Source organism: Nicotiana sylvestris, chromosome 12 (assembly GCF_000393655.2).
Source record: "Nicotiana sylvestris chromosome 12, ASM39365v2, whole genome shotgun sequence".
Lineage (NCBI taxonomy): Eukaryota > Viridiplantae > Streptophyta > Magnoliopsida > Solanales > Solanaceae > Nicotiana > Nicotiana sylvestris.
The window spans coordinates 46,821,045-46,965,223 of NC_091068.1; the positions used below are offsets into that span (position 1 = coordinate 46,821,045).

Here is a 144,179-nt window from a genome sequence, read left to right on the forward strand (position 1 = left end):
ACGGAGAATTCTAATAATTTTACCTATCCCTCGTGAAACCATGTGCCCTCAAAACAAGAACAAGAGAGTAAGTTGAATCCACACATTTAAATCTCATGATCAAATATAGTTTAAGGACTCACATATATCAAAGAAAATCGCTCACTCTCACAAAGAATTTACATGCATGTAAAAGGTACTATAGGCTTGCCCATAATGTAAATCTCCACTAATATAGACTCACAGACTTTTTTTTATGGCTGTAATGTAGACTAAGGGACGGGTATAATATATTTAGGATTAGTACTTCACCCTCCTAAGCACTTTAACACTTCACATAATAAACTCCAGTGCAAATTCTTCAATCCACTTCAAATCATAAACCATATCACTCCCCAAAATTATTCCCTCTTTTTTTAAGCACTACTTTAATTTACACGCTACTAGCAAGAACAAGACAACAATTTATTCCTCTCAATCTTTTTTTTTCGAATTTTTCTTTCTTTTTCTTCTATTTTTTTTCTTTCAACTAGTCTTTTTCATTTTTCAATTTTCGCTAGTGGTGTATTTTTATACAAAATAAGTGCACCTTTCTTCTTCCATTAGTTCCCCTAAAATGCCACCCCACACTTAGTCATTACTTCTTCTAGCGTTCATTTCACAATTAAAGTACCATAAGAGGTAATAGGATCAAAATAATAGCAATTAAGAATAAAAGGGGTATAGGCTCGTAATGTGAGTGCCGAATAAAAGTCCATAGACTCAAAAGAGTTTACTAGGGATAGATTTTATTTGTGATAAGAAATTAAGCATAAAAAATCAAAGAAGGCCTAAAATCATTTTTCAAACCGAGCATCGCTTAAAATTTTGCTTCAACTCACATACTGGGCAAGTTCTAGACTCAATCATAATAACATGGACTATACAAAATCTTACTTCACACATGGCACATGACTCACTAAGGACAGTCTAATTCCGACTCTCAAATAATGCAAGTATTCACGGAGCCAAAAGACATTAAGCATTAAGCACAAAGTGAATATATGTCAAGCAAAAGAGACATAGGCATCACAAACATGCTATCCAATTTCATCAAGGCAACATGAACAATTTCAAAATATTGGGAAGATACTCCACATGCCAAAGCTCAAATATGCTACTACCAAACAAGTCAAAGGAGCCTAAGTTCATCAATATTCCTCCTTTTATTTCCTAAAGTCCTAATCTACTATGAAAAATAAAAAACGACTACCCAGTTCAAACTACATCCCATGGAAAAGAACCGATGCACAAAGAAAAACTGATGGGATTATAGCTACCTAAAGAAAAATAAAAGACATATTTTTGAATTTTTTTTATTTTTTTTACCCTTTTTCATTTTTTTATTGGACCTTAATCCCTCAAGACGGCTGTCCACCAAATCCGTTGTCGGGAAAAGTTTAGTTTTTTTTCAATTTTCATTTTTTTAAAATTTCCTTTTTTTCTCTAAAAAAATCTCTACACTAAGAACGAGTACTACAACTAAGCTAAGATAGCATAGAAAATCACCTAGACAATCTCCTCACTCCACACTTAAAATTGTGCAATGTCCTCAATGTACACTATAAATAACAAGAGGGTAAAAGAAACTTCATGGTAGGCCAAAGGACGAAGAATTAGTGGCTCACGGGATACTCAGACTTCTCCTAGGTATGATCCCTTGTGCGGGTACCTCACACTTAGTTTCAACCACATGATCGCTTTGGCACATGCCTATTGGCTTTGAGTCTGTCACGACCCCAAATGCCGGTCGTGATGGAGCCTATCATATTATTAAGCAAGCCAACAAATCAACTAACCACGATCCATTTTCCTTTAACATTAAGCCATTTTCTAACACAAGTTTAAAATGCTGAAGTCATTATAAGCGTTAAAACAACAAAAATATGTGAAAAGTCAAAATAACAATAATTACACAGCCCCAACAATCTGGTGTCACGAGTCTAGAGCCTCTAATAAAGGTCTGAATACCTAATACATCAATAGTCTAAAAAATGCGGAAATATAATAAGATAGGAGAGAGAGAACATGGTTGTGGACGCCATGCAGCTACCTCGAAGTCTCTATCAAATGTTGAAACAGCTGAAAGCCCTCACTCCCGGATCTGCACACAAAGTGCGGGGAGTAACGTGAATACGCCAACTCAGTAAGTAACTAGAGTAAATAAGGACTGAAAGCAGTGACGAGTAGTTCAAAAATACATAACTGGATAATCAACAGAATATCATGTCATCTTTACAGTTTGAAATTATTTTTCATTATAAAATCACAATCTTCAGTTTAAACATTTGAAATCAAATACTTAGCAGTATATCAAACAGAGGCTTATTTAAAAGTAGAGTGAAATCAGTGAAAACATCATAACAAAACCTCTTGGGCAAGGAATCACTCAGAATATGGCCCTCGAGCAGCCTCTCAATCACTCGTGACTCGACTCTCCTCACACAGTACTCACTCTCAGCACTCTGCTCATTAGTATCTCATAATAATAGAAATCATAGTAACAGCTGCGTCGTGCAGCCCGATCCGTAATTTATAGTTGACTACGCTCACTGGGAGTTTACAGACTCCGGAGGGGCTCCTACAGCCCAAGCGTCATATCACTGCGGCATGCAACCCGATCTATAACTCACATATGTATAAATATCCTCACCATTAGGCTCTCGACCTCTCTCAGTCATTAACCTCACAACCTCTCGGGCACAACAATAGAAATTAGGGAATTCCGCCCAAACAGTCATCACAATTAGGAGTAAAGTGATAAAATCCATTTTAATCCTTTAAACAAGTAAAACCATACTGAGGATATACTTCTAGCAAGTAAAGTGAGGAAAAACAGTCAAAATGCCCCCTAAGGGTTTCTACAGGTCGACATAAGGCCCCAAACATGGCATACAACCCATAATACAGTATAAATGACTTAAATACAGAATAATATAAGATTTCCAAATCAATTAAGAGGCTTAATAGTCACTACGGGACGGACCAAGTCACAATCCCTGCCGGTGCATGCCCACACGCTCGTCACCTAGCATGTACGTCACCGCATTTATCAAAAGCAAGTCAAATACCGGGTTTTATACCCTCAGTTCCAGATTTACAATGATTACTTACCTTAAAGCGGTGAAAATGCTAGCCCGTGATGCCTTTGCCCCTCAAATCGGCCCCCTCGCACGTCAAATCTATCCAAAATCAGAACGAGTATGTCAAAATATGCCAAAGGAACGAAGCCGAAGCAAAAACAATCAATAAATGGCACAAATCCCGAAATTACCGAAACCCGACCCCCGATCCCACGTATCAAAAATCAGAAATTTTTACATCAATGGATTCCTGATCTCCCCACGAGTTCATACATATCAAGAACACTAAAATCGGAGTCCAAATGTCCCCTCAAATCCTCAATTTAAGGCCTCTTAAACCCAAGCCCTAATCCTCCATTTTTAGCCCTTTAATTCCTTTAATTTCAGCCTTAATCCATGAAATACTACCATAGAAATGTGTTTTAGGTCCAAAATCCTTACCTTAACGAAGTTTCCTTGATTTCTCTCTTCAAAATCGCCCAAAGATCCCAATTTCGAGTTTAAAAATGGTTAAACCCTTCAAAAATAGCGAAGGAAGAAATATATACATTTTGCCCAGTCTTTTTAACATCTGCGGTCCCACAATCGCTTCTGCGTTACTGCATTTGCGGTCATTCATCCACTTCTGCGGAAATCTCTTAAAAGTCCCAATTCCGCATCTGCAGTAAATCTTCCGCGCTTGCGGCTTCGCAGATGCGGCCCATCAACTGCATCTGTGGTTCCTGACGAATCCCTTCAAAAACCGCGTATGCGGCTCCTCTTCCGCACGTGTGGCACCGCACCTACGGTCCCCAAATCGCAGGTGCGAAAACACCAGAAGTAGCAAAGTTTCTGAAATTTCACAAGTCTCAAACCTTCCCGTTAACCACCCGAAATCATCCCGAGGCCCCCGGGACCTCAGCCAAAAGCACCAACATGACCCAATACCTTATTAAAACTTGTTCCGATCATCGAAACACTTCAAACAACACCAAATCAACCAAAACACCTCGGATTCAAGTCTAAGTTCTAAAATCTTCCGAAATCTGCTTTTGATCAAAAACCCAACCAAACCACGTCCGAATAACCTGAAATTTTGCACACACATCCCAAATGACACGACGAAGCTACTGAAACTCTGGAATTCTATTCCGATACCTATATCAAAATCTCGCCTATCAATCGGAAATTGCCAAAATCTCTACTTCGCCAATTCAAGCCTAAATCTACTCCGAACCTCCAAAACCGATTCCGATCACGCTCCTAAGCCATAACTCACCTCCCGAAGCTAACCGAACCATCAGAACTCACATCCGAGCCCTCTAACATATAAGTCAACATCTGGTTGACTTTTTCAACTCAAACTTCCTTAAAAGAGACTAAGTGTCTCAAACCTTACCAAAATCATTCTGGACTCGATCTAACCAACCCGGTACCATAAAACACGGATAACGAAGTACAAAAAAGCAAAAATGGGGAAAACGGAGCGGTAACTCATGAGACGACTGGACGGTTCATCATATCCTCCCCAACTTAAAAAACGTTCATCCTCGAATGAGTCAAGAAACATATCTGAAGCCTCAAATAGATGAGGACATCTGCTCCGCATCTCCCGCTCGGTCTCCCAGGTAACCTCCTCCACGGGCCAATCTCTCCACTGCACTTTCACTGAAACTATATCCTTTGACCTCAACTTTCGAACCTGCTGACCCAAAATAGCTATTGGCTCCACATCATAGGTCAAATCATCATCCAACTGAACCGTGATGAAATCCAAAATATGAGACGGATCCCCAATATACTTCTGGAGCATAGAAACATGAAATATCGGATGCACATTCACAAGCTTGATGGAAAAGCAAGCTCATAAGCCACCTCCCCAATCCTTCGAAGCACCTCAAAAGGCTCAATGAACTGAGGACTCAATTTCCCTTTCTTCCCGAATCTCAAAACACCCTTCATGGGCGAAACCTTCAATAAAACCTTCTCACCAACCATGTAGGACACATCTCGAACCTTCCTATCTGCATAAATCTTTTGCCTCGACTGCGTTATATGAAACCTATCCTGAATCACCTTCACTTTCTCCAAAGCATCCTGCACCAAATCAGTCCCCAATAACCTAGCCTCACCGGGCTCGAACAAACCAACTGGAGATCTACATTGCCTCCCATACAAAGCCTCATATGGAGCCATCTAGATACTCGACTGGTAGTTGTTGTTATAAGAAAACTCTGCAAGCGGTAGGAACGCATCCCACGATACTCCGAAATCAATGACACAAGCACGCAACTTGTCCTCCAATATTTGAATAGTGCGCTCGGACTGTCCGTTCGTCTGAGGGTGAAAAGTTGAGCTCAACTCAACCTGAGTACCCAACTCTCGCTGCACAAACCTCCAAAACTGTAAAGTAAACTGAGTGCCCCTATCTGAAATGATGGAAACTGGGACACCATGCAAACAAACGATCTCCCGGATATAGATCCCTACCAACCGCTCTGAAAAATAGGTAGTACACACAGGAATGATGTGCGCGGACTTGGTCAGTCGATCCACAATCACCCAAATAGCATCGAACTTCTTCAAAGTCCATGGAAGTCCAATAACAAAGTCCATAGTGATCCTCTCCCACTTCCACTCGGGAATAACCATCTACTAAAGCAAGCCACCCGGTCTTTGATGCTCATATTTCACGTGCTGACAATTGAGACACCGAGCTACAAATCCCACAATGTCTTTCTTCATTCTTCTCCACCAATAGTATTGTCTCAAACCCTGATACATCTTTGCGTCACCCGGATGAATGGAATACCATGAGCTTTGGGCCTCCTCCAGAATTAACTACCAAAGCCCATCTACATTGGGTACACTGATTCGGCCCTGCATCCTCAACACCCCTCAACATCAATAGTCACATCTCTGGTATCGTCATGTTGAACTCTGTCCTTAAGGACCAGCAAATGTGGATCATCATACTGGAGCTCTCTGATGCGGTCATATAAGGAAGATCGAAAAACCATGCAAGCCAATACCCGACTAGGCTCCGAAATATCTAACCTCACGAACCGATTAGCCAAGGCCTGAACATCAACTATAAGAGGTCTCTCCCCAACTGGAATATATGCCAAACTCCCCATACCTACTGCCTTTCGGCTCAAAGCATCGGCCACCATATTGGCCTTTTCCAGATGATGCAATATAGTGATATCATAATCCTTAAGCAACTTCAACCATCTCCATTGCCTCAAATTAAGATCCTTTTGCTTGAACAAATGCTGAAGACTGCGATGATCAGTGAACACCTCACAAGATACGCCATACAAGTAATGCCTCCAAATCTTCAATGCGTGAACTATGGCAGCCAACTCCAAATCATAAACGGGGTAGTTCTTCTCATGGGGCTTCAACTGACGAGAAACATAAGCAATAACTCTACCCTCCTACATCAACACACAACCAATCCCAACTCTCGAAGCATCACAATATACAGTATATGAACCTGAAGCAGATGGCAACACCAACACTGGAGCTGTGGTCAAAGCTGTCTTGAGCTTCTGAAAGCTCTCCTCACACGCATCCGACCATACAAATGAAGCACCCTTCTAAGTCAACTTGGTCAAGGGCGATGCGATAGATGAGAATCCTTGAACAAATCGGCGATAATAGCCTGCCAAACCAAGAAATCTGCGAATCTCTGTAGCTGAGGACGGTCTAGGCCAACTCCAAACTGCCTTTATGTTCTTCGGATCAACCTGAATACCCTCGCTGGACACCACGTGCCCCAAGAAAGCCACTAAACTGAGCCAGAACTCACATTTGGAGAATTTTGCATAAATCTTCTCCTCATTTTATCTCTGTAACACAACTCTCAAATGCTCCGCGTGCTATTCCTGACTACGCGAATACACCAGAATATCATCAATGAAGACTGTGACAAAACGAGTCAAGATAAGGCCGGAACACGCTGTTCATCAAATGCATGAACACTGCTGGGGCGTTGGTCAGCCCAAAAGACATCACCAAGAACTCATAATGACCGTATCGGGTCTTGAAAGCCGTCTTAAGAATATCTGAATCCCTGATCTTCAACTAGTGATATCCTGAACGGAGATCGATCTTGGAGAACACTCTCTCTCCCTGAAGCTGGTCCAATAAATCATCAATGCGAGGCAAAGGATACTTGTTCTTAATTGTTACCTTGTTCAATTGTCTATAATCAATGCACATTCTCATTGTGCCATCCTTCTTCTTCATAAATAGAACTGGCGCACCCCAAGGTGACACACTAGGCCGAATCAACCCCTTATCAAGGAGTTCCTGAAGCTGTTCATTTAACTCTTTCAACTTCGCTGGTGTAATACGATACAGCGGAATAGAAATGGGATGATTGCCCGGCACCAGATTAATACCAAAATCAATATTCTTGTCCGGTGGCATGCCCGGCAGGTCTGCAGGAAACACAACTGGAAAATCCCTCACAACTGGGACAGAATCAATACTGGGAGCCTCAGTTCCAACATCCCTCATGAAGTCTAGATACGAAAGGCATCCCTTCCCAACCATATGTTGGGCCTTCAAGAATGAGATCACTCTGCTGGGAACATAATCTGTCAAGCGTCACCACTCAATCCGTGGCATACTCAGTATAGCCAATGTGACTGTCTTAGCATGACAGTCCAGAATAGCATGACACGGAGATATCCAATTCATGCCCAAAATGATATCAAAATCTACCATACATAATAGTAAAAGATCCACTCGGATCTCCAGACCCCCAATAATCACCACACATGACTGATACACATGGTTTACAACAATAGTATCGCCCACCGGAGTAGATACATGAACAGGTGAAACAAGAGACTCACGGGGCATATCCAAGTAACGGACAAAGTATAATGACACAAGAAAAGGTGGAACTGGGACCAAATAATACTGATGCATCTCTGTGGTAGATTGAAACAATACCTAAAATCACGGCATCTGATTCGGCAGCATCTGGTCTACCTGGGAGAGCATAGAAACGAGCCTGACCACCGCCTGATCGACCTCCCCCTCTAGGGCAACCCCTGACTACCTGACCCCCACCCCTAGCTAGTTGGACGGGTGGTGAAGTAACTAAAGAAGAAGTCGAGGGTTGCTGAGACTAACCATCATAAAGACGAGGATACTGCCTCCTCATATGTCCAAACTCTCCACACTCATAACAACTCCCCGGTGCTAGAGATGGGGACTGAAGGGAACCCCTGGCACCGGAATGTCTAGTAGAAGGACCTAGCATGGAAGAACCTTGTATTGATGGAGAACGAGACGAGCTCTGAGCTGGAAGGGCACTAAATGATTAGTGGACCTGATGAGAACTATGAAAGCCATGAACTGATAATTCTCCACGGTAACCTGGGCGAGCTGAATGATCCTGCCTGAATGAACGGCCTCTGCCCTGTTGGAACTGACCCCTCGAAGGAGCACTGCTAAAGCTACCAGATCCCCGAGGCCTCTTAGCCTCTCTCTCCTCTCGCTCCTGCCGGCGAACCGTCTCAATCTCACGAGCGATATCAACAACCTCCTCGAAGGTAGCACCTATCACCCTTTCCCTATTCATGAGAATCTGAAGCTGGCACATGAGGCCATCAACAAACCTCTTAATCCTCTCTCGATCTGTGGGAACCATCCAAACCGCATGATGAGCTGACTCAGAAAACCGCATCTCATACTACATCATCGTCATCTCCCCTTGACGTCGCTACTCAAACTGCCTGCAAAGCTCATCTCGGCGCGACTGTGGTACATACTTCTCTAGGAAGAGAACATAGAACTGCTGCCAAGTAAGGGGCATTACACCAATAGGCCTATGCCTCTCATACGCCTCCCACCAAGTGAAAGCAGCCCCAGAAAACTGAAAGGTAGTTAATGCCACACCACTGGTCTCAAGAATCCCTACTGTACAAAGTATCCGCTAGCACTTATCCAAGAAACCCTGGGCATCCTCGCCCTCTGCACCATTGAATGTCGGAAGCTGGAGTCTACCAAACCTCTCAAATCGATGTTGCTCATCATCCGGCATAACTGGCACCACAAACTCTTGAGCAGGTGCAACCGGCTGGGCTAGAGGTGCCCCCGATGTCTAGAGTCCCTGTACAACCTACTCAGGTGTATGAGCAACGGGAGTCTGGGTTCCTCCTCTGGCCTGAGAAGTAGCTGCGGCCGTAGTAACTAAACCGCCTGAGCCAAACCAGTACACACTGATAAGATCTAAGCTAAAGCCTTCTAAAGGCCTGGAATCACAATAGGCACAACTAGTGCCTGGGTTGGTGCTGCTGTAGCGTCCATAACTAGGACCTGATCGGGCATTGGGGTAGCTGGTGGATCTGATGATGCTTCTCTAGCTGCTCTGCCCCTTCCATGGCCTCGACCGCGACCTCGTCCTCTGGTGGCCCTAGCTGGTAGAACTGGTGGCCGTCCACCCCTCCCAGTAGCACGTGTCCTCACCATCTGTGAGAGAATAGAATAACAGAAGTTTAGTACTTGGATAAACAGATCCGTACGACAAGGATTTCAAGAATATGAAGTTTTTCCTAAAGGTTCTGCAGCCTCTCGAGGATAAATACAGACGTCTCCGTACCGATCCGCGAGACTCTACTAAATCGGCTCATGACTCGCGAGACCTATGAAACCTAAGCTCTGATACCAACTTGTCACGACCCCAAATACCGGTCGTGATGACACCTATCACATTACTAGGCAAGACAATCAATCAACTAACCACGACCCATTTTCCTTTAACATTAAGCCATTTTCTAACACAAGTTTAAAATGCTGAAGTCATTATAAGCATTAAAACAACAGAAATATGCGGAAAGTCAAAATAACAATAACTACACAGCCCCAACAATCTGGTGTCAAGAGTCTAGAGCCTCTAATAAAGGTTTGAATACCTAATACATCAATAGTCTAGAAAATGCAGAAAGATAACAAGATAGGAGGGAGAGAACAGGGTTGCGGACGCCATGCAGCTACCTCGAAGTCTCCGTCAAATGCTGAAACAGCTGAAAGCCTTCACTCGGTCGCTCGGCACCTGGATCTGCACACAAGGTGCAAGGAATAACATGAGTATGCCAACTCAGTAAGTAACTAGAGTAAATATGGACTGAAAGCAGTGATGAGCAGTTCAAAAATACATAACTGGATAATCAACAGAATATCAGGTCATCTTTACAATTTAAAATCAGTTTTCATTATAAAATCACAATTTTCAGTTTAAGCATTTGGAATCAAATACTTAGTGGTATATCAAATAGAGGCTTATTTAAAATAAGAGTGAAATTAGTGAAAACATCATAACAAAACCTCTCGGGCAAGGAATCAATTAGAATATAGCCCTCGGGCAGCCTCTCAATCACTCGTAACTCGACTCTCGTCACACAGTACTCACTCTCAGCACTCTGCTCATTAGTATCTCATAATAATAGAAATCATAGTAACCATTGTGGCATGCAGCCCGATCCGTAATTTATAGTCGACTACGCTCACTGGGGGTGTACAGACTCCGGAGGGGCTCTTACAGCCCAAGCGTCATATCGCTGCGGCGTGTAGCCCGATCCAATATATATATCGCTGCGGCATGCAGCCAAATCCATATAATTATCACTACGGCGTGTAGCCCGATCCATAACTCACATATGTATAAATATCCTCACCATTAGGCTCTCGACCTCTCTCAGTCATTAACTTCACAGCCTCTCGGGCACAACAATAGAAATTAGGGAATTCCGCCCAAACAGTCCTCACAATTAGGAGAAGAGTGATAAAATCCGTTTTAATCCCTTAAATAGGTAAAACCAGACTGAGGATATACTTTTAGCAAGTAAAGTGAGGAAAAACAGTCAAAATGCCTCTAAGGGTTTCTGCAGGTCGGCACAAGGCCCCAAACATGGCATGCAACCCATAATACAGTATAAATGACTGAAATATAGAATAATAGAAGAATTCCAAATCAATTACGCAGTTTAATAGTCGTTATGGGACGGACCAAATCACAATCCCTGCCGGTGCACGCTCATCACCTACATGTGTGTCACAGCATTTATCATAAGCAAGTCAAATACCGGGGTTTGTACCCTCAAATCTAGATTTACAATGGTTACTTACCTCAAACCGATGAAAATACTACCCCATGACGCCTTTGACCCTCGAATCGTCCTCCACACGTCAAAATATGCCATGGGAATGAAGCCCAAGCAAAAACAATCAATAAATGGCACAAATCCCGAAATTACCAAAACCCGATCTTCAGGCCCACGTCTCGAAAATCAGAAATTTTACATCAATGGATTCCTCATCTCCCTTCAAGTTCATACATATTAACAACACTAAAATCGGAGTCCAAATGACCCCTCAAATCCTCAATTTAAGGCCTCTTAAACTCAAGCCCTAATCCTCCATTTTTAGCCATTTAATTCCTTTAATTTCAGCCTTAATCCATGAAATACTACCATAGAAATGCGTTTTAGGTCCAAAATCCTTACCTTAACGAAGTTTCCTTGATTTCTCTAATCGCCCAAAGCTCCCAATTCCGAGTTTAATAATGGTTAAACCCTTCAAATATCGCGAAGGAAGAAATATATACATTCTGCCCAGTCCTTTTCGCATCTACGATCCCACAACCACTTTTGCGGTACCGTATTTGCGGTCATTCATCTGCTTCTGCGAAAATCTCTTAAAAGGCCCAAATCCTCATATACAGTAAATGTTACGCACCTGCAGCTTCGAGATGTGGCCCATCAACCGCATCTGCGGCTCTTGACGAATCCCTTCAAAAACCGCTTCTACGGCTCTTCTTCCGAATGCGCGGCACCGCACGTGCGGTTCCCAAACCGCAGGTGCAAAAACACAAGAAGCAACAAAGTTTCTGAAATTTTACAAGTCTCAAACCTTCCCGTTAACCACCCGAAATCATACCGAGGCCCCCGGGACCTCAACCAAAAGCACCAACATGACCCAATACCTTATTCAAACTTGTTCCAATCATTGAAACACTTCAAACAACACCAAATCAACCAAAACACCTCAGATTCAAGCCTAAGTTCTAAAATCTTCCGAAATCCACTTTTGATCAAAAACCCAACCAAACCACGTCCGAATAACCTGAAATTTGCACACACATCCCAAATGACATGACGAAGATACTTCAACTCTCGGGATTCCATTCCGACCCCTATATCAAAATCTCGCCTATCAACCGGAAATCGTCAAAATCTCAACTTCGCCAATTCAAGCCTAAATCTACTCCGAATTTCCAAAACCCATTCCAATCATGCTCCTAAGCCATATATCACCTCCCGAAGCTAACCGAATGATCGGAACTCACATCCGGGGCCTCTAACATATAAGTCAACATCTGGTTGACTTTTCCAACTCAAAATTTCTTAAAAGTGACTAAGTGTCTCAAACCTTATCAAAATCATTCCGGACTCGACCCGACCAACCTGGTACCATAAAACACGAATAACGAAGCACAAAGAAGCAAAAATGGGGGAAACAGAGCGGTAACTCATGAACGACTGGTCGGGTCGTCACAGACTCCATGCTCCTACTCCTACAAAACACAAATATAACACTACAAAAAAATAACACAATAAAATAAAATAAAACAACAAAATAAAAAAGGAAAAAATAAATTGGGTTCCCTTCCAACAAGCGGTTGATTCAACGTCGCGGCACGATGCCATCACTTTCACCATTTTTCCTTTCACTTTGAGGATATGAATTGTGCCCCCAATTTCGCATCAATTTTCTATCACGTGCATGGGGTGGTGGTGTAAAAATAAAGGAACCAAGCAATAGATATCACATTTTTCACTTCTTGGCCTTAGGGAGGGATGTCATTTTGTCTTTTTAGTCTGGCAAATTTTAGAATGTAAGGGTCTTGTTCTTCATCTATACATCTCTCCAAAGGCTTGACCTCTATGTCTCCATCTAAACATAATTTAGAAAAATAATTAGAAGGAGTACCAACACGCCCCAACTCCAAAAATGCATGATTTTTGACATCCTCAATAATGTATGCCTCTTCAACCTCGAAATCATCAACAAAAGCATGATCTAATGATTGGTATTTGTGATGACTCGGCCAGTCGTCTCATGAGTTACCACTCCGTTTTCCCTATTTCTGCTTCTTTATGTTGTGTTTATCTGTGTTATGTGATATCAGGTTGGTCAGATCGAATCCAAAAGGAATTTAGTAAGGTTTGAGACACTTAGTCTCTTTTGAGGGACCTTAAGTTGGAAAAGTCAACTGAATCTTAACTTATATGTTAGAGGGCTCGGATGTGAGTTCTGATGGTTCGGTTAGCTTCGGGAGGTGATTTGGGACTTAGGAGTGCGATCAGAATGGGTTTGGAGGTCCGGAGTAGATTTAGGCTTGAATTGGCGAAGTAGAGATTTTGGCGATTTTCGGTTGGTAGGCGAGATTTTGATATAGGGGTCGAATGGAATTTTGAGAGTTGCAGTAGTTCTGTGGTGTCATTTGGGATGTGCGTGCAAAATTTCAGGTCATTGAGACGTGGTTTGGTTAGGTTTTTTATAAAAAGTAGAATTCGGAAGATTTTGGAAAGTTTGGCTTGAATCCGATGTGTTTTGGGTGATTTGATGTTGTTTGAGGTGTTTTGATGATTGGAACAAGTTTGAATAAGGTATTAGGATATGTTTGTACTTTTGGTTGAGGTCTCGGGGGCCTTGGGACGATTTCGGATGGTTGACGGGAAGTTTGGATTGCTGTTGTAGCTGCTAAATTGCTGCTTATGGTATTTTTGCACCTGCAGATTGGGGACCGCAGGTGCGGTGCCACACGTGCAGGAGATCCATCGCATAAGCAAAAAAGGGTCAGGTGAGTAGAGACCTCATAAGCGGTAAGGTGACCGCATCTGCGATGTCGCAGATGCGGAAGTGTGGTCGCAGCTGCGATTTAGGCTGGATAAGTGATTTCCGCAAAAGCACAGGATTTAACCGCAAATGCGGTACCGCAGAAGTGAGTATTTTGCCGCAGATGCAAAAAAGGTCTGGGCAGAACATATAAGTTATTTCATTTCGCGAATTTGAGCTATTTTACCATTTTTGAATTCAACTTGAGAGCTTTTTGGGCGATTTGAAAGAGGGATTTCAAGGGAACTTCATTGAGGTAAGGAATTTGGACCTAAAACTCGTTCCTATGCTATTATTACATGGATTAGAGCTAGAAATCATGGAAATTAAGGGTGAAAATTGGGGAAACTAGGGCTTGGAAACTTAGACCTTTAATCGGGGATTTGAAGGACCATTTGGGGTAGGATTTGAGAACTTTTGATATGTATGAACTCGTGGGGAGATAAGGAAACTATTGATGTAAAAATTATAGAATTCTGAGACATGGGCCCAGGGATCGGATTTTGGTAATTTCGGGATTTGTGTCGTTTATTGATTATTTTTGCTTGGGCTTTGTTCCCTTAGCATATTTTGATGTCTTCATTTTGATTTTGGATAGATTCAACGCAAGTGGAGGCCGATTCAAGGGGCAAAGGCATCGCGAGCTAGAGTTTTGACTAGTTCGAGGTGAGTAATGATTGTAAATGATGTTCTGAGGGTTTGAAACACCGGATTGCACATCGTAGTTCGATATTGAGGTGAGGCACATGCTTGATGACGAGCGTGGGGTCGTGCACTATTGGGGATTTGACTTGGTCCATCCCGACTGATGATTTTACCGTGTATTTGACTGAAATCTACCTGTTTTCATCATTATTTGGGTGAATGCCATATTTGGACCTTGTTCCAACTATTTGAACCCTTCGGGGATTTTTACTGGTATTTCCTCACTGTTTTGACTTTATACTTGAACTCAGTCATGTTATATTTCACTGTTTTCGTACTTAGCCATGTTTACTCTATTTTAAACACTTACATGATCTTCTAAACGATATTTTTAGGCTGAGAAACATGTTTAACTACTGCCCGAGTGGCTTGTGAGGATTTTTGACTGAGTAAGGCCGAGAGCCTATGTTATGAGGAAACATTTGATACTGATTATGAGGCTGAGGGCCTGAGATATGTACGCCATGATGTTGCTTGATTGATATGAGGCCGAGGGCCTATTGATGATGCCACGATGTGGCTTGATATTGCGCTTGGGCCGTAAGGGGCCCCTCCAGGAGTCTGTATACCCCCAATGAGCGCGAGTACCCATTGTGATGTGAAATTGAGCCTGAGGGGTTGGTATTGTTCTATGTGATTGCCCGAGGGGTTGGTACTGTTCTAAGATGTTGCCCAAGGGGCGGATTGGTTGATACTGTGGCCGAGGGACGAGTATTTATGTGTTTATTTTTTATATTTGACTGCCAATTACCTGCTTAATTATTGAAAAAGGCTTTTCATGAAACTACATTTGAGTTAAAGGATTTTACTTACCTTTCACTGATTTTCTGATTGTGTCATACGTGATTTCTTGCTTTCAGTCTTTAGTTACATTTGTTACTCACTGAGTTGGAGTACTCACTTTACTCCATGCACCCTGTGTGCAGATGCATAGCTGGTTCCACTCCCGAATGCTGATCCTTCCAGCTTCAGGCGGACATTCGGAGTTCACGAGGTAGCTATTGGCGTCCGCAACCCCGTGTCTCTACTCCTTTATCACTTTAATCTCTTTTCAGACAGTTTTACTAGTTTATTGACTTAGCGGATTTGTATCATGACTTATAGATGCTCATGACTAGTGACACCCCAGTTAGGGCTATGTATGGGTATTCTTCCGCGTATTTATGTTATCATGGTTATTTAGGATTTATTTTATCACGTTTAAACCATTTATTAATTTCTTAACTGTTAATAATTAGAAAATGGGAAGTGTCGGGTGGCCTTGTCTTTACGAGAGGCGCCATCACAACCGAGTCCAGGCTAGGGTCGTGACAAGTTTGTATCAGAGCCTAGGTTACATAGGTCTCATGAGTCATGAGCAGGTCTAGTAAAGTCCCGCGGATCGGTACGGAGACGTCTGTATTTATCCTCGAGAGGTTGTAGAACCATTAGGAAAAAAAACTTCATATTCTTGAAATCCTTGTCATGCGAATTTGTTGATCCAAGTACTAAACTTCTGTTGTTCTATTCTCTCACAAATAAGGACACGCGCTACCGGTCAGGATGGATGACCACCAGTACCACCAGTTGTGGCCACCAGAGGCCGAAAACGCTGTCATGGTTGTGGTAGGGGCAGAGCAGCTAGGGCAGCACCTGCAGATCCACCAACTGCCCCAGTTCAGGATCAGGTCCGAGTTATGGATGCTCTTGTAGCACCAGCTCAGGCACCAACTATGCCCATTGTGATTCCAGGTCTTAAAGAGGCCTTGGCTCATATCTTATCAGTTTGCACTGGCTTGGCATAGGCGGTTTTAGCCACTACAGCTGTAGCTACTTCTCAGGTCGCGGGAGGCAATCAGACTCCCACCGCTCGTAAACCTGAGCAGGTCGTGCAGGGACTTCAAACGCCGGGGGCACATCCAGCCTAGCCGGTTGCAGTTGCTCAGGACTATGTAGTTCCTGCTATGCCGGAGGATGAGCAGCATAGGTTGGAGAGGTTTGGTAGACTGCAGCCTCTGACCTTCAGTGGTGCAGATGGCGAGGATGCCCAGGGTTTCTTAGATAAGTGCCAAAGGATGCTTCGTACAACGGGTATTTTAGAGACCAGCGGGGTCGCTTTCACTACTTATCAGTTTTTTGGAGCTGCCTTTACTTGGTGGGAGGCTTTTGAGAGGCATAGGCCTGTTGGTGCAGCACCCCTTACCTGGCAGTAGTTCTCTGTTCTCTTTCTAGAGAAGTATGTGCCACAGTCCCGCAGAGAGGAGCTGCGTAGGGAGTTTGAGTGGTTGCAGTAGGGAGAGTTGATTGTGACGCAGTACGAGATGAGGTTCTTCGAGTTAGCTCGTCATGCTATTTGGATGGTTCCAACAGATAGAGAGAGGATTAGGAGGTTTGTTGATGGCCTCACTTATCAGCTTCGTATTCTCAAGACCAGGGAGAGGGTGATTGGTGATACTTTTGAGGAGGTTGTGGATATTGCCCATAAGATTGAGTTTGTTCATCGCCAATAGCGAGAGGAGAGGGAGGCCAAGAGGCCTCGAGGATCTGGTAGTTACAATGGTACTCCTTCGAGGGGTCAGTTTCAGCACGACAGAGGTCGTCCATTCAGGCATGCTCAGCCAGCTCGCCCAGGTTATTGTGGGGCGTCATCGGGTCATGGTTCCCACAGTTCTCATTAGGGCCAGTCATCACTTAGTGTCCTTCCAGCTCAGATTTCATCCCGTGCTCCATCAATTCAGGGCTCTTCTATGCCAAGTGCATCTGCTAGTCACTCTGGTGCGAGGGGTTCCCTTTAGTCCCCTTCTCCAGCACCTAGGAGTTGTTATGAGTGTGGTGATATGGGTCATATGTGGAGGCAGTGCCCTCGTCGTCTTGCGAGTTCATCTTAGTAGAGGGGTCAGTCATCGGTTTCAGCGCCAATTACTTCACCACCACCCGCCCAGCCAGCTAGGGGTGGAGGTCAATCAACTAGGGTCTCCCTAGAGGGGGAGGTCGATCTGGTGGCGGTCAGGCCCGTTTCTATGCACTTCCATGCAGACCCAATACTATTGCTTCAGATGTTGTTATTACATGTATTGTTTCAGTCTGCCACGGAGATGCTTCTGTATTATTTGATCCCGGTTCCACCTTTCTTATGTGTCATCATATTTTGGGTACGCCCCGTGAGTTTCTTGCTTTACCTGTTCATGTATCTACCCCAGTGGGCGATACAGTTGTTGTAGACCGTGTGTACCGATCGTGTGTGGTGAGTATTAGGGGTCTGGAGACCCGTGTGGATCTTTTATTATTATGTATGGTGGATTTCAATGTCATTTTGGGCATGGATTGGCTATCTCTATATCGTGCTATTCTGGACTGTCATGCTAAGACAATCACATTGGCTATACCGGGTGTGTCACGGATTGAGTGGCGAGGTGTGACTGATTATGTTCCTAGTAGAGTGATCTCATTCTTGAAAGCCCAGCGTATAGTTGGGAAGGGTTGTCTTTCATTTCTAGCCTTTGTGCGGGGTGTCGGAGCAGAGACTCCCAGTATTGATTTGGTTCTAGTTGTGAGGGATTTTCCCTATGTGTTTCCTTCTGGGCATGCCACCGGACAGGGATATTGATTTTGGTATTGACCTGGTGCCGGGCACTCAACCAATTTCTATTCTGTCGTATCGTATGGCACCAGCAGAGTTGAAGGAATTAAAGGAGCAGCTTCAGGAACTCCTTGATAAAGAGTTCATTCGACCTAGTGTGTCACCTTGGGGTGTGCCGGTTCTATTTGTGAAGAAGAAGGATGGCACAATGAGGATGTGCATTGATTATAGGAAATTGAACAATGTAACAATTAAGAACAAGTATCCTTTGCCTCGTATTGATGATTTATTTGACCAGCTTCAGGGAGCGAGAGTGTTCTCCAAGATTGATCTCCACTCAGGTTATCACTAGTTGAAGATCAAGGACTCGGATATTCTTAAGATGGCTTTCAGGACCTGATATGGTCATTATGAGTTCTTGGTGATGTCTTTTGGGCTGACCAATGCCCCAGAAACGTTCATGCATTTGATGAACAACGTGTTTCGGCCTTATCTTGACTCATTTGTCATAGTCTTCATTGATGATATTCTGGTATATTCGCGTAGTCAGGAGGAGCACGTGGAGCATTTGAGAGTTGTGTTGTAGAGATTGAGAGAAGAGAAGTTTTATGCAAAATTCTCCAAGTGTGAGTTATGGCTCAGTTCAGTGACTTTCTTGGGGCACGTAGTGTCCAGCGATGGTATTCAGGTTGATCCGAAGAAAATAGAGGTGATTCAGAGTTGTGCCAGACCATCCTCAACCATAGAGATTTGCAGCTTTCTTGGTTTGGCGGCTTATTATCGCCGTTTTGTTCAGAGATTCTCATCTATCGCATCGCCTTTGACTAAGTTGACTCAAAAGGGTTCTTCATTTGTATGGTCGGATGAGTGTGAGGAGAGCTTTCAGAAGCTCAAGACAGCTTTGACAACAGCTCCAGTGTTAGTTTTACCATCAGCTTCAGGTTCATATATCGTGTATTATGATGCTTTGAGAGTTGGTATTGGTTGTGTATTTGTAGACATGTGATTTTTGATCCTCTCCAAGATTTTTATATTTTAGCACGTAAATATTTATTTTAGGCCTAATATAGCTATTTTAACTCATTTTTACTTTTTTACTTTTATTTTATTACAAGAAAACAAAAATTACAAAAAAAATAGGTTCATTAATGATTTATAATCATTTTTTAACCTTGAAAAAAATACCAAAAAATAATTTTATTTTAACTGTCAGTCTTATTTTAATAATTGTTTAAGTAGGGATAATTAATATTTTTGATAATATTTTTTAGTTAATTAAGCTAATTTTAAGCATAGCTAGTCATAAAGGCCCAAGTTTCTAGCTCATTCCTTAATCCCAATACTCAATACACATTAAGCTAATCCTAGGGACCCTTCTAGACTCTTCTTTGGAACAAAAAATAATAAAAAGACCCTAAGGAACTAGGAGCAATTAACAAAAAAATACATATTTAGACCTAGATTTATATAATAGGGGTAACACCTAAATGAGCTAAAAAAGAGAACAAAAAATCAGACCTAGAACGCCTAAGGACCAGCGCCGCTACACCCCTTCTTCTTCTTCTCATTTCACCCAACGAGGGAGATCCCTCATTCTTCAACATTAGTCGCCTCACCCTTCCTCCTTAACCCAGAAATCATAAGCCAATGCCTTTCTCTTTCACTCGCATCTCTTCCCTCCTCTAATCATAACCTCACACACTCACAACCCATTCAAAATTACTCTCACTGATTCACCAATTCACTCACCCTCTCTCTCATGTTTTAGGAGTAGTTTGAGGTTAAAAATTCATAAAAATCCAAAGAGAGTAGAAGTCTGAAAATCAAAAACAAAGGGACTAGGAGGCAAGAGAAAACTAAAAAAGGGGAGTTTCTACATTCGTCTGGTTTTCCATTGCTTGGCTTCACATTTTTCTGGATTTTAAAGTTCGTGGTGAGCTTGGAGTGCTGCTGGTACTGCTGCTAAAGGAGACGTTTGGTTGCTGTGCTGGGCTCCAATTTGAAGCATCTCGCATTTGTTTGGTTTTCCGTCCAGTTTGTTTTTTTGTTCTTGCTTCAAAAACAGGTACCCATATATTCCTAAGTTTGTAGTATTTGGGTAAATGAAATGAAATTCAAATCAAAATTCCTATTAGTTTGAATCCGTGTGTTAGTTTGCCTGGTTGTGATAATGACAAGCCTATGAATGCTAGATTAATTGAATTTAATCACCTTAAAGTTGATTCTGATCTAAAAGGAATAATCTGGACAGTGCATAAAAATTTGTGTGAAACTTGTTTTATGAATCATGTTTAGTTGTGCTTTGAAGAAAGGTTAGCACAATTCTATGCATAGTTTTAATTGTGTATGGTTCCTATTGTGTTTCACTTTTAGAACCATTGTATGAATGTTGAGTTCAACCAGTAGTGTGAAGTTAACTCGGTGTGTTTCCGCAATTATAAAAGATTATGGATCTACCAGTTGTTCTTACACCAAATTAGGTAAAGACTGAGGCTTAAAATTGCTCCATATATTGAACTATTACTAACTGCCCCAATTTCAATGTTCTATTTGGTTTGTGCATCATATTATGGTGAGTGTTAAAGTTTTGTTACATCTATATGAGAGTGTACAAAGTTCTGCAATGAACATTTTAAAAATAAAAAAAAAGGAAATGGAAAAAGTGGTGGTCAAAGTGAAAGTTGATAATTAAATATTGAAAATGCTTTTGAAAGTGTCTTAAATTTGTTAAATTGGAATCACAATTTTGTTTTGAGCGGAACATTTCTTATAAATAGGTACCGATTCTTTTGGAGTTTTTTTATTATTATTATTTTCCTTTCCTTTAATTTCTCGTTCTTCTTTCTTTTCATTTTTTTATGTTAGTAACTTGCATATTTTGTTTTAAGATTTTTTTCTGTTTGTTAACATTTGTAAGGGGATTATGACGGATCTGTAATGAACATTTTGGTTTGTTTCTTTAAGATAAAGTTTGGCGTTTGGCATTATAAAAATGCATTTGGGCCATGCCATGCCAAATAAAGCTCATGGCCCTCACAAAATTAGTTAGCTTTCTATAGAAATTTGAGGTGCGTCATATTAGCCAAATATATAATTTATGGCCCTCACGAGCTAAGTTAGAAATACTTTGATAGAACAATTCGATGCGTGCCTTGCCAAACAAAAATCTTAAATGCACGGCCCTCATTTAATTAATATTTTTATCCTTAGAAATTGAGGCGCGTCCTTTAGCGAATTTTTCATGGCCCTCGCAAAGTTGAAAATGCATAGTTGCTTTAGGCGCGTAATTTAAAATTACCTTCCTAAACTTGGGTGTGCATTTCATGTGACCCAAATCCAAATCTTAACAACATTAAATAAAATGTGTCTCAGACTGCGGGTGCATTTCATGTGGCATGGTCCAAAGACGTATTTTAGATGACGTTAAAATATTCCTTAAAATAATTAAAAGCGGTTTAATTAAAAGCGATTTGAAGTAAAATGAACATAAGATTTAAAAGTGTTTTAAAATCAGATATATAGGCCAATGATAATAGTTAAGCAACCGTGCTAGAACCATGGAATCCGGGGATGCCTAACACCTTCCCTCGGGTTAAAGAATTCCTTACCTAGATTTCTGTGTTCGCGGACTAAAAAACAGAGTCAATCTTTCCTCGATTCGGGATTCTAAATCGGTGACTTGGGACACCATGAATCATCCCAAGTGGCGACTATGAAATCTAAATAAAATAAATCTCGTTTTGATTGTCACTTTAAGTTGGAAAAAACTCCCTTGCTCCCTTACGAGGTAGTGAAAAAGGAGGTGTGATAGCTCTGGCAACTCTGTTGGGTATAAGAACCCAGAATATCTTGTTCAGGGTTCAAGAATTCGAGCTTAGAATAATTGTTATATTTGGCTATATTTATTATCTAATTTTATTACATGTTTGAGCCTAATATGCTAAATGTTGCTTTTACCGCTTTGATATTATCTGAACTGTATATAAACTGCTACGAAACCCCTCTCTTCTCTCTCCTGAGGAGTGCACGCTGGCGTGACTTCTTTCTGTTAGTGTCATATCCCAAATAGAATAAGGTTCGGATAAGTTGCAAAGCCGGATGATATTTTGGTTACCGGTATGCAGCCCCCCCACCCGGCTCGAGTTGTCCGCTCGGGTAAGCCAGGTCTAGAATAATAAACCCGAATTTTAAACCTAGTATAACAAAGCCTCATGCCGGATCTCTAGTAGGAACACTTGTCTACATCATGTGCATTTGACTTTGGAGACTAAATACAGGGGTTGGGTCTGTCTAGGACAAGTGTACCCAAAAACAAAAGACCATATTGATGCATCTTACGTGCTACTTGCTTATCTGTCTGTTTCGGCTTGCATGTTGACTGGATTCTAGAATAGGGAAAGAAAATAAAAAAAAAATAAAGGAAATCAAAAAAGATGAGAAAGAAGAAAAAAGAAACAAAAAGTGAGAAGTAAGTATTTAGAAAATTCTGAAAATCTGCCAAAATTCTGGAAAAAAAAAGTCATTTCAAAATGAGCCAAAATTTTCAAGTGTCATGCTTTTCTGTTCCGACAAAACTGGGCGAACTACGCGGGTCTGATTCTCACCGGATGTGAGATACGTAGGCAAACCTCATCGATTCCGGCCCATAATTTTCAAAAAATCCAAAAATATTTTTCTTTACTTCCTCTCTAGAAAAGTCTTTTTTTTAGACCCCAATTTTCAAAAAATCCAAAAATATTTTCCATTACTTGCTTCTTTAGAAAGCCTTTCTTTTAGACCCTAATTATTATTATTTTAAAATCTATACAAAAATATTTTCTTTTAATTTCTTCCAAAAATCCAAAAATATTTTCATTCTTCCTTCAAATTGAAAAGAAAATTCAAAATTCAAAAATATTTTCTTTTTAATAGAAGCATTTCTTTCATAAATTCAAAATAAAATTCCAAAAATATTTTCTTTCTTCTTTAGAAGTTTTTCTTTCGAAATTCCAGAAAAAAATTCAAAAAAAAAATCTTTCTTCTTTATAAGTCTTTCTTTGCAAAAATGCTGAAGAAAAATCAAAATCCAAAAATATTTCATTTCTTCTTTATAAGTCTTTCTTTCGAAAAAATAAAATAAAAAATTCAAAAAAAAAAGAGTTAGTTTATTTCCTTTATTCCTGATTTTTCCGAACTACACAAGATCTGATTCATGTTCCCACATGATACGTAGGCAACCCACATCAGGTTCGATCGAATGGTTTAAAAAAGGGAAAATGAAAAAGAAAAAAAGAAAAAACAATAGAGAAAGGAAAGAAACAAGAAAAAAAAGAAAATAAAAAGAAAGAGTGCTTATTCTAACATGGTTATTGTTTTGAAATAAAAGTTAGTCAAAGGTGGTCGGTTTGTTGGTTTGCAATGGTGAGTCACAAGAACAATCCAAGATCTCTCGGAAATAAAAGTATCTTCTCAACCAAGGGAATAAGCACCATTGTTGTTGATCCAGGGTCACAAATTAAAAATGGAGGCAAATGTGGGGTTGACTTTACCAGAGTTGAGTAATAGGACATGGGCTGCTAGGGATGATCGTCAAAATTTGAGTGTTGAATCCAAAGCATTCAAAATGGTTAAATGTCGTAGTAATGCTGATGTGCGAATGTGTGGCTAAGATGTTGCTTAGTAACTGGAAAGTCACTCCTCTTTTAGCATGGTAGCTTATTTTGTCATATTTTCTTCTTCGTTTGTGTTATCGGACCCTGCTATTCTTTATTCAATAAAAAGCAGTCAATCATTTTGTGTCCATTTTGTGCATAGTTCTGTTTATGCTAATTTTTGGTGACATGACATGTATGAGGAATTTTTGGCCAGATCTTAGAAAACTTATTTAGTCTTGAATTTGATAAGTGAGAAAGAGACACTTTTGAAGATGAATAGAGACATGAAACAATTGGAAAAAAAAGCATGAGTCCAGTTTACATGGAACCAAAGCAGTCATGCTCATAGAAGTTAAGGATCTCTACTTTTTGAATCATTTGAGAAGATCGGGCTTAAGGATGATCGGACGGGTTGAAATTTGTTTAGCACTAAGAGATAGAAAGTGTTTTTCAAAAGATAGTCTATTCCAGACAACTTAAAATGGATTAGTTAGTGGCAAAATGCATCTTCTTCATCAAGACAAAATCCAAGAAAAGTCACCTGTATTGACAAGGGGCATTCATTGCAAGGAAAGTATTGCTCATACAGCTTTACACTGAAAAAGACTCAAAAAGCAACATGTCCATCAATGTCGTGATTGTGAAAGATACTATGTTTGGTGTTCTCAAGGTTGGGAGGCCTTTTTTCTGCTACCCAAACCCTTTATATCCTTTGTCACATTTTTGAGCCTGTGTTATTTTCTTTGATCACCCTCTTTTGGAATCAAGTTTAGAGTCAAGAAAAAAAAATGAAAAAAAGAAAAAAAATGAAAAAAGAAAAGAAAAGTCCATGCCCCATGAGTACAAACTGGGGCAGCTTTTAGAAAGTTCAAGTAAACAAAAAGAAGAAAAAAATTATCAAAGGTCCATGCCCTCAAAAAATAGAAGCTGGGCAATTTGTTTTAAAAACAAAAGAAACAAAAAAGATAGAAAAAAAAGAGAGAAAAAAACAGAAAGAAAAATGAAAAAAATAGTTAGGTCAGATGTTTGAACTACGTTCGACCTGATTCCTTAAAAAATAAGGATACGTAGGCAGCCTCACAGTTCAGTCCAACCAAATAAGAATTCAAAAAAAAAAAGAAAAAAAAAACCAAAACTTCCCCAGCATCTGAAACTGGAGCAAAGATTTTATTTCATTTTTGAAAGAGTCGATTCCAAGAGTTGTAAGTCTACAACCCCTCATTTTGAGTTTATTTTGAGCCTTCATGCCGACCTTTCTTTCCAACCCTATCCAAAAACCTTCCAAATAAAGACCTTCCAATATGCCTTCAAGAATGCCAAGAGACGCATGCAATGAGCAACAGTTATCACACGACATAGAACATCGTCGAGTTGCTCACAAAAAGAGGGAAAGAAAAAGAAAAAAAAATGAGAGAGTCTTATTAGTGAAAACCCTCACAGGCACAGTAAGATGACGGTAAGTAGAGATGAATAAATGAGAGAGGCTTGTTGGTGAAAATTCCTCGGGGCACCATTAGTCGAAAGTGAGTTGTGAAGCTGATGTAAAGGATTGGCACGGATAGGCCCGACTTCAAAGATCATAAGAATGGTAAAAAGGAAGATTTGGTCAGTTTGATAGATCAGTTGTTAAGTCCAAAATGCATGTCACGATCATTAAGTCTAGTTATTGAAAAAAAAAGAAAAAAATTCTTCCTTCTGTCCCTCCGACAGGGGCATTTCTTGTTAATACTTGTTTCTTTGCACCATTGTGTCCTCCACTCTAAGTCAGTCCTTGTCAAAACAAGCAAGAAAAGATTTCAAAACAGTTACCAGCTTTTCAGTTACACAAAGTGAATTTGGCCAGCACATTCAGTTTTTACTGTCAACATGCCTTGAGGATTCATGCAAAGGCTCCCCCTAAAGACTCTTGTCAGCCTGCCTGGCGCAAGCAAAGATAACTGGTGATTCTCTCCAACAGACAAATTGCTTAAAAGCAGGAAGTCATTCAAGATATCGGAAAAGGTCACCTAAGCAAAGATCTCCAATTGGGATAAGGCTGTTTGAGCTGCAAATACAAATGGTACTGGTGTGAAACAATCAGAGTTGGTGTAGAACAAAAGTCTTTTGATACCAACTCAAGCTGATTAGGCAGAAGCCAAGCTGCCCAAGACTCAAGGCCACAAACCGACCACCATTTTCAAAACTGACAAATTTTTCTTTTGTATGAAACAGGAACAAAGCGGTGCAAGGAAAGTGATTCAAAAAGAAAAAAATGAAAAAAAAAGCAACAAACAAAAAGAGAAGAAAAAGAAAAGACGAAAAGAGCCGACAAAGGGAAGTTTCTCAAATCTTTGCCTTTATTTGTCTTGCAATTGTGCATAAAATCTTGCCATTGATCTTCACATTTTTCCTCCTAGGATAAAAAGTCCTAGTCTGATGGATTTTCCTCCCAATATAAATCTTAGTCTGATGAATCTTTCTCCTAAGATAGAAAACCTAGTCTGAAGAATTTTCTCCTAGGATATAAATCTTAGTCTGACGAATCTTTCTCCTAAGATAACAAATTAGAAGACCTAGTCTGATGAATTTTCTCCTAGGATAGAAATCTTAGTCTGATGAACCTTTCTCCTAAGATACCAAAAAAGAAGTAGAAAAGAGACCTAGTCTGATGAACTAGGATCAAAATCTTAGTCCGATGAATCTTTCTCCTAAGATAGAAAATCTAGTCCGATGAATTTTCTCCTAGGATAATAATTTTTTCTTTTTAAAAAAAAGGGAAAGTCTGAAGTTGAAAAAAAGGGGGAGTCATTTTTTTTAGTTTTCTTAAGATTATCAATGTTTAGTTTTCTTGAAATCAAGGGGGCCCGCCTGGAGAATAGGGTCAGTTTTTACTTTAATCAAGCTTAGTTTATAGTTTTCCTGGTCTATTCTTTAGTTTACTCTCATCATTACATCAATAGTACAAGTGGTTTACAATTTTGTTAACAACTCACAAATCTTCCTAATACAAACTAGGGCAGAATTTTTTTTTTGTTTTGTCTGTTTTGTTGTAATCAGGCGCCCACCTGGAGAACAAGGGAAGACAACTCAAATTTCAAGGGAAAGCAGTTTCGAAGGAAGACAATTCAAGTTTCAAGGAAAAATGGTTCAAGGTGCAAGGGAAAACAGTGTCAAGTAACAAGAGAAGACGGTTCAAGTTCAGCAATCAGGCGCCCGCCTGGAAAATAAGAGAATTCAATTCAGAATGCAATTCAGGTCAGCAACAAAAGACGCTTGCATCAAGAATGCAAGTCAGTAGTCCGAGATGATCAACAGAAGTTAGTCACAATCCAAAATAAAAAGTAAAAAAACAAAATAAAAAGAAAGACAAGAAGTGAATCCAAATGCACAAGTTAATGAAAGATGTGAGCTGCTCAAGACATGGATGAGGTCACAAGCTCTGCATGTCCCGTCTTGGTTTGAAAAAGCTGAAGAAGATTGAACCAACACCTGCAGCTAACAAGCATCAAGATTCAGATCAGAGTCTGTATGAATAACCAACCAAGATTCAAGATCAATCTTCAGAAGACTCATAGATAGGAATTTTGTAACTCGTAACTGATAGGCTTAGTTAGTCTTTTTAATTTTGATTTTGCTGTAATAACGGGACCGTGGACCGGAACCTCGACGGCACCTCAATCGGCTCTCCACCTCGGTATACTCCATCACTCTTCCTAATTTTGAACTACACGTGGCTTGATTCCTTTATAGCCAAGGATATGTAGGCAGCTCAGATACCCGGGCTTGGTCACATTCTCCTTTCTTTTAGTTTTTAGTCTCCCCAAATAAGGGTTGGGTCAAAAAACCTGTCTAGTCGTTCTTTGTCTGAAAATACTTCATCTTTCCGGTCAAAGAGGGGCAGCTGTAGAGATGTGATTTTTGACCCTCCCCAAGATTTTTATATTTTAGCACGTAAATATTTATTTTAGGCTTAATATATCTATTTCAACTGATTTTTACTCTTTTACTTTTATTTTATTACAAGAAAATAAAAATTACAAAAAAAAATAGGTTCATTAATATTTTATAGTCATTTTTTAACCTTGAAAAAAATACCAAAAAATAGTTTTATTTTAATGGTCAGTCTTAATTTAATAATTGTTTAAGTAGGGCTAATTAATACTTTTGATAATATTTTTAAGTTAATTAAGCTAATTTTAAGCATAGCTAGTCATAAAGGCCCAAGTTTCTAGCTCATTCCTTAAGTCCAATACCCAATACCCATTAAGATAATCCTAGGGACCCTTCTAGACTCTTCTTTGGAACAAAAAATAAATAAAAAGAACCTAAGGACCTAGGATCAATTAACACAAAAATGCACATTTAGACCTAGATCTATATAATAGCGGTAACACCTAAATGAGATAAAAAAGAGAACAAAAAATCAGACCTAGAACGCCTAAAGACCAGCGCCGCTACACCCCTTTTTCTTCTTCTCATTTCACCAAACGAGGGAGATCCCCCATTCTTCAACATAAGTTGTCGCACCCTTCCTCCTTAACCCAGAAACCATCAGTCAACGCCTTTCTCTTTCACTCTCATCTCTTCCCTCCTCTAATCATAACCTCACACACTCACAACCCATTCAAAATTCGGACTCTCACTGATTCACTAATTGACTCACCCTCTCTCTCATGTTTTAGGAGTAGTTTGAGGTTAAAAATTCATAAAAATCCAAAGAGAGTAGAAGTCTGAAAATCAAAAACAAAGGGACTAGGAGGCAAGAGAAAAACTAAAAAAAAAAAAAAGGAGTTTCTGCATTCATCTGGTTTTCCATTGCTTGGCTTCGCATTTTCTGGATTTTTAAAGTTCGTGGTGAGCTTGGAGTGCTGTTAGTACTGCTGCTAAGGGAGACGTTTGGTTGCTGGGCTGGGCTCCAATTTGAAGCATCTCGCATTTGTTTGGTTTTCGGTCCAGTTTATTTTTTTGTTCTTGCTTCAAAAACAGGTACCCATATATTCCTAAGTTTGTAGTATTTGGGTAAATGGAATGAAATTCAAATCCAAATTCCTATTAGTTTGAATCTGTGTGTTAGTTTGTCTGGTTGTGATAATAACAGGCCTATGAATGCTAGATTAATTGAATTTAATCACCTTAAAGTTGATTCTGATCTTAAAGGAATAATCTGGACAGTGCATAAATATTTGGGTGAAACTTGTTTTATGAATCATGTTTAGTTGTGCTTTGAAGAAAGGTTAGCACAATTCTATGCATAGTTTTAATTGTGTATGGTTCCTACTGTGTTTCACTTTTAGAACCATTGTATGAATGTTGAGTTCAACCAGTAGTGTGAAGTTAACTCGGTGTGTTTCCGCAATTATAAAAGATTATGGAGCTACTAGTTGTTCTTACAACAAATTAGGTAAAGACTAAGGCTTAAAATTGCTCCATTCACTAAACTATTACTCACTGCCCCAATTTCAATGTTCTATTTGGTTTGTGCATCATATTATGGTGAGAGTTAAAGTTTTGTTACATCTATATGAGAGTGTACAAAGTTCTGCAATGAACATTTTAAAAATAAAAAATAAAAGAAATGGAAAAAGTGGTGCTCAAAGTGAAAGTTGATAATTAAATGTGTAAAATGCTTTTGAAAGTATCTTATGTTTGTTAAATTGGAATCACAATTTTTTTTTGAGCGGAACTTTTCTTATAAATAGGTACCAATTATTTTGGAGTTTTTTTATTATTATTATTTTCCTTTCCTCTAATTTCTCGTTCTTCTTTCTTTTTTTTTATGTTAGTAACTTGCATATTTTGTTTTAAGATTATTTTCTGTTTGTTAACATTTGTAAGGGGATTATGACGGATATGTGATGAACATTTTGGTTTGTTTCTTTAAGATAAAGTTTGGCGTTTGGAATTATAAAAATGCTTTTGGGCCATGCCATGCCAAATAAAGCCCCTAAGCCCATGGCCCTCACAAAATTAGTTAGCTTTCTATAGAAATTTGAGGTGCGCCATATTAGCCAAATATATAATTTATGGCCCTCACGAGCTAAGTTAGAAATACTTTGATTGAACAATTCGAGGCGTGTCGTGCCAAACAAAAATCATAAATGCATGGCCCTCATTTAATTAATATTTTTTATCCTTAGAAATTGAGGTGCGCCATTTAGCGAATTTTCCATGGCCCTCGTAAAGTTGAAAATGCGTAGTTGCTTTAGGCGCGTAATTTAAAATTACCTTCCTAAATTTGGGTGTGCATTTCATGTGACCCAAATCCAAATCTTAACAACATTAAATAAAATATGTCTCGAACTACGGGTGCATTTCAAGTGGCGTGGTCCACAGACGTATTTTAGATGACATTGAAATCTTCCTTAAAATAATTAAAGGAGGTTTAATTAAAAGCGGTTTGAAGTAAAATTCACATAGGTTTAAAAGTGTTTTAAAATCAGATAATCAGGCCAATGATAATAGTTAAGCGACTGTGCTAGAACCACAGAATCCGGGGATGCCTAACACCTTTCCCCGAGTTAGCAGAATTCCTTACCCGGATTTCTGTGTTCGCGAACTAAAAAACAGAGTGAATCTTTCCTCGATTCAGGATTCTAAATCGGTGACTTGGGACACTATGAATCATCCAAGTGGAGACTCTGAAATCTAAATAAAATAAATCTCGTTTTGATTGTCACTTTAAGTTGGAAAAAACTCCCTTGCTCCCTTACGAGGTAGTGAAAAAGGAGGTGTGACAGTATTGATGCAGGAGGGTAGAGTTATTTCTTATGCTTCTCATCTGTTGAATCCCCATGAGAAGAACTACCCCGTTCATAATTTGGAGTTGGCTGCCATAGTTCACGCGTTAAAAATTTGGAGGCATTACTTGTATGGTGTGTCTTGTGAGGTATTTACTGATCATCGTAGCCTCTAGCACCTGTTCAAACAGAAGGATCTCAATTTGAGGCAGCAGAAGTGGTTGGAGTTGCTTAAGGATTATGATATCACTATATTGTACCATCCGGGAAAGGCCAATATAGTGGCCGATGCTTTGAGCCGAAAGGCGGTGAGTATGGCGAGTTTGGCATATATTTCAGTTAGGGAGAGACCTCCTGTAGTTGATGTTCAGGCCTTGGCCAATCGGTTCGTGACGTTAGACATTTCGGAGCCTAGTCGGGTATTGGCTTGTGTGGTTTCTTGGTCTTCCTTATATGATCGCATCAGAGAGCGCCAGTATGATGATCCGCATTTGCTTGCCCTTAAGGACAGAGTTCAGCATGATGATGGCAGAGATGTGACCATTGGTGATGATGGGGTGTTGAGGATGCAGGGCTAGATTTGTGTGCCCAATGTGGATGGGCTTTGGGAGTTGATTCTGGAGGAGGCCCATAGCTCGCGGTATTCCATTCATCTGGGTGTCGCGAAGATGTATCAGGATCTGAGACAGCATTATTGGTGGAGAAGAATGAAGAAAGACATTGTGGGATTTGTAGCTCGGTATCTCAATTGTCAGCAGGTGAAATATGAGCATCAATGATCGGGTGGCTTGCTTCAGTAGATGGATATTCCAGAGTGGAAGTGGGAGAGGATCACTATGGACTTTGTTGTTGGACTTCCACGAACTTTGAGAAAGTTCGATTCTATTTGGGTGATTGTGAATCGGCTGACCAAGTCCGTCCACTTCATTCCTGTGTGTACTACCTATTCTTCCTAGCGGTTGGTAGAGATCTATATCCGAGAGATTGTTCGATTGCATGGTGTCCCAGTTTCCATCATTTCAGATAGGGGCACTCAGTTTACCTCGCAGTTTTGGAGGTCTGTGCAGCGAGAGTTGGGTACCCAGGTTGAGTTGAGCATAACTTTTCATCCTCAGACGGACGGGCAGTCCGAGTGTACTATTCATATATTGGAGGACATGTTGTGTGATTGTGTCATTGATTTCGGAGGGTCATGGGATAGTTCTACCGCTTGCAGAGTTTGCTTATAACAACAGCTACCAGTTGAGTATCTAGATGGATCCATATGAGGCTTTGTATGGGAGGCGGTGTAGATCTCCAGTTGGTTAGTTTGAGCCCAGTGAGGCTAGGCTATTGGGGGCTGATTTGGTGCAGAATGCCTTAGAAAATGTGGAGGTGATCAGGAGAGGCTTCGTACAGCGCAGTCGAGGCAAAAGAGTTATGCTAATAGGAAGGTTCGAGATGTGTCCTACATGGTTGGTGAGAAGGTTCTGTTGAAGGTTTCGCCCATAAAGAGTATTATGAGATTTGGGAAGAAAGGGAAATTGAGTCTGTGATTCATTGGACCTTTTGAGGTGCTTCGGAGGATTGGGGAGGTGGCTTATACGCTTGCTTTGCCACCCATCTTGTCGAGTGTGCACCCGGTATTTCATGTTTCTATGCTCCGTAAGTATATTGGGGATCCATCTCATGTTCTGGTTTCAGCACGGTTCAGTTAGATGATGACTTGACTTATGGTGTGGAGCCAATAGCTATTTTGGGTCGTCAGGTTCTAAAGTTGAGGTCAAAAGATATAGCTTCAGTGAAAGTGCAGTGGAGAGGTCGGCCCGTGGAGGAGGCTACTTGGGAGACCGAGCGGGAGATGCGGAGCAGATATCCTCACCTGTTTGAGGCTTCAGGTATGTTTCTTGACTCGTTCGAGGACGAACGTTTGTTTAAGTTGGGGAGGATGTGATGACCCGGCCAGTCATCTCATGAGTTACCGCTCTGTTTTCCCCATTTCTGCTTCTTTATGCTTTGTTTATCCGTGTTATGTGATATCGGGTTGGTCGAATCGAATCCGGAAGGAATTTAGTAAGGTTTGAGACACTTAATCTATTTTGAGGGAGCTTAAGTTGGAAAAGTCAACTGAATATTGACTTATGTGTTAGAGAGATCGGATGTGAGTTCCGATGATTCAGTTAGCTTCGAGAGGTGATTTGGGTTTTGGAGATCTGGAGTAGATTTAGGCTTGAATTGACAAAGTTGAGATTTTGGCAATTTCCGGTTGGTAGGCGAGATTTTGATATAAGAGTCAGAATGGAATTTCGAGAGTTGCAGTAGTTTCGTGGTGTCATTTGGGATGTGTGTGCAAAATTTCAGTTCATTCAGACGTGGTTTGGTTGGGTTTTTTATCAAAAGCAGAATTCGGAAGATTTTGGAAAGTTTGGCTTGAATTCGATGTGTTTTGGGTGATTTGATGTTGTTTGAGGTGTTTTGATGATTGGAACAAGTTTGAATAAGGTATGAGGATATGTTTGTGCTTTTGGTTGAGGTCCTGGGGGCCTCGAGAAGATTTCGGATGGTTGACGGGAAGTTTGTATTGTTATTGCATCTACTAAATTGCTGCTTCTGGTATTTTCGCACCTGCGGATTGGGAACCGCAGGTGCGGCACTGCACGTGCGGGAGATCCATCACAGAAGCGAAAAAGGGTCAGGTGAGCAGAGACGGCAGAAGCGGTAAGGTGACCGCATCTGCGATGTCACAGATGCGGAAGTGTGGTCGCAGATGCGATTTAGGCTGGATAAGTGATTTCCGCAGAAGCGCAGGATTTAACCGCAAATGCAGTATCGCGAAAGCGGGTATTGTGTTGCAGATGCGAAAAAGGTCTTGGCAGAACATATAAGTTATTTCATTTCGCGAATTTGAGCTATTGCACCATTTTTTACTTCGGCTTGAGAGCTTTTTGGGCGATTTGAAAGAGGGATTTCAAGGGAACTTCATTGAGGTAAGGAATTTGGACCTAAAACTCGTTCCTATTCTATTATTACATGGATTAGAGCTAGAAATAATTAAAATTAAGGGTGAAAATTGGGGAAACTAGGGCTTGGAAACTTAGACCTTTAATCAGGGATGTGAAGGACCATTTGGGGTCGGATTTGAGAACTTTTGATATGTATGAACTCGTGGGGAGATAAGGACTCTATCGATGTAAAAATTATTGAATTCCGAGACGTGGGCCCGAGGGTCGGGTTTTGGTAATTTCGGGATTTGTGCAGTTTATTGATTGTTTCCGCTTGGACTTCGTTCCCTTAGCATATTTTGACGTCCTCGTTCTGATTTTGGATAGATTCGACGCGACTGGAGGCCAATTCGAGGGGCAAAGGCATCGCGAGCTAGAGCTTTGACTGGTTCGAGGTGAGTAATGATTGTAAATGATGTTCTAAGGGTTTGAAACCCCGGATTTCACATCGTAGTGCTATATTAAGGTAAGGCACACACTTGATGACGAGCGTGGGGTCGTGAACTATTAGGGATTTGACTTGGTCCATCCCAACTGATTATTTTACCGCGTATTTGACTGAAATCTACTTGTTTTCATCATTATTTGGGCTGAATGTCATATTTGGGCCTGGTGCCAATTATTTGAACCCTTTGGGATTTTTTACTGGTATTTCCTCACTGTTTTGACTTTATACTTGAATTCAGTCATGTTATATTTCATTGTTTTCTTATTCAGCCATGTTTACTCTATTTTAAACACTTACATGCTCTTTTAAACGATATTTTTGGGCTAAGAAACATGTTTTACTACTGCCCCAGTGGCTTGTGAGGATTTTTGACTGAGTAAGGCTGAGGGCTTATGTTGTGAGGAAACATTTGATACTGATTATGAGGCCAAGGGCCTGAGATATGTACGCCACACGGTGGCTTAATTGATATGAGGTCGAGGGCCTAGTGATGATGCCACGAGGTGGCTTGATATTGTGCTTGGGCCGTAAGGGGCCCCTCCAGGAGTCTGTACACCCCCAGTGAGCCCGGGTACCCATTATGATGTGATATTGAGTCCGAGGGGCTGGTACTGTTCTATGTGATTGCCCGAGGGGTTGGTACTGTTCTAAGATGTTGCCCGAGGAGCGGATTTGTTGATATTGTGCCCGAGGTACGAGCCTTTATGTGTTTATTTTTGATATTTGATTGTCAATTACCTGCTTAATTATTGAAAAAGGCTTTTCATGAAACTATATTTGAGTTAAAGGATTTTACTTGCCTTTCACTAATTTACTGATTCTAAATGGTTTTACTGCTTCTTTATAGAATGCTTTGTGTCTTACATGATTTCTTACTTTCAGTCTTTATTTACATTTGTTACTCAACTGAGTTGGAGTACTCACTTTACTCCCTGCACCCTGTGTGCAGATTCAGGCGTAGCTGGTTCTGCTCCCGAGTGCTGATCCCTCCAGCTTCAGGCAGATATTCGGAGTTCACGAGGTAGCTGTTGGCGTCCGCAGTCCTGTGTCTCTACTCTTTTATCACTTCTATCTCTTTTCAGACAGCTGTACTAGTTTATTGACTTAGCGGATTTGTATAATGACTTATAGATGCTCATGACCAGTGGCACCCCGGTTAGGATTGTGTATGGGTGTTTTTCCGCGTATTTATGTTATCATGGTTATTTCGGATTTATTTTATCACATTTAGACCGTTTCTTAATTGCTTAACTGTTAATAATTGAAAAATGGGAAGTGTCGGCTGGCCTTGTCTTCACGAGAGGTGTCATCACGACCGAGTCCGGGTTAGGGTTGTGACAGTATTCTCGTTTTAGCTCCTCAATTTGGCCTAGAAAATCTTTTTCAGCTTCACATAGCTCATCACTAAATTGTTGGGTGTTACATGCATCAACCTTTGCACTCAATTAAGCCTTCAAGTCGCGAATAGAATTGCCAAATTGGTCGATCTCTTGTCCCAGTTAAGCTCTTCCTTCTATAAAGTGTTGCATCCCATTTGTAATTTTCTCACAGAAACCTCCATATTCCTCTAATAATTTCCCGTGCATATCATGAGTGTGAACATCGTGTTCCTCATTATCCAATTCCTTACTCCTGTCAAACTCACAGGAGTTATTAGAATCAACATAAGAAGGGATTGGAGTAGGATAACAATACTTGGGACAATTATTCCAATTACCACCATATATAGTACAGGATTGAGATGGTGCACACAACTCGGTTCTGGAAATATTTTTACAATATTGCCACAAGTGGTGTCCTTTACAATATGGACAAGGATCACAAAAATAAGAATACTTACTATTCCACCACTTTTCGTATAAAGATGTCATGTAAAAAAATATATAATACTAACTACACTAAACTAAATCTAAAAACTTAAATAGATGAAAAGTAAAAATCTAATCTAGTAAAATAGTTAATTTCTAAGTCATCGGCAACGGTGCCAAAAACTTGTTGCTCCCAAACGTACACACAAGTATTTATGGTCGACAAGTAATATAATATTGTAAGTCCAGATATCGTACCCACAGGGACTTGTGATTAACTATCAACTAAATTAAACTCAAACAATTAATCTATTCAAGCGAATCCTAAAGTATGAATAATTCACTTGAACTAATCTACCGTAATAACCTATGAGATTAAAGAAAACAACGACAAACTTAAAGACCAATTCAATGGGAGAGAATATTCTAGAGCTATGGGTTAGCTAACAATCCCGTTGAGTTTTCTACCTAAATTGTCTAATTAATTTATCTAGTTAATTGGTTGACATGGTTAATATTGCTCGTAGCCTTCTCCCGAAGTACAACTCGCCTATTCAAGCTAACCTAACGCCTATATTCCTATGGAATTAGGGTTAACAAGAACACATTAATAATTCCCTATAATAACCAAGCAAGACGATTAGGTATATCCCTATCCTAACCGCAAATCAGTTCCCAATGCTCGAGTTCAAGATCTTGCTCTATTCAATCTTATTTGCAATCTAAATTCCTTCTCCCGAGTTCAATCCTAGATTCGTAGATAGTATTCAATTGGTGATCAACCAATCAAATAATTATGCGGAAGATTGAATAAATAAACCAATATGATAAAATAATAAGAACAATTCAACCTTTCAAACTACAACGTTCATGTAGCACCCACAACTCTAGAACTAATAAACTTTAGGATTACAAGAAAAACTAGTTAGAGGCATCCTCCAAGCGTGATGTGTGTTCCTCCACGTGAATTCTCCTTCAAGGTATGTTAGATATCTTCCAAATTAGGTTTAGGGCCCCTTTTATACGAGTTGTGGGGGGTCTTGGGCCAAAATAACCTTGTCCCGAGCGAAGTTGGAGAAGCTTCCCGTCACTAGCATCCAGCCTAGTGCCCCACACTGGCCCTGGCACTAGGTTATTGAGCATTCTACTTGGAGCGCCACAAGTGGTATGGGGCGCTGCCTATGGCGCTGAAAATTCAACTTTTTCTATTTTTATTCGTTTTGGCTCTAATCTCGCACCTTTCTCCCCTAGTTGCTTCCGAATAATTTCTACATATAAAAATTCCACAAATAAGCATAAATCAATACATTTCACATCCGAAATCTATGAAACACGAGTAAAATGTGAGGCAATATACATATAAATATATATACTTTATGCTAAATATCACTTTCCTAACAAGCAATTAGTTTTATTTCTTTCGCATACATTGTTATTTATTGGCTTGCCTAGCAAGCAGTGTTAGGCAACATCACGACCTCGCGTTTGGTATTTTGGATCGTTAAAAGTTGGTATTAGAGTCGTAAGTTACATAGGTCACACGAGTCATCAGCAAGCTCAGTAGAGTCTTGAGGATCGTTACGGAGACGTTTGTACTTATCCTCTAGGGTGAGAAGGCTTTAGGAAACTTCGGTTTTTTCTTTCTCTATGGTGCAACTTTGTTCTATCATGAAGATTGAATCTTTCTTCTTTTATTTTTTCACAAATAGCAAGAACACGTACCTTGTTTGTAGCTGACCAGGAGCTGGAACCCCAGATTACAGCCACTACCAGGGGTAGGGTCTAGGGCCATGGCAGAGGTAGAGGTAAGGCAAAGCTCAGTCTAGAGCATGCACAGGGGCACCCGTAGTCGAGCCTCTTATAGCGCAAGATGATGAGATCCCAGTTTATACTGAGCCAATAGGACCAGCTTAGGTCTTAGAGGAGTACATTATTATGCCAGTGTTTCAGGATGCCATAGTCCGCATGCTTGGCTTCATGGAGAGTGTGGTTCAGTCTGATGTCTTTCTTGTGGCACCGGCCATTTCTTAGGCAAAGGGAGGAGTTCAGACTCTCGCTATTCACACCCAAGATTAGATGGCCCATAGGTATCAGAACCGTAGAGTTCTACCAGTTGGGTTGGTTTGACTTATTGTTGTTACACAATCAGGGCACAAGCCCGCTATGTCATCGTATGAGCTCAAGAGGTTGGACAAGTTCACCAAGTTCTTTCCCCATCACTTTAATGGTGCACCTTCAGAGGATCCTCGGGACTTCTTGGACCATTGCAATGAGATTTTGTGCAACTTATGACTAGTGGAGTCTAATAGAGTTGATTTCACAGTCTTTTATATGCATGGTTCCACCAAGAGGTGGTGGCAGGTTTATGAGCTGGGCAGACGAGCGGGATCACCTCCTCTCACATGGGCTCATTTTTCTCAGCTATTTCTTGGAGAAGTATATTCCCTTCATTGTGATGACCCAAAAGGTCATCTCATATTTTAGAACCCAATCCAGGGTTCCGAGGCCTTCAAGACCTCATTTTCTTTCTCCTCGATTTACGTGCGCAGTCCGGGAGCGCTTTCAGAAAGACCTTATGTGAAAATTTGAGAAAAAATCCAATTTTACCTTTAAATTTGAATTTAAGTTGACTTCGGTCAATATTTTGGGTAAATGGATCCGGACCCGTAATTTGACCGTCCTGGAGGGTCCGTAGAAAAATATGGGACTTGGGTGTATGCCTGAAATTGAATTTCGAGGTCCCTAACCCGAGAAATGAATTTTTGAAGAAAATTGTTTAATTCAAAAATATAAGAAGTTTGGAAATTGAATAATGTTTGAATATGATGGTATCGGGCCCGTATTTTGGTTTCAGAGCCTGGTACATGTTTAATGTGGTATTTAGGATGTGTCTGTAAAATTTGATATGAAACAAAATTCATATGACGTGATTCGGACCCTCGGTCGTGAAAATGGAAACTTTAAGAGTTCATGAGATTTTCCTTGATTTTGATGCTAAACTCGTAGTTCTACGTACTATTTTGGCGATTTGATCGCACGAGTAAGTCTGTATGATATTTTTAGACTTGTGTGCATGTTTGGTTTGGAGTCCCCGAGGGCTCAGGTGAGTTTCGGATAGGTTTCGGGATGTTTTTGACTTAGAGATTTCTTTTGTTTTGCTGTTGCAGGAGCACAAATGTTTCCTTCTTCGCGTTCGCGAAGGAAATCTTGCGAACGCAAAGAGTAAAATTTGTCTGAAGGAAATTCCTTCTATGCAAACACGAGGCATAGGTCGCGAACGCGGAGCGTTGGGGGTGTTACCCTTCGCGAACGAGACCTAGCTATCGCCAACGTGAAAGCCATTTTGGCAGAGACCTGGGGGAGGGATGGAATTCTCATCGCGAACGCGACACTTGGATCGCGAACGCGGAGATTGAGGGGGGAATGTTCGCGATTGGTATGTCGCAAACACGAAGGCCTTAGGTCGTTGTGCATCGCGATCGCGACAAGCCTCTTGCGAATGCGGTAAAGACCTGTCTAGTGATTTTAAAACAGAACCTAGGTCCGGATTTCTTCAAAATTTCATATCTCCTTCCATAGAATCCGACCTTGGGCGATTTCTGAAGAGAAATTTCAACATCAAATCCTAGGTTTGTGTTCTTAAACTCATTTCTTCCATTTTTCCATCAACATCCATTAGATTTCTAGGCCTAAATCTTGTTCTTTCATGGTAAAATTAGGGATTTTGGGAAAATTAGGGATTTTGCAAATTTGGGAATTTAGACCTCGATTTCAAGTAGGATTCCGGAACTAATTATATATTCAGGCTCGTGGGTGAATGGGTAATCGGATTTTGGTCCGAACCTCTGTTTTAACCATGCGGGCCCGAGTCGATTTTTGACTTTTTGGGGAAATGATAGAAAATCTATAATTAAGCATTGGAGTTGAATTCTTTAGAATTTATTGATGTTGTTAAGTTAATTATGGCTATATACAAGTGAATTGGAAGTGGAATCTAAAGGAAAAGCGGTATTTGAGGCTTGAGTTGGTCGTGGAACCCAAGGTAAGTGTTTGGTCTAACCTTAGCTTGAGAGAATAGGTGTTATATCTTATATGCTACGTGTTAGTGTTGTGTACAACATATAGGTGTGGTGACGAGTAGCTATACATTGGTGTCAAGCATGCCTGTGATTCTTACACTGTGACTGTCGCGATTCTCGTTATGTACTATTTATGCTTAAATTGATAATTATTCATGTTGGACAAGACTTATGGTATTTTCTTGGTGTTTGACCATTGTTGGGTATTGACCCAAGTTGGGATTTATTTTTGTGAAGTTAACTGTTAAAACGAGATTGGTTATAGCTGATTTCCTTGTCGGGATGTAATTGTTTCTATTGTTGATTCCCTTGCCGGGATGTATTTGTTTCTATTGTTGACTCCCTTACCGGGATGTTATTGTTTGTACTGTTTGGGTGAGTAAAGAGTGATAAAGCATGAAGGGTGATTCCATTCACATTCATACTTATGCATATGGTGAGGAAAGAGTGATAAAGTACGGAGGGTGATGCCGTGCACATTTTCATTATATTGATGCATATAGTGAGGAAGAGAGATAAAGCATGAAGGTTTATGTCGTGCATATTCCTGTTATTCTCATGGTGAGGAAGAGTGATAAAGCACGAAGGGTGATGCCGTGCACATTTTTATTATTGATTGCATGGTGAGGATTGAGAGCAAAAGCACGAAGGGTGATACCGTGCATTTGTTTTCTGTTATTGTGATTATTTGTTGTTATCGGTTCAGGTGCCTTAATTGTTTAGTTTTCGTTATTTCTGTGTTTCCTTATTCTGGTATCCCCTATAGCATGTTTCCCCTTCCCCTAAATTTCTGTTAGCTTATATTATTGTTATTCTGTTAGATATTATTTAACTACACAGGTTTATGACGTTGGTCGTGCCCTAGCCTCATCACTACTTCGCCTAGGTTAGGCTCGGCACATACCAGTACATGGGATTGGTTGTACTGATGCTACACTCTGCACTTTTGTGCAGATCCTGATACTGGACCATACAGACCGTAGTTCAAGGTTGTTGCCTTCAGTCCAGAGAAGACCCAAGGTAGTCCGCAGCCTTGGCATCTCCTTCTATCCTACTTCTTTTTTATTTTATCTATTTCTAAGACAGATTTGTATTTTCTTGTTTAGACCACTATTTTTAGTATTCTAGACAGTCCGTGAAATTGTGACACCAGTCATGGGTGAAGTTTTATTATGGATTTCATATTTGTATTAAGTTAAACTGTTGAATTCTGTTCTTCTGTAATTTGATTTCAGCTGATTTTCTTATATCATCTGGAAAATTGTTAAAGATAAAGGAAAAAGGTAAAATAATCAGTAATGTTGGCTTTCCTAGCGGGTTCAATGTTAGGCTCCATCACGGTCCCGACAGTGGAAAATTCGGGTCATGATATTCACTCAAGTATAGGAGTTGCGCAGCCAGTTCCATCGCCTTCAATAGGGTAGCATGATTGCTACTCAGTATGAGACTAGATTTGTTGATTTGTTACGAAATGCAGCTATCTTGATCCCTACTGAGAGGGAGAAGGTGCGAAGGTTCATAGAGGGCCTTACATGTGGCATCAAACTTTAGATGTACAGAGAGGCCATGACTGAGATTTCTTTTACCCGGATAGTAGAGATTGCAAAGAGGATTGAGCGCATCAGAGGCCAGGCGAGAGAGACAGCCTCTGACAAGAGGCCCCATCATTTTGGATGATTCAGTGGTGGCTCATCTAGAGATAAGGGTTCCTTTGGTAGAGGCCATCCTATCAGGCCGGTACAGTTAGCTCCATGGGTCATACATGGTACTTCCGGTAGCTACAATGTTTATGGACCTCTTTCTAAGCAGGTATCATACAGTGCACCTCCATCTCCCATTAGTGCACCTCCGATACAAAGTTACCATTATAGTTATTCAGGTTGATAGGGACAAATCCAGGTCAACAACCATGTCGGTAGAGAGTTTGCTATGTCTGCGGGGATCTAAGGCACGTCGCGAGATTTTTCAATAGGTTGAAGATAAGTATGCCACAACAGGGTAATCGTGCCATGACTCCGGCATCGGTTGCTCTGCCACCTGCTCAGCCAACTAGAGGCGGGAGTCAGGTAGTTATATATGGAGGCCAGCCAGCTAGAGGTGGAGGTTAGTGAGTGAGAGGTCGTCCTAAAGGTGGAGTACAAGTTGGTGGGACTCAACTCCGTTGTTATGCATTTCCGGTAGGATGGAAGCGGAATTGTCTGATGCAGTTATTACAGGTATTATCTCAGTATGTCATAGAGATGCTTCTGTATTGTTTGATCTGGGTTCTACATATTTTTTTGTGTCTTCATATTTTGCTTGGCATTTGAGTATGCATCATAATTCTCTTGATATTTTTGTTTCGATGTCTACACTGGTTGGAGATTCTATAGTAGTTGTTCGGGTCTACTGGTCTTGTATTTTTACTATTAATGACTTTGATACTATAATGGATCTTTTGTTGTTGAATATGGTAAATTTTTATGTCATTCTTGGTATGAATTGGTTGCCTCTATATCACGCTATCTTGGATTGTCATGCTAAGACTGTGACGTTGGCTATAGCAGGGTTGCCTGGGTTAGAGTGGAAAGGGATCCTCAGTCACATCACTAGCAGGGTGGTTTCCTATTTGAAGACACGCATATGGTCGAGAAGGAGCATCTAGCGTATTTGATTTATATTCGGAATTCTAGTGCGAAAGTTCCTCCTATAGATTCGGTAGCAATGGTGAGGGAGTTTCTAAAGGTGTTTTCTACAGATTTGTCGGCTATGCCATCTGATAGAAATATATATTGACTTTTACATTGATTTTGTTCCGGACACTTAACCTATTTTATTCCGCCGTACCAACCCAGCAGAGTCGAAGGAGTTCCACACAAATTATCATGAATGAATGATGCCCTCTGCATAGATATTTATTATGTACCACCAATCAGTGGCAGAGTCACATTGTCTTGTAACAATCAGCTCTAATCAATGTTAGTTCGTTAAGCATGGCATTATTTTTTTCAAAAGCTCACGCCATTTAAGAGTATCTTTCACACTTTATATGTTATTTTATTTTTTTCTTTCAACTGAGACTTTGTTCTTAACCAACAAAAAATAATTGAAACAATAAATTTGTTTGGATGATTCTCAAGTAATAATGGTGATGCCACGTGTTGCTAGAGCTGAGTATATTGAAAAAAGTCTATTTAAAGTGGGGTCGTAAGATATGTTGAAAACGTAGGGTTAAGCAATGGCCTTTCAAGGGTCTTTGTTGCTAGGCCTCTTTCTATTATTAACCAACGTCTTGGTTTTAATAGAAGTCTCATTAGCTGCAAATGTGCCAAGCCATGAAATTACACTTCCATTCAACCGCACCATTTTCCCATCTGAATTCATATTTGGGGCTTCCTCTTCCACCTATCAGATAGGATTTTGGACTTGGATTTTTGGTTTATTCTTAGTAATATTTGAGTACATTATGTAGAAACCAACTGTTGGAAAATGTTGCTAATGACAGTATGAAGGAGCTTGGAATGAAGATGGTAAAGGCCCCAGTATATGTGATACCTTTACCCACACGCAATATCCTGGTCTCTTTCTTTCCTTCAGTCTCTCCTTTCCTTTTATTTTTCCGGTGCCATTTACAATATAATCATCTCTTGTTCCTCGTCTTTTATCCCACGAGCAGCTAGTACATGTAGTTAGAAAGAATCCAACTAACTAAACTGGGCTAAAGTGAATTAATATGCTTGGAAACTTTTGTTGTGCTAAGAAAATTTTTTCCTGCAAAAGGAGACTCCATGCAACGATCAAGTTCAGTTTTTGTCGAACACAATTTCTTCCGTGACTGAACAAACAAATCAAACTGGATAAGGAACCACTTTAGTCATAATTTTGCATAGTGCAAATTGGTTTGGTTTTTTCAAAAACCAAACCAAACCAACATCTGTTATTTCGAGTTTTTTTGTTATATAAATATTAATTTTACTTTGTTAAAGTTATAAATAAAGTGTTGATAAGTGACTATATATTTTGTAAAAATAAAAAAAACTAACAAACATATGAATTTAAATATTCTTATGGGATCTTTTCAGTAACACATAATAATTATTTTCTTGGTCTTCGAAAAATAATTTTTCGCTGATATACGTTTTCGAGGTCAATAAAATTTAATAATTCAACATAAAAATTAATATAAACCCTAAAAGATGATATGTTCAATAAATTTTAAAATTATCGAAAAACCACTTCAAATTGAAAAAAGATAAAAGAGTTTAATAGATTTTGATATATGAATATGGAACAACAAAAAGATCGAATCATTTAATAACATTGATAAGAAAATGATGATACAAACCCACTATTTGAAGGTAAAAAAATAAATAGATACACTTTATAGTTCTATTATATATATATATTTTACGAGAGAATCACAAATATTTTTAGATTTCTTTTGAAGAAAATTCTATATAAATTCTTCAATGTATATATAAAATTGTACATTCGAATTTTTTTACTTAATATCAAACCAATCAAACCAAACTTAATTAAATTTTAAATTGGTTTGATTTGACTTTTTTAACTTGCGCAATTTTTCGATTCGATTTAAACACACCTAAACTTCCTCTTGCCCATCGATTACCCATATATGTAAATGGACGTCCTTTTTTGCAATCAATTAATCAACAGTCACCGAAGTCCCATCTCGGCCTTACAGAAATGAAAATAAATTTATGTCAGATTTTTTCCATTTCTACAGTAAATAAGCCAGCTAGATTTTTTCCATTTATACAGTAAATAAGGCAGCTATTGGGGCATACTTGTCTTGCACAAAGACACAGCATGGGAGGCCCCATACATAGACTGATCACTGGCAACACTAGCAAAGTAGAGTGTCATGCTCAATTGTGTCCTAAGTAGTATGTTTCAGTCTAGCCCACTCGGACGTACTACAAGGGGCCGTTTCGTTGGAATACAATTTATATCGGTATAAGTTATATTGATATAAATTATGTCGGTATAAGTAATATTGGGATAAGTTATGCTGGTATTAGTTATGTTGGGATTATTGTTTATTCATTGTTTGATATGTTGTATTAAGAATGACAATTGCATAATTTCTAAGAAGAAGGTATAAGTTATACCGGTGCTAATTACCCCACATTCTATAAGGTATAAGTTATCCCAGTATTAAAATTAACACCGGGATAACTTATACATGGTTTGCTAACCAAACAGAATATTAAAATGGTATTAAATTTTTGTACCACTCTTATACCTTATACCAAACGACCCCTAAATATTTTTAATTGGAAGGACACAATTGAGATCTGTATTTCAATTACTCAATCTTCTTCATATCTTGCTAGCGTCTCTACCATCTTTTATACATTGTAAATGTGTGACTGTTCAGTGTGCACGGTAAGCATAAACACTAATTTATACCAGGATCTTGAACATGATGATCTTACACAAAAATCGTTACAAAAAATATACCTGAAGCGAAATTCATTATCGTGAAGCGTTAATCAGTAAATTGGTTTCTCGCCCCTTACCCTAACTTAACGTTACCGTCGTCTTTAGTGAGGGAAGAAAGAAATAAAATACGGTAACCCTAGTGGATTGGGAGAGGACCAATTTATAGAGGTTTTCACTTAATCTGGTACGTCCATCAAGTAACCAATCGGACGGATGAGAATTGATAATTAATTAAATATTAATTATGGGAATTAAACCTATTGAGCCACATACACGTAAGAAAATAACTTACATTCTCCCACTTGGCCTAATAATCACATAATATTAATATTTAATATAGGAACATTAGTTGTGCATAAACAAATCTCTTCTATAATGTCCATCATAAATACCATAATACGATAAACTACTAAATGTGAGTTGTGGCGGTTATATATAATTTGTCTACATACTCCCTTCCATATACTACAACATTAGCAACTAATCGTACCAGGTCCATAAGCTATAAAATATTATGGTTCACAATAATGTCTCATTGAGACTTATCCTGTAATATCTCAAAACAATAATGTGCACACCATTATGAGAAACAGGAAACCATTAATGTATATCAGAAATACATAAATGAACTCAGAGTGTCAAAACACCATAAATACACCTATCATAAATACTGCCAAGACCCATTCTATGTACATGTTCTTTAAATATCCTTGATTGTAAACCTTTCGTTAAGATATCTGCAATCATGAGATCAGTTCTAATATGCTCAAGTGACACTCTTTGTTTCTGAACTTCCTCATTGACAGTAAAGTACTTTAATTCGATATATTTGGCACCTTTGGAAAACTTATCATTCTTGGAGAAGAATACTGCTGCAGAATTATCATAGTAAATTTTCAGCGGCTTAGTAATGGTGTCAACAACCCCAAGTCCTGAAATAAAGTTTTGCAGTCATAATGCATGAATTGTGGCTTCAAAACATGCCACAAATTCTTCTTCCATCGTGGATGTAGCAATGACAGACTGTTTGGCACTTTTTCACGATATTGCTCCTTCAGCTAATTGGAACAAATAACCAAATGTGGATTTTCTAGTATTAATACATCCAGCAAAATCTGAATCTGAGTATCCAACAACTTCCAAATGCTTGGATCTCCTATACGTGAGCATGTAATCCTCCGTTCCTTTCAGGTACCTTAAAACTTTCTTTGCAGCTTTCCAGTAATCAATTCTCGGGTTACTCTGATATTTTCCTAGCATTCCGACAACAAAACTAATATCCGGTCTTGTGCAGGTCTAAGCATACATCAGACTACCAACAATTGAAGAGTAAGGAATTGATTTAATTTTCTTTCGTTCTACATCATTCTTAGGGCATTGCATGAGACTAAATTTGTCCCCTTTTTGAATTAGAACAATTCGTGGTGAACTATTATTCATATTAAATATCTCTAGAATTATTTCGATATAGCCTTTCTGAGATAATCCCAATAATTCTTGTGATATATCACAGAATATTTCTATTCTTATTATATAGGATGCCTCATCCATATCTTTCATTTCAAAATTCTTAGAGAGAAAATCTTTAATCTCACGCAATATGCCTAAATCATTAGCGGCAAGTAGATTATCATCAACATATATGACTAAAAATATAAACTTGCTCCCACTGATCTTTTGGTATATACACCGATCAACGGTATTTTTCACAAAATCTAAAAGATGTTATGGTATCATTAAACTTTATATACCATTGTCGTACGGCTTGTTTAAGTCCATATATTGACTTCTTCAATTTACACACCATTTGACCTTTTTTTTTAGTTTTGAAACCCTCTGGTTAGTCCATATAAACTTCTTTCTCGAGATCTCCATTAAGAAATTCAGTTTTCACATCTATTTGGTGTAACTCTAAATCATAATGAGCCACCAAAGCCATAATAATTCTTAACGAGTCCTTCTTTGAATCCAGTGAAAAGGTCTCTTTATAATCAATGTCTCCTTTCTGAGTATAACCCTTAGCAATAAGTCTGGCATTATATTTGTCTCGACCCAATTAAGGATCGAGACCGGCGCTTAGAAGCAAGTACTCCCAAGTAAGCCTCATCGGTATTTTACAAAAAATCGGACAGAGTATTCCCTATTTTTGGACTATCCCAAAAAAAAATTCTGCCTCAAATCAGCAACCAAACACCCTAATAGCAATTCAAATAATCGACAACTTATTAATTAACCAAAATAGTCTTCACCATTACTAATCAACCCACTAACAACCCGAAATACTAATTTATCTCCGACTTTGATAATAAAGAACGATACTCGACATAAGACTAATAGCAAAAAGAAAGAGGGTAATTACGTAATTCACAAAAAAAAAAATTACAAATAAGATTAAATAGGGCAAGCCCTACGCTAGCTAACAGAAACGAAAAAGGAAGAAAGGGCCGAAGCCCCTTTCTCTTGCAACAAAAATCAATTCTGTTGCGTAAAACCAAACAGAAGCAAAAAAAAAAAGGAACTGGTCAGAATTAAAGCGAAAAATCAAAAACAAATACAGAAGGTGAGTTGGGGAAAAAGCTTGGTACCGCAAAAGAAGCCACTTCCATCCAGTTTTTGTTCAAATCTTCAGGTACTTATTCCACAAATTTGAGAATATATATTAATGGTTAGAGTTAAATAAGGAGATTGGCAAAAGTCAGTGAAACAAGGAAAGATATGTATAAATTTTTGTTAATCTTTGGCAATTTGTTGAAGAATCTTAAGCACGAATTGTGTCTTACGGGTATAGCTTGAGCTTCTCTTGATGGTAGATTTTAATTTCGATTCTCATGATTGGGAGATTGTACAGAGAAATAGAAATTACACTAGTTCATTCACACTTGAGAATTTTCTTCCTAAAGAATCAATAGAACTTTATGAAATTGGATTAATAAAATATATGAATATGTTGGAGTTGATAGATTAGTAATTACTTGTAGGTGGGTAAATATAATTCGGCGAATTAAGAGTCATATATGAAACCTCGAGGGTTGGGTATTCTAAATTAGCTATGAACTAGCCTAAATAAGGAAATTAACATGAGATTGATATTATGTAATTATAGATTGATTGGAGGAATTTATACGAATTGCTCGAGGTGAAACATTTGGTATTTCGGCACGAGTACTGTGAGTAGTAATCTTACCACAATTTGTGTTTTCATAACTTACATGATTTACACATGATTTTTAACATGAATATGTTACCGATTATTTTAAGTTGCATGTGAGACAAGTCTTTTACTCGATATGATACCGAAATAGTTATTTGAGAAGATTACCGTTGTTTTAAATATTTTCGTTGTCACTAGATCTGTTTTACCGTTACCTGAATTTACTGTTATCGAAAAGAAATTATATGATTTGATAAGAACTAAAATGCCCTATATTGTTTTAAAATATTTTCTATGAGTATATACGGATTACAGAGATAAGTATAAATGGGAGTAGACATTGAAGGATCCCGTAGCTAACGGCTAGTTCGTTAGACTTGGTGCACCTTGTAATTACAGATTACCGTTATAGCCCTCGCTAGTGGGAAGGTAGAACTAGCATACCGTTACCGATTTCCCTCGAGTAGGGACTACCATTATATTTGACTTCTTATGAAGAAGTCCACAGTTATACCGATTACATGATCCGCTCATTGAAACCTCCCAAATGTGAATATTGATATTAGACAATGGTTACCGAGCTTATTACCGAACTGTTAATTGTATTATACTACAAGAAAAATATGATGAGACTGAAAATTATTTATTGTTTATGAAAGGGCATTTTTATGTTATTTTCTGTTTGATATACTAGCATGTTTTCTGACTTGTTCCCAATAAAAATGGTTGTAGTTAAGTGTTATTACTCACTAAGCTACCGACTCATTCCCCGCTAATTTTCTTTTACAGAGACAAAAGTTGACGCAGGCGAGGATTTCATTAATTAGAGCGCACAGGTTGAGAATTCTTGGTGAGCCTCACACTTGTTCGCGTGGGCAAAGATTTTTATCAATTGCTATGGGCTTTTCTTTGAATTCTTAGAGTCTCTCCATAGTCATTCTTTTAGTGTCATGCTTCGTATGGTGCCATTTGAATACTGGACTGGAAGCTATTGTTGTAAGCAAATTTAGCTAACGATATATATGTGTCCCAACTACCTCAAAACTCAAGAATGCAAGCTCTCAACATATCCTCCAAGATCTGAATAGTACGTTCAGACTGCCCGTCTGTCTGTGGATGAAATGCAGTACTAAGATCTACTCGTGCACCCAATGCTTCTTGAAACGATTTCCAAAAGCGTGAAGTGAACTATGATCCTCTATCAGAGACGATGGATACTGGAACTCCGTGAAGTCGGACAATTTCATTCATAAATATCTGTGCATACCTGACTCCACCATATGTAGTCTTCACCGGCAAAAAGTGTGCTGATTTCGTCAGTCGATCTACAATCACCCATACCGAGTCATAACCTCTAAGGGTTCGTGATAGCCCGATGACAAAATCCATAGTAATTATTTCCTATTACTACTCTGGAATCTCAATTTGTTGTAGTAGTCCTGCAGGTCGCTGATGCTCAGCCTTGACCTGCTGACAAGTTAAACAACTAGAAACAAAGTTAGCAACATCTTTCTTCATACCTTCCCACCAATAAAATTGTTTCAGGTCATGGTACATTTTTGTGGATCCAAGATGTATAATGTATTTAGTGTGGTGATCTTCTTTAAGAATAGCATGTCTCAACCCATATACGTCTACTACACATAGCCTGTCACCCATTCGAAGAACACCATCACTTTGAACAATCATATCCTTACTTTTACCAGCTAAGGCCTCATCTCTGTATTTGCATAATCGTTCATCCTTATATTGGGTGGCCTTAATGCGCTCAACTAATGAAGACTTAGCCTGAGCACAAGCCAACAATGCCTCTGAATTTCCGACACTAAATTTGATACCTGTATCTTCTAGTCTCTGAATATCTCTGGCTAAAAGTCTCTTTGCAAGGGCTATATGTGCCAAACTCCCCATAGATTTTCTACTCAATGCATCAGCCACCACATTGACTTTTTCAAGATGATACAAAATAGAACAATCATAGTCTTTGAGTAGTTCCATCCAACGACGCTGCCAAAGATTTAGATCTCTCTGCTGAAAGATATACTTCAGACTTTTATGGTCAGTACAAATCTCACAAGTTTCGCCGTATAGATAATGTCTCCAAATTTTTAGAGCAAATACCACTACAACCATCTCCAAATCATGTGTAGGATAGTTTTGCTCGTGCTTTTTCAATTGTCTCGAAGCATAAGCAATAATACGACCATTTTGCATGAGAACACATCCTAATCCCACCCTCGAGGCGTCACAGAATACTGTAAATTCTCCAGAACCTAATGGTAAGGCTAATATTGGTGTAGTTGTCAAACATGTTTTGAGTTTTGAAAGCTCTGCTCACATTCCTCCGCCTACTAAAACTTTGCATTTTTCTACGTTAGCTTGGTCAGCGGCACTGCTATTCTAGAGAAATCCTGCACAAAACGCCTGTAATAGCCTGCTAAGCCTAAAAAGCTGCGAATCTTTGTAGGAGAAGTATGTCTGGGCCATTTCTGCACAACTTCAGTCTTCTTAGGATCTACCATAATTCCATCTTTGGATACAACATGCCACAAAAATGCTACCGAGTCTAGCCAGAATTCACACTTCGAGAACTTAGCATAAAGCCGATGTTCTCGCAATGTCTGCAATATAGTCCTGAGATGATTCTCGTGTTCTCCTTGGCTACGAGAATATATCAGGATATCATGAATAAATATTATTACAAATCTATCCAGAAATGGCTTGAACACCCTATTCATTAAATCCATGAATGTCGCTGGAGCATTAGTCAGTCCGAAAGGCATCACAAGAAACTCATAGTGCCCGTATCGAGTCCTGAAAGCAGTCTTAGAAATATCTTCATCTTTTATTCTAAGTTGATAATAACCAGAACGTATGTCAATCTTTGAAAAGTGGGCAGCTCCTTGTAACTGATCAAACATGTCATCTATACGAGGAAAAGGATATTTATTACGTATTGTTATCTTGTTCAACTTCATGTAGTCAATGCACATTCTCAGGGATCCGTCTTTCTTCTTTACGAATAATACTGGTGCACCCCATAGTGATATACTAGGTCTAATAAAACCCTTATCTAACAAATCTTGTAACTGTTGATTTAGCTCCCTCAACTCTACTGGTGTCATTCGATATGGGGGTATCAATATGGGATGTGTGTCAGGTAGCAAATCAATACTAAAGTCTATTTCTCGTATTGGAGGCAATCCTGGTAAATCCTCAGGAAATACATCAGAAAATTCTCTCACTACTGGTACATTTTTTATACTAACTGTTTCCTTTCTTGTATCATTTACAATAGCTAAGAGACCCAAGCAACCTTTCTTCAGAAGTCGTTGAGCCTTCATAAAAGATACAATTTTGCAAGTCTCTGAAACCTGACTCCCTCTTAGAATAAAATTGGGTTCATTTGGTATCTCAAACTTAACTATATCTGCATGACAATCGACTATAGCATAGCAAGAAGATAACCAATCTATTCCCATTAGCATGTCAAAGTCAATCATATCAAGTACAATAAGGTCAGCTAGAGTATCTCTACCCTCAACTCGAATCTAACAAGAACAATACACGTATTCAGCTAATAGAGACTCTTCAACAGGAGTAGCAACTAGAAAAAGATCATTCAATAGCTCGAGCTATCTACTAAATCTCAAAGCAAAGTAAGAGGACACATAGGAGTGGGTAGATCCCGGATCAATCAATGCAAGTGCATCAAATGAACATATAGAAAGAATACCTGTAACCACTGCATTCGAGGCCTAAGCATCATGTCTAGTGAATGCAAAAACTCTCGCCTGACCTCTACCAGCATTGCCTTGTCCTTGATTCACAGTAGCACGGTCTCCAACACTTTGACCTCTATTTCTTGTACCTGTAGCACCTGAAGTATTACGAGTAGTCTGAGTCGGTGCAGTTGACTGACTAGAAGCTTGGTTGAAATTTCTCGGAGGCTGAGGGAAATCCCTCAAGTGATGTCCCAACTGGCCACACCGAAAGCACTCTCCAATTAGAACACGACATTGTCCCAAATGTGATCTACCACAAGTCTGGCAGACTGGAGTAGTGGCATATATCTGCCCAAAATTACGATGTCTAGAAGATGATGGTCCCCTATTACCTTGTCTGTAATGTGGTATGTATGTGGACTGTGAAGACATGTGTGTCCTTGTCTGAGAACCCTGTTGTTGTTGTTGTCCCTGATTTCCTGCTCTTCTATTTTCACTAAAACCACCACTGAAAGCCCCTCCTGTCTTGGCCTTCTTACGTAAATCATTAGTTGCACGCTCCTCACGTCCCTTGTTTTCAATCTTTCTAGCAAGATCGACTACATCAGAGTAGGATAAAGTCTTCATCTGTGAGGCTACTGCAGTGTATAGACGACCAACCAATCCATCAACAAACCTCTAAACTCGAGCTTCTTCGGTAGGCACTAAGTGAGGAGCATATATAGCCAGCTTACAGAACTTAGTGTTATATGTTGATACATCCATATCTTGAGTCTGAACCAATCTCTCAAAGTCTCTAGCATATTGTTGCATCAGACTGTCTGGAAGAAAATGATTCTTGAACAACTTAGTGAACTCGTCCTATGTCAGTGGTGTTGCTCCTGCTAGCCTTCCTAGCAATATAGTTTCATACCATGTGTTGGCCATATCCTCTAGTTTGTAGATGCGAGCTCTACGGCTCTCTCACTAGAACATCCAAGAGCATGTAATGCCTTAAGTGTCCCATCCAAGAAACTTTGAGGATCTGCTGAATTATCGGAACCTGTGAATTTTGGTGATTTCAATTCCAGGAACTCGTATAGGGACACTTCCTTATTCCCAAATGGCTGAGTCTGTGTAGGTGCTTGTGTCTGTAAAGTAGCCTGAGGAGATGAACTTCCGCCCTGAATAGGCACCAATGCCTCTAACACATTCAATAACCTTGCCACTGTATCTGCAGGTAAGGCAACAATAGGTACAACAGTTGGCACTGGTGGTGGAGCGTTCTGAACTCCCTGCTCTTGCACTTGATCTGGCATAACAGCTTGGGTTTGACCCATGTTCCCAACTTGAGTTTGAGGGGCAGTCTGTCTTCTAGTTTGATGAACCCCAACTTGACCGCCCCCCCCCCCCGGGTAGCACCACGTCCAGCAGATGAGGGTGTGCGTGTCCTAGCCATTTGTGAAAGAAATTTTCCAAAGTCAATCTCAAGTTATCTCAACGCACGATCAAAGAATGAAAGAAGGGAAAACATTCCTAAATGTTCAGTAGCCTCAAGATCATAAGTATGGGCGCCTACATACCCATGAACAAGACTCTACTAAACATTGCTCCATGTCTCGGGACTTAAATCCTAAGCTCTGATACCAACTTTGTCACGACCCAATTAAGGATCGAGACCGGCGCATAGGAGCAAGTGCTCCCAAGTAATCCTCATCGGTATTTTACAGAAAATCGGACAGAGTTTTCCCTGTTTTTGGACTATCCCAAAAAAAATTCCTGTCTCAAATCAGCAACCAAACACCCTAATAGCAATTCAAACAATCGACAACTTATTAATTAACCAAAATAGTCTTCACTATTACTAATCAACCCACTAATAACCAGAAATACTAATTTAACTCCGACTTTGATAATAAAGAACGATACTCGACATAAGACTAATAGCAAAATAATACTCATGACACTAAAAGAATGACTATGGAGCAACTCTAAGAATTCAAAGAAAATATCATAACAATTGATAAAAATCTCTACCCACACGAACAGTGCGAGGCTCACCAAGAATTCTCAACCTGTACGCTCTAATTAACGAAATCCTCGCATGTGTCAACTGTTGTTTCTGTAAAAAAAATTAGCGGGGAATGAGTCGGTAGCTCAGTGAGTCATAATATTTAACCACAACCGTTTTTATTGGGGACAAGTCAGAAAACATGGTATATCAAACAGAAAATAACATAAAAATGCCCTTTCAGAAACAATAAATAATTTTTAGTCTCGTCATGATTTTCCTGTAGTATAATAGAATTAACAGTTCATTAATAAGCTCGGTAACCACTGTCTAGTATCAATATTCACATTTGGGAGGTTTCAATGAACGGATCATGTAATCAGTATAACTGTGGACTTCTTCGCAAGAAGTTAAATATAATGATAGTCCCTACTCGAGGGAAATCGGTAATGGTATGCTAGTTCTACCTTCCCACCAGCAAGGGCTATAACGGTAATCTGTAATTACAAGGTGCACCAGGTCTAACGAACCCGTCGTTAGCTACGGGATCCTTCAATGTCTACTCCCATTTATACTTGTCTCTACAACAACAACAACAACAACAACAACAACAACAACCCAGTATAATCCCACTTAGTGGGGTCTGGGGAGGGTAGTGTGTACGCAGACCTTATCCCTACCCTAAGGTAGAGAGACTGTTTCCAAATAGACCCCCGGCATCCTTCCCTCCAAGAACTTCCCACCTTGCTCTTGGGGAGACTCGAACTCACAACCTCTCGGTTGGAAGTGGGGGTTGCTTACCATCAGAGCAAACCCTCTTGTCTCCCATTTATACTTGTCTCTGTAATCCGTATATACTCATAGAAAATATTTTAAAACAATATAGGGCATTTTAGTTCTTATCAAATCATATAATTTCTTTTCGATAACAGTAAATTCAGGTAACGGTAAAACAGATCTAGTGACAACGAAAATATTTAAAACAGCGGTAATCTTCTTAAATAACTATTTTGGTATCATATCGAGTAAAAAACTTGTCCCACATGCAACTTAAAATAATCGGTAACATATTCATGTTAAAAATCATGTGTAAATCATGCAAGTTATGAAAACACAAATTACAATAAGATTACTACTCACAGTACTCGTGCCGAAATACCAAATGCTTCACCTCGAGCAATTCGTACAAATTCCTCCAATCAATCTATAATTACATAATATCAATCTCATGTTAATTTCCTTGTTTAGGCTAGTTCATAGCTAATTTAGAATACCCAACCCTCGAGGTTTCATATTTGACTCTTAATTCGCCAAATTATATTTACCCACCTATGAGTAATTACTAATCTATCAACTCCAACATATTCATATATTTTATTAATCCAATTTCATAAAGTTCTATTGATTCTTTAGGAAGAAAATTCCCAAGTGTGAATGAACTAGTGTAATTTTTATTTCTCTATAGAATCTCTCAATCATGAGAATCGAAATTAAAATCTACCAGAAAGAGAAGCTCAAGCTATACTTGTAACACACAATTCGTGCTTAAGATTCCTCAACAGATTGCCAAAGATTAACAAAAATTTATACATATCTTTCCTTGTTTCACTAACTTTTACCAATCTCCTTATTTAACTCTAACCATTAAAATATATTCTCAAATTTGTGGAATAAGTACCTGAAGATTTGAACAAATAATGGATGGAAGTGCCTTCTTTTGCGGTACCAAGCTTTTTCCCCAACTCACTTTCTGTATTTATTTTTAATTTTTCGCTTTAATTCTGACCCGTTTCTTTTTTTTTTTGCTTTTGTTTGGTTTTACGCAGCAGAATTGATTTTTGTTGCAAGAGAAAGGGGCTTCGGCCCTTTCTTCCTTTTTCGTTTCTGTTAGCTAGCGTAGGGCTTGCCCTATTTAATCTTATTTGTAATTTTTTGGTAAATTACTTAATTACCCTCTTTCTTTTAATGAGTATTACAGTATCATTCAATATTGCCATTTCAATCGCGTTTGGTCTTAACGACCCACCTACACCCGATTCTTTTAGAACTTTCTGGCAATTCAGCAAGATCCCAGACTTTATTATATTCCATGAATTTTAACTCTTCCTTGATGGCATCAATCCATTTGTCAGATTCATTACATTCTATGGCTTGTGAAAATGAAAACGAATCCTTGTTAAAACCAATGTCAAAATCTGACTCTTGCAAATAAATCATGTAATCATCCGAAATAGCCAATTTCCTAACTCTTTGAGATTTTCTTAATGGCATTTCTTGTGCTTCGTTTGTGTTAGATATTTGTGAGTTAGTTTCTTCATGAAGTGTTTCATCCAAATTTTGCTTGGTGTTGTCAAAGTGTTCTTTAACAACTGGAATAATATTTGGTATTTTTGTGGAAGTAGGTGCATTCCCGGGTAATAGAATATTGCCCCTCACCTCTTTAATTTCCACACTTTGCTTTTCAACACTCCCACTAACTTTACCATTCTCATTGAATCTTGTGTTACTGGTTTCAACAATTCTCGAACTATGGTTTGGACAGTTAAACACATACCCTTTAGATTTCTCTAGGTAACTAATAAAGTAATCACTTACTGTTCGAGAATCTAATTTCTTTTCTTGTGGATTATAAACTTTAGCTTCCATTAGGCAGCCCCAAACATACAGGTGTCTTAAACTAGGTTTCCTTCATGTCCACAGTTCAAAACGGGTCTTTGGAGCTGCCTTACTAGGAACATTATTTTATAAATATACAACGGTTTTAAGAGCATACATCCGTAATAATTTGGGTAATGAGGAATTTCTCATCATGCTCCTAACCATATCCATAAGTGTTCGATTACGCCGTTCTGCAACACCATTTTGTTTAGGTGTTCCTGGCATAGTATAATGTATACAAATGCCATGCTCCTTGAGGAACTTTGCAAATGGACCTGGACATTGTCCTGATTCATTATATTTTCTATAATATTCACTACATCTATCGGACCTAATGATTTTTACCTTTTTATCTAATTGCATTTTAACCTCATTAACAAACACTTTAAGAGCATCTGTTGCTTGAGATTTTTCTTTCAGTAAATAGATGTATCTATAAAGTAAAAAATCATCGATAAAAGTGATAAAATATTTTTCTCCACCAAAAGATGGAACATCAAAGGGTCCACAAATATCGGTGTGTATAATTTCAAGAAGTTGGGCGCTTCTTGTGGCACCTTTCTTACTATACTTAGTTTGATTTCCCTTAATGCAATCCAAACATATAGTAAGATCAGTAAAATTTAGATTCGGAAGAATCTCATTCCTTACTAATCTTTCTATCCTTTCTTTGGATATATGACCCAAACGTCTATGCCACAAGTAAGCAGAACTTTCATCTAGTGAACTACGTTTAATTCCAACATTATGTTGAACAGTAAAAGGGGATTCAGAAAAACCAATATCGAGTTTCAACTTATATAAACCATCACTAAGAAAACCAGAACCATAAAAAATAACATTCTTATATAAATTGAAACATTCATTTCCAAACTTTAAATCAAATCCAGAGACATCAAGTCTTGAAAAAGAAATCGAATTTCTAGAAACTGAAGGCACATAAAGAGTCTGTAGTAGATCAAGGTGATGCGCAATCTCCATTATCAAACGATAAGTCCATATGCCTTCAATTGGAGCCTTCATACGATTTCCCGTGAATAAGAAATCCTTATTTGGATTTGTAGTTTGGATTGTAAGGAATCCCTTTCTTTTCGAACCAAGCTTTACATTTCAAGCAATCTTTCTGATAGTGTCCTTCCTTGTTACGGAAATGACACGTATCTGTCTTATGTTCTTTCTTAGCATCCCGTGGAGCTTTAGCAAGTGCTTTCTTCTTCTTGAACTTGTTGGCCTTCACTTTAAGTCCTTTACCAGCTCCTTGACCCATGAGGTTAATTGAATGATTCCCTTATTTCTTAAGTCTTGACTCCTCCTAAGTAAGCATACTAGACAATTCACTAACATTCCACTAACCCTTAATAATGTTATAGTTAATTTGAAAAGGTCCATACTCAGGAGTTAATGAGTTCAGAATAAACTGAACCAAGAAGGAGTCATCCACTTTCGTCCCCAAGGTCTGAGTCTTGTTGTAATGTTAGTTATCTCGATGATATGGTTTTGCATACTACGCGACCCATCAAACTTCACGGTCGTGAGTTAAGCCATTAGTAGACCAGCGAGAGACTTATCTGCAGAACGAAAATGTTCGTCCACAAACTTCACGTATTCCCTGGCACTTTCTGTTTGTAGAATAGTACTCTTAATGTTGTTGGCAATATTCATTCGCATAAACATAAGACTTAGCCTGTTAGAGCGTTCCCATGCTTTATGGAAAGACTTCTCATCCGCACTGCTCGAATCAGTAATGGCAGCGGGCTTATCATTAGCAAAGCCAAGTCAAGATCCATCACACCTAAGTGGAACTGGACTTGTTCATGCCATTTAGAGAAGTTCAACCCGTTGAACACAGTAACAAACGAAGCATGCGAATGAAAAAGGAATAGCTGCAAATAGATAATAGATGCTCACAAATCAATATGGATTCAACAAAACATTTAAAGCATATCACAATTTTCCTTTGAGTAAATACTACGACACACTATCATAATTTAAACGTCATTTAGTCTTTAATAGGTAATTAAATATTTTAACCAAATATATTTGTCATTTTTGGACACAATATATATTTGACTAAGAATATTAATTTACTTCATCATATTCATTATTCATAGAATAATTGATTCACCTTTTGGTAAATCCTTAAATATAGCAATAGTAAAAATTAATTTATCCACTAATTTTTAATTATAGACATTTCATTAATTTCATGAATAAACTTTAATTTTATGCATGTATATTTTTATAAACAAACTAGTTTGGCCACTTTAATGACTAACAATCAGCTCTAATCAATGTACCACCAATAAGTGGCAGAGTCACATTGTCTTGTAACAATCAGCTCTAATCAATGTTAGTTCGTTAAGCATGGCATTATTTTTTTCAAAAGCTCACACCATTTAAGAGTATCTTTTCACACTTTATATGTTATTTTATTTTTTTCTTTCAACTGAGACTTTGTTCTTAACCAACAAAAAATAATTGAAACAATAAATTTGTTTGGATGATTCTCAAGTAATAATGGTGATGCCACGTGTTGCTAGAGCTGAGTATATTGAAAAAAGTCTATTTAAAGGGGGGTCTTAAGATATGTTGAAAACGTAGGGTTAAGCAATGGCCTTTCAAGGGTCTTTGTTGCTAGGCCTCTTTCTATTATTAACCAACGTCTTGGTTTTAATAGAAGTCTCATTAGCTGCAAATGTGCCAAGCCATGAAATTACACTTCCATTCAACCGCACCATTTTCCCATCTGAATTCATATTTGGGGCTTCCTCTTCCACCTATCAGGTAGGATTTTGGACTTGGATTTTTGGTTTATTCTAGTAATATTTGAGTACATTATGTAGAAACCAACTGTTGGAAAATGTTGCTCATGACAGTATGAAGGAGCTTGGAATGAAGATGGTAAAGGCCCCAGTATATGTGATACCTTTACCCACACTCATCCTGGTCTCTTTCTTTCCTTTAGTCTCTCCTTTCCTTTTTGTTTTTTTTTCCCGATGCCATTTACAATATAATTATGTCTTGTTCTTCTTCTTTTATCCCACGAGCAGCTAGTTCATGTAGTTAGCAAGAATCCAACTAACTAAACTGGGCTAAAGTGAATTAATATGCTTGGAAACTTTTGTTGTGCTTAGAAAAAAAATTCCTGGAAAAGGAGACTCCATGCAATTATCAAGTTCAGCTTTTGTCGAAAACAATTTCTTCCGTGACTGAACAAACAAATCAAATTGGATAAGGAACCAATTTACTCACAATTTTGCATAGTGCAAATCAAAACCAAACCAAACCAGCTATATCGACTTGTTTTCGAGTTCTTTTTTTGTTATATGAATATTATTTTAAATTTTACTTTGTTAATCTATAAATAAAGTGTTGATAGGTGACTATATATTTCATAAAATTTTTAAAAAACTGAAAAACATATGATCTATTAAATATTCTTATAGAATTTTTTTTAGTAATACGTGATATAGTTATTTTCTTGGTCTTCGAACAATAATTTTTTGTTGATATACACTTTCAAGTTAATCGAATTTAATAATTAAATATAAAAATTAATATAAAACTTAAAAGATGATATGTTATAAATTTTAAAATTATCAAAAAACCATTTCAAATTCGAAAAATAGATAAGAGTTTAATAGATCTTGACATATGAATATGGAACAACCAAAAGATTGACGCGTTTCAATAACATTTGATAAGAAAGTTATGATACAACCTATTATTTAAAGTATAAAAAAATAGATACATTCCATGAGAAGATTACAAATATTTCTAGGTATCTTTTGAAGAAAATTCTATATAAATTCTTCAATGTATCTATAAAATTATATATTTATTTGTTGGTTTGATTCGAATTTTTATTATTGAATACCAAACCAATCAAACCAAACCTAATTAAATTTTAAATTGGTTTGATTTGACTTTTCGATTTGGTGTAGTTTTCTTATCCGGTTTGAACAGCCATAGTACTTCCTCCACCATGCCCATGGATTACTCATATTTGTTGAATGATCTCCATGTGTTTTCGGAAAGACCAAAAAGGAAGAAAAAAGAATATCTTAACCGTAGCTGATTGTCTAGGCATATATGTAAATGGACGTCCTTTTTTGCAATCAACCGAAGTCCTATATCGGTCCCACCCATGACCCAACAAATATCTGTAAGAACAGACCATGAAAATAAATTTATGTCAGATTTGTTCCATTTATACAGTAAATAAGGCAGCTATTGGGGCATACTTGTCTTGCACAAAGACACAGCATGGGAGGCCCCATACATAGACTGATCACTGGCAAAACTAGCAAAGCAGAGTGTCATGCTCAACTGTCCACAGTAGTATGTCTCAGTCTAGCCCACTCGGACCTAAATGTTTTTAATTGAAATTAAAAGGACACAATTGAGATCTGTATTTCAATTACTCAATCTTCTTCGTATCTTGCTAGCGTCTCCACCATCTTTAATACATTGAAAATGTGTGACTGTGCAGTGTGCACTCCAATGCTTAATTTATAAAGAAAAAGAAATCACTCAAATGCCAACAATTATTGGGAAGAAGTCCTTTTTTTGTCCATTCAAAAATATTCAACAATGGTTTATTTTTCTAACTCATTCGCTCTAAGAGTATGTTTGGACATAAGAAATTTTTTTCTTTTTTAAAAAAAATTCACTTATTTTCGAAATCAGTGTTTGTTCATAAAATTTTCAATTCTCACCTGAATATGCATTTTGGAAATTTTTGAAAATTTGAAAAACTCCAAAAAACTGTTTTTCAAAATTTTCACTCAAATCACTCACAAAACTTCAATGCATATTTACGGTACCAAGCTTTTTCCAAACGCCCACTAATCTATGAAATATTTACTCTTTATGGACCATGCATAAATATTTAAATTTAAACTTGAGATATTATGATATCTATGCAGAAAAAATATTGGATCACAGCAATGGAGATGTAGCTCTTGACTTTTATCATCGGTACAAGGTATGAAATTTCCAATGCTTACTATCGAGCGGATGAGGAGAAATGAAGAGATATATTCGTCCATTTTCTCAAAACTATAAAATAGGAAAAAGAATAACTCTAAAACTGTTATCAAAATTAATGCTTCTCCCTTGCAGGATGACCTTAAACTAGCAAAATTTGAAGGACTGGATGCCTTTAGGTTTTCTATCTCTTGGACAAGAATTCTACCACGTAAGGAGATTTGATAATATAACCTATTGTCCCGACTTTTTATTTGATTTACTTATGTCACTAATTAACGCATTTTATTCACCTTTGATGTGACAAGAGGTGTTGGTCAGATGGTTAACACCCTCTACCTACAACCTCAAGGTCGTGGATTCGAGTCACAAAAAAAAAATGCACTTTTGTTGTGTCTAAAATCTTTCATTAGCAAAAAAGAACTTGCTAAAATTTAAGTTAACTTCTCATAAGCTCCATCCATTATAATGTTAAAGTAACTAAATTATGCTTTATCCTATTAAAACAATTGAACTTTACTTAACATAATAGTAAAATCACTAAATTTTAGTAACCTTCCTATGATAAAATAATTTAGTAACGGTACTGTTATATATAGTGGATAAAGTTAAGTTACTCTAATAGGGATCCGGATATCAAATCGATGCAAGTAAAACTAGTGGCGGATTTACCTTATAGGTTAGGGGTACACGCCACCCGCACACTTGGCAAAAATACTTAGCAAGTATGTTGATATCAATGAAATAGAGATAATATATATAAATTGGTACTCATATTACACAATTGGCGCGTGGGTCCCATGTTTCAGCGTTGCCTCTTAAGGCTCATGTTTCCTGCAGCAGTGTTTCAGTCATTCTTTTTTTTCCCTACTTGCATTTGTATTTGTACCCGTTTTTTGGGTCACGTTTTAGTTTGTGCCCGCTTTGCAAAAAAATTACAAGCGTACCCATTTTTTCGCGTAACTTCAGCATACGGGGTTGAAGTAGCAAAGACAATCACGCAAAACTTCAGTATTCTGGTAGACAGGCAAGTGTGCTGAACCAAGTGTACTGAAGTTTTTGTTTATAATTGTTGAGCTTAAGCATAGTAGCTGAAGTTTTGTTCTCTATTTGCTGAAGTTTTGGTTTGTAATTGCTGAAGTTTTTGTTTTAGTTACTGGAAAAACTTCAGCTCTAGCTAAAGTTTTTGTTTTGTAACTGGCGAACTTCAGCAGTTTTTGTTTTTGTAACTGGCGAACTTCAGCTCTAGAGCTGAAGCTTTTGTTTTGTAACTGGCGAACTTCAACTTTAGAGCTGAAGTTTTTGCTATTTATTACTATGAATCCACAATAATCTTCAAAGCGGGAATCACATCGTATGGCAATCCACGACGATTTTCAAAATGCGAATTCACATCGTATAGCAATCTAAGTCCTTGTGAAATCAAATAGCTAGTATTCTTGCCAAATTACTTGTCGCATTTGAATTTTTAGTACTTACAATTAAAAGAAATTCTGAGTAATAGTAAGAAATATTTATTTAAAAGAGATAGTTGAAGAATAAACTTCGTCAAGAATATCTCCACAACCTATGTCAATTAATGGAACATTTTCACAATCAGCGACTCCAGAAAGGAGTGACCCATCGGATTGAGGGCGAATATAACTTTGAGGAGGAGAATGAGGAGGAGAAAGTGGGCTGAAGTTGGTTAAAAAATGTGTACAAGTTAAAACCTTTTTTAAAAATGGGTATAGGTTAAATGGGGGCGACCAAATAGGGCTTCCCGTGCAATTTTTACTACTTATTAGTAGTAGTCCTTAATTCCTTATCTTCTTTATTCTCCGGTGGGCCTTGGGCCCTCATTTCTTCTTAACGGGAGAAATTCAAAAATAGCCAAATTTATAAGTGGTCATTCAAAAATAATCACAGTTTCAAAAATAATTAAAATTTAGCCACTTTTCGTGTAAAGATAAATCTAAACGAAAATATTGTTCAAAATCCGAAAAAATATTCCATCATAATACACTGGAGTTTCAGTATAATATATCGGTCCACCATAATATACTGGAATTTGGAGCACCGGTGCTACAGTCTCTAGTATATAATACTGGAGCCAGCAAAGTATACTGGTCCATCATAATATGCTAGAAGTTAATACACAGGTGTACCGAACTCCAGTATATTATGTTGTACCGGTCTCTGTTGCCGCAAAATAGTGGTTATTTTTCAATAACTTGGCAAACGTTGACTATTTTTGAATAACCAGTCCAAAAGCTGGCTAGACCGTACTATTTTAACCTTCTTAACTTCCCCTGCTTCTTTGTTTTTCCTCCTCTTTCTTTTCTCTTCCTGTTATTTGCAACGGAAAATCTCTCTATCTTTTTTTAATATTTCTTTACGTTAGCCTTCATTTTGCTTTCTACTGTTATACATTATATCATGAACAATCTATCTCGATGCATAATTTTAAAATGATTTTAGGTAATATGTAGTTTCTTTATTTTTAACGATGGAACATTAGTTTATATATGGAGTATAATTTGAGCAATATCATTTATTGGCTTTTGAAAGAAAAACAAATATCTTGATTAATAGGGGGTTTGAGTTGATTTTCATAGATTGACAATTTGAAATTTTTAGTTTAGAAATAATTGTCATATAACTCGATAATTAAATTGAAAATATTAACCCAAGAACAATGATCAATTAATCAAATCGAACAAAAAATATATAGTAATTAAGCGATTTTTAAAGAAAAGTTTCTAATTGGAGGCGTATTTTGATGAATTATTATTATTCTTAATTTTATTCTAGAATATAATTAAATCAAGCATAAAAATAGAACTAAAATCGAACTTATTTCCCTATTTGTGGATAAAAGACATAATTGAATTAACCAAACACTAACAGAATCGATCCTTTTTCTTATTCGGTCTTTGTGGCTAGTAAATATGCTACATATAGTGACATCCGCAACCTTCAAATTCTAAATCCGTCTTTGTAAAAGTGTCTATGAGATTATTCTACCCATAATTACTGTCAAGTTAAAACAAATCATTAAAAAAATTCTCAGCCACATTGAAAGAGAATGACCTAAAGCGTCGGTGAGCGATGCTTTTAGTGGAGATTAACTTAAGGTTTAGACTTCTGACCTCTTTTTCCTCTATTATCATTATTCCAGGCTTGATTATCTAATTGCAAAATCTTTTCTATTATCTTATGTCATTTTCAGTTAAATATTAAAATGGAAGAGAGATTATAGTGTTGATATATATATATATATATATATAATTATCGGCGGTCATCTTATATGATTTACACCTATGATCATTATTCATTAATTTTGACTTCTCACTTTCTGTATCTTCACTTTCAGATGGGAAGCTAAGTAAAGGAATAAATCAAGCTGGTATCGACCACTACAACAGTCTCATCAATGAGATTGTAGCCCTTGGTTCTCTGTTCTCTTTTCCCTCTCTCATACATACATACAAACAAAAAAATGCTAAGATTGAGCTAATAATTTGATTTAATTACTATTTAGGTATCAAACCTTTGGCAACACTTTTCCATTGGGATGTGCCTCAAGCACTAGAAGATGACTACCTTGGTTTTCTCAGCCCTAAGATTGTGTAAGTCGCTGTAAATTAATTATTTTTTTCTTAATCGTCTTATACTAATAAAATGATTTGATTTACGGTTTACAAAACATTGTTTTATATAGATAAAGCATTGCCTTGTATAAATAATTATTTTTCTTCCAAGGAAAATAGAGCATAAATTATTAAGATCGTAAATATTACAAAGCCATAATATTATTACTGCGTAGGCGACATTCTAGTTTAAGTTACTCTTCAAAGTCTTGGTCAAACACTTGAATTACATAAAGGGAGAGGGTTTCCTAAAATTTAAAAATAAAGAATGTTATGAAAAACTCCAAGTTGTAGAACAAAATAAATTATCTAGTGTGTGTGCGCGCGCTACTTTATTGACCTCTATGTACTGTATGTTTAACTGATGAATCCCCCAACTTATGGATTAATGACCTCCATAAATGATATAGCTCGTGTCCAAATTTAGTATGTATATATCGTAAGTTCTAAGTCCAAACTAACACCAAATTAAATTTAAGAAATAATTAGTGATGAATATAATGACTTGTATTGACAGGGAAGATTTCCTAGATTTCGTGGAGATTTGCTTTAAATTTTTTGGAGATAGGGTGAAGCTGTGGTCAACCATGAACGAGCCATGGATTTTTTCAGTGACCGGTTACGACAGTGGCACGTTGGCACCCGGCCGGTGTTCTGTTTGGAGGAACAATAACTGTTCTGCTGGAAATTCTGCCACCGAGCCTTATACAGTTAGCCACAATATCCTTCTTGCTCATGCAGCTGCTGCTAAACTCTATAGGCAAAAATACAAGGTAATGATGTTACATTATATTTCACAAACTAAATTTTTGGAAAACCAGCTGATTAGGCAATAATTAGGTGGTAATATTCCCGAACAACATCACCCTTATAGTGAGAATAGTTTTTGTTTCATGCGTTGACGAAATAAAGAATTACACAATTAATTTACTTATAAGATAATTAGTATAAGTAAACTTTTATGATAAATATTAATTGATAATTTGATAAAAAATAATAACTGGCCAGCTATAATAGATTAACTTGTGTGTATATATATATATATATATAACACTTAAATCTAAATGAGAATTACTGTCTATTTTTTACTTTCGGAATCCTATTTGAGTGAAATCGGACCTACATAAATTAGTCTCTTTTCTTTCTTTCTAAATATTACTATTTACAAACTTAGAGACTGCATTTAATATTACGACCAGTAAAACTTTTAGTCTCGTAGTATGTTACATGGTACGTGTTTAATCTGTAATGAAAAGTATACTAGAGAAAACTAACAGTTGTGTTGGAGTATAATAAGGTGGTTATGGTAACCTGGTGTCACACCTCCTTTTTACACACCCGAAGGTAGTATAAGGGAGTTTTTTCAATTTAAGTGATATTATTCGAATTGGGATTAATTATTCATTTTTGTTCAGAATCGCCACTTGGGATGGTTTGTTTTCTGGTGTCCCAAGTCATCGGTTTATTTTTAAATCCCAAATCGAGGAAGATTTCGACTTTCCTTTTGAAGTCTGCGAACCAGAAATTCTGAGTAAGGAATTCTGTTAACTCGAAGGAAGGTGTTAGGCACCCCCGGATTCCGTGGTTCTAGCACGGTCGCTTAAACTATCATAATTGACCTATTATCTGATTTTAAAACATGTTTTAGCCTATGGTATGATTTTTGCGGTCCACGACACATTTTATTTAACGTTGTTGAGATTTGGATTTGGGTCACATGAAATGCACACCCGAGTTTAAGGAAATTAATTTAAATAGCGCGCCTAAAGCAACTAAGCACTTTCAAGTTTGCGAGGGCCATGGAAAATTCAACTAATGGCACACCTCGAATTTTAAGGATTTTAAAAAAATAATTAAATGCGGGCCACACATTTGGAGATTTTATTTGGCGCGGCGCACCTTCATTTTAATTTTTTTTAAGGGTATTCAAACTAAAATTTGAAGGGCCATAACTATTGATGTTACTAATATAACTCACCTTAATTATTTTAAGGGCTTAATTATTTAACACTCAATGAAGTTAAAAGTTCCATATTGTCGTTTAGTTAACAGTCAAAGGCCACAAATGGGCTTCCCATGTGAAGTCTAAAACCAGGAAAGCTAGCAAAAGAACTGGGCATGACTGGGCCGCAATTACGACCCAAATCATATTCGAAGGAAGCTGTCAAGCTTGGGCCCAGAAATGAGCCCAATTTCGAAACCTCAACAGGTCTAAGTGAAAAAACTCAGTGTCGAGTCCCTACAGCCAAGAACCAGCGATATTCAACAACAAAATAAAATCAATGGGACCAATATGTGTGCAAACAACCTCTAGGCTCGTTTTACTTAGCAGCAAGTAATGACAATGGAATTCTCATCATGGACAACATGTTTAATCTAATTTTAAACCTGTATCACTATGAGTCATGCATTTTTGACTTTATCCCATTACAGAAAACTTTTGAATATCTAAACAAGTCCAAAATTCATTCTCAAACCAATGCATATATCCAATTACCTCGAGTACCCAGAGATTGATGCCAATTAGACCAGTATTCATAAAATTTTACTCCCCAAAAGCAAACAGTCACCCTTTTTAATCGAATGCATTCTGATTCTCAAATAAAACTAAATGATAAGCTAGAGATCAAAAGAGTCTAACTACATGATTGAATATATGCATAACAAACAGTGAATGACTTAAATCACAGTCCCTATACACAAGATCTCAAATGTCCTGAATTACTTACACACCAATCAAACCATCAGACCATGTGTTTTCATCACAAACAAAATGCAGCATGAGTTTTCTAGGGAATAACACACTACTGCTATATTAAAATGAACAGGTCAGGCTAAATACTATTACAATATACCACTAAACTTCAGAAATTCTAAGTAAAGAACTAATATTGATGATTAAGGAAAAAACAGTATTCATTCATGAGATCTTCATGTAATTATAGCTCTCATACTTGCATCTCATCTCCTATAGAATCAGGGAATACCTGGAATTAAACGAAATAAGAAAAAGGGAGAATCAGCAATAATGACAGCAGGGAATCAGCAGCAGGTTCCAGTAACAAAAGCAAACCAACAAAACATTTTTCAAAACCCAGAAATGAAGTACCGCAGCCCAGAAATCAGTCTCAAACACACAATTAAACCAGCTGACCTCAAGACCAACCTCAATGACTAAGTCTCAAACCATTTTTAAGTTCAAATAATCAGGAAATCGATTCAGGAAGAAGAGAATTTCAGATTACAAAACTAAAGCTCAATGAAACAGTGTTTTCTCTAAAAAAATCTCCATTGAGCCTCAAGTAATTATGCCTTTATAGGCAAGTTACTAGGGCGGCCTTAGGTTTTTTTTTTTTCATTTTTTTTTATCCTTTCTCATTTTCCTTTTGCTAGTTAGCTCCCTTATTTTCTGACTTGGTATCCAAGCAAGGCTATTTTCAGCTTTCTAGGAAGCTTCTTGGGTGGTTACTTGAGAGATTCTCTCAGTGTATTGCCCCCAATTACCCCAAAGTGCCATGAAATTTACTTTGGACCAAATAGGGTCAAATGAACAAAAACCCAGACCCAAACTTGTCCAACGGGCAGACTTCCAAATTTGGGCCTTCATTCAATGAGCTGAAACTAATCAAACCCCAAACCCAGTCCGAAACAAACTTAAAGAGAAGGCAGCCCAAATCGAAACTGAGACGGCCCAAATATTCAATTCATCTTTTTTTTTTTTTTTAATAAAGCACTTTTAACAGAAAAATGTAAATTAACACTGAATTAATGAGCATCAATTCTGACTTAGGCTAAATGAGAAGGAGGAAAAGTTTAATGGCTAACAATTGAGCTTTAAGGTGAGAAAGAAAAGGAAAGAAAGTAACGATGAAGCCCCGATAAGCTTCGAAATCCTCAAGAACAAAGATGACTTTGATTCGAACTTGAACTCCGGCAAATCCAAGGCTTGACCAAACGGTGAGAATTGTAACACGAATATTAGCCGAACTTTCGTTCATGGCTAATAATTCATGCACCAATCCCCACCATGTACCAAGAAAGGAATGGGGCATAAGCTTGAAGAAGTTGAATCGTTTCAAGGATACGCGTCCGAAATCTGGCCAAAGTCAAAGGATAGAGCCTTCTTGACATCAACCAGACTTCCTTTGATGAAGAACCGAGGACTTCGTGCAAGTATCAACACGAACTAGGGATTTAAACCGGAAAATTGGAGCAAAAGGAAGAAAGTTTGGATTTTTATTTTTTTGATCTACAATTCGCCAGAATTGAGTAATCTTTTGGGAAAATCAAGGGCATGATGTGGAAGAGGGGATGATGAGGATTGGCTGGCTAAGATTTGGGGGTGTTTGGAGGAGCTCCGCCGCCGTGGGGCAATTTCCGGGCGGCGGAGAGACGGTGGAGATAGGCGGCGATTTGAGAGGAAAAGGGGATTAGATTTTGGAGCTCAATTAAATAATAGACTGGACCAACTTGGTCGTTTAATGCTGAAGGAATACCTAAACGACGTAGTTAGGCATTGATACTACGTCGTTTTGGCTACAATGAAACGGACCGGGTATGGGGACGGGCCATGACCAATTCTGGACGGGTTTCAAGAAGACCTTCGTTTGGGCCTAAGGGAATTAAAACAGCTCAAAATGGCATCAGCCCTTTTCTTTATTATTCCTTTTCTTTCCCTTTGTTTTTTTTTTCTTTTTCTTCTTCTTTAATTAAAAATCCTAAAATTGAGATCCTAGATTATCTAAATATGAAATTAAACTAATTATAAAAATTATAAACAATACTTAAATCTGAATTAAAAGAGAAAAATCAATAAGCTAAAAATCAAAAGACGAAAATGTAAAAATGAGCTATTTTTTATGATTTTCGAATTTCTATAAAACAACTAATTTACTAATTAATCTAAAAGATATAAAATCTTAAATGCAAATGCCATGTATATTTTCTTTTTTGAAATTTTTTCATGATAAAAATAAAAATTAAACGTGCACAAAAATGCAAACAATTAATAAAAAACCTATAAAATCCTATAAAATGGTAAATAATTAGAAAAAATCTATTTTCTTTGATTTGATAGGAGCAATTCATATAGGGCAAAAATCACGTGCTCACACCTGGTCTTTCTTTTTGCCCCTCAATAAACATAAAATATCTACCGCAGTCAGACCTCTCTATAATAGCATCGCTATATAATAGCAATTCATTATATATTATGTTATAATATATGTTCTCTATAACAACACTTTGCTATAACAATTAAAAAAAAATCAAAACAAACAAGACTGTTATAAAAAGGTTTAACTGTATATATTTCTAATGATGATGATAATTGCACAGCCAACTCAAAAAGGGGAAATCGGAATTATTCTAGTGTCTCACTGGTTCGAGCCTTTCTCCAACAAACCGGAGGACATTAGAGCATCTAGACGAGCACTTGATTTTATGCTTGGATGGTAAGTCCAAATATAAAGATTGTTCAGATGGTATAGAGTACTCCCTCTGTTTCCTTTTATTAGAATTTAGATCTATTGACTAGACATGTCCCTTAAGAAATTATTTATTAAAAATTTATTTTACTAAATTATCTTTGGTAATAATTATTAAAGTTGTAACTCCAATAAATTTGAGATGTGTGGGGGTTTTAATGCTAAAGATAATTAATATCAAAAAGAGAAAATAATAATTTTTTATTTGTATTTGATAAAATGAACAAGTAATTTGATTTAATTTTATTTTTTAGTATATGAAACTAGTAAAAGGGAACTAAGAGAGTATTAAATGTCAATATTACTTAATTTTTTTTCAGATGCTTAAACCTTTATTTGCAGGTTATTACACCCTTTGACTTATGGAGATTATCCCATAATCATGAAGGGACTTGTCGGAAAGCGCTTACCAAAATTTACCCCTAAAGAATCTGAATTGGTAAAAGGGTCCTTTGATTTCCTTGGAATGAACTATTACACCTCAAATTTTGCAGCCCATCTATCTAGTCCACTTAATACTGCTAATGTCAGCTTCACAACTGATAATCAAGTTAATCAGACGAGTAAGTTTTTAAGCTAACACATTAAATTGTAAAATTCCATGTTGATTACTTCATTTTATGTTATTTGTTGTATTCTTTTTGACAATTGTATGGCGATAATCCTGTAATTTTATCAATTTATCCATTTTAACCCTGTTCTTTATTTTTTATTTTTCTTTGTTTTTAGCTTCACGAAATGGACAGCTTGTTGGTGATCCGGTATGTTTCTTAATCCAACCTCCCCCCCCCCCTTCCCCACGCAATTTTTTTTTACGATGTTTATAATGAAGATGCCATCTCAATTCTATATATGATAATTTGTGACTGTAATAAGTTATACATGCAATAAATAATCCTATTGAAAAATCATGTGACGAGTAATTTATTGTATGTTATATGGGCACTGAGGAGATTTACTTTTGAGCAAATCCTCATTCGAGAATAATTGTGCTAGTAAATGAGAATTCTTGAACTGTGACGAAGTTGAGTAAAAGTGAAGACTAAGAAGACAAACAATATTGCTAAAATGAATTTTTACTAATCAAATTCAATGTTCAGATAAGTGGATTAGTCTCACATGTTAGGACCAAAATAATCAGGTGTCATACGGAAGCTAGCAAAACAAATCTTGAGCGACGATAAATTATACAACAAAGGAGAAATGTACCAAAAGAGACACAAATATTTAACGTGGTTCGGTCAACTGACCTACGTCCACCGCGGAGATGAGCAATCCACTATATAAAAAGAGAGTACAAAATATCGAGAGAACAACCTCACAAAGAGGCAAATACAAGTGACACACTAACACGTGTCCCGTAAAGTTCTTCCCCTAAACACTACTCTAAACCCCTATAGCTACATTGTGGATACTACTGAATGAGAATGACGGATCTTCAATTTATAGAACTCCAAACATTTTCCTACAAGAAAAAAGACTAGCCAAGTATAGGAGAATTATAATTTCCTTCTACAAAAAGGAAAACTCAATTAAGGTAATTATATTGCCCTTTCATTCAACAAATAGGAAAACCAAATATGGTAAGAAAATTATGGCAAACACCTAACAATTTTCCCCCTTGGCCGAAATTTTCTGACAAAATAAACTTGATCCACTTTCTTCACATAGCTTTCAACAAGTCGCATCTCCAAATCTCCACCACAAAGTTTGTCTCAACGTGCATAGCACACCGGTCAAATTTCTCAGAACAAAATCATGATTATAGTCAAATATGTTGTGACTAGAACTAAACCCGCCAAGATGAATCTGTCTTGAACCTCGCTCTGGTACCACTTGTTAGGACCGAAATAATTAGGTGTCATACAGAAGCTAGCAAAGCAAACCTTGAGCGACGATAAATCATACAACAAAGGAGAAATATACCAAAAGAGACACAAACATTGAGAAGGTACTCAAGAGGTTCAATATGACAGATGCAAAAGTTGTTAGTACTCCTCTTGCTAAACACTTCAAATTGAGTATTAGTCAGAGTCCATCTACTGATGAAGAGAAAAAGGAGATGTCTCGTATTCCTTACTCTTCTGCCGTTGGTAGCTTGATGTATGCTATGGTTTATACTAGACCAGATATTGCACATGTCATTGGTACTGTTAGTAGATTCCTTTCTAATCCTGGAAAAGAACATTGGGATGCAGTAAAATGGATATTAAGGTATTTGAAAGGTACTGCAGATTTGAAGCTGTGTTTTGGCAATGGCAATCCTGAACTTATTTGTTACAGAGACTCTGATTTAGGAGGCAATCTTGATAATTCAAGATCCACTTCCGGTTATTTGATCACTTTTGCAGAGGGAGCTGTTTCTTGGCAATCTAGACTACAGAAGTGCATAGCTTTATCCACCACAAAAGCAGAATATATTGTTGTCACAGAAGGTGCCAAAGAACTATTATGGATGAAGGAGTTTATTAATGATCTTGACTTTGAGCAGCCAAAGTACATCTTATTTTGTGATAATTAGAGTGCTATCTGTCTCACCAAGCACTCCACTTTTCATTCTAAGACCAAACATATAAATAAAAAGTATCATTAGATAAGAATGGCCGTGGAAGAGAAATTATTTGAGGTTGCGAAGATACACACTGATGAAAATCCTTTGGATATGCTGACAAAGGCGGTAGTTGCAGATAAACATGAATTTGTAGAAAATTGGCAGGCATGAAGCTTGTCAATATTTTCTCTACTTAAAGACACATTTGGCCCCTTGGCTGGAGGGGGAGTTTGTTGGGCTCATGCCCATGTTGTCCAGCCAAAGGCCCAATGGCCTAATCCTATTCTCTTTTGGTTTCCATTCCTATTTGGAATTGGATTCGGTTTATTCCTATTTTGAGTGAGTTTTGGCTTTAAGAGAAAGCACCACTCATGATCTATAAATAGGACAACCTTGGAGAATTATTCTAGGCTCATTGATACAAGTCTTTGAAAGACTTAAGCACATAAGAGTAGTTTTTGAGAGAATTTTCGTCAAGAGAGATGAGAGGAAAAATATTTGTTTTGCTGCAGATTTTATTCCGACCAGCCAACATTCAAATCACGTTTTCGATTCGTTAACCGTTGGATCGGGATGAAATTACTGAGTGTTCGTAACATCTTGGTCTTGGATTTGAACAATGGAGATCGGATTTGGAGCTCATAGAATCTGATTTCGATCCTCGAACAACAACTTCGTTTTTGTGGATTTTCCTCTTTATTCAATTGATTAGTTGTTGCTCTTGTTACAGTTGTTGCTCCGTATTTGGCACTTGTTGTGTATCCAATTTAGACAACTTTTGTAACCCTCTTTATTGTTATAGTGGAGCTTTTTGGATCTTTGTGATCCCGTGATTTTTACCTTCGATTTGAAGGGTTTTCCACGTTAAAATTTGGTGTTCATTATCTTCTTTATTTTCGTGTTTGCCTCTTCCTCATCATAACATCATATTGTCGCCGAACTCCATCCATTATAATAGTAATTTTATAACCAATTTTGTTACGGCAAAGTAATTGAATTTTACACGCTATAATAGTAAAATTACTAAACTTACTCGTTGCACTATTAAAGTCACAAAACTAATTTTATCATTATAAAGTAATTAAACTTTACACACTAATAGTAAAGTCATTAGTTTATCCAAGATAATGATAAAACATAGTATTAATTATCAAATTGAGTAGATTGAATTATAATGTGTAACATTTAGTAACTTTATTGTTTTAATGGGTAAGATTTAGTGGTTTTGCTGTCTTAATGTTTAAAGTTTAATTACTTTAATGTTATAAAACATTTTATGATTTCACTGAAATAATAGGTAGTTAAAGTTCAAATTAGTTAAGCATGACAAAAATTAATTTTGTGAGTTTATTGTTATACTAAGTATAATTTGGCGATAGGGGTTTGTTTTATTCCATCACCTCTAATGTGCTTTAGTAGGTAAATTAGTATATGAACTCTTATGGTTTTTTGTTTCCTATTATTGTGTTATCCTCACAAGTTTGAAAATTTAACATTCTGCAGACGGGTGTGAGTATTTTCTTTGTTGCACCAAGGGGACTCTATAAGCTTCTTCTTTACATAAAGAAACATTACAAGAATCCCAAAATTTACATCACAGAGTGCGGTAAGCCAGTGATCAATTGAACATGTTATACGTTAATCATTTCTTTAGTTACATATATTGACTAAGTTAAGAATCTCTGCGTATATCGGTTTTAATATTGTTTTTCTTTTTTTGGATCGTCAATAGGAATGGGTGAGTCTAATATTACCAAAGTTGAAGAGGGTGTGAATGATATCCAGAGAGTTGACTTTTATAAACGCCACATCAAGGCTCTTTACGAAGCTTTTAAGTAAGTATAATTTATTTATTTTAATATTTTGATTATTAACCGTTATGTATCTTTTAACTTTAAATAAAAAACAATGCTCTTTTTTATTTAGTTTTCCCTTTTTTTGCAGAGAGGGGGTGAACGTTCATGGTTTCTTTGCATGGTCATTTTTCGACAACTTTGAATGGGGTTCAGGATACACCCAGAAGTTTGGCATCAACTTTATAGACTACAAGAATAATCTCAAAAGATACCCCAAAAAATCTGCTCTTTGGATGAAGAGATTCCTTCTCAAGTAGAATCGTGATTCTGTGCTGAATGTATCAAATAAAAGTTCCGTAATGGAAGTGTTTCAAGCGTATTATCTATGATTGCCCGTTTTAATACCTTCTTTATGATTCTGCAACAAGTTTTATTATATCCAGGAAAAATACATAAGTTGCCTTAAATTAGTACTACAAATTTATGTTGCTAATCTTATTTAGCGACAAATTAACGATGAATTTGTGTCTGTCCATTCGTAGCTAACCCTTTTGCGAAGGGAAAATCAAATCCATGCAAAGTTTGCAATTATTAGCGACGATTGTATTCACTGCCATATTTAGCGGCAGAACAATCCATCGCTAATTAATTAATTAATTCAGTCCAAATTCAAAATTAATTTTGTGTTATAATTAATTCAGGACGAAAATTCAGTTGCTAATCTGTCACAATTTTTTATTTCATATGCTACTTTTAGCAACGAAAAATATCCGTCGCAAAATTGTGGAAGATTTCATTTCCTTGTGGAATCTTTTATTTAATGTTTTAAATGCATTCTGTTCAAACATATTACATGAAATTTAGTAACACCAGAAAATTCTCTCTCTAAAAATAATACTCTCTCCAACGGCTAACTCAACGACTATATTATCCAGCTCGTATCTCCACGCTCCACCAGATGGAGCCGCCGGGAGGCCTACTTCCGGCGAGTAAGGAGAAGCAAAATATCCCCTTGAGGGAGCGAAACTACCCACTGAAGGAATTCAAAAGAAAATCTCTTATGCAACATAGGTCACAACTCCGTCTTCTTCCAATTCGAACCCAATTCGCCATGAAAGGGAGCAAGTTATTGCAAGGCATACAACTCACAATGGAATGCAAACAGTGATATTCAAGGCTAAAGACTTCTATGGCATAATGGCAGAAGAACGTAAGTACACAATTATTGGTCGATTTCTTAAACCTCGCCCCCAAATTGATAGAATTAGGTCAAGGTTTAAGGAGCTGATAACTCTGAAAGAATCCGCCAGAATTAGTGTTTATGACAATTACAATGTCTTCATCGATCTGTTCAACGAGGAAGATTGGCAAACGATAATGTTTAAAAGAGTGATTGAAATTGATGGTCGGCAAATGTGGCTACAAAAATGGTCCCCTGATTTTAAACCTGAGGAAGATCTCTATGTTGCCCCAGCGTGGGTATTACTGCCGGGACTGCCTTTCCATATGCACACATGGCACTATGTTAAACAAATTCTCAGTTCTGTTGGAACCCTTTTGGTTCTAGATGCGGCTACCTGTGGAAGAACTAGACCAAGATTAGGGTGGAGGTTAATCTTCTTAAGCCTCTGCCGGAAAGTGTATTCATAGGCCAGGAATATGAGGATTCACCACTAGATGGTTACACTCAGAAATTAGAATATGAGGCCATACCTAAGTATTGTAAACATTGTAGAAAACTGGAACACAATGTGATTGAATGCATGGCTTTAGATAAGAAGATTGCAACTAATGTCGAGGAGGTGCAAGACAAAAGCAAGGAGCAGCAAACCAAGAACAAAGTAGCTGGTAAAGAAGAAGACCGCAACAACAAGCTAGAGAAAAATGAGACTGATACTACAAAGAATCAAAAACCAGTAGAGGGTGAACAGACTCTGAAGAGAAAAACTCAAAATATTGAGGAGGAAGAGGTAAAACAGAAAACAGACAGCCCTATACTACAACAAAAGATTGATGCTGAAACAAAAAGGAAGAAGAAAAAGAATAAGAAAGCAATGAAAATGCCAAAAAAGAAGAGCAGTGTCAAATTCAAACCTGCTATCAGAGATAAGATCACTAAGAAGCACTATCATGTCAAAAGCCTATCAATTCCACTACAAATAACAGCCTCGATGACTTAAGGTAATCACCAAGAGAATGTTCTAAGTAAAGATCGAGTAGCAGAGGGGGAACCCACTATGACTACTAATCAACTTCATGATACTGGAGAAATAAGAGCAAAGAGTACATGGAAGGAGGTAAAGAGCAGTGAGGAAAACAACAATGGCCAAAACAAACACAAGGGAGACAATCAAGAGAACAATACAATCACAGAGGCTACAACTGAGGATGTCCAGTCGACTAGCTTACCCTCTGATATCAAAAACCAAAAATCCATAAATATTTGTGTATATCTTAATTGGGATCACACGAAAAATCAAAGCCAACTGCCTGAATGTTGCAACCAAGGACAAATCAACCATATGGAAGAAGAAGAAACTATGGAATCCAAAACTATGACTGATAGAGAGGAGGTTACTTCTCAAAATCAGAATGAAGATGGATTTTCCTATTCTAGAGAAAGCAGCAGAAACAGAAAGAATGATAGGAAGAAAAGTAAACAAAAAGACCTCACAGAGATTGCTGAAAACTCCATAGACAAAAATGAATCACCTCTGTCCAGAGAAAGAAACAGAAACAAAAAAGCAGGAAAACAAACCAAAAACAACACATCCTCTTCTGGTAAAGAAAGAGGAAGCAAACAACAAACCTCCCCCTCAAACCAATGATTAGTACAATCTTATGGAATATAAGAGGGGTAAGATCCAAGAAGGCGATTCACAGACATAAACTTCTTATCAACATCAACAAGGTAGTTTTTGTGGCAATATTTGAACCCTTTGTTGATATGAATAAGATAAATGGATACAAAAGGTTCTTACGATTTAAACATTGTCACGCTAATTTCAATGGTAAGATCTGGTGCTTCTGGAACTACCTGGATCACACTGAGGTGTTGTTAAATAGTGAACAATAAATTACTCTCAATATGAAAGAAAATGTTGCAGATTCAGGAACCTTCATTACAACAGTATATGCCAAATGTACTACTAGTGAAAGAAGAGATCTGTGGGATAATATTCATAACATGAACAACACTATTGATGGCCCTTGGTGTATTGGTGGTGACTTCAATATTATCATGGATACGATTGAAAAACTAGGTGGTAATCCTCATCGAGCATATAGAAGTCTGGTTTTTATTAGCACTATGGAATCTTATGGCTTAATGGACATTGGTTTCACTGGACCAAGATACACTTGGTGCAACAATAGAAGACCTAGCAAAAGAATTTGGAAGAGATTAGACAGGATTAAGATCAATGATCAATGGGCTCAGCACTTCCAAAATAACACTGTGAAACATTTTGTAAGGAATGGTTCTGATCATAGAGTCATTCTAGTAAAATGTCATAATGACCAACAACATTACATCAAATACTTCAGATTCCTCAACTTTTGGACCACTCAACCTGGATTTCTATATATGGTTTAGGAGATATGGAACACCAATATTGAAGGTAATGCTATATGGAGGCTCCAAAGTAAGCTGAAACATCTTATTAAGCATCTCAGTCAATAGTCAAGGGAAAATATTGGGGACATTCATGAACAAGTAAGTTCCTGGGAAGCTAAGGTGCAAATCCTAGAAGAAATTGATATGCAAAATAACAATTAGCAAGGAAGAGAAGAGCTAAACAGATGTTATGCTAAATATACTAAATGGCTGGGAATGCAAGAATCCTTGATGAAATAGAAAGCTAGGATTAATTGGTTCAAGGATGGTGACTGCAACACTAGCTATTTTCATAGTATTCTGAGAGACAGTAGAAGAAGACTTCAACTTCACAGAATGAAAAATCATAGAGATAGGTGGATACAAGGTGAGGATAGAATTGTTAAGGCTGCTGTCAAGCACTTTAAGAGTTTCTTCAATCTCAACCAGCAGCCTAGTGTGAGCAATGATATCCTGAATTGCATTCCTAACCTTATTACAGAGCAAAACAATAAGAGGTTGATTATCATGCCTTCAGAAGAGGAAATCAAAGACACTGTTTTCAGTATGAGCATTGAAAGCTCTGCTGGACCTGATGGCTTTAATGAAAAAAAATTTCAAGCTACATGGGATATCATCAAGCGAGACATCATTGAAATTGTCATGGATTTCTTTAAAGGGAAGAACCTCACTAAATTTTACTCTCACACCTGCATTGCTCTTATCCCCAAGGTGGATTCTCCGTCCAGATTTGAAGAACTCAAACCTATTAGTCTATGCAATTACACTAGTAAGATCATCTCTAAACTTTTATCCAGAAGGTTGAATCCTCTTCTATCCAAGCTAATCTCTAAAAACTAAAGTGGTTTTGTCTCTGGGAGACTAATCACATAAAATGTAATGCTAGCTCAGGAGATCATTCATGATATCTCAAAACAAAATAAGGGTGGAAATATTATTATGAAACTTGACATGGCTAAAGCCTATGATAGGCTCTCTTGGGGCTTTCTTATTGTCGTCCTTAATAAATTTGGGTTCTGTAAAGAATAGTCTGATATGATTTGGAGAATGGTCTCAAATGTTTGGTACTCGATTATTATTAATGATACTAGGCAAGGCTTCTTTACCTCTTCTCATGGACTCAAGCAAGGGGATCCTTTATCCCATCTCTCTTTATTCTTGTTGCAGAAGTATTAACTAGATCTTTGAACAACCTCATTCATAAGGAGAACTTCACTAGCTTCTCTATGAATAAGAGAGGGCCTCAAATAAATTATCTAGCTTATGCTAACGATATTGTTATCTTCTGTGGTGGTAATTCAAAAACTGTCAAGACGGTGATAAAAGAGATCAGAAAATATGAAAAGGCATCGGGTCAGCTTGTCAACAAGGATAAAAGCTTTTTCCTCACTGGCCCTAAAACTAGTGCTTATAGAATCAATAGATTGAGAGATTGCACAGGCTTTATGGACAAGAGCTTCCCTTTCACTTATCTTGGTTGTCCAACATATGTTGGAAGGAAAAAGATATGCTTCTTTGATAACATGGTTACCAAAATTATAAAGAGTCTTAATGGATGGCAAGGTAAAATGTTAACCTATGGGCGCAGAGTGGTTCTCATCAAGAGTGTTTTACAGCCTCTGCCCACTTACACGCTTACTGCTCTAAACCCTCCCAAAGGCACTTTGAACCTCATTGAAAAACATATGGATAGGTTCCTTTGGGGAACTACTGGGAAAAAAAATAATTATCATTGTAGCTCTTGGAAAATCTTATGCTTTCCTAAAGAGGAAGGTGACATTGAAATTAAAAGTCTTGAAGATATCTCTGCCACCTTAACTATCAAGAGATGGTGGAGATTTAGAACTAAACCTTTATTATGGGCTGATTTTCTCAGAGCTAAATATTGCCCAAGGAGTCATCCTGTTAAAAAGAAATGGATCTAGGACAACTCAAAGGCTTGGAAACATTTGCTATGGGCTAGAGACAAAGTAGAAGGCAATAACATATGGCTTATTAACTCTAGTGACTGCAGCTTCTGGTGGGACAATTGGACAATGATAGGTCATTTGGCTTATGGCAATAATAATATCACTACCTCCATTGGTAATAAAACCAACGTTAATGAATTTATTAGCAATGGTGGCTGTGACATGAACAAGCTGCACAACACCCTCACAAATCAAATAGTGGAAGCCATTAGCAATATCAACATTGGCCAAACAACTGATACAAATGATGCTGTATGGAATAGTATTGAAGATGGCCAATACTCAAATAAATTTGAGTGGCATATTATCCGCAAACAAAGACCTACAAATATGTTCTTCAGTAAGCTTTGGCATAACTCTATTCCTTTTAAATTCTCATTTCTTACTTGGAAATTGTGTTTAGGTAAACTCCCCTTTGATGAAGTACTTGCTAGATTTGGCAACCAAATAACATCCAGATGTTGTTGTTGCAATATGCCTAATAATGACTCTATCCATCACACCTTTCTGGAGGGAGAAGCAGCTAGGTACATTTGGAAATACGTTGGTGCTCCTTTAGGAATCACTCACCACCAGTGGCCGATCAATAGAGTTATTAAGGAATGGTGGGACATTAATCCAAAAAATGCTATACACAAGCTTCTATTACAGATAGCTCCAGTGGTAATCTATTGGGCACTTTGGAAAAGCTGGACGACATGTAAGTATGGCGAGCAAAAAAAATTCTACAAAAGCAAGATGGAATTTCAAACCATCTGGCACATTCAAGCAACCCCTCAAATCACCTATCCTAGTTATAGCTTAACAGGTACATGGCCCAACATTTGCAATATGATTGAAAGACTTCAATACACAGTGAATATCAAGCAAGTCACTTGGAATAAACCTATGGCGGGGATGATCAAACTCAATATAGATGGAAGCTTCATCAGAGAAAATGAAAATGCTGGCATCGGAAGTATTATCAGGGACAATGAAGGAGATTTCCTGATGACTTTTTCTCTCCCCGTGCGCAGTAGCAGTAAAAATCAGGCTGAAGCAATAGCGGCCAACTTTGGCACTAAATTATGCATTCAACATGGGCTAGGCATGATTCATATTGAACTGGACTCTGTGGTGATTGCCAATATACTTCTCAACAGGGGAACCAACAACCTTAAATTAAAGAACATTATCATGGCTACTATTCATGCTCTCAGAGACGCTACTGTACATATTTTTCATTGCTTCAGAGAAGTAAATCAAGTGACGGATTTCCTCGCTAACTTAGCATCTTCTATCACTCTCTCAGCAGTTGCCAAGAGAGGCCAAGGGACTATTTCAACTAGATAGATGGCAACTTCCTTCAATGAGAAGAAGATATGATAAATGTAATTTTTTTGTAAGCAGATTGTATAGCTTGTATTAATAAAAGGTATTTAGGATTTTCTTTCTTTCATTAGTTATAGAGGTAATGTCCATGTCCCCCTTTATTTTCTACCTTTTTATTTATATATAGACATGGTAGGGGTCTTGCCTAACCTGCCACACCAAAGGCTATAGCCTGAAGGTGATGGCTTCAATTAAAAAAAACAAAAAGTCCAAACAGAAAAAGTTAAGTAATGAAAATCTTCAATAAAATCAACAAGACAAGCTAAAATTCAAATAAAAAAGCTACATTCAAAAACAAATTGTAATAAAGGTCTATTGAGAAATACAAACAAGAGATTCTCTTCAAGTGAAATATTTTAGGATAAATTATACCTACTCAACCCAAATAATTTACCCGGTGCTACCCGTTATTCTAAATAATATACTTGGCTCTACCCATTCCATAGCAAGCCCTAAGTTCACAAATACCTACCCAACCCAAATTATTTACCCGCCTCTATCCAATTCAAATTATTTACCCAGTCTACCCATTCTATAGATCAAAGCATGCCTATTAATGATCAACAATATTTATGGATTCTTACTTTTTATTTGCATTATTTATTTTTTATTTTTTCACCCCTTAAACTTGTTACATGCAAGGTGCAATGGTGGACTGCACCAATGAAACTTGTCTTGCCCATGTAATGATTTGTCATGTCATTTTGAGCTTTAGATTTTTGTTTGTTGGTTTAAGTTCTTGATTAGCTTCAAATTTTATATTATGACTTGTGTGTATGTTCAGTTTCGGTTTTCGAGCGCTTCACGCTTTATTTGGAAGAATGATTTTCATTTTAAAAGCTTTAAGTTGGAGGAATTAACCTAGTTTGACTTTTGCATATTTGATCTCGAATTAGAGTTTTGATAGTACTGTTAGGTCCAGATGGTTATTTTAGACTTAGATGTATGCCCGTAATTGGATTCAGAGGTTCCTAGGTTGATTTGGTACCTTTTGGCGAAAGTTGGCAATTTAAACGTTTAGAATTTTCATAAGTTTGACCATGATTTGGCTTTATTGCTATCGGATTCAGATTTTGGATTCGGAACTTGGAATAGGTCCATTTTGTCATTAGTGAGTTGTCTACAAAGTTTGGTTTCATTCCGAGATGGTTTGATAGGAATCGGACTCATGGTTGTGTTTCTAGCAATTCTTGAAGTTTATTGTCATTTTCATGTGTTTTGGTGTTATCTTGGTGTTTTAATCACTAAGCGAGTTTTTATGATATTTTTAGACTTGTGTGGATATTTGGTAAGGAACCCCTAGGGCTCGGATGAGTTTCAGACGCGTTCCAGAGTGTTTGAGAGAGGTACAAATTTTGTTGGTGCTTCAGGTCTCGCAAATGCGAGATCCTGTTCGTATTTGCGGACCTTGCATTTTGCGATTTCTAGCAGAGTAGGATGGCTTCACATTTGTGAAGCCAGAGTCGCTTTTGTGATGGGGCACTAGCTGGGGCTTTCCGCTTTTGCGATCCGGAGGTCACTTTTGCGAAGGGGCCTTGGTTCGCATTTGCGAACTTTTTGTTACTTTTGCGACATTGGAAAAGTTATGCGGGGGATGCTTTTGAGATCATTCTTCCGCATTTGCGAACCCCAAGTCTCAAATGTGACACCTACATCTGATTATATATTGTGTATTTCGGGACTTAGTCTTATTTTGTCAGTTTTTGAGTCCAAGACTCGGCGGGAGAAATTTTGAGAAGAGATTTTCATACCAAACTATTGGGTAAGTTATTTTGATCCACTTTTGATTACATAGCATGATTGTGTATGAGATTTAAGTTCTAAATTATGAGATTTGAAGAAGATTCTTGAGGTGGTTTTGACTATGCTTTTAAAAATAAAAATTTGAGATTTGAGAGTCAAATTGAACTCGAATTTGAAAATAAAATATATATTTGGACTCATGGGGCTATGAGTAGTCAAGATCTATCCTTCGACTCGAGTTTTGACAAAGAGGGGGGCCCGTGATTGACTTTTATTGACTTTTTGGATATTGTGTAAAGATTTTAACTTTATTAATTGAAAGTGATTTATCTTGCATTGTTTGATGTTATTGGGTCAATTTTGGTCAAATTTAAGTTGAGCAAGGTTAATTTTAGTGTGACGACCCGGCTAGTCGTCTCATGAGTTACCACTCCGTTTTCCCTATTTTCTGCTTCCTTATGCCTTGTTTATCCGTGTTATGTGGTATCGGGTTGGTCGGATTGAGTTCGTAAAGGATTTGGTAAGGTTTGAAACATTTAGTCTCTCTAGAGTGAGTTTAAGTTTGAAAAGTCAACCGGATATTGACTTATGTGTTAAAGGGCTCGAATGTGAGTTCCGATGGTTTGGTTAGCTTCGAGAGGTGATTTCTGACTTAGGAGCGTGATCGAAATGAATTTTGGAGGTTCTTAGTAGATTTAGGCTTGAATTGGCGAAGTTGATATTTTGGCGATTTTCGGTTGGTAGGCGAGATTTTGATATAGGGACCAAAATGGAATTCCAAAAGTTGCAGTAGTTCCTTTGTATTATTTGGGATGAGTATGCAAAATTTTAGGTCATTCGGACGTGGTTTGGTTGGGTTTTTGATTGAAAGCGTAATTTGGAAGATTTTAGGAAATTTAGCTTGAATCTAATGTGTTTTGGTTGATTTGATGTTGTTTGAAGTATTTTGATGATTGGAACAAGTTTTAATAAGGTATTGAGATATGTTGGTGCTTTTGGCTGAGGTCCCGGGTGCCTCGGGGTGATTTCGGATGGTTGACGGAAAGGTTTGAGACTTGTGAAGTTGCAGAATCTCAGCTGCTTCTGGTATTTCTGCACCTGCGGATTTGGGGACCGCAGGTACGACGCCGCATGTGCGGAAGAGGAGCCGCAGAATCAGATTATGGAGGAATCGTCAGGAACCACAGATGCGGTAGTGTGACCGCTCCTGCGAAGGCGTAGGTGCGGAGAGTTGACCGCAGATGCGGATTAGGCCATTTAAGTGAAGAACCGTAGAAGCGGTAATTTGGCCACATATATGGTACCTCAGAAGCGGGTATTGTGTCGCAGGTGCAAAAAGGCCTTGGTAGAAAATATAAATTGTGGCCTTCGCGAAATTTGAGCTATTTCTCCATTTTTATCTCGGCTTTGGAGCTTTTTGGACGATTTGAAAGAGGGATTTCAAAGGAACTTCATTGAGGTAAGGAATTTGGACCTAAAACTCGTTCTTATGCTATTATTACATGGATTAGAGCTAGAAATCATGGAAGTTAAGGATGAAAATTGGGGAAACTAGGGCTTGGGAACTTAGGACTTTGATTGAGGATTTGAAGGACCATTTGGGGTTGGATATGAGAACTTTTGATATGAAAAAACTCATGGGGAGATAAGGAATCTATTGATGTAAAATTATTAAATTCCGAGACGTAAGCCCGGGGGTCGGGTTTTGGTAATTTCGGGATTTGTGCCATTTATTGATTGTTTTCGCTTGGGCTTTGTTCCCTTGGCATATTTTGACGTCCTCGTTCTAATTTTGGATAGATTTGATGAGAGTGGAGGCCGATTCGATGCGAGTGGAGGCCGATTCGAGCTAGGGATTTGACCGATTCGAGATGAGTAATGATTGTAAGTGATGTTCTGAGGGTATGAAACCCCGGACTTGCATATCGTTGCGCTATATTGAGGTGAGGTGCACGCTTGATGACGGGCATGGAGTCGTGCACTGTTGGGGATTGTGACTTAGTCCATCCCGAAAGGCTATTTTACTGCGTATTTGACTGAAATCTATTTGCTATCATCATGATTTGGGCTGAATGCCATATTTGGGCCTTGTGTCAACCACTTGAACCCTTCGGGGATTTTTACTAGTATTTCCTCACTGTTTTGACTTTATACTTAAACTCAGTCATGCTATATTTCACTGTTTTCGTACTCAGCCATGTTTACTCTGTTTTAAACACTTACATAATTTTTTAATGATATTTTTGGGCTGAGAAACATGTTTTACTACTACCCGACTGGCTTGTGAGGATATTGACTGAGTAAGGCCGAGGACCCATGTTGTGAGGATTTGATACTGATTATGAGGCCGAGGGCCTGAGATATGTACGCCACGAGGTGGCTTGATTGATATGAGCCCGAGGGCCTAGTAATGATTCCACGAGGTGGCTTGATATTGCGATTGGGCCGTAAGGGGCCCCTCCTGGAATCTGTACACCTCTAGTGAGCACGAGTACCCATTGTGATGTGAGATTGAGCCGATGTGCTGGTATTGTTCTATGTGATTGCCCCGATGGGCTGGTACTGTTCTAAGATGTTGCCCGAGGGGCGGATATGTTGATACTGTGCCCGAGGGGCGAATCTTTATGTGTTACTTTTCATAATTGACTATCAATTACCTGCTTAATTATTGAGAAAGACTTTTCATGAAACTACGTTTGAGTTAAAGAGTTTTACCTATCTTTCACTGGTTTACTGATTTAATTGTTTTACTGCTTCATTATAGAATGCTTTGTGCCTTACGTGATTTCTTCCTTTCAGTCTTTATTTACATTTGTTACTCACTGAGTTGGAGTACTCACTTTACTTCCTGCACCCTTGTGTGCAGATTCAGGCGTTGCGATCCTGCTAGTGCGAGTTGAGAGCTCCCGACATATATCGGAGTCCACGAGGTAGCTTCTTGACATCTGCAGTCCCGTGTTTCTCCTCCTTTATCATTTCTATTTCTTTTCAGACATTTGTACTAGCTTATAGACTTAACAGATATGTATTATGACTCATAGATGCTCATTACTAGTGACACCCCGGTTTAGGGCTATGTTTGGGGTTATTTTCCGCAAATTATGTTTTTAACTACTTAAACCTTGGTTTAATTGACTATGCTTATTACTGTTTCTTAATGTTTAACTGCTTAAAGATTGAACTAGGAGTAGTTGGCTGGCCTTGTCTTCACGAGAGACGCCATCACGATCGTGTCCGGGTTTGGGTTGTGACAAGTTGGTATCAGAGCCTAGGTTACATAAGTCTTACGAGTCATGAGCAGGTTTAGTAGAGTCTCGCGGATCGGTACGGAGACGTCTGTATTTATCCTCGAGAGGCTGTAGAACCTTTAGGAAAAACTTCATATTCTTGAAATTCTTGTCGTGCGAATTTGTTGATTCGAGTACTAAACTGTTGTTGTTCTATTCTCTCACAGATGGTGAGGACACGCGCTACCAGTCAGGGTGGATGACCACCAATACCACCGGCTGTGGCCACCAGAGGCCGAGGACACGGTCGTGGTTGTGGTAGGGGCAGAGCAGCTAGTGCAGCACCTGCAGATCCACCAGTTGGCCCAGTTTAGGATCAGGTTCCAGTTATGGGGGCTCCAGCAGCACCAACTGTGCCCATTGTGATTCCGGGTCTTCAAGAGGCCTTGGATCAGATCTGATCACTTTGCACTGGCCTAGCTCAGGCGGTTCCAGCCATTACAACCGCAACTACTTCTCAGGCCGGGGGAGGCAATCAGACTCCCGCCGCTCGCACACCTGAGCAGGTTATGCAAGGACTTTAGATGCCAGGGGCACATCCAGCCCAGCCGGTTGTAGCTGCTCAGGACTATGTAGTTCCTGCTATGCTAGAGGCCGAGCAGCGTAGGTTGGAGAGGTTTGGTAGACTGCAGCCTCCGACCTTCAGTGGTGCAGAGGGCAAGGATGCCCGGGGTTTCTTAGATAAGTGCCAGAGGATGCTTCGTGCAGCGGGTATTTTGGAGACCAGCGGGGTCGCTTTCACTACTTATTAGTTTTCTGGAGCTGCATTTACTTGGTGGGGGGCTTTTGAGAGGCGTAGGCCTGTTGGTGCATCACCCCTTACCTGGCAGCAGTTCTCCGTTCTCTTTCTAGAGAAGTATGTGCCGCGTCCCACAGAGAGGAGCTGCGTAAGGAGTTTGAGTGGTTGCGTTAGGGAGAGATGACTGTGATGTAGTACGAGATGAGGTTCTCCGAGTTAGCTCGTCATGCTATTTGGATGGTTCCGAGAGATAGAGAGAGGATTAGGAGGTTTGTTGATGGACTCACTTATCAGCTTCATATTCTCATGACCAGGGAGAGGGTGATTGGTGCTACTTTCAAGGAGGTTGTAGATATTTCCTGTGAGATTGAGTTTGTTCGTCGCCAGTAGCGATAGGAGAGGGAGACCAAGAGGCCTCGAGGATCTAGTAGTTATAGTGGTACTCCTTCGAGGGGCCAGTTTCAGCACGGTAGAGGCCGTCCATTCAGGACAGCTCAGCCAGCTCGCCCAGGTTATCATGGGGCGTCATCGGGTCATGGTTCTTACTGTTCTCATCAGGACCAATCATCACTTAGTTCCCTTCCAGCTTAGAGCTCGTCCCGTGCTCCATTAATTCATGGCTCTTCTATGCTAGGGGCATCTGCTAGCCACTCCGGTGTGAGGGGTTCCCTTCAGTTCCCTTCTCCAGCACCTGGGAGTTATTATAAGTGTGGTGAATGGGTAATATGTGGAGGGAGTGCCCTCGTCGTCTTGTGAATTCATCTCATCAGAGGGGTCAGTCATCGGCTTCAGCGCCAGTTACTTCACCACCACCCACCCACCCAGCTAGGGGTGGAGGTCAGTCAGCTAGGGGTCGCCCTAGAGGGGGAGGTCGATCAGGTGGCGGTCAGGCCCATTTCTATGCACTTCCAGTCAGACTCGATGCTATTGCTTCATATGCTGTTATTACAGGTATTGTTTCAGTCTGCCATAGATATGCCTCTGCATTATTTGATCTCGGTTCCACCTTTTCATATGTGTCATCATACTTTGCTCGTTATTTGGGTACGCCTCGTGAGTTTCTTGCTTTACCAGTTCATGTATTTACCCCGGTGGGTGATACTGCTGTTGTAGACCATGTATACCGGTCGTGTGTGGTGACTATTGGGGGTCTGGAGACCCGTGTGGATCTTTTATTATGGTGTATGGTGGATTTCGATGTCATTTTGGGCATGGATTGGCTATCTCTGTGTCGTGCTATTCTGGACTGTCATGCTATGACAGCCATATTGGCTATACCGGGTGTGCCACAGATTGAGTGGCGAGGCGTGACTGATTATGTTCCCAGTAGAGTGATCTCATTCTTGAAAGCCCAGCGTATGGTTGGGAAGGGTTGTCTTTCGTATTTAGCCTTCGTGAGGGATGTCGGTGCTGAGACTCCCAGTATTTATTCTGTTCCAGTTGTGAGGGATTTTCCCGATGTGTTTCCTGTAGACCTGACGAGCATGCCACCGGACAGGGATATTTTTTTTGGTATTGACCTGGTTCCTGGCACTCAGCCCATTTCTATTCCGCCGTATCGTATGACACCAGCGGAGTTAAAGGAATTAAAGGAGCAGCTTCAAGAACTCCTTAATAAAGGGTTCATTCGGCCTAGTGTGTGTCGCACCCCTTTTTTCCCTCTTATACAATCGGGAGATTGGGTTTGTGACATTTAGTATGGGACAACTCATTCCTTTTGGGAAGAGTCGCCACATAATGATTTAAGGTGCATTAGGACACCTATAAGATCTACTCCTAAGCTTGTTTGATAACCAGAGATCGAGTAAGGGCTTGAAATTATCCTAAGGGGAAGGTGTTAGGCACCCCTTAGGATCCACTAGTGTGGTTCCCGGCCAAATAGTTTATTGTGTATTTGTACAATTTAGCAAATAGACAATTACAGGCTCAAATAGTAGGGGATTTAAGTTTAAACACATAAGAGTTTGAAAACATTAAAGGCGAATTTTGAGAAGAAAGGGTTATAATTTCTACAAATACTTGAAAATATAAAAGAAGAAAAAGGGGGGGGGGGGTCCTAGGTTTATTTATAATATGGATCACATCAATGCGATACCCGGTATGACACTCCTTATAAGAGGGGATACATGTGACATTAGCACACCGGTCATCATATCCATATCTACCCTTCCCACCCCGTTAAGGTATTAAAGCACGGATTGGTTTCAATGTCTATTGCATGCTACTACCCGTCCCTTCCTATCAGTCCCGAAGGATTTTTAGGATTACTATTCCTAAAGGGAAGGGATATTAGGCTAATTTTAGGTTTTAAAGGTGAAAAAGCTAAGGCGACATACAAAACATATAGGGACTGCACATTAGGGGGAACAATAACAAATAAGAGGCTCATTAATACCTCCTCAAACAAAGCACATAAATAGCATGACTTAAACATACATATAAGGTCTGACTTTAACATACTAAGGTAAGGGAAATTTCAATTGTTGAGGCAGACCAGTTTATTACATAACTTAGATAAGAAGTCTGAATCAAGCCTGCCTGCTGGTTGTAGCAATTAACAAAGGCGGATTCAATTCTTTGGTTGTTTTCACCTAAGGCTTGCCTAAGCATTTAGGAGAGATCCTATAGACATGGTATATATTCAGAATGAAGCGAAACAGTATCAATTGAAGACGAACGATTTGGATCCTATAGGCATGCTTTCTAAACCGCGTTAAAGTAAAGAGTAAGGTTGTTTAAAACTGATTCAGAGTCAAACTGATTTTAAACTGGTTTCAGATCCTATAGGCAAGATATCTAGTGTTGCTCATTTTAATTTCTATAGACATGATATCTAGTCGAGCGTGAATTGATGCATGCAGCATCCCTATAGGCATGATTTCTACGAAAGGGGGTACTGAAAATGATATCTGATTTTTAGCCCGTCAGTTCCTAAGCATGGTGTTTAAGCATGGTAATGCAGAAATTAAGACAAATCCTATAGACGGGTTCTCTAAATACGGAATTCAATATGATGAATTTAGGTCCTATAGGCATATTCTCTAAATGTAGAACATTTAGAAATTTAATGAAATTGGATATTATAGGCATGGTATCTAGTTGCATAATTAAACATGCAGAACAATAGATGATATCTAAATTGCAAAATTGAACATGCAGAATTTTAGATCCTATAGACGTGATATCTACCCTTGAGCATGCATAATTACCCAACCCCTTTCACTAGCCAAGCCCCCAAATGTTTATTATAAAATTATTATAGACTAGATAATGAATTACATCAAGGAAGCACAAAATAAAAGTCACAACCAGAGGAAGTCTGATTCTTGACTTCCTCTCTGAGTTATGGAATAAACCACCTCAAGTGCCACTATTTCAAAGCCTTTCTCAGACTTGCGTGTGTCAAAGTTCCCTAAGGGTCTCAAGAGGACCCCAGACAATGCTCACACCCAATTTGCATAACCAAATAGAGATGAGTGCAGTGTGGAAGGGCCAGCCCTTATGTGTCCAAGTTCAGAGGGAGTTCATGGGTCCCAAGGCAAGACTCACACAAGAGGGGTAGAACTTAAGTCTAAGAATATGGTAGAAGTGCAGGAGTATAGATTTAGAACTGAGTGGAGAATGGAGAGGGGAGAGGGGTGAGTTGAAAGCAGTAGCAGTAAAGGTAAAATCACAGAATCAGCAATTGCACAAAAGGGTCAGGGGTTTGGGAAATACATTGCAAGGAGCATATATCCTTAGGCAGGGACCAGGTTTGGGCACGCATATTAATAGATGGTGATGTCATGCCTATAAACCAACCAGAACACACATCATATAGAGGGGATATAGAGGTTATGATACCAGGGAATCAGGTTTAGCTCATGCATATCAATGTTCAATGCTATCATGCCCCAAACCAACCAAAGATACCAAACACATAGGGGATGTGGAACATATGACCCAGGGAGGGTCAGGTTTAGGTCATGCACATCAATGTATGATGCTGACATGCCCTCGAACCAATATACAAACACATAGAGGGTATGTGGTATTGGGGTTCATACATGAGAAAACATTATTTTAGAAAAAGGAAAGGGCAGATCATAACATGCTTAATAATGAAACTCGATTAAACAAAAGCAGGAAACAGGTAAGAGTAAAGGAATTAGTAAAGAAACATGTTGTTGTTGATGTTGGAAGAGTAATTAGGACATACCAGTAAAGAAAGCAAATGCAAAAAGAAAATGTAGGCAAGTTTCCCACAGCCTAGCCTTGGCTTTCAGCCAGCTAAACAAGGTAGCAACACAAGTAGTAACAGAGAAAAGAGAGAGAGTTTGAGTGAAGTGTATGTTTTTGAACTCAATTTGTTTGTGTCTGAGAGAAGAGAGGTGCAGGGTATTTATAGTTTTTTGAAAACGAGTGAAGGAAAAGTAATAAGATACAAACATGGAAACAATCATAGGTCAGAATCAATTACACGGGTGATTCCTTTTAATTAAGGAATCATTGTTTAACAGATTCAAATAAGAAAAGAGATTAATTTAGATACAGAATGATTATTGCCATAAAAGAAGTAGTACAAGCATTCAGTAAGTAATCAAGTCTAAGTACAGAATATACTTATTTTGGAAATAGATTCAGCAAGGTAAATATTACAATAAAGGGAAAAGAATCAATCAATTTTGAACGGGTGAGTGAAATCAGGGTTCATAAAAAGGAAACTTTAGAAATCAGTCACAAGGTGAAGATTAATCAAGGAAGAAATTTCAGCATATAAATAAAGTGAATAGGGTCATCAAACATGCGAGGCCAAACAAAAGAGATAATCACAAACATGCAATAGTGGCAAAAATAAGCTAGTAGTAAAGCAAACATTCGAAGCATATTAATCAAGTAGGTCAAGTCACACTGAATCAATAGTGAAGAAAAATAGAGTATCATAAACATGCAAAGGTCTAACAGTAACAGATGAGAAACCTTTTGAAAAGTTAGGGTTTCAAGCATAGTCATGTTTTAAATATAGTAGAAACCCAGAGTCAGAGGAATCACATAAAGGAAAAGGGATTCTAAAACAAGGAACTTCAAATCGAGTTAGGCATTTAAATGAACAGTTTCAGACCCAAAGCCATAGGGTTTTCAACAATAGTCGAGCCGTAAAAATAGATTAAACAAAACTTAACCAAACAGACACTCATCTAACAAATAACTTTTAGAACTCGACTGTGACCCACAAGAATTTAGGGTTTTCAACAACAACAAGTTCGAAAGATGGTAAACAGACGAGTCAAGCAAGATTTTAAACAAACAAACGCATATCTTAAACATATTAAAAGTTAGAGAAGAGATTTTGAAATAACTTAACAGGAAAAACCCTAATCGAAAAAACACAAAGAGTCGTTTTTGAAAGCAAAATTGAAGAAACTTCGAGAAGATGCTTAAAAGTTCAGAGCAAACATAGATCTAAAGTAGGTCTGAAAGAAATCGAAAGACCTTAGAGATTAGGGTTTCAGAAAACCCAGAAAAAGATGAGAAAGGCTTCGAAAGTTACCGATCTAACCAGGAAAGTCAAAGGTCTGACTCGAATGACCATGGCCGACCAGAGAAAGGTCAAAGATGACCGGAGAAGGGCCATGAACTAAAATCGAGCGAAGACTGTACCAGAGCTCTTCATAGTTTGGCCTTGAAACCACAAGGACAAACATATAGGAGCTAGGGAAGGCTGGTACTAGTCTCCGATGACCTCGGAAGGGCATGGATTAGGGAGGATTAGGGTGGCGGCTAGGGTTTGAGTGGTGTTGCAGAGAGTGTTTGAGAGGAAAAGGGATTCTAAGGTGGCAGTAAGTGAGAAATGATAGGGTTTTGGGGTCGTTTGGAATTAATTAAGGCAATGGTGACTATTAGCCATTGATTTGAGTGATCAAACGGCCTGGATTAAAACGGATAAGTGGCCGATTTATGAAACTGGGTTTGGTCCTGGTCTGATGGGTTCAATTAGGTCAAGAATTGGGTTAAAACTGGGTTAAAATTAGGGTAGGATTTAGGCTATGATTGAAATAAATTTGGGCTATTATTTAAGTATCCAATTTCCCCTTTTAAAGGATCCATCCTTGATATGAGATATGTGGTATAGGCACAGAAATAATGCCTCAGTTTCTGAGCTACCCAAGTCAAAGCACAATAGGTGCGCTCTAATAGAGAATACCGGGCCTTACACGGGGTGAACTTCTTACTGAGGTAATAGATAGCCTGCTCCTTCCTTCCTGTTTCATCATGCTGGCCCAGAATGCAACCGAAAGCTCCATCTAATACTGCAAGGTAGAGTAATAAGGGTCTTCCTGGCTCAGGCGGGAACAAGCCCGGTGGTGTTGACAAGTACTCCTTGATTCTATCGAAGGCTTTTTGGCAGTCATCAGTCCATTTGGTGGCGGCATCCTTCTTCAATATCTTAAAGATTGGCTCACAGATAATTGTGGACTGTGCTATGAACCGGCTGATGTAGTTAAGTCTTCCCAAGAAACTCATCACATCCTTCTTGTTCTTTGGCTGTGGTAGTTCTTGGATGTCTTTGACTTTTGATGGATCCAGTTCTATTCCTCGGTGACTCACAATAAACCCAAGCAATTTTCCAGCAGGAACCTCAAATGTGCACTTCGTGGGATTCAGTTTCAGGTTGTACCTTCGCAATCTATTGAAGAACTTCCTCAAATCTTCCATATGATCAGTAACCTTCTTGGACTTGATGATGACATCATCTACATACACCTCAATCTCCTTGTGTATCATGTCATGGAAAATAGTAGTCACGGCCCTCATGTAGGTGGACCCTGCATTATTTAACCCAAACGACATCATCTTGTAATAGTACATTCCCCACAGCGTAATGAAAGCCATTTTCTCAGCATCATCTTCATCCATTCAAATCTGATGATAACCAGTGAAACAATCTACAAATGACTACAGCTCATGCTTGGCACAATTGTCAATTTGGATATGTATATTCGGCAAAGGGAAGTCGTCTTTCGGACTGGCCCGATTGAGATCCCGGTAGTCGACACAAACTCTGACCTTCCTATCCTTCTTTGGCACTGGCACAATGTTGGCTAACCATGTCGGGTATTCTACTACCCTGAAAACCTTAGCTTTGACTTGCTTAGTAACTTCTTCTTTGATTTTCAAACTTATTTGAGGCTTGAACTTTCTGAGCTTTTGCATTACCGGCAGACATGTCAGATTGGTTGGCAGTTTGTGAGCCACAATAGACGTACTTAGACCGGTCATGTCATCATATTACCAGGCGAATATGTCCTCGTATTCCCTTAGAAATTTTGTGTATTCCTTCTTTTTGACGGCGATAAGTGAACACTGATTTGCGTTTCTTTGACGTTCTCTGCATCTCCCAGGTTAACAATTTTTGTCTCATCCAGGCTGGACTTAGGTCTGTTCTCAAAGTTCTCAACTTCTTTGACAATCTCATCTCGTATGTCATCCTCCTCTGAATCAATGTTCGTTTGTTGCGTTGTCTCATTGCATGTCACAATCATTGGTTCATCAAGATAAGTAATAATAATGATGTATAAGTAAAGTAATGAGAGAAAAATAATAATGAGTGTTGATTCATAAGAAAAGCCGAAATGCTTTGATAAATCGCATAACTTTTTTGAACATTGGAGATCTTATTGCGAGAATAAAAATGCGAAAAGAAAATTATTTAGTAAATAAAAACAGTGCATGATGCTTGTTTTAGCCTTGCTACCTCGAGGCTCGTTGGGCTCTAGTTGTCCTGATGATCCAGTTATCGAGGCGTGCCCCTCTGCTCACAGCCTGTATGGAAGGGCCTTCCTCCCCTCCTCCTCAAGAACAACATAATAGTCCATGTCATTGCTTTCTAAGAACAAGTTCTTCACCGCTGCAAGTGCTTCTTCTTCGTTTGACCCATAAACAATGTCGTCCTATTGGAAAGTCTGCTCCAGACATGGTATTGGCTGCTCTAGTGGATAGTAAGGACCGCGCCATGGTGGTGACCAGTTGTTGAATTCTTCCCAGGTGTACTCATATCCCAGACCGAGAGTAGTGCCATGTTTCTTGAGCTTTATGGACTTAGAGATTCCTTGGAGGTTCTTGTCGAGCCCCTTGCCAGGTTCGTATACTCTCGATCTTGATATCCCACCATTTATCTTTGTCAATAGCATTTACCCGTTCAATGTGATGGTAAGTCTCTCCACCTAACTTCCTTCAACGCCTTGAATCCGGCTAGTCAATTTCTTAAGTTCCTCAGCCAGGTTCCTGATGAACAAGACTTTATCATCAGACTCGGGTGCACTTGAGATAGGTTGGGTGGAGTGTGGCGTGGTCTCCACGTAGATATGGGTGTTATGGCAGGTGTGAAAGTGGTCATTTGTGTACTTTTTGAGTTTTGGGATGAGTAACGGGGTGTTGTTTGAGGTATGGCAGGTGTTGCAGTGATGGTGATAAGGGTCTGTTGCTTTGGGATATTCTGTGGAGGTATAGGGTTCTGAGCATTTGGGAAATTTATATTTGGAGTGGTGAGGGAAAATGACTGACTTGCCAGATTCCGAACCTGATCAAGTTCCTTTTGAAATTTCAACAATTTTTGTTTGAGTTGGGATGCATTTTCCTTAGGAACCTGAGTACCATGTCCATGAGTGACCTCTACCCATTCAGTTATGTTCTCCTTTCTGACGTTGTTCAAATCTTCCATCTTCCCTTTGTTCTTGTTTTTGACAGGACTAAGAGGAAGAGTGGGTGGAGGGCCCTTGGATCTCATGGAATAGGATGATGTTGCCAGATTGCACGAACTAACCTTTGGGGAGGAGAATAATAAAACAAAAAGTAAAAACAAAAAGGTAACCAAGTTAGTGAGGATTATAATAAGCGTTGCAATATTTAAACACATAGTCCAAGAATGTAAATCGTGTCCTAATTTGGGAACCTCTTTGTGCCCGAGGTAGGCCTCGCGACATATTGATTTGGAGAACTTAGGATGCTAAATGTCTTATTTCATTGATAAAAAGTAGATGAATCCCAAACTGACAGGAAATGAGAATCACTAATGGCCATTAGCTTTATTACATTTATAAAGTGAAAAATATGAACTCATATCTACTTGGTACTAGAAGGACCTTCCTCAGGTTGAATGCTCTCATTGATCAGATCCTCCAGTTCGCGTAGATTCACCAGTAAAAATGCCTTTGCGAGGTGTTCTCCTTCCTTTCCCTCAGCGTTCTAGCAGTCGGTGACTCTTTTCTTTACTTTTCCTTCCAATTCCAACAGACTATATTCCAGATATTCCAACTTTTCTCTAGCTTTAGCGGCCCTCTCTTTCCACTCATTGGAAGACTCCTCCACCAATCTAGCAAGAGTGAGGGTATGCTAACCATACCAAAGTTGGGGACCTCGTTCTTCATTTTCTGCAAAACAAAAGGGTTAAGACCCTACCCCCACCAGACTCGACTATTTAACATCAATAATTAGCATAAAACATTTAGTTCTCCAAATAAATGCACAGAACGTGGTGGTGTCCGTTTGGGTTCAGGGAAACCCGGTGGACTTTGGACAAGGCTATCTTAAAGGATTATTATGTGGACAACATAACTGCCCCGGCTAGGTTTGACCATGATGCATGCATAGTTTAACAGAGTAAGGTTTCTATTGGGTTTTAGACTGGTACCCTTGAGCGGACAACTCAAGGGGGAAAGGCATGGAACCATCGATTGCACCACTGATCGACTGGTTTTACCGCAAATATGCCTTTTTCAGATTTAAGGGGTAATGATATAGGAAGAGCACAACCACTCATTATAAGTGTTGCTATGGTATTTTATTTGGCACGAGTGGAGTATGATGTTGAACATGGTTATACAATAATTAAAAGCATGTTGACATGTATTTGCACATTAAGAAAGCAGTAAATACAGTAGTTTCATAATTTAAAGCAATAGTAAAGGAAAGAAACAAAGAAGACAAGTCAGTTTTGCAGTTGAAAAGGAAATTGAATGCTTAAAGGAATTAAACAAGTAATTGCACATAAACAGTCTGAATATCCCCAGCAGAGTCACCATGCTGTCGCACCCCCTTTTTCCCCTCTTATGCAATCGGGAGATCGGGTTTGTGACATTTGATATGGGACAACTCATTCCTTTTAGGAACTAGGTTTTGCATTTTTGAAGAGTCGCCACCTAATGATTTAAGGTGCATTAGGATACCTATAAGATCTACTCCTAAGCTTGTTTGATAACCAGAGATCTGGTAAGGGCTTGAAATTATCCTAAGGGGAAGGTGTTAGGCACCCCTCAGGATCCACTAGTGTGGTTCCCGACCAGATAGTTTATTGTGATTTTGTACAATTTAGCAAATAGACAAATATAGGTTCAAATAGTAGGGGATTTAAGTTTAAGCACATAAGAGTTTGAAAACAATTAAAGGCGAATTTTGAGAAGAAAGGGTTATAATTTCTACAAATACTTGAAAATATAAAAGAGGAAAAAGGGGGTTCCTAGGTTTATTTATAATATGGATCACATCAATGCGACACCCGGTATGACACTCCTCAGAAGAGGGGATACACGTGGCATTAGCGCACCGGTCATCATATCCATATCTTCCCTTCCTACCCCGTTAAGGTATTAAAGCGCGGATTGGTCTCGATGTCTATTGCATGCTACTACCCGTCCCTTCCTATCAGTCCCGGAGGCTTTTTAGGACTACTATTTCTAAAGGGGAGGGATATTAGGCTGATTTTAGGTTTTAAAGGTGAAAAAGCTAAGGCGACATACAAAACATATAGGGACTGCACATTAGGGGGAACATATAACAAATAAGAGGCTCATGTGTACCTCCTCAAACAAAGCACATAAATAGCATGACTTAAACATACATATAAGGTCTGACTTTAACATACTAAGGTAAGGGAAATTTCAATTGTTGAGGCAGACCAGTTTATTACATAACTTAGATAAGAAGTCTGAATCAAGCCTGCCTGCTGGTTGTAGCAATTAACAAAGGCGGATTCAATTCTTTGGTTGTTTTCACCTAAGGCTTGCCTAAGCATTTAGGAGAGATCCTATAGACATGGTATATATTCAGAATGAAGCGAAACAGTATCAATTGAAGACGAACGATTTGGATCCTATAGGCATGCTTTCTAAACCGCGTTAAAGTAAAGAGTAAGGTTGTTTAAAACTGATTCAGAGTCAAACTGATTTTAAACTGGTTTCAGATCCTATAGGCAAGATATCTAGTGTTGCTCATTTTAATTTCTATAGACATGATATCTAGTCGAGCGTGAATTGATGCATGCAGCATCCCTATAGGCATGATTTCTACGAAAGGGGGTACTGAAAATGATATCTGATTTTTAGCCCGTCAGTTCCTAAGCATGGTGTTTAAGCATGGTAATGCAGAAATTAAGACAAATCCTATAGACGGGTTCTCTAAATACGGAATTCAATATGCATAATTTAGGTTTTATATGCATATTCTCTAAATGTAGAACATTCAGGAATTTAATGAAATTGGATCTTATAGGTATACTATCTAGATGCAGTATTAAACATACATAACAACAGATGACATCTAAATAGTAGAATTGAACATGCAAAATTTTAGATCCTATAGACGTGATATCTACCCTTGAGCATGCCATAATTACCTAGCCCCTTTCACTAGCCAAGCCCCCAAATGTTTATTACAAAATTATTACAGACTAGATAATGAATTACATCAAGGAAGCACAAAAGAAAAGTTACAACCAGAGGAAGCCTGATTCTTGACTTCCTCTCTGAGTTATGGAATAAACCACCTCCAGTGCCATTGTTTCAAAGCCTTTCTCAGACTTGAGTGTGTCAAAGTTACCTAAGGGACTCAAGAGGACCCCGGGTAGTGCTCACACCGAAGTTGCATAACCAAATAGAGGAGAGTGCCATGTGGAAGGGTCAGCCCTTATGTATCCAAGTTTAGAGGGAGTTCATGGGTCCCAAAGAAAGGCTCACACAAGAGGGAAAGAACTTAAGTCTAAGAATATGGTGGAAGTGCATGAGTAGAGATTTAGAACTGAGTGGAGAATGGAGAGGGGAGAGAGGTAAGTTGAAAACAGTAGCAGTAAAGGTAAAATCACAGAACCAGCAATTGCACAAACTGGTCAGGGGTTTGGAAAATACATTGCAAGGAGCATATATCCTTAGGCAGGGACCAGGTTTGGGCACGCACAGTAATAGATGGTGCTGTCATGCCTATAAACCAACCAGAACACACAACATATCGAGGGGATATAGAGGTTATGATCCCATGGAATCAAGTTTGGGTCATGCACATCAATGTTCAATGTTGTCATGCCCCAAACCAACCAAAGATACCAAACACGTAGGGGATGTGGAACATATGACCCAGGGAGGGTCAGGTTTAGGTCATGCACAACAATGAATGATGCTAACATGCCCTCGAACCAATATACAAACACATAGGGGGTATAGGGTATTGGGGTTCATACATGAGTAAACATTATTTCAGAAAAAGGAAAGGGCAGATCATAGCATGCTTAATATTGAAACTCGATTAAATATAAGCAGGAAACAAGTAAGAGTGAAGGAATTAGTAAAGAAACATGTCGTTGTTGATGCTGGAAGAGTAATTAGGACATACCAGTAAAGAAAGAAAATGCAGAAAGAAAAAGTAGGCAAGTTTCCCACAGCCTAGCTTTGGCTTTCAGCCCGCTAGACAAGGTAGAAACACAAGTAGTAACAGATAAAAGAGAGAGAGTTTGAGTGAAGTGTGTGTTTTTGAACTTAATTGGTTTGTGTCTGAAAGAAGAAGGGTGCAGGGTATTTATAGTTTTTTGAAAACGAGTGAAGGAAAAGTAATAAGATACAAACATGGAAACAATCATAGGTCAGAATCAATTACACGGGTGATTCCCTTTAATTAAGGAATCATTGTTTAACAGATTCAAATAAGGAAAGAAATCAATTTAGATATAGACTGATCATTGCCATAAAAGAAGTAGTACAAGAATTCAGTAAGTAATCAAGTCTAAGTACAAAATATACTTATTTTGGAAATAGATTCAGCAAGGTAAATATTACAATAAAGGGGAAAGAATCAATCAATTTTGAACGGGCGAGTGAAATCAAGGTTCATAAAAGGGAAACTTTAGAAATCATTCACAATGTGAAGATTAATCAAGGAAGAAATTTTAGTATATAAATAAAGTGAACAGGGTCATCAGACATGCGAGGCCAAATAAAAGAGATAATCACAAACATGCAATAGTGGCAGAAATAAGCTAGTAGTAAAGCAAACATTCGAAGCATATTAATCAAGTAGGTCAAGTCACATTGAATCAATAGTGAAGAAAAAATATAGTATCAGAAGCATGCAATGGTCTCATAGTAACAGATGAGAAACCTTTTGAAAAGTTAGGGTTTCAAGCATAGTCAAGTTTTAAAGATAGTAGAAACCCAGAGTCAGAGGAATCACATAGAGGAAAAGGGATTTTGAAACAAGAAACTTCAAATCAAGTTAGGCATTTAATTGAAAAGTTCCAGACCCAAAGCCACAGGGTTTTCAACAATAGTCGAGCCCTAAAAATAGATCAAACAAAACTTAACCAAACAAACACTCATCTAACAAACAACTTTTAGAACTCGACTGAGACCCACAAAAATTTAGGGTTTTCAACAACAACGAGTTCGAAAGATGGTAAACAGACGAGTCAAGCAAGATTTTAAACAAACAAACACACATCTTTAACATATTAAAAGTTAGAGAAGAGAATTTGAAATAACTTAACAGGAAAAACCCTTATCGGAAAAAGACAAAGACTCGTTTTTTAAAGCAAAATTGAAGAAACTTCGAGAAGATGCTTAAAAGTTCAGAGCAAGCATAGATATAAAGTAGATCTGAAAGAAATCGAAAGACCTTAGAGATTAGGATTTCAGAAAACCCAGAAAAGATGAGAAAGTCTTCGAAAGTTACCGATGTAACCAAGAGAGTCAAAGGTCTGACTCGAATGACCATGGCCGATCGGAGAAAGGTCAAAGATGACCGGAGAAGGGCCATGAACTAAAATCGAACGAAGACTGGACCAGAGCTCTTCATAGTCTAGCATTTAAACCACAAGGACAAACACATAGGAGCCAAGGAAGGCTGGTACATGTCTTCGATGACCTCGGAAGGCCATGGATTAGGGCGGATTAGGGTGGCGGCGGCTAGGGTTTGAGTGGTGTTGTAGAGAGTGTTTGAGAGGAAGGGGATTCTAAGGCGGCTGTAAGTGAGAAATGATAGGGTTTTGAGGTTGTTTGGAATTAATTAAGGCAAGGGCGGCTATTGGCCGTATGAAAATGGGTTTGGGCCTACTCTGATGGGTTCAATTGGTTCAAGAATTGGGTTAAAATTTGGGTAGGATTTAGGCTATGATTGAAATGAATTTGGGCTATTATTTAAATAGCCAATTTCCCTTTTTAAAATTATAAAAAATAGCAAATTGATTTCTGGAAATAAATTAAAGGTACTAAAATGATTTATAACACATAATTATGAATTTAAAAATACTGGACTTAATTTTTTATAAATGTAAACACAATTAAATCTTAAAAGGGGCTAATATTGCAATTATATGCAATTTAGCTTTAAAAAATACTAAATAAATTTGTAAAAACATGCAAAAATATCTTAGCTATATTTTAGTACAAATATGAGAATCCAATAAATGAATCACCAAAAATGATAGTTTTGGGAATTATTATTGGGCTTTTATGAATAAAAATAGGGGAATAAATTGGTTAAAAAACCTTTAAAAGAAATAAAGAAAAATAATAAAATATTTGGACACACTTATACATGCATACACATGTTGTTTTGAAAGTATCTTGTATATTAAAAAATATATAGGGAAAAATTGGGTATCAACAGTGTGTCACCTTGGGGTGCGACGGTTCTATTTGTGAAAAGAAGGATGACACTATGAGGATGTGCATTGATTATAGGCAATTGAACAAGGTAACAATTAAGAACAAGTATCCTTTGCCTTGCATTGATGATTTATTCGACCAGCTTCAGGGAGCGGGAGCATTCTCCAAGATTGATTTCCGTTTAGGTTATCACCAGTTGAAGATCAGGGACTCAGATATTCTTAAGACAGCTTTCAGGACCAGATATGGTCATTATGAGTTCTTGGTGATGTCTTTTAGGCTGACCAATGCCCCAGCAACGTTCATGCATTTGATGAACAGCGTGTTCCGGCCTTATCTTGACTCGTTTGTCATAGTCTTCATTGATGATATTCTGGTGTATTCGCGTAGTCAGGAGGAGCACTCGGAGCATTTGAGGGTTTTGTTGCAGAGATTGATAGAGGAGAAGCTTTATGCAAAATTCTCCAAGTGTGAGTTTTGGCTCAGTTCAGTGGCTTTCTTGGGGCACGTGGTGTCAAGCGAGGGTATTCGGGTTGATCCGAAGAAGATAGAGGCGGTTCAGAGTTGGCCCGGACCATCCTTAGCCATAGAGATTCGCAGCTTTCTTGGTTTGGCGGGTTATTATCGCCGTTTTGTTTAGGGATTCTCATCTATCGCATCGCCCTTGACCAAGTTGACTCAAAATGGTGCTTTATTTGTATGGTCGGACGAGTGTGAGGAGAGCTTTTGGAAGCTCAAGACAGCTTTAACCACAACTCCAGTGTTAGTTTTGCCATCAGCTTCAGGTTTATATACCGTGTATTGTGATGCTTCGAGAGTTGGCATTGGTTGTGTATTGATGCAGGAGGGTAGAGTTATTGCTTATGCTTCTCGTCAGTTGAAGCCCCATGAGAAGAACTACCCCGTTCATGATTTAGAGTTGGTTGCCATAGTTCACACATTAAAGATTTGGAGGAACTACTTGTATGGTGTGTCTTGTGAGGTGTTCACTAATAATCGTAGCCTCCAACACCTGTTCAAGAAGAAGGATCTTAATTTGAGGCAGCGGAGATGGTTAGAGTTGCTAAAGGATTATAATATCACTATATTGTACCATATGGGAAAGGCCAATGTGGTGGCCGATGCCTTGAGCCGAAAGGCGATGAGTATGGGGAGTTTGACATATATTCCAGTTGGGGAGACCTCTTGTAGTTGATGTTCAGGCCTTGGCCAATTGGTTCGTGAGGTTAGATATTACGGAGCCCAGTCGAGTATTGGCTTGTGTGGTTTCTCGGTCTTCTTTATATGATCGCATCAGAGAGCGCCAACATGATGATCCGCATTTGCTTGTCCTTAAGGACAGAGTTTAGCACGATGATGCTAGAGATGTGACCATTAGTGATGATGGGGTATTGAGGATACAGGGTCAGATTTGTATGCCCAATGTGGATGGGCTTTGGGAGTTGATTCTGGAGGAGGCCCATAGCTCGCGGTATTCCATTCATCTAGGTGCCGCGAATATGTATCAGGATTTGAGGCAACACTATTGGTGGAGAATAATGAAGAAAGATATTGTTGGATTTGTAGCTCGGTGTCTCAATTGTCAGCAGGTGAAATATGAGCATCAGAGACCGAGTAGCTTACTTCGGCAGATGGATATTCCCTAGTGGAAGTGGGAGAGGATCACTAAGGACTTTGTTGTTGGACTTCCACGGACTTTGAGAAAGTTCGATGCTATTTGGGTGATTGTGGATCGACTGACCAAGTCTGCGCACTTCATTCCTGTGTGTACTACTTATTCTTCAGAGTGGTTAGTAGAGATCTATATCCGGGAGATTGTTCGGTTGCATGGTGTCCCAGTTTCCATCATTTTAGATAGGGGCACTCACTTTACTTTGTAGTTTTGGAGGTCTGTGCAGCGAGAGTTAGGTACTCAGGTTAAGTTGAGCACAACTTTTCACCCTCAGACGGACGGGCAGTCCGAGTGCACTATTAGGATATTGGAGGACATGTTGCGTGCTTATGTCATTGATTTTGGAGGGTCATGGGATCAGTTTCTACCGCCTGCAGAGTTTGCTTATAACACCAGCTACCAGTCGAGTATTCAGATGGCTCCATATGAGGCTTTGTATGGGAGGCAGTGTAGATCTCTAATTGGTTGGTTCGAACCTGGTGAGGCTAGGCTATTGGGGACAGATTTGGTGCAGGATGCTTTAGAGAAGGTCAAGGTGATTCAGGAGAGGCTTCGTACAATGCAGTCGAGGAAAAAGAGCTATGCTGACAGAAAGGTTTGAGATGTGTCCTACATGGTTGACAAGAAGGTCCTGTTGAAGGTTTTGCCCATGAAGGGTGTTATGAGATTTGTGAAGAAAGGGAAATTGAGTCCTCAGTTCATTGGGCCTTTTGAGGTGCTTCAGAGGATTGGGGAGGTGGCTTATGAGCTTGCTTTGCCACCCAGCTTATCGAGCGTGCATCCGATATTTCATGTTTCTATACTCCGAAAGTATATTGGGGATCCGTCTCATGTTTTGGATTTCAGCATGGTACAGTTGGATGATGATTTGACCTATGATGTGGAGCCAATAGCTATTTGGGGTCGTCAGGTTCGAAAGTTGAGGTCAAAGGTATAGCTTCAGTGAAAGTGCAGTGGAGAGGTCGGCCCGTGGAGGAGGTTACCTGGGAGACCGAGCAGGAGATGCAGAGCAGATATCCTCACCTGTTTGAGGCTTCAGGTATGTTTCTTGATTCGTTCGCGGACGAACGTTTGTTTAAGTTGAGGAGGATGTGACGACCCGACCAATCGTCTCATGAGTTACCGCTCTATTTTCCCTATTTTCTGCTTCCTTATGCCTTGTTTATCCGTATTATGTGGTATCGGGTTGGTCGGATCGAGTTCGGAAAGGATTTGGTAAGATTTGGGACACTTAGTCTCTCTAGAGTGAGTTTAAGTTGGAAAGTAAACCGGATGTTGACTTATATGTTAGAGGGCTCGAATGAGAGTTCTGATGGTTCGGTTAGCTACGGGAGGTGATTTGTGACTTAGGAGCATGTTCAGAATGAATATTGGAGGTTTTCTGAGAGTTGATGTAGTCCCGTTGTGTGATTTGGGATGCGTGTGCAAAATTTCAGGTCATTCGGACATGGTTTGGTTGGGTTTTTGATCGAAAGCGTAATTTGAAAGATTTTAGGAAATTTTGCTTTAATCCGGTGTGTTTTGGTTGATTTGATGTTGTTTGAGGTGTTTTGATGATTGGAACAAGTTTGAATAAGGTATTGGGATATGTTTTTGCTTTTGGTTGAGGTCCCGGGGGCCTCGGGGTAATTTCAGATGTTTGACGAAAAGGTTTGAGACTTGTGAAGTTGCAGAATCTCAGCTGCTTCTAGCATTTCCGCACCTGCGGATTTGGGGACCGCAGGTGCGACGCCGCACGTGCGAAAGAGGAGCCGCAAAAGCAGATTTTGTAGGAATCGTCAGGAACTGCAGATGCGGTAGTGTGACCACACCTGCGAAGGCGTAGGTGTGGAGAGTTGACCGCAGATGCGGATTGGGCCATTTAAGTGAAGAACCGCAAAAGCGGTAATTTGGCTGCACATGTGGTACCGCAGAATCGGGTATTGTGTCACAGGTGCGAAAAGGACTAGGCAGAAAGTATAAATTGTGGCCTTCACGAATTTTGAGCTATTTCACCATTTTTATTTCGGCTTTGGAGCCTTTTGGACGATTTGAAAGAGGGATTTCAAGGGAACTTCATTGAGGTAAGGAATTTGGACCTAAAACTCGTTCTGATGATGTTATTATAGGGATTAGAGCTAGAAATCATGGAAGTTAAGGATGAAAATAGGGAAAACTAGGGCTTGGGAACTTAGGCCTTTGATTGAGGATTTGAAAGACCATTTGGGGTCGGATTTGAGATCTTTTGATATGAATAAACTCATGGGGAGATAAGGAATCTATTGATGTAAAAATTATTGAATTCCGAGACGTGGGCCCGGGGGTCGGGTTTTGGTAATTTCGGGATTTTTGCCATTTATTGATTGTTTTCGCTTGGGCTTCATTCTCTTGGCATATTTTGATGTCCTTGTTCTGATTTTGGATAGATTCGACTAGAGTGGAGGCCGATTCGAGGGGCAAAGGTGTCGCGAGCTAGGGATTTGACTGGTTCGAGGTGAGTAATGATTGTAAATGATGAAACCCCGGACTTTCACATCATTGCGCTATATTGAGGTGAGGCACACGCTTGATGACGGGCGTGAAGTCGTGCTCTGTTGGGGATTGTGACTTAATGCATCCCGAAAGGCTATTTTACCACGTATTTGATTGAAATCTATTTGATATCATCATGATTTGGGCTAAATGCCATATTTGGGCCTTGTGCCAACTACTTGAACCCTTCGGAGATTTTTACTGGTATTTTCTCACTATTTTGACTTTATACTTGAACTCAGTCATGCTATATTTCACTGTTTTCATACTCAGCCATGTTTACTCTGTTTTAACATTTACATGATCTTTTAAATGATATTTTTGATCTGAGAAACATGTTTTACTATTGTCCGAGTTGCTTGTGAGGATTTTGACTGAGTAAGGCCGAGGCCCATGTTGTGAGAATTTGATACTGATTATGAGGCCGAGGGCCTGAGATATGTAAGTCACGAGGTGGCATGATTGATATGAGGCCGAGGGCCTAGTGATGATGCCACAATGTGGCTTGATATTGTGATTGGGCTGTAAGAGTCCCCTCTAGGAGTCTGTACACTCTCAATGAGCGTGGGTACCCATTGTTATGTGAGATTGAGACGAGGGGCTAGTATTGTTCTATGTGATTGCCCGAGGGGCTAGTACTGTTCTGAGATGTTGCCCGAGGGGCGAATTTGTTGATATTGTGCCCGAGGGGCGAATCTTTATGTGTTACTATTCATAATTGACTGTCAATTACCTGCTTAATTATTGAGAAAGGCTTTTCATTAAACTATGTTTGAGTTAAAGAGTTTTACCTATCTTTCACTGGTTTACTGATTTAATTGTTTTACTGCTTCATTATATAATGCTTTGTGCCTTACGTGATTTCTTACTTTCAGTCTTTATTTACATTTGTTACTCACTGAGTTGAAGTACTCACTTTACTCCCTGCACCCCTATGTGCAGATTCAGGCATTGCGGATCCTGCTAGTGCGAGTTGAGAGCTCCCGACAGATATCGGAGTCCACGAGGTAGCTGCTTGACGTTCGCAGTTCCGTGTTTCTCCTCCTTTATCATTTCTATTTCTTTCCAGACATTTGTACTAGTTTATAGACTTAACAGATTTGTATTATGACTCATAGATGCTCATGACTAGTGATACCCCGGTTTAGGGCTGTGTTGGGGGTTATTTTCCGTAAATTATGTTTTTAACTGCTTAAACCTTGGTTTAATTGACTATGAATATTACTGTTTCTTAATGTTTAACTGCTGAAAGATTGAACTGGGAGTAGTTGGATGGCCTTATCTTCACGAGAGGCGCCATCACGACCGGGTCCGGGTTTGGGTCGTGACATTTAGAGGACAAGTATTTTAGAGTATTGATTGAGGGCTTTTCAGGTAAATATCTTGCCTAACTTTGTGTGGGAGAACTACTCAGTAGGCTTGGATTTAATTATACTATTTGAATTATGTGAAAAACGTGTACATGAGGTGACGAGTGTGTACACAGACTTATATATGAGAATTGTCAAGTTTAGATTCTTACGTTTATTCTTATACATTTAATTAAAGTTGTTATTACATGGATTATCTTTCACTGTTGAGTTTATTCATCCGTTTCATTTTGTGTTGTTGTTAAGATTCTTTTTTACATTGTTGTTAACTGTGGGCTATGCCTTATTGTGATATTGGTATTGGTATTTTGAAAATATTGTGGCATATGGGTATGTGTGGTGCGAGTCGATATTTAGTACATGTGGTCTTGTTGAGAGGATTGTCGGGGTGTTTGCACGGGATTCTACAATGATATTATTATTATTGATATTGCACATGTGGCGAGACACGGCGAACTATACATATATAAGAGCCTAAGAGAGGAGCTTAGGGACGTCCAGTGAATTGACAACAATACCCTTTGAGTTTCTACTTAGCTGAAATGCCAAATTTACCAACAATATATTTGCCCCTGTTTTTCCATCTTATTACGTCAATTGCCATCACATAATTCGGTAAATAAAGGACACTTTTGAGACATTCTCGAGGCCCAAATTGCCAAGCCAAACTGCTTTAATGGAACATCTATTTGCCCTTGTTTTGTACATTATTACATCAATTGCCATCACATATTGATGTAAATAAGCGAATTTTTGAGGCATTTTCAAGGCCCAAAATGCAGGTTGCTATGTGAAACAATTTAGCTTCTTTTTTTTTTAAACTTCTACGTTGATTATTGTAGGCCCACTAAATTCTTATTGCTTTACTTATTAGACTCCACTACTAGAGACCATCTCCAACCCTTACATCAAATTTCACACCAAAATTATGTAACACTAAATTTACTTTTACCATTATACTATTTTTTACACCAAAAGAATATTTCTTTTTATATTCATCTCTCTCTTATATATTATATTATTATATTCTATTTAAATTTTATTTATTATTTCCTTCAAACAAATTCTATCTTTTTTCTTTTTTCCATATTCATCACATATAATTCACATTCACCACTTATATAATCATTTATTACAAAATTATTTTAAAGGATAAATCAACTAAAAGTGAAATCATTGATAAAAGATAATTAAATAAATATAACATCATAGTCAAATTTAAGTTAAGTACCATATAAATATTCAACTTTCACCTTTATTCTACCATAAATGCTCGATTAATGCGTTACGAAGTGCGAAATACGCATCTTTATCCTTAATTTTTGTGTGTCAAGCTAAAAGAAGTTAACCATTTCAACCACCACAAGCACAACAATCTTCTACCCCGTTCTCTTAGTTTTTCAGTAATTTTGGTGCACTTGGAAATGACATACTAGATTACTAAACTTATATTTTATGTTTTTAATGTAATTTCAATTCTAATGTATCCTCCTTTGATGTACTTTTAATTTTAATGTATTTTTATTTTATGTATTGTTAATTTTCTTTTTTAAATTTTAGTTTTCACTTTTTAATTTTAGCAACATTAGATATCTTACATTTGCATTTTTTATTTTAAATAATGGTTATATTTCTTTTTATAAAATTATAACATTAATAAAATTAACTTATAATTTTATATAAATATAATATATACAAAAATTAATATATCAAAAAATAGGATATAAAATTAAAATTATAAAGATCTTAATATAAAAATTAATTATATACACAATATATGATAAATTAAAAGTCCAAAAAAATAAAAAGATGAATAAAATAATAATAAATCAAATTTGGTGTTGATGAATAGTGTCATACCAAATATGGTGTGACACTATTCACACACTAAAATGGTGTAAATTTTGGTGTTTTATTGGAGCAAAAAATACCAAATTTTACACCAAATTTAGATTTGGTGCAAAAAATAGTGCACCATTGGAGATGCCCTGAAGTAAAGATATCATTGTATGTACGTGGTACAATACTCTATTTTTCAGCTCTTACAAGTTATGTTTTATAGTTTTATTTTATGTAACTTTTGAATAGTTATGTACTTTGATAATATCATTTATTTGTTACTATATATTTTTTATCAATTAAATTTTATTTGGGGACGAAAGAAGCTTTGTATTTAATTACATCGAAAGATGTATTATAAGATAGTAAAAATAAAATATCAAATAAAAATGGTAGAGAAAACTAAAGCTACTAAGATTTTTACAAAAATTAAATAATCCAACAATTTACATTCCTAAATGTAAAATAAAAGCTCAATATTTTTCTAAATATATAATGTTTAAAAATTTGTAATCCGTTTTTTGTTTTAATATTTTTAGAAGTGTGTAAACAATTTTTCTCTTAATTTCTTATTTGATTTTAAAATAAGAACAAGGAGAATATTAACTATTATAATCAAGCCACAAATTATTTACATAAGGCTAATTCTTAAATGATATTGCACCATCTCAAATCAAAACATTAAGTTACGTTTATTAATTATTACTCAAGCCATTCCCATTTAGAAAAAAACACTAGCTCCAATTTAGTTTAAATATTAGTGGTAAATTAATTATGTTTTTATATCTTCTGTGAATGTTGCATTCGTAGTATCCCGCCTTCCGAGAGGTTATTCATAGGAGGAGATTTCGATGGTCATATTGGGTCATCTGCAGGTGGTTATACTGAGGTGCATGGCGGCTTCGGTTTCGGGGAGCGGAACGGAGGGGGCACTTCGCTGTTGGACTTTGCCAAGGCAGTCGATCTAGTGATTGCGAACACAAATTTTTGGAAGCGGGAGGAGCATTTGGTTACTTACCAAAGGTTGGTGGCAAAGACTCAGATTGACTATCTCCTCCTCAGGAAATGCGGTAGAAGGTTGTGCGAGGATTGCAAGGTTATCCCAGGTGAGACCCTCGCAATGCAGCATAGGCTTTTGGTGATGAACATTGGTATGATGATAAGGAGGAAGATGAGGCCAGTACGAGGCCTTCCGAGGATTAGGTGAGACATCTTGACTAAGGATAAAGATCAGGAGTTGGAAGGAAGGTTATCGGTAATGGGAGCTTGGAGAAGTAGTGGAGACGCAAACAGTATGTGGTCGACAATGGCGGAATGTATAAGGAAGGCGGCGAGAGAGGTGTTAGGGATATCTTCGGGCCGCACCGATGGCCATAAAGGAGACTGGTGGTGGAATGCAGTTGTCAAAGGTAAAGTGGAAGCAAAGAAAGCGGCTTACCTGCGGTTAATAGGAAGATGTATAAGGTAGCGAGGAGGAGAGGAGAGTGAACAGTGAGAGGTATAAGGTAGCTAGGAAGGAGGCGAAGATGGTGGTCACGGAGGCTAAGACTGCAGCTTTTGCTCGTCTGTATGAGGAACTGGGGAACAAAGGCGGGGAGAAAAAGTTATTCCGACTACCTAAGGTGAGAGAGAGAACGGCTCGGGATCTGGACCAAGTGGTGCATAAAAGATGATGATGGTAAAGTTTTGATGGGGGATGGCCAGATTAAGAGGAGGTGGCAGACCTACTTCTATAAACTTCTAAATGAAGAAGGGGATCAGGATATTGTACTAGGTGAATAGAGGAATGCCGACAGTCCTCATGAATTAAGTTATTGTAGGGTCATTGAGGTTGATGAGGTCATGGAGGCGATGCGTAAGATGAGAAAGGGCAGGGCTACCAGGCCAGACGAAATTTCGGTTAAACTTTGGAGGTGTGTGGGTAGAGCAGACTTGGAATGGCTTACTGGGTTGTTTAATGTTATATTCAAGACTAATAGGATGCTTGAGGAGTGTAGGTGGAGTACAATGGTTCTGTTATATAAGAACAAAGGCGATATCCAGAGCTGTAATAACTATAGGGGTATCAAATTACTGAGTCATACCATGAAAGTTTGGGAGAGAGTGGTGGAAATGAGAGTGTGACGGACGACGTCTATTTCAGACAATCAGTTCGGGTTCATGCCAGGGTGATCTACCACAGAAGCTATCCACCTTATTAGGAAGATGGTGGAACAATGCAGGGATAGGAAGAAGGATCTCCACATGGTGTTTATTGATCTGGAGAAAGCGTACGACAGAGTTCTAGGGAGGTCTTATGGAGCTACTTAGAGGCTAAAGGGGTTCTGGTTGCCTACATTAGTGTGATTAAAGACATGTATAATGGAGCTAACATTCAGGTTGGGATAGTAGGAGGATACTCTGAGCATTTTCGGTTGTTACGGGGTTGCACCAAGGGTCTGCGTTCAGCCCATTCCTATTTGCCCTGGTGATTGATGCACTAACTCATCATATTCAAGGGGAGGTGCCATGGTGCATGCTATTTGCTAATGACATAGTTCTAATTGATGAGACACGAGGCGGCATCAACGAGAGGCTAGAGGTTTGGATACATGCCTTGAGTCTAAAGGTTTCAAGTTGAGCAGGATGAATACAGAATACCTCGAGTGCAAATTTGGGGTCGAGCCGACGGAAGCGAGAGTGGACGTGAGGCTTGACTCTCAAGTCATTCCCAAGAGGGGTAGTTTCAAGTACCTTGGGTCGGTTATTCAAGGGATCGGGGAGATCGACGAGGATATCATACACCGTATAGGGGTGGGGTGGATGAAGTGGAGGTTAGCGTCGGGAGTCTTGTGTGACAAGAAAATACCACCGTTACTAAAAGGTAAGTTTTATAGAGTAGTAGTTAGGCCTGCCATGTTGTATGTGACTGAGTGTTGGCTGGTTAAGAACTCATCCAGAAGATGAAAGTAGTAGAGATGAGGATGTTGAGGTGGATGTGCGGGCATACAAGGATGGATAAGATTAGGAATGAAGATATTCGAGAGAAGGTGGGCATGGCCCATGGAGGACAAGATGCGAGAAGCAAGACTCAGATAGTTCGGGCACATTCAGAGAAGGAGCACTGATGCACCTGTGAGTAGGTGTGAGCGACTAGCTGTGGTGGGCATGAGAAGTGGTAGAGGGCGACCTAAGAAGAATTGGGGAGAGGTGATCAGGCAGAACATGACGCGACTTTGGATTATTGAGGACATGGCCCTTGAGAGGGAATTGTGGAGGTCTAGCATTAAGGTTGTAGGTTAGGGGGAAGTTGTGAATATTTATACAGCGTACTAGAGTTGTCACGACCCGAATTTTCCATCCTCGGGAGTCGTGATGGCGCCTACTAATGCGATCTAGGCAATCCGACTGTTTGAACAAATTACCTTTTTATAAATTTTATATTCTTTAGCAATTATAAAGCAATAATGTGTAGACAGCGGAAATTATAATAAGCGAAAGAAATGCAGTAAACTATCTGAAATATGTATCTAGTACAAATGTTTGAGCCTCGACCACCCAGAACTGGTGTCACATTTTCACAGAAGATCTAAGAATACTATATACAAAGTCTGAAAGATAAAAGATACAATGTTTCTGAACTAAGTAAGTGAAATAGGAGTAAATGGATAGAGGGAGACGCTAGGGCCTGCGGACGCCTAGAGGACTACATTGGATCTCCGTGTGGACTGAAGGCAACCACCCAATCTACGGTCCAAAAGCTGCTGCTTCGGGATCTGCACACAGTGCAGAGTGTAGTATCAGCACAACTGACCCCATGTGCTGATAAGTACCTAGCCTAACCTCAGCGAAGTAGTGAGGAGTCTAGGAGTAGACTACCAAATAAACTTGTGCAATTTAACTATATATAGCGGAAAAGAAGAACAGTAATACACAATCAAGTATGAGAGGGGTAACATTCTGTGGGGGAACTATCAATTTAGAATAGAAAGACAACGGGGTAATTGAAAGAAACAACATATCTCAGATATCAACAAAGAATCAGAAATCAATAAGTGCACGGCATCACCCTTCGTGCTTTTACTCTCGTCCTCATCAAAGCAATCAAGTAATGAAAATGTGCACGGCATCACCCTTCGTGCTTTTACTTTCGTCCTCACCATATAATCAATATAATCAGCACGAAACTATACATCGTGCGGCACGACATCACCCTTCGTGCTTTACACTCTTTCCTCACAAATCATACACGGCATCACCCTTCCTGCTTTAACACTCTCTCACCAAAATAATATACGGCATCACCCTTCATGCTTTAACACTCTTCCTCACCCAAAAAATAATCACAAACAATAGGGCAAGGAAATAAATGAAATTATAATAAGAATCCCGGCAAGGGAACAATAGTTCAACAATCAAGTCCTGGCAAGGGAACAACATCAAAAGAAACATCAACATCCCGACAAGGGAGATAACATCAAAAGCAACAATATCCCAGCAAGAGAGGCCACGTAATAATTCTTTTTTTTCTCACTTTTACTTCACAACTCACTTCACAACTTGATCCAATGCTCCAAAAAGTTCAATTACCATTTATACTTTCACATTTCATTGTACAACTTGAGCCAACGTTCCTCAACGTTCAAATGTCTCAATTACTTCCACAAACTTTGCCCAACAATAGAAATCATCTTCAAAGCATGAATTATACAATGAAGTCATAATAAACACAATATAAGACTCACGGGCATGCTTGACACCATCGTATAGATACTTTTCACCATGCCTATACATCGTACTCGACAAATACCACATAGCAAATAGGACTCGACTCCTAATCCCTCAAGCTAAGGTTAGACCAAACACTTACCTCGATGTCACGAACACAATTCAAGTCTCTACTATCACTTAACCTCTTGATCCCATAATCAATTCGCTCGTATCTAGCCACAAGTTACTTAATTACATCAATAAATGCTAAATGAATCAATTCTAATGCATGAAAATGAGTTTTCTAAAGTTTTACCCAAAAAGTCAAAAAAAAACCCGGGCCCACATGGTCAAAACCCGAGGTTCGAACCAAAACCCGATTGCCCATTCCTCCACAAACTCAAATATATAATTTATTTTGAAATCAAACCTCAAATCAATGTCCAAATCCCCAATTTTCGAAAAACCTAGGTTCTACCCAAAACATCCAATTTCCCCCATGAAAATCATTGATTTTGAGTTGAAATCATGTGTAAAGAGGTTAATGATTGAAGGAAACGAGTTAAAATTGACTTACAATCGATTTGGAAGAAGAGTTGTCTTTGAAAAATCGCCCAAGAGTGTTTTGGTTTTGAAAGAGTGTGAAAAAATGAAAGATTTTCGGCTAAGTTATAAAATTGCAGGTTGCAGATGTCGCAATTGTGAACCCAGACTTCTGCTAAGTTCGCATTTGCAAAGTGGAATTGCGAACAATGTGTCACATTTGCGACGTCTGGCTAAAACTGGGGGATCGCATTTGCGATCAATTCCTCGCATTTGCGAGGTAAGCTGGCCTAGGCTATTGTTCGCATTTGCGACATAGCCTTCGCATTTGCGAGCCAGGCTTCGCAAATGCAACAGTTGAAATCTGCAATTCCTCAAGTCCAAAATCCACCCTGTGGCCTATCCAAAACTCACCCGAGCCCTCGGGGCTCCAAATCAAATATGCACACCAACCTAAAATATCATACGGACTCGCTCGTACATTCAAATCACTAAAATAACATCAACAACTATGAATTTAGCATCAAAATCATGAAATTTCTTAAGAACTTCAAGTTTTCCAAATTTCTCTCAAATAAGGTCTGATTCACATCATTTCAAGTCCGTTTCTTACCAAATTTTACAGGTTCGACTCAAATCATATATAAGACCTGTACCGGACTCCAAAACCAAAATACGGTCCCGATACCAATAGTTTCAAACATAAATTCTCTTCTTTACCTCATAATTAATTAAGCAAAACAATTTCTTTCAAAAATTTATTTCTCGGGCTTGGGACCTCGGAATTCGATTCCGGACATACGCCCAAGTTTCATATTTTTCTACGGACGCTCCGGGACCGTCAAATCACGGGTCCGGGTCCGTTCACCCAAAATGTTGACCGAAGTCAACTCAAACTCATTTTAAAGGAAAAATTCATCATTTTTCATAGATTTTCACATAATGGCTTTCCGGCTACGCGTCCGAACTGCGCACGCAATTCGAGGTGATGCCGAAAGAGAGAAGTTACTTTTAAAACAAGTGATGACCTTCTTGATGACCTAAAAGGTCATCACAAGAGTGAGACTAGCCAGTTAGGAGTTAGTTTTAGGATGCTAGTGGTCATCTACTGATGAAGGGCTTTATCTGCTGGTTATTATTATACTTTCCATCTATTTCGTATTTCTTATATTCCTATTATTTTATTATGATTCTATTGATGGTACTAATATATCGTCTCTTGTTGCTTTCTTGAGCCGAGGGTCTTCTGGAAACAGCCTCTCTGCCCCTTGGGGTAAGGGTAAGGTTTGCGTACACATTACCCTGCTCAGACCCCACTTGTAGGATTATATTGGGTCGTTGTTGTTGTGAATTTTGCATTTCTTTTGGCAAGAGAAATTAAGGTTAATATCATGGGATCCAATTAGAACTCATGGTACTGTCCAAAGGTTAATATCTTTATCATTTCCATTTTATGATTATTTTTCCTTCTGTTAAAAAAAAAGAAATATCATTTTATTTAATATTATTAACTAATCAAATGTCAATGAAGAAAATTTCAACCTCCTTGGTTATTCATAAGGATGAAATAAATTGGGACAATTTTTTGTTAATTTATTAGCGAGCTAATAATAATTGATACATGAAAAATTGATTAATGCACAACCTATTTTGGAACCTTACATATCTTACTTTATGTATATTAACATGGATATTTGGCATTTTAAAATTCAGAAGATATTTGAAGTTATTGGTGAATACAAACGAATAATTATTATTGAGTTTTTTTAATTATGGATGCCATCTATACTTTTGTTTGTGAAGTTCAGTGCTTGTATGCACTTGGAACAATTTCTATTACTAATCCATGCAATATATATTTTATTTATTTATTCTTCGGCCAATATACACATTTTAATCAGCTAAATACTTAAATATTTTATAACTTTTTCCTAAAATACTTTAAAAATTATTTAAAAATGTTCGAACACCTCAAAATATTTTTAGATTTTCAATATTGGGCTCGTGCACAGCACGAGCTTTACCTCCTCTAGTGTATGTGTGTGTATATATATATATATATCGAGTTTGTACATGTGGCGAGAAAAGGTGGGATAATTATTGATGCGTGTGTGGCGAGACATGATGGAAATTTACTTTATTATTGTGCACGCGACGAGACAAGGAGGGCTCTGTTAGGGATGATATGTGATAGCCAGGGACATATTCTTGATGATATTCGTGTGGTGGTGTGACTTTCTTATGTGTGTCATGCATATTACGTGATTTGTTATGTTATTTCCAATGTGCTATTCGGTGTCTATGATATTACTTGTTGACTTGAGCTGTGATACTACACTTACACGTGCATACACCGTAACTTGTCATTTATACCGGTGTAGGAGTATGAAACTTGATGTTCATTGATCATGTATATGTATTCTTGTATATCTGGTTTCTCTGCGTTATGGTTGGACAGGTAACCCATGACCACGCCGGACAAATTGGAATATTGAGCCTATTACTATACTGGACGGACTGTGATATTGATCATGTGATCACGTCAGGTGGATTGTGATACTAATTAAGACAGCGACCATGCCAAGCGGATTGTGATATTGGCACTTGAGTTGTCCGTGCAACACATGAGTTGTTTGTACGGTTGTGATTGATAAAGTGGACACCAAGTGCCATGTGTATATGATTTGTGATTTGGGGTTTGTGACTTATGATTATGAGGTGTGGTACCTCAGGGTAATTCTTGATATAAATGTTGTGTCGAAACGGTTGATGATTAAAACTATCGTTGTTTTCCTATAATTGCCTACACTTGTATTCTATTTGTGCTTTAATTATTTTATTATTTTATCACATGATATCCCTTCCTTGTCATTTATTTACTTTGCTTTTCCATTGTTAGCTATATATATATATATATATATATATATATATATATATATTATGCACATGTTATTTGCTTTAGTAAGTGTCTTGACCTGAACCTCGTCACTACTCCACCGAGGTTAGTCTTGATACTTACTGGGTACAGCTGTGATGTACTCATACTACGTTTCAACACACTTTTGTGTAGATCCAGGTACTTCGGAGCGTGCCGGACGTTAGATAGTTGTTGAGTTGCTGAGGAGACTTCAAGGTATACCTGTCATTTCACTCGTAGGCCTCGGAGTCACCTTCTATTGTCTTTCACTATTATTGTTTACCTTCATTTTAGAATACTATTGTAATTAGATATTTCTAGTAGACTTAATAGAGTTTATGAGTCCTTACTACCTATTTTGGGATTGTATAATTAATTGATCATTTTAAACTGGTCAGTTTTCACATATAAGTCTGAGTACGCATTCGTCATCTCGCGTACACGGCTTTCACGTAACACAAATAGCACAATAACTCAAATTCTAAGGGGTAGTTACCCCACACAAAGTTAGGCAAGATACTTACCTCAAAGAAGCCAAACCAATATTCTAAAATGACCTTCTCGTGTGAAACAAACCTCCGTACGACTCCAATCTAGCCAAAATAACTCAATATCATAAATAAAAACCGTAGGAAAAAATTTCAAATAATAAAACTTCAGTCTTTAATGAAAACTAAAACGCCAACCCCGAGTCCTCACCTTGTAACTTTACAATATTCACAAAATCCGAACACCCATTACAATGCGAGTCCAACCACACTAAAATTATCAAATTTTGACATCAAATCGGCCTTCAAATCTTTAATTTACGTTTTTGAAAGTTTTTATAAAAATTCTCAATTTTTCCAATTCAAATTGCTAATTTAATAATAAAAACAAAGATGGAATCATGAGCTATAATCAAATCCGGGTGAAGAACATTTAATCCAATCAAAGGCATGAAAAGTCCCTCCAAAATCGCCCAAAACCGATCTCTCTAACCCCAAAAAGTGATAAATATCATAATCTCTCGAAATAGAGTACTTTATATTCTGCCCAGTGAATTATACATCGCGATCGCGAAACATTCCTCGCGATCGTGAAGAACAAAACCTTCAGCTGCAAAATTGTGCTTGGCGAATGCGACACTAAGGTCGCGAACGCGGTGACCAAGATCGTCAAACTATACGCGAGTGCATTTGTGTGCTCGCGAACGCAAAGAGAAAATTGCCTGATGCCCTTCCCACCTTACTTCCGCGCGATCGTGCACCACTACATGCCAACGCAAAGACAATAGTTTTCCTGTCACGACCCAATTCCCGAACCCGGTCATGATGGCGCCTCTCGTGAAGACAAGGCAAGCCAGACCCAAACAGAACATTTCTTTTAAATAGTTAAATATTATAAACAGTTCTAAACATGATATAATAGCCATAATTTGCAGAAAATAACGATGACAATAGAAGAAACCATCCCGACACAGCCTAAACCGGGGTGTCACAAGTCACGAGCATCTATTAGAGTATAAATACAACTACACGGTCTGAATTATACAAAACAGGACTGATAAACAAAGGAAGAAATGCGGTGCCGCGAACGCTGGCGGTCACCTTGCTAAACTCCGATAACTTAGCCTCCGATCGGCTCAAAACCCACTACTGGGTGTTTAAATACCTACATCTGCACACAAGGTGCATGGAGTAAAGTGAGTACTCCAACTCAGTGAGTAATAAAGTTAAATAACAACTGAGCAGTAAGAAATCATGTAAGGCAACTAACATGTTATAGAGAGGCAGTGAAAAACCCTTCGAGAAAAATAGTGAAGCTGTGAAATCTTTAGAAATATCTTAGTTCAGTTTAAACCTCTTTTGAAAATGACTTTATCAACAGTTACGCAAATGAATGCAAAACAAATAGTGCAAATAAGCACGGAAATCCGCCCCTCGGGCGCAACACTCAATTAACAGATAATGCTAGGCAATCAGATAGATATCACATGAAGTAGCACAACAACAGATAATGGCAGACAATGAAATAAAGTAAACACATAGAACAGTACCAGCACCGCTGCGGCGTGTAGCCCGATCCATTTATCGTCGATGGCGCTCACTGGGGGTGTGCAAACTCCGGGAGGGGCCCCTTATGGCCCAAGCGCAAATATCAAGCCATCTCGTGGCATCAAATCTAGGCCCTAGGCCTCATATAAATCAGTATCTCACTGCTGCGGCGTGCAACCCGATCTAAGAATATCCTCACAATACAGGTCGTCGGCCTTACTCAGTCAAAATTCACATAAGCCCCTCGGGCAACAGTAAAACATGATGCTCAGCCCAAAATATTATTTAAAATACCATTTCAAGTGTTAGAGCAGAGTAAACATGGTTGAGTTTTGAAAACAGTAGAAAATAACATGACTGAGTTCAACTATATAATCAAATAGTTAGGAAATATCAAACAACAATCCCCGAAGGGTTCAAATAGCTGGCACTAGGCCCAAAGATGGCATTCAGCCCAAATAATGATGATAACAATTAGTTTTCAGTTAAATACGCGGTAAAATTACCAATCGGGACGGACCAAGTCACAATCCCCGATAGTGAAAGATCCCACGCTCGTCATCCAACACGTGTCTTACCTCGATACAGCACTACGATGTGCAATCGGGCGCACTTATTTTTGTGCGGACCACGTGAGTGAGTTCCAGGGCCTGCAACCCTTGTGGACCTGCTACGGCTATGATTTTTGCACTAAAACATCCCGGAACCTACCCAGAACTCCCGGAACTTCAAACCAATTGTGCCAACACATCCCATAACATCGTTCATACTTGATCAAAACTTCGGTACGCTCACAACAACATCGAATCACCAATCTAACATAGGATCCAATTCTAAGAACTCCAAGAACTCTTAAATTATGCTTTCGCTCAAAAAGTCTATCAAATCTCGTCCGAATGACCTGAAACTTTGCACACACATCCCAAATGACACAACGAAGCTACTGCAACTCTCGAAATTTCATTCCGACCTTTATATCAAAATCTCACCTATCAACCGGAAAGCGCCGAAATCTCAATTTCGCCAATCCAAGCCTAAACCTTTCACGGACTTCCAAAATGCATTCCGATCACACTCCTAAGTCCCAAATCACCTAACGGAGCTAACCAAATCATAAAAATTTCAATCCGAGATCAAATACACATAAGTCAAATCTTGGTCAAACCTTTCAAATTTTAAGCTTTCAACTAAGACTGTTCTTCCAAATTCATTTTGATTAACCTGAAACCCAACACCAACGATTTACATAAGTCATAATACACCACACGGGGTAAGTCATGCCCGAGAACTAGCGAGCAAAGTGCAAAAGCTCAAAATGACCGGTCGGGTCGTTACATCCTCCTCCACTTAAACATACGTTCGTCCGCGAACGTGCCCAAAGTTGTTCTAAAAGCCAACCAATTGCTGAATAACCTTACCATGCATATACCCGGGGGTGATCCCACGTTACCCTATTTCATATAGGTCCGATAACACACAGTAATTGAAATTTCACAACCCAATCTAACCCATAAGCCTTAGAACCACATTTTCACTTCTAAAATCATTCACAAGATCAGAGTCGCATATCTATATTCAGAATAAGTCCGAACAAGCTGTAATTACCCATACTTGCAATCTCAGATGCAATCATTTGATATACCACATGACTTAAACACTCGTAGTGATAACTTCTAATTACAACAACTGCACACAACACCCGAATACCAACAGAAAAACTCTTATCAACTAAAGTCTTACCCCAACACTTTCATATACTACCAATGATCACAAAAAAAACGCGGTAAGCCATAACCATTTTCCCAGATCAACCATTCATGAAGCCGCTTCCCTTTTTGGATAATACCATAATAATTTCCGAACCGAACCTCGATATTATCCTTCCAACAAGCTGAAATCAAATCCGTTCGTATTCATTAATGATCCCGACAATCTCCCCTAATCCAACACGCCATTCTGGTAACATGACACGTCAATAGAGGCCTAAGACACGACTTGCATAATACACGCACCAATAAGCAACGGTCCGAACCTACTCAAATCATGAAAATGACTTAAATGAAAGAGCTGTACCTCAAGCTCACCATATCCACCGCAACACAAGGCTGAGGACCCATCTCACATCATCGAAATAAAACACACAAATCTAACCCGAAGTATCATGCCTCCACAGAATCTTCGTTGCAATGCACGATTCTATCCAACCACTGTTCCACATGGAACACCTCAAGCCACTATGCTCGAAATCGACAATCATGCACAATTTGACAGTGAAACAAATAACATATACCACGCAAACCCGATAGGACATAACCGATACGCCATTCGCCGAGCAACACCCAATTACTTTTTCCCGCTCGACTTCCACTATGAACCCCAATAGAACCGCACCATATGTGCCCAAAACCCAAAAATCATAACGTCTCGCAACATAGGAAGGCAACTCATAGATCTCCCAGATCACTAGTAAGCTCAATAACGGTCGCATCAACCTATCCCTCAACAATACAGTTTGGGGCCAACTAAGCCGACTCCGCTAGAACACGCATCCACATTGGCCTGCCAACGAACTCCTTATCAAGGAAGTCTGAAGCTGCTCCTCCCACTACTATAACTCCTGCCGGATCCATACGATATGGTGCCCAGCACCAAGTCAATACCGAAATTAATAACCCTGCCCGGTGACATGCCCGACTACAAGAAACATATCCGGAGAGTCCCTCAACACCGGAACTGAATCAGTGGTAGAATACTCTGCACTGACATCCATCATGAAGGCTCAATTAAGAAAGGCAACCTTCCCAGCCGTCCGCTGGGTCCTTGAAATATAAACTACTCTACTAGAACATAATCCGACGCACCTCGCCACCCAACCCGTGGCATTTCCGGTATAGCCCCAAGCGCAATAGCCCAGAATAACGCAACACGGAGACAACCAGTCTGAACCCAATATCACGTCCAAGATCTAATCTACCAAGCCTCAAAAGATCCGCCCGGGTCTCCAAATCCTAATAGTCGCTAAACAGTGTCGATGCACATGGTCCACAACCACAACATAGCCTGAATATGAGAACTTCCGTCTCCAAATCCACATGGACCATGAATCACCATGTCCGATCCCAATTTCGCCATCCACATATATGCTACACCTTTAATACCCAATCATTTCACGAGAGATACTCTAAAATTCTTCTGTGCCACCAAGCAGACTCGAATATCAGCAGTCGATCTAGCCAGAAAGTGCCGCAATACTACCGAAGTGCCATCAACTTAGTCACATTGCCCTTTTCCTAAAACATACACCCTCGCCAAATCACCTCAGTTAGCATTACCATTTCTTTAATTATCCGAAGATCATTTCTCAAATCATCTGAAATTGCCCGTGCTGCCTAAGAATTTCTATGACTTTCCGCTCAGAATTGAACTGTAACCTTACACACGCGATTCTCAATCCTTCACAACATACCACATAACCCGTACCATCCTAGGATAACCATGAGAACTTCATATCCCTTCAGAATCACAAGCAACTATGCATTCCACTAACCAAGAACTCCCCATTGATTCCATCTAGAAGAGAACCACTATACATCCCATGCTCCTCATGCTAATAGGAAAAATATACCTCTCTAACTGTGGTGGAAACCATCAAGAACTCTCCGAGTTCCCTTTGCACAAATCAGACATGTCAGGACTGAATCCTTCTAACTCAACCAAGCTAAGCAAGCCATCAAAACCTAAGAGCATCGCCGCAAAATACCTGAAAGAACTTATTACCTCGAACACACACCAGGAATTAATCATATCCTTACCATATCGATTCAGTCTACTATAAAGCTACCCCATCTATCTAAATTTCCTTCTAATTCATCTTCAACTTTTTATTCTTTCTTAATTATTCCCAAAAGCACTACATTTGAAATACTTCGCTCTGAAGAACTTCCTACGGATCTAAATGTGTTACCTCCTAACATTAATACATAGAATCCCACAATTAATATAGAAAACACCACAAGTGTTGACGTCTTCCAAGGAAAACTCAGTTTCTATCCATAAGTACAACTTGAAAGCCTCCAATTATGCATGTAAAATTTTGAACACAGTAGGACCATTCTCTAGAGGCATCCACTCTACTCAAACCGCAGTTAGATTGATTAAATGAACCGAACAACCTGTGCTTCATTTGCACTCCAACATTGTAGAATGTGACCTCATTTCAATATAACCAAGCAACTTCCTGCCCCATGCACCGAGCATTCCTTACCAACCACAACTCAAGTCATTCCCTGATTCTTGTACACCTATAAGGCATAACATAACCTTTATTGAAATTTCCTTTACTCGATCCATAATTGATTCGCAAATACGCCTCAAACTGGAACCATTAGAGCACATAACTGTACAATCAACTATTCAATAGCGGACTCCCCCCACTTGGCGCAAGCCATAGATCGAAACACGCACCATAACTTATAACACGTATACTTTATTGCTTCCATAATACCATAGGGAGATTAGACTTAGTCCTTCATAAGCTCTTGAAATGCCGACCATCGGGTACTTTAACTTTATGCAAATCTCGCATTCACTCTCGTAGTAGTTAAGCCCACTCTATTAAGTGACCCAAATTTAAATTTCAACACATATGATTCACTTGTGAATGAGATTTTTTAACAGACAACATAAGGATCACACAATCTCAGAACACCATAGGAGACAACCTGCCTGCTTCGCCTTAATATAACATTTCTGTATACCTTCCACCGTCATACACATTACACAGTCGCTTAATCTTCCTGAGTCTGAACTCGTACCGCAACATAAAATTTACTTCACTCCAACTAGGAGACATGAAAAGATTCTTCACGTGCCCATAACTCGGGGCTACACCTCTAATTACAATGGAAATCAAACACATAATGGCTCATCTATCATCCAGCAGACCTTCCTCTCCATTTTCGAGTCATATAGATACATCTCGCAGTACTAACATACTCATCACGTAGCTACCCAGTCGTCATTCACACCAATAGGGCCAATACCGAACGTATAAGTTCAAAACACTTGCTCACACAATCAGCATCTCGATGCTCAAGCCATAGGCAAAGATCCAGCCTCAAGTCCTCCAAACAAACCCAACATAAACTCACAGAGATTGCATCTCGCCCCTCGATCGAGGGATCACAAGCCATCAAGGCACATCTGATACTGAGTGCTCATATGCATATGCAAATGCATGGAAGGAATTTCAAGAGTTATTTTTCAAGCTGAATCAAGGACGCACAATAAGAATTCAAGAATGTGAAGTTTTCCTAAAGGTTCTGTAGCCTCTCAGGGATAAATACAGACGTCTCCGTACCGATCCGCGAGACTCTACTAAACCTGCTCATGACTCGTGATACCTATGTAACCTAGGCTCTGATACCAACTTGTCACGACCCAATTCCCAAACTCGATCGTGATGGTGCCTCTCGTGAAGACAAGGCCATCCAGACCCAAACAGAACATTTATTTTAAATAGTTAAATATCATAAACAGCTCTAAACATGATATAATAGCCATAATTTGCGGAAAATAACGATGACAATAGAAGAAACCATCCCGACATAGCCCAAACCGGGGTGTCACAAGTCACGAGCATCTATTAGAGTATAAATACAACTACACGGTCTGAATTATACAAAATAGGACTGATAAACAAAAGGAAGAAATGTGGTGCCGCGAACGCTGGCGGTCACCTTGCTAAACTCCGATAACTTAGCCTCCGATCGGCTCAAAACCCGCTACTGGGTGTTTAAATACTTGCATCTGCATACAAGGTGCAGGGAGTAAAGTGAGTACTCCAACTCAGTGAGTAATAAAGGTAAATAATAACTGAGCAGTAAGAAATCACGTAAGGCAACCAACATGTTGTAGAAAGGCAGTGTAAAACCCTTTGAGAAAAATAGTGAAGCTGTGAGATCTTTAGAAATATCTTAGCTCAGTTTAAACCTCTTTTGAAAATGACTTTATCAACAGTTACGCAAATGAATGCAAAACAAATAGTGCAGATAAGCACAGAAATCTGCCCCTCGGGCGCAACACTCAATTAAAAGATAATGCCAGGCAATCAGATAGATATCACATGAAGTAGCAGAACAACAGATAATGGCAGACAATGAAATAAAGTAAACACATAGAACAGTACCAGCACCGCTGCGGCGTGCAGCCCGATCCATATATTGCTGCAGCGTGCAGCCCGATCCATTTATCGTCGACGACGCTCACTGGGGGTGTGCAGACTCCGGTATGGGCCCTTTACGGCCCAAGCGCAAATATCAAGCCATCTCTTGGCATCAAATCTAGGCCCTCAGCCTCATATAAATCAGTATCTCACTGCACCGGTCAGGTCGTTACATCTCCAAGCTTCGTGAATGCGGAGAACAAATACTGTCTGCCTCCAAATTACACTATGCACACGCAATAACATTGCCGCGGACGAAATGAAGGAAACAAGATAACAGAACTAGCATTTCAAAACATGAGAAAATGGCACGTAACTCATCCAAAACACATTCGGGGCCCATGGGGCCTCGTCCGTACATACCAACAAGTCCCAAAATATAATATGAACTTGCTCAAAGCCTCAAATCACATTAAACAATACCAAAGTCGCAAATCGCACATTGACTCAAGCCTAATGAACTAATAAACTTTCGACTTCTACTACCCGCGCCGAATCATATCAAATCAATTCGGAATGACCTCAAAATTTGCATTCAAGTCCCAAATAACACAACAGAGCTATACCAACTCCCAGAATTGCAATCTGAACCCGATATCAATAAAGTCATATCCTGGTCAAACCTCTCAAACTTCTATCAAGGTCATCACTTGTGTTGCAAGTGCATTCAGTTTTCTGAGGCCTAAAAACCTCCCTTTTACCCACCTTGATTTGTGTGCATGATCCGAACCTATATCCGGAAAGCCTTCTATGTGAAAATATGAGAAATAGAAATTTTAGAGTTAAAAAAAATTGATATGGTTGACTTTGGTCAACATTTTTAGCAAACGGACTCGGATCCGTATTTCGACGATCCCGAGAGGTTCACCGTAAAATATGGGACTTGGGCGTATGCTCGGAAACGAATTCCGAGGTCCCAAGCCTTAGAAATCAATTTTTGAAATAAATTATTTTACTAAATTATCTAAGAAATAAAGAAAAGAATTAATGTTTGAAACCATTGTTATGGGGCCCGTATCTTAGTTCCGGAGCCCGTTACAAACTAGTTATGGTATTTGAAAGATAACTATGAAATTTGGTGGAAACGGAGTTTATTTGACGTGAGTTGGATTTCCGGTTAGAGAGTTATGAACGATGAGAGTTCTTGATGAATATGTTGAGTTTCGTGGTTTAATTCATGATTTTACATGATATTTTGATGAGGTGATCGCATGAGTACGTCATACGATGTTTTTGAGGATTTTGTGTATATTTGGTTTGTAGCCCCGAGGGCTCAGGTGAGTTTCGAGTAGGTTCTACGATGCCTTAGGCCTAAAAACACAGTTGTTGCAGGTTCAGAGAATTTGCAGATCTCTGAACCAGCCAGTGCAGTCCGCACGAAAAAGTGTACGACCGCGGAGGGTCCAGTACAGTCCGTGGTCGGCCTTGTGCGGTTCCCCCTTTGAGGGTTGTGCGGCCGCAGTCCATTTTGTGCGGTCTGCATAGGGAACTGGACAAGAGTACCCTCAAGAAGGCCTGTGCGACCGTAGTCCATTTTGTGCGGTCCGCACAGGGCACTGGACCGCAGTACCCTCAGGAAGGCCTGTGCGGCCGCAGTCCGTTTTGTGCGGTCCGCACAGGAGGTCTGAGAAGGGTATAAATAGACGGGATTCTCAGTCATTATTCATTTTTCAAAACCTCAAAAACATAAGAGGCGATTTTTCAAACAACCTTTCTTCTCCAAATCAATTGTAAATCATTTTTAACTAATTTTCTTCAATCATTAACATCTTTTAACATGATTTCAACTTCAAATCAATGGTTTCCATGGGGAACATTGGGTGTTTGGGTAGAACCTAGGTTTTTCAAAAAAATGGGGATTTGGACCTCGATTTGAAGTCCAATTTTAAAACATATCACATATTTGGGTTCGTGGGTGAATGGGTAATCGGGTTTGGGTTCGAACCTTGGGTTTTGACCATGTGGGCTCAGGGGCGATTTTTGACTTTTTGGGTAAAACTTTAGAAAACTCATTTTCATGCATTCAAATTGATTCATTTAGCGTTTATTGATGTAATTAAGTAATCTATGACTAGATATGAGCGAATTGGCGGTGGAATCAAGGGGTAAAGCTATAATTGAAACTTGAGTTGTGTTCGAGGTATCGAGGTAAGTGTTTGGTCTAACCTTAGCTTAAGGGGTTAGGATTTGAGTCCTATTTGCTAATTACTTCTCGTTGAGTACGACGTATAGGCATGGTAACGAGTATCTATACGTTGTTGTCGAGCATGACCGTGAGTCCTAAATTGATACTTGTTGTATTCTTAAATGATACTATGAATGCTATAGTGGGTGAATTCTTGATAATGAGTAAAGACTTAAGTTTATTTTCGTGGAAGATACTTATGATTGAGAAATGGTGATAATTGAGATGAGTAGGAGTTGAGTTAAGATTGGTTATAGCCGATTCTTCCTTGCCAGGATGTATATACTTGTACTATTGAATTTTCTTGCTGTGATAGTGTAGTTTATTGTTGACACATTGCCAGGACTGTTATTATGATCACTATTGATGGTATATTTGGGACGGGTTGCGCGCCGCAACATTATTATATATATTTATGGATTGGGTTGCATGCCGCAATAAATATTATATTGGATCGAGTTGCACGCCGTAACAGATATTATATTGGATCGGGTTGCACACCGCAACAGATATTATATTGGATCGGGTTGCACGCCGTAACAGATATTATATTGGATCGGGTTGCACGCCGCAACAGTTATATATGTGGATCGGGTTGCACGCTGCAACAGTTATATATGTGGATCGGGTTGCGTGCCGCAACAATATTAAATGATTAGGGATCGGGTTGCGTGCCGCAACAGTATTGTTATTGTATTGTTGTAGATATTGAATTGTCGTGTCATATCTTATTAAGTTGTTGTTGGATTTAATATGTTCCCCGAAGCATGTACCCCCTCCTATTTAAATTGTTTATTCCTGTTTTTTTTTCGCCATATGTTATATAACTACATAGGTTTATCTGGAGCCTGGTCCTAGCTTCGTCACTACCTCGCCGGGGTTAGGCCAGACACTTACCAATATATGGGGTCGGTTGTGCTGATGCTACACTCTGCACTCTGTTCAGATACCGGAGCAGCATTGGATCAGTAGCTTGGGAGCTAGCCTTCAGTCCATCGAGATTCTGAGGTAGTCTTGTAGGCGTCCGCAGGCCCGACGTCTCTTCTATCTATTATCATGTTCTGTTATCACTTGTATCCGAGACAGACTGTGTTTCTTCCTTCAGACAATTGTATGTAGTAGTCGTAGACAGTCCATGAATGTTGTGACACCAGTTTCTAGGTAGAGGCATGTGTTGATTTCCGTATTATTTTAGTATATTTTGTCTAAGTCTTCCACCTAATCTCACATTCTGCTGTTATTTAAATGTTTATCACTTGTTAATATAAGTTGTAAAAAGGATTAAAACAATAGAGTTAAAGATTCCTAATTTTGTGGCTTGCCTAGCTTCTACAAGTAGGTGCCATCACGACTCCCGAGGGTGGGAAATCTGGGTCGTGATAAGTTGGTATCAGAGCTCTAGGTTACATAGGTCTCACAATTCACGAACAAGCTCAGTAGAGTCTGAGGGATCGGTACGGAGACGTTTGTATTTATCCCCTAGAGGCTACAGAGTTAGGAAAACTTCACATTTGTTCTTTCCTGTGGTGCGGTTTTGTTTCTCAATGCTAATTGAATTTCTACTCTGTTCTCTCGCAGATGGCGAGAACACGTTGATGATAGGCTATAATTGCATATTTTAGTCGCTTATTACGCTCTAATTTACTGTACTTTAATTGAGTTTGAGCTTTAATCGCTAGTGTTTTGCACTAAATATGTGTTTTATGCCTTGTAGGAGTGATTCCGATCTATGTAGACGTTATGGAATGAATTCAAGTGATTTGGAGCTTTGAAGTCTGAGTAAAAGCCCAAGATATTAAGCTGGGATCGTGTTCGGAGGTCGTGTACCAAGTCCGGATGTTAAAAGAGGACGAAATAAGTTCACTCTAAGAAAATTACACCGCCGCGCCGCATGGGACGCCGCAAAGCGCGGTGCAACAGTGTAAAATACTGCTTGATGCAAAAAGTTGAGGCTGCTGATAATTTCCATTAGCGCGGCGCATGGCGCGGTGCATGGTGCGGCACGCCTGTACAAATTTCACAGAACAGGAGTCCTATTTCGTGCAGGAGAAAGTGTTTTCATTTGGGCCCGACCCTATTTGGTATAAATACATATAAAAACGTTATTTTGAGGACTTTTGACAGATCTTAGCATGGAGAGACACAATTTGGAAAAAAAATACACACAAGAACATCTCAGATTTCTTCATCTTTTCTAGTATTTTTAATTATTCAAAACTTATGCAATTGTTTGATTTCATCATGAGTGGCTAAACACTCATTGTTTTGGGGTTGTGATTTAGCCATGAATATTGTTATTTAACGTTGACTTGAACTTGATTATAATTCACCAATATATGGTTGTTTCTTCAATTCTGTGTTTAATTGCTTAATTGTCTGGCCAACAGTTAGGTTCTATTTACTATTTATGCTATGCTTGGGAAAGCCGTGTTTAGATTAGAGAAGAATTGAAGAGAGCATGATCTTAACCCTTAAGGGGAGCAGATTTGTGGTTAGGATAGGAATATACCTAGTCACCGTGCTTAATTAAATATCGTGATATTATTGCATTCTTAATAGATTGATTTAATAGGAATATAGGCGTTAATCTATTGAGAATAGGTGAGTAGTACTTCGGGAGAAGGCTATGAGAGCATTTATCGATTAATTAGCAACCATGAGTGAATTATATGAAAGGGAGAGTTAATGAGAACACAATATGAATGGTGAATCGATCGCAACCCTGGAATATTTGTCTCTACTGAATACACAACAATCAACTTGTTACTTGATAATTTAGTTATTAGTTAGAATTGTAGTATAATATAATCATATTATTGGACTTTAATTTTAGCGATTTAGTAAGTAGTTTACACAAGTCTCTGTGGGTTCGACACTCAACTTATCATTATATTACTTGTCGACCACGTATACTTGCGTGTGCATTTGGGAGCAACACACGTGCTTCCTCATCTATCGCTCAGCAGCCCAAACCCCCAACAACAGCTCCCACGAGGGTCAGAGGGCGAGGCTGAGTCCGTTCTAGAGGCCGAGGTAGGGGAAGAGCTTAGCCACGAGCAGCAGCACCTGTGACGGAACCTCAGGTTGATTTTGGTGAGGGGGTTCAGGCCCCAGCAGTTCCGGTGGGCCCAGCTCAGGTCCCAGAGGGGTTTATTACTACTCCAGTCCTTTAGGATGCTCTGGTCCAATTAGTGGGTCTCATGGAGAGTGTCACCCGAGCAGGCTTGCTTCCTGTGGCACCAGCCATCTCTCAGGCTGGAGGAGGGGCCAAACTCCTGCTACACGCACTCCGGAGCAGGTAGCTCCCTAGATTTAGACTCCAGCGATTCGGCCATTTGGAGCAGTTCAGCCGAGTGTGATAGCTCAGATCGGCGATGGAGTAGCTATGTATGCCGATGCTTTGTGGAGGCTGGATAGGTTCACCAAGCTCTTCACTTCTACTTTCAGCGGTGCATCTGTTGAGGATCCCCAGGATTACCTAGACAGCTGCCATGAGGTTCTCAGGAACATGCGTATTGTTGAGACCAATGGGGTTGATTTTGCTACATTTTGCTTATCTGTATCCGCCAAGACTTGGTGAAGAGATTATTGCTTGGCTAGGCCAGCCAGATCGCCATCTTTGACTTGGGAGCAGTTTACAGTGTTGTTTCTGGAGAAGTTTCTCCCTATTACTCAGAGAGAGGCCTATTGGAGGCAGTTTGAGCGTCTCTAATAGCGTTCCATGACGGTTACCCAGTATGAGACCAGATTCATCGACATGGCTCGCCATGCCCTTGTCATCCTTCCTACCGAGAGAGAGGGTGAGGAGGTTTATTGATGGACTTATTCAGCCGATTCTTCTTTAGATGGCTAGGGAGGCTGGGAGTGAGATTACTTTTTTGGAGGCAGCCAATGTAGCCCGTAAAGTTGAGATGGTTCTGTCATAGGGAGGTGGTCATGGGTCAGACAAGAGGCCCCGCCATTCAAGCAGATTTAGTGGTACCTCGTCCGAAGGTAGAGAGTCATATGGTAGAGGCCATCCTCCTAGGCCTTTCCAGTCAGCACTTCAGGTTTCTCATGGTGCTTCAGGTAGCCGTGGTCCTCAGATGCAATATTCTGATCAACAGTCCTACAGTGCACCACCAGCTCCTATCAGTGCACCGCCGCTCCAGAGTTTTTGGGGTGGTCATTCAAGTTGCCAAGGTCAGTCTCAGTTTTCTCAACCGCAACACTCAGGTGGATGCTATGAGTGTGGTGAGTATGGTCATATTAGGAGGGCTTGTCCGAGATTGGTGGGTACTCAGTCGCAACAGCAAGGTCCTTGTGTTATGGTTCAAGCACCAGGTGTTCCACAACCTGCCCAGCCAGCTAGAGGTGGGGGTAGAGGTGCTAGAGGTGGAGGTATAGGATTTAGAGGTGGAGCTCAGACTGCTAGAGGTGGAGGTCAGTCAGCTATAGGTCATCCCAGAGATGTAGTCCAGGGTGGTGGGGCCCAGCCCTGATGTTATGCTCTTCCAGCCAGGCCCGAGGCTGAGGCTTCAGATGCAGTTATTACAGGTACGGTTCTGGTTTGTGATAGAGATACTTCAGTGTTATTTGATCCAGGGTCTACGTACTCGTATGTGACTTCTTATTTTGAACCATATCTGGTTATGCCTAGTGATTCTTTGAGTGATCCTGTTTATGTGTCTATGCCGGTGGGTGATTCGATTGTGGTAGATCGAGTCCATCGTTCATGTATAGTTGTGATCGGGGGTCTTGAGGCTCATGTAGATTTGTTGCTTCTGGATATGGTAGATTTCGATGTTATATTGGGAATGGACTGGTTATCATCTTACCACGCTATCCTGGACTGTCATGACAAGACTGTGACCTTAACTTCACCGGGTTTGCCTCGTTTAGAGTGGAGAGGGACTCCTGGTAATTCTACCCATAGTGTTATCTCTTATGTGAAGGCTCGACGCATGGTTGAGAAGGGGTATTTGGCCTATTTGGCATATGTACGTGATTCTAGTGCTGAGGTTCCTTCTATTGATTCTGTGCCCGTTGTTCGTGAGTTTCCTGGGGTTTTCTCTTCAGACTTGCCAGGTATGCCACCCGACAGGGATATTGATTTCTGCATTGATTTAGCTTCGGGCACTCAGCCAAATTCTATCCCGCCATATCGTATGGCCCGTCTGAGTTGAATGAGTTGAAGGAACAGTTGCAAGACTTGCTTGAGAAGGGTTTCATTAGACCCAGCGTTTCGCCGTGGGGTGCGTCGGTGTTGTTTGTCAAGAAAAAATACGGATCGATGAGGATGTGTATTGATTACCAGCAATTGAACAAGGTTACAATCAAAAATAAGTATCCATTGCCGAGTATTGATGATCTATTTGATCAGCTTCAGGGTGCCAAGGTATTTTCAAAGATTGATTTGAGATATGGCTACCATCAGTTGAGGATTAGGGCATCCGATGTCCCTAAGACACCTTTCCACACTCGGTACAGGCATTATTGTAAGCACGTGATTTTTGCCCTATATGAGAATTACTCCCAAAAAAAAATCAAAAATAAAATGATTTTCCTTGGTGTGCAATTTTGTGATATTTTTGAATAATTATTTGTATTTGTCTGTACATGTTTATTTGTTAAATTAATAAAAATACAAAAATATGTCGCATTTTGCATGTAGGATTTAATTCTACAATTGTTAGTAATTAAGTTTGTTTTACAAAAAATAAAAATTACAAAAATAGGCATCGTTTGCATTTTTAGCATTTAATGTCCAAAATATACAATTTTATGCTTAATTATTACTTAATTGTGCGTTAATTGTTATTGGGAGTTAATTTGCGCTTTTATAACTTACTTTAGTTCTTAATAATAATTTAAGGATTTTTAGAATTTAGGTTTAGAAAAAATAAAAGAAGAAAAGAGAGCAAAAATATAAAGAAAGTCAGAATTGGGCCTCTTCTTCGATTTCAAGCCACAGGCCCAAAAATGGCCCAACCTTCCCTATGACCCGGTCCATTCCAAACCGGGTCGACCCAGTCCAGTACCAACAACCCAACTCCCCCTCTTCATTTTCATTTTTCATTTTTACAAAACAAAAAAAACAAAACAAAAAAAGAAGAAAACCCTAGACTAAACACATCCCCCCCCCCCCCTTTCTCTCTTTCATCACCATATTCATCTTCTCCAAACTCCTCACATCACCTCCCATGGCAGCTTCCCTTCCTCCCCAGCCTCCATTGTCACCACGCACACACATACACACCTCGCCTCGTCTCCGAGCAGCCATAGCTGCTGCCCAAGCTCCTTTATCTTCGTCAATGAACAACGCCCCTCCCTGTCCGCCATTGACGAGCAGCAGTGCTGCTGCGATGACCCCTAGCTTCACGTGCTGCTTCTTGCTGCATTCTCACGTCCAAACGACCAGCAGCAACTAGATGCTTCATCTTCTTTGTCACGCTGCCTTAGCTCCGACCAACATCCATCGTTGCTCCTTCTTCTCCGGCAAGTCGCTGCTACTGTGCCGTGATGCTGCTGCTGCTCACATTGCTGTTTTCAGCTGCTACTGTGCCGCGTCTTCCTTCGTCTTCTTCGTCGAGCTCAAGCTTGAGCTCGACATCCATGGTCGCCACTCCTTCATTAAGCTTTCCGCCATGGCTGCTTCTGCTACGCCCAGCTCCAGCATCATTGCACCTTAACGTCAAGAGGAAGTTCTGGACAGAATTGTCGCACCATCTCTATTGATTTTCTTTGATTTCAATTTGAGTTTCGAAGTGATAAAATTCAAATGAGTGGAAGGTGACGAATTAGCGGGTGTTCGTTTGAATGTTCGGGGTTTTGAGAGTTTGTTTCAGTGCTCATTTGTATTATTCTTCGAACATGAAATTAATTGGAGCAGTCGTTCGTCCGGGCACATTCAAGTGATTTTGGTGCGATAATCGTTTCCGGACAGATGTGTTTTCATTCAAGTTCATCGTTGTTCATTTCCAGTTAGTTGGTTTTGAGTTTTACATTTTTTTTTTTTATATTCTCAAATCTAAAATCGGGAAATTTTTGTTTTGTTTCGTGTTCATTGTTTTGTTAATTTTTCAGTTTGTTTCATGTTTGTTTTATTGTTCTTGTTTGTTGTTTAGGTAGAAATTGTTAGTTTAATGTTTGTTAGATTCAAATTGAAATTTAATTAATTATTTCTTCAATTTGTTTCATGCGTTTTATGTATTTTTCAGAAATTGTTAATGTTGTTAGATTCAAGTTTAAATTCATAATTGTTTCTTCTTCGGCTTTGTTTTGTTATTTGTCTAAAAGAATGTAGTTGTAATAGGGAAATATGTTGGTTTAATCATTTGAATCCGTCATGTTTTGTTGTTTAAGTTGATTTAATTCTTGTTCATCTTTGTTTGAAGTTCATTTTAATCCAGTTGATTTAACATGAGTTTATGTTTTGGTTTTTGATTTGTTGATTTAGTTTGAATCATGTATTGTGTTGTTAATATTGTTGTTTCCTTGCTCATCAATTTTTGGTCTAAGTTAACCAGGATTGGTTCCCAATATGGTTAATTTATGCACATTAATTTGATGTTGTTCAATTTGTGTTCATGTGATTTGTTGTTGAATTGGTTCAGAAATCGTGTTCATGTGATTTGTTGTTTGAATTTGTGTAGAAATTGGTCATATTGGCTATATTTTGGTTGAGTTTGATTAATTGATTGGTTATAATTGGTAATTTGCAATAAGGTCGGAGGGGTAGTTTGGTAATTGAACATTTTGAATAATTCTTTATGTTAAGCATGGGGGACAAAATGTAATGGGGTGTGGGTGATATAGTTGTTTAATATAAATGGGGGACAAGACAAAATGTAGTGGAGGGGAATATGGTAATTTTTATGGTAGGCATGGGGGACAAAATGTAATGGGTTGGTTTGATATATTAGTTTAATATAGTGGGGGATGAGTGGGAAGATAATGGGTTTAGTAGGAGAAAGTGGTTGATTTTAATTGATTAAAGGGTTTGGGATGGGAAATAAATAGAGGTCTTGAATCAGATTTTTAGGGAGAATGGAGGAGAAGAAGAAGAGAATACAGAAAGAGGACAGATAGAGAGAGAGAGAGAGAAGAAAAAAAGAGCTGAATATTTAAGAGAGAAAGAAAATTCCGAAAAATATTAAAACTTTCAAGAAAAAAGAAAAGAAAAGAAAAAAAAATACAAATAAAAAAAGGAGCTGGAAATTAGAAGAGAGAGTAGTACACACCTGATAAATATTCTGATATACGGGTTTTAGAAATTAAGGGTTAAACATTAAATAGCCTTTCAAATCTGAAAATTCCCTTGGTCTCTGTCCGTTGTTTGTTGTCGGTATTTCTGGATTTTATTTTGATTTTCAAATCTGTTCCTGGGCTGTTGTTGCTGGGTTATTGTTGCTGTGTTGTATTGTTATTACTGCTGCTGATTCTCATCTTCCTTTTTGCTTCCAATATCAGGTACACAACTGACACGCTGGTTATTATAAACCGAAATATGAGGCATGAATACGAAACTGAAGAGTTGAAATTCTAAATTTAATTTAATTATATTCTGAATTTTATTTGTATGTATAAATTATTTAGCTTGCAAAAATCAGAATCATGTAGTTATTTAATATATATAGTGGAACATCCGACGATAGCTTAACGGATGAACTATCTATATATTGCCTAAAAATAAATAAATGGTGTAGTAATTCCGTCTAGTCAAAAATTCAAACGAATAGGCCATTTAGGAACTTGGTAGGAATATTGTTTAGTTAAATAATATTGGTTAATTTCAGCATGTAAATGGTCTAGGATTAAAATTAGATTGCTAAGTTTTTTTTTAATTTGACAAACTGCGAACATGCTTAGTATAATGTAACTAGGTAGTAACATGTGAATAAGATGGCCCAGGTCTAGTTTTATGTCATACACGTTGGGCCTGGGCCCGCAGTGGAAACGGACTATCCTGTTTGCATCATTTTCAGATTTTATGAATCATATTCGAAACCCATCTATAACAACTCAAGCATGTAAATAAATTAAGACATTTTCTCTTTTTATTTTGTAAAGACAAATTTAATAAGAGAAAAATGTAGGCATTTTAGGACTGTCCTTTAAAAATAAAATGAGATGAGCCTCGCCCAATAAAATACACCAATTGCGGGGCCCTCAATAAATGTTTAATTGAATATTTAGAATTCGGGATGGACTGTTTAGTGAATTCCACGGTCTTACCCAAAAATAATAATACGCTAATCGCTTTAGGCACGATTTTAATAATAATACATTCCTAAACACGGGTGTGCATTTCATGCGACCCAAATCCAAATCCCAAAACATCAAATAAAATGTGTTCCGGATTGTGGGTGCATTTTATGTGACGCAGTCCAAAGACGTGTTTTAAGTGATGTTCCCATTCTTTTAAAAAATAATAAAGTGGTAAAAAGTTAAAATTGGCACATCGGTTCATAATTGTATTAAAATCAGATAAATAAGCCGAATATGACAGTTGAGCGACCGTGCTAGAACCACGGAATTCGGGAATGCCTAACACCTTCTCCCGGGTTAACAGAATTCCTTATCCGGATTTCTGGTACGCAGACTGTAATATGGAGTCATTCTTTTCCTCGATTCGGGATTAAAATTGGTGACTTGGGACACCCTAAATCTCCCAAGTGGCGACTCTGAAATAAATAAATAAATCTCGTTTCGATTGTCCTTTAATTGGAGAAAACTCCCTTCACCCCCCGCGGGGGAGGAAAAAGGAGGTGTGACAGCTCTGGCGACTCTGCTGGGGATTAGACCCAGAATCTCTGGTTCAGAATTCAGAATTCGAGCTTGGAATAATTGTTGTATTTGGATTCATTTGATTTTGTTACATGATCTGTGCTTAATGTGCTAATTGACTGCTTTTACCGCTTTGATCTTATGTGAACTGTATATAAGCTGTGCCGAAACCCATCTCCTCTATGAGTCTTCTAAATCATGAAGAAGGGTGCACTTCGTGTGACTTCTTTTCTGTATAGTGTCTATATTCCCAATTTAGAACGAGGTTGGATAAGTTGCAAAGACGGTGAAACTTCTGTATTCCCGGTACGCTGCCTCCCCTCGGCTCGAGCTGTCCGCTCGGGTAAGCCAAGTCTAGAACAAATACCCAGGTTCTGAACCTAGAATAACTCAGCTTCATGCCGGATCCCTAATAGGAACGCTTATTTGCATCATGTGCATTTTGACTTAGGGGACTCAACACAGGGGTTGGGTCCGTCTAGGGCTAGCAACCTGAAATAAAGACCATCCTGATGCATCTTATTTGTTTTATGTGCATTTATTTGCTCGGTCTTGCATGTTGACCGGCTTCTGAGTCTCGGGAATGTAAAAAAAAATTAATTTAAAATAAAATAAAATAAAAAATAGCAAGTGGAGAGTTAGATGATTAATTTAGAAAAAATCAGTGTCCAAGTACTGTCGGAACGCCGCCGAAATTTTGAAAAAAATACATATATATTTTTACTTTTAGAATTATTTGTTTGCCTAGAAAGCAGAAAGTGTGTAGGAATGAGTCTTTTATTTTAATTTGCTTTATTTTCAAAAAAAATGAAAAATGAAAATAGTTTTTTTTTTGCTATAAAAAAAAGGAAAAAATTTGTTTGTTTTCAAAAATTAGTTAGTTTATAGCCCGAACTACGCGGGTTTGATTCTCATCGGATGTGAGATACGTAGGCAACCCTCATCGGGTCCAACCCCCCTTTTGCTAAAATAGCCAAAAACAAACAAATAAATAATAATAAAAAAACATGTCAAAATTTTAATTCTGTCATAAAGAAGTCGGGTGACGCTGTTTTGTCAAAACATAGCCGAATGTTCCCGAAAGGGATGCCGGAATGCTGACTTTACATAAACAGCCACCTTTGGGTCATTTTTTAAGATTTGGTCCAGTTGACCCACATAGTCTTAAAAATCTTTGTCCCCGAGATGTTGACGGGCCGTGTTTGCAATATTGAGTTTTTTAATTTGAAAAAACGATAAAAAGAGTCATAAATAAGTCAGGTGATGCTGTTTTGTCAAAACATGGCCGAATGTTCCCGAAAGGAACGCCGGAAGGCTGACTTTGCATAAACAACCACCTTTTGGGTCATGTTTAGGATTTTTGGTCCAGTTGACCCACACAGCCTTAAAAATCTTCGTCCCCGAGGCGCTGAAGGGTCGTGTTTGCAACACCAGGTTTTATTGTAATTTGAAAAGAAAAAAAACAAAGAGTCAGCGGTCGGGTGAATACCGTTTGGATTTTTAGTCAAAAATAAGCCGAGCCAGCTTCGGCCGCGTCTTGAACCGTTCTTGCCGAAACAGCCTTAGAGTATCTTTCAGTTGTCGAAAGGCTATTTTCGTAAAAGAATGGACACGTTTGTAAAGTGTCATAAAATAATCCTCCCCGGCCTCAAAATTCATGTGAAATTTGGAAGGGGCCACGTTTGCAAAAAATAACCGTTCGGTTGCATTTGTCAAACGGAGAAAGGAAGCCGGCCATTTGTTTTTGGAGTTTGTAAATCTTTTAATTAGAATATGTGGGTTGTTTGATTTTCGAGTTTGTAGGTCATCTTCAAACCTTTGAAACCCAATTTGTTTTAATATGAAAATTGAAAAAAAATGTTTTATTATTGTTTATCTTTTATTTGTCCGAACTACGCAAGGTCTGATTCATGCGGGGTCATGATACGTAGGCAATCTCCATAAGATTTGACCACAACAAAAAAAAATGAAAAAAAAATGAAAAAAGCGAAAAAAAAAAGACAGAAAAATGAAAAAAAGAAGAAGGAAAAACGATGTTGTCAATAATGAGGACCGACTGAGTCCATTCTAACCTGTTCTGTTTTGAATCACAAAGAAAGATAAGGTGGTTTGTTTGTGGTAAGCCGGAAATACAAGACTCAGAAGCACACTTTGCGGGGATTAGGCCTGATAACAGAAGCACTCGAATCCTATTGGGACTTATTGACTAAGGTTGATGATATTGAAGTTGGCAATGGTCTGGGCGATACTGATACGAAACTCAGTGGCTGAGATGCCAGTTTTGATAAAGTGGGAGGACGCTCCGTTCCTTGGTTAGCAAGAGAGAAGCTTTTGGTGGCTTATTTTGTTGTCATTTCTGTTGTCCGGATTATTCTTAGGGTTGTAATCCGGATATTGTCTTGCGTCAAACTTTCTTATCTTTCAATTTTGTCATAGCAGTTTGTTTAAGTTTTGTACAGTTTGTTTTAGGATTTTATTCTGGTTTGTTTTGTTTGTCTTGTTATTCAAACCATTCCACCGGTAGTCTAAAGCAAATCCGGTCTTTTATTATTTCCAGTCATCTTTTTGTTTGATCCTTTTATCATTTTGTTCAGCGCCGATTCTAGTAACATGACATGTGCGCACAATTGGGCCTAATCTTAAAAGTTAATCATAAAACCCCGAAAAATAAGGACGATTTGAGAATATTCGGAGCTCGAGTCATGTGGAACTAGGGCAAGTTAAACACAAAGAAAACCGTTAAAAGCAAGATTCGCCAAATTGGCATGAGGGTCGTTCATGATAATGAGAGTGTCACCCAATGGTGCTTTAGAAATGACAAACGAAAAGCAAATGTTGAATATAATTGTCAAAGTTCAGCACCATCGGAAGAGACTATAAATCTATGTTCAATTTTGTTGTTTGCATTTGGCATGTTTTGAAGACTGGAATGACGAAGACATTTTGTTCTGCTACCTAAACATTTTATCCTTCGCTACCCCTTTTGAGCCTTGTCTATTTTCTTCTTTCATACCCCTCTTTCGGAATCAGTAGCAAATAGTAGAAACACAAACATAAAAAGATAAGAAAAAAAAACAAAACGAAAAAAAGAGAAAAGAAAAGAAAAATGATAACAAAAAACAAAAGAAAGTCAGGAGAAAACAGAGGAAATGAGAACTACGTTCGACCTGATTCCTCAAAGAGGATACGTAGGCGCCTCACGGCTCGGTCATGGTGTAATAAAAATTAAAAAATATATATATATATATATATATAAATAAATAATCCCCAAGCAAGAAACTGGGGCAAGGGTTGCGCTTGTGGTGAGCAAATATGGTTTCGAAGGTTGTAATTTTGAACCTCAAATTGATTTGTCTTTGAGCCTTTGATACCCTTTCTTTCTAGCCCTATCCAAAAAACCCACATTACGGTCCAAAGAAAGACCTTCTGATCAGTCTTCAAAAGATGCCAAGTCAGACAAATGAGAGTCTTACCGGTGAACATAACACTCTGTTCCACAATAGAAAGGACTCTAATCTCCAGCAGAGAGAGTCATACCGGCAGCACTCCAAATCCCCAGCTGGAAAGTGATACAAATGAGAGAGTCTTATTGGTGAAAATCTTTACGGACACCATAAGGCGATACGAGCTGAGAAAAAACCAAAATGAGAGAGACTTGATAGTGAAAACCCTTCGGACACTACAAGTCGAATATGATTGAGAATTAGATGGGGAATTGTCAAGGGAAGGTCTTGCAAGACGATTGACGGAGGAGGATAGGCCACATATGCATGTCATGACCATTAGAGTTGGTATCTATGTTTGATAGGTTTTTATTTATAGTTTCTTTTGTTAAAGAGTCATCCTTTTTCTTTGTCTTTTATTCCGTTCCTTTTTATCTTTCTCCTTTCATAGAAAAATACCCCAGTAGAGTCTGTTTGGTCAGAACAAGTGAGAATTGACTTCAAAATATGCCATCAGCTTTACAATTATGCAAGATGGGATCTGTCTAGTACATCCAAGTGGTATAGTCAGCAAGGAACAAGCGCGAGGCCAGTGTCAAGAAAGATATCCCCGCAAAAGGGAATTGACAAAAGGATTGACGAATGTCAAGATGGATATCCTTGCCAAAACCAAAGGTTATAAACCTCAAGGCCAAGGCCCGTGAACAAAGCAAGGAGAGCAGTGAGCATGATTTGGGAAATTCATACTAGACTAAAAGGTCGGGGAAATGCCAGTTTCCGAGCTATGCCACAAAAGAAGAGGGATATCCCCAGCAGAAAGGGATTATCCCCAACAAATAGTATAATGCGGGAATACATTTCTGTCTTTTCATTTCATGTTCTAGGTCGCCCACCAGTATAATGCGGGAATACATTTCTGTCTTTTCATTTCATGTTCTAGGTCGCCCACCAGTATAATGCGGGAATACATTTCTGTCTTTTCATTTCATGTTCTAGGTCGCCCACCAGTATAATGCGGGAATACATTTCTGTCTTTTCATTTCATGTTCTAGGTCGCCCACCAGTATAATGCGGGAATACATTTCTGTCTTTTCATTTCATGTTCTAGGTCGCCCACCAGTATAATGCGGGAATACATTTCTGTCTTTTCATTTCATGTTCTAGGTCGCCCACCAGTATAATGCGGGAATACATTTCTGTCTTTTCATTTCATGTTCTAGGTCGCCCACCAGTATAATGCGGGAATACATTTCTGTCTTTTCATTTCATGTTCTAGGTCGCCCACCAGTATAATGCGGGAATACATTTCTGTCTTTTCATTTCATGTTCTAGGTCGCCCACCAGTATAATGCGGGAATACATTTCTGTCTTTTCATTTCATGTTCTAGGTCGCCCACCAGTATAATGCGGGAATACATTTCTGTCTTTTCATTTCATGTTCTAGGTCGCCCACCAGTATAATGCGGGAATACATTTCTGTCTTTTCATTTCATGTTCTAGGTCGCCCACCAGTATAATGCGGGAATACATTTCTGTCTTTTCATTTCATGTTCTAGGTCGCCCACCAGTATAATGCGGGAATACATTTCTGTCTTTTCATTTCATGTTCTAGGTCGCCCACCAGTATAATGCGGGAATACATTTCTGTCTTTTCATTTCATGTTCTAGGTCGCCCACCAGTATAATGCGGGAATACATTTCTGTCTTTTCATTTCATGTTCTAGGTCGCCCACCAGTATAATGCGGGAATACATTTCTGTCTTTTCATTTCATGTTCTAGGTCGCCCACCAGTATAATGCGGGAATACATTTCTGTCTTTTCATTTCATGTTCTAGGTCGCCCACCAGTATAATGCGGGAATACATTTCTGTCTTTTCATTTCATGTTCTAGGTCGCCCACCAGTATAATGCGGGAATACATTTCTGTCTTTTCATTTCATGTTCTAGGTCGCCCACCAGTATAATGCGGGAATACATTTCTGTCTTTTCATTTCATGT

The 144,179-nt window shown here is 38.8% G+C and overlaps 4 protein-coding genes and 1 long non-coding RNA gene across 7 annotated transcripts; 4 read left to right on the forward strand and 1 right to left on the reverse strand.

The window, feature by feature from the left end:
* Positions 1 to 28,080: 28,080 nt before the first annotated feature.
* Positions 28,081 to 35,269, forward strand: LOC138884297 (uncharacterized). Of its 2 annotated transcripts, none has more exons than XR_011404468.1 (3): positions 28,081 to 28,862; positions 33,922 to 34,734; positions 34,992 to 35,269. It is a non-coding gene; the product is annotated as an uncharacterized lncRNA (long non-coding RNA). The 2 variants fall into 2 exon arrangements; XR_011404467.1 differs by having other exon boundaries at positions 28,101 to 28,862; positions 34,395 to 34,734.
* A 15,625-nt stretch (positions 35,270 to 50,894) lies between these two features.
* On the reverse strand, positions 50,895 to 53,569 carry LOC138882990 (uncharacterized). The gene is made up of 4 exons (XM_070163642.1): positions 53,218 to 53,569; positions 52,985 to 53,071; positions 52,320 to 52,888; positions 50,895 to 52,076 (listed from the first exon to the last, which is right to left on the reverse strand). The coding sequence occupies exons 1-4, from the start codon at positions 53,567 to 53,569 to the stop codon at positions 50,895 to 50,897; spliced, it is 2,190 nt and encodes a 729-aa protein (XP_070019743.1).
* A 5,913-nt stretch (positions 53,570 to 59,482) lies between these two features.
* LOC104210947 (beta-glucosidase 12-like) lies at positions 59,483 to 75,741 on the forward strand. 2 transcript variants are annotated; one of them, XM_009759923.2, is made up of 13 exons: positions 59,483 to 59,682; positions 59,775 to 59,844; positions 61,827 to 61,885; positions 62,023 to 62,098; positions 65,243 to 65,320; positions 65,411 to 65,498; positions 66,037 to 66,292; positions 70,857 to 70,972; positions 71,348 to 71,568; positions 71,735 to 71,766; positions 75,060 to 75,162; positions 75,289 to 75,391; positions 75,501 to 75,741. In XM_009759923.2, exons 1-13 carry the CDS (start codon positions 59,509 to 59,511, stop codon positions 75,667 to 75,669), a joined length of 1,545 nt encoding a protein of 514 aa, XP_009758225.1. In that variant the 5' UTR covers positions 59,483 to 59,508; the 3' UTR covers positions 75,670 to 75,741. The 2 variants fall into 2 exon arrangements, with proteins under 2 accessions (XP_009758225.1, XP_009758226.1); XM_009759924.2 differs by having other exon boundaries at positions 65,243 to 65,275.
* A 1,848-nt stretch (positions 75,742 to 77,589) lies between these two features.
* LOC138882991 (uncharacterized) lies at positions 77,590 to 78,180 on the forward strand. Its single transcript, XM_070163643.1, has one exon. It carries the CDS (start codon positions 77,590 to 77,592, stop codon positions 78,178 to 78,180), a length of 591 nt encoding a protein of 196 aa, XP_070019744.1.
* A 260-nt stretch (positions 78,181 to 78,440) lies between these two features.
* Positions 78,441 to 80,893, forward strand: LOC138882992 (uncharacterized). Its single transcript, XM_070163644.1, has 3 exons — positions 78,441 to 78,854; positions 79,209 to 79,679; positions 80,060 to 80,893. Exons 1-3 carry the CDS (start codon positions 78,441 to 78,443, stop codon positions 80,891 to 80,893), a joined length of 1,719 nt encoding a protein of 572 aa, XP_070019745.1.
* Positions 80,894 to 144,179: the final 63,286 nt, after the last annotated feature.

What these genes read in the sequence shown, in the direction of transcription:
- LOC104210947 (XM_009759923.2), top strand. Translation starts at nt 59,509, where the DNA reads ATGGCCTTTCAAGGGTCTTTGTTGCTAGGCCTCTTTCTATTATTAACC. An exon ending in CTTTACCCACACTCATCCTG is followed by an intron (nt 59,845 to 61,826) that starts GTCTCTTTCTTT and finishes ATATCTATGCAG; the next exon opens with AAAAAATATTGGATCACAGC. An exon ending in GCTCTTTACGAAGCTTTTAA is followed by an intron (nt 75,392 to 75,500) that starts GTAAGTATAATT and finishes CTTTTTTTGCAG; the next exon opens with AGAGGGGGTGAACGTTCATG.
- LOC138882990 (XM_070163642.1), bottom strand. Translation starts at nt 53,569, where the DNA reads ATGGGTCAAACCCAAGCTGTTATGCCAGATCAAGTGCAAGAGCAGGGA. An exon ending in AACATATAACACTAAGTTCT is followed by an intron (nt 52,889 to 52,984) that starts GTAAGCTGGCTA and finishes TATACACTGCAG; the next exon opens with TAGCCTCACAGATGAAGACT. An exon ending in GCAATGCTGGTAGAGGTCAG is followed by an intron (nt 52,077 to 52,319) that starts GCGAGAGTTTTT and finishes TGTTCTTGTTAG; the next exon opens with ATTCGAGTTGAGGGTAGAGA.
- LOC138882992 (XM_070163644.1), top strand. Translation starts at nt 78,441, where the DNA reads ATGAAAGAAAATGTTGCAGATTCAGGAACCTTCATTACAACAGTATAT. An exon ending in CTGATCATAGAGTCATTCTA is followed by an intron (nt 78,855 to 79,208) that starts GTAAAATGTCAT and finishes TTGATGAAATAG; the next exon opens with AAAGCTAGGATTAATTGGTT. An exon ending in GCATTGCTCTTATCCCCAAG is followed by an intron (nt 79,680 to 80,059) that starts GTGGATTCTCCG and finishes TAATGATACTAG; the next exon opens with GCAAGGCTTCTTTACCTCTT.
- LOC138882991 (XM_070163643.1), top strand. Translation starts at nt 77,590, where the DNA reads ATGACTACTAATCAACTTCATGATACTGGAGAAATAAGAGCAAAGAGT.